This window comes from Malus domestica, chromosome 05 (genome assembly GCF_042453785.1).
Source record: "Malus domestica chromosome 05, GDT2T_hap1".
NCBI lineage: Eukaryota > Viridiplantae > Streptophyta > Magnoliopsida > Rosales > Rosaceae > Malus > Malus domestica.
Window position 1 is genome coordinate 46,263,514 of NC_091665.1, and position 138,307 is coordinate 46,401,820.

General features: G+C 36.8%; 20 protein-coding genes, 4 long non-coding RNA genes, 1 other non-coding gene and 1 pseudogene across 34 annotated transcripts; 9 read left to right on the forward strand and 17 right to left on the reverse strand.

The window, feature by feature from the left end:
• The first annotated feature begins 13,291 nt into the window (after nt 1-13,291).
• LOC103437928 (U-box domain-containing protein 4) lies at nt 13,292-15,733 on the forward strand. Its single transcript, XM_008376456.4, has 2 exons — nt 13,292-14,885; nt 15,217-15,733. The coding sequence occupies exons 1-2, from the start codon at nt 13,578-13,580 to the stop codon at nt 15,277-15,279; spliced, it is 1,371 nt and encodes a 456-aa protein (XP_008374678.1). The 5' UTR covers nt 13,292-13,577; the 3' UTR covers nt 15,280-15,733.
• A 1,434-nt stretch (nt 15,734-17,167) lies between these two features.
• On the reverse strand, nt 17,168-19,983 carry LOC103419589 (inositol transporter 4-like). Its single transcript, XM_008357689.3, has 4 exons — nt 19,312-19,983; nt 18,647-19,161; nt 17,843-18,448; nt 17,168-17,747 (listed from the first exon to the last, which is right to left on the reverse strand). The coding sequence occupies exons 1-4, from the start codon at nt 19,445-19,447 to the stop codon at nt 17,268-17,270; spliced, it is 1,737 nt and encodes a 578-aa protein (XP_008355911.2). The 5' UTR covers nt 19,448-19,983; the 3' UTR covers nt 17,168-17,267.
• A 551-nt stretch (nt 19,984-20,534) lies between these two features.
• Nucleotides 20,535-20,615, reverse strand: TRNAL-CAG (transfer RNA leucine (anticodon CAG)). Its single transcript has one exon. It is a non-coding gene; the product is annotated as a tRNA-Leu (tRNA).
• A 346-nt stretch (nt 20,616-20,961) lies between these two features.
• On the reverse strand, nt 20,962-24,085 carry LOC103408752 (inositol transporter 4-like). Its single transcript, XM_008347577.4, has 7 exons — nt 23,832-24,085; nt 23,443-23,608; nt 23,251-23,321; nt 22,797-23,132; nt 22,581-22,688; nt 21,818-22,420; nt 20,962-21,612 (listed from the first exon to the last, which is right to left on the reverse strand). Exons 2-7 carry the CDS (start codon nt 23,573-23,575, stop codon nt 21,130-21,132), a joined length of 1,734 nt encoding a protein of 577 aa, XP_008345799.2. The 5' UTR covers nt 23,576-23,608; nt 23,832-24,085; the 3' UTR covers nt 20,962-21,129.
• Nucleotides 24,086-25,705: 1,620 nt separating this feature from the next.
• Nucleotides 25,706-28,823, forward strand: LOC103408750 (ras-related protein RABA5a). 4 transcript variants are annotated; one of them, XM_029103367.2, is made up of 6 exons: nt 25,706-25,868; nt 26,089-26,135; nt 26,869-26,918; nt 27,186-27,335; nt 27,421-27,879; nt 28,206-28,823. In XM_029103367.2, the coding sequence occupies exons 5-6, from the start codon at nt 27,540-27,542 to the stop codon at nt 28,541-28,543; spliced, it is 678 nt and encodes a 225-aa protein (XP_028959200.1). In that variant the 5' UTR covers nt 25,706-25,868; nt 26,089-26,135; nt 26,869-26,918; nt 27,186-27,335; nt 27,421-27,539; the 3' UTR covers nt 28,544-28,823. The 4 variants fall into 4 exon arrangements, with proteins under 4 accessions (XP_028959200.1, XP_008345797.1, XP_008345798.1 ...); XM_008347575.4 differs by having other exon boundaries at nt 25,708-25,868; nt 27,186-27,315; XM_008347576.4 differs by having other exon boundaries at nt 25,712-25,868; nt 27,186-27,315; nt 28,227-28,823.
• Nucleotides 28,824-29,586: 763 nt separating this feature from the next.
• On the forward strand, nt 29,587-32,160 carry LOC103408797 (putative F-box/LRR-repeat protein At5g02700). Of its 2 annotated transcripts, none has more exons than XM_070821601.1 (3): nt 29,587-29,863; nt 30,260-31,464; nt 31,657-32,160. In XM_070821601.1, the coding sequence occupies exon 2, from the start codon at nt 30,358-30,360 to the stop codon at nt 31,390-31,392; it is 1,035 nt and encodes a 344-aa protein (XP_070677702.1). In that variant the 5' UTR covers nt 29,587-29,863; nt 30,260-30,357; the 3' UTR covers nt 31,393-31,464; nt 31,657-32,160. The 2 variants fall into 2 exon arrangements, with proteins under 2 accessions (XP_070677702.1, XP_070677703.1); XM_070821602.1 differs by having other exon boundaries at nt 29,620-29,863; nt 30,260-31,457.
• A 1,094-nt stretch (nt 32,161-33,254) lies between these two features.
• On the reverse strand, nt 33,255-35,986 carry LOC103434564 (pumilio homolog 18-like). The gene is made up of 5 exons (XM_008372923.4): nt 35,563-35,986; nt 34,582-35,098; nt 34,303-34,465; nt 34,051-34,214; nt 33,255-33,952 (listed from the first exon to the last, which is right to left on the reverse strand). Exons 1-5 carry the CDS (start codon nt 35,867-35,869, stop codon nt 33,580-33,582), a joined length of 1,524 nt encoding a protein of 507 aa, XP_008371145.2. The 5' UTR covers nt 35,870-35,986; the 3' UTR covers nt 33,255-33,579.
• Nucleotides 35,987-37,040: 1,054 nt separating this feature from the next.
• On the reverse strand, nt 37,041-38,148 carry LOC139195998 (uncharacterized). Its single transcript, XR_011581090.1, has 2 exons — nt 38,044-38,148; nt 37,041-37,319 (listed from the first exon to the last, which is right to left on the reverse strand). It is a non-coding gene; the product is annotated as an uncharacterized lncRNA (long non-coding RNA).
• Nucleotides 38,149-41,152: 3,004 nt separating this feature from the next.
• On the reverse strand, nt 41,153-41,704 carry LOC108174177 (uncharacterized). The gene is made up of 3 exons (XR_003773838.2): nt 41,560-41,704; nt 41,303-41,467; nt 41,153-41,215 (listed from the first exon to the last, which is right to left on the reverse strand). It is a non-coding gene; the product is annotated as an uncharacterized lncRNA (long non-coding RNA).
• A 681-nt stretch (nt 41,705-42,385) lies between these two features.
• On the reverse strand, nt 42,386-45,750 carry LOC103434425 (scarecrow-like protein 13). The gene is made up of 2 exons (XM_008372770.4): nt 45,308-45,750; nt 42,386-44,353 (listed from the first exon to the last, which is right to left on the reverse strand). The coding sequence occupies exon 2, from the start codon at nt 44,188-44,190 to the stop codon at nt 42,580-42,582; it is 1,611 nt and encodes a 536-aa protein (XP_008370992.1). The 5' UTR covers nt 44,191-44,353; nt 45,308-45,750; the 3' UTR covers nt 42,386-42,579.
• A 16,320-nt stretch (nt 45,751-62,070) lies between these two features.
• Nucleotides 62,071-62,814, reverse strand: LOC103434424 (NADH-ubiquinone oxidoreductase 20.9 kDa subunit). The gene is made up of 2 exons (XM_008372768.4): nt 62,496-62,814; nt 62,071-62,408 (listed from the first exon to the last, which is right to left on the reverse strand). Exons 1-2 carry the CDS (start codon nt 62,647-62,649, stop codon nt 62,260-62,262), a joined length of 303 nt encoding a protein of 100 aa, XP_008370990.1. The 5' UTR covers nt 62,650-62,814; the 3' UTR covers nt 62,071-62,259.
• Nucleotides 62,815-63,546: 732 nt separating this feature from the next.
• On the forward strand, nt 63,547-67,553 carry LOC103434423 (protein NAR1). Its single transcript, XM_008372767.4, has 11 exons — nt 63,547-63,878; nt 64,016-64,086; nt 64,474-64,627; nt 64,802-64,988; nt 65,200-65,326; nt 65,903-66,077; nt 66,189-66,238; nt 66,311-66,479; nt 66,676-66,802; nt 66,929-67,020; nt 67,116-67,553. The coding sequence occupies exons 1-11, from the start codon at nt 63,756-63,758 to the stop codon at nt 67,266-67,268; spliced, it is 1,428 nt and encodes a 475-aa protein (XP_008370989.1). The 5' UTR covers nt 63,547-63,755; the 3' UTR covers nt 67,269-67,553.
• Nucleotides 67,554-67,906: 353 nt separating this feature from the next.
• Nucleotides 67,907-68,359, reverse strand: LOC103434562 (uncharacterized). The gene has a single exon (XM_008372922.1). It carries the CDS (start codon nt 68,357-68,359, stop codon nt 67,907-67,909), a length of 453 nt encoding a protein of 150 aa, XP_008371144.1.
• Nucleotides 68,360-71,773: 3,414 nt separating this feature from the next.
• LOC139195999 (uncharacterized) lies at nt 71,774-74,576 on the reverse strand. Its single transcript, XR_011581092.1, has 2 exons — nt 73,937-74,576; nt 71,774-72,229 (listed from the first exon to the last, which is right to left on the reverse strand). It is a non-coding gene; the product is annotated as an uncharacterized lncRNA (long non-coding RNA).
• Nucleotides 74,577-76,392: 1,816 nt separating this feature from the next.
• LOC103434422 (CASP-like protein 2B1) lies at nt 76,393-78,930 on the reverse strand. Its single transcript, XM_008372766.4, has 3 exons — nt 78,380-78,930; nt 78,006-78,138; nt 76,393-76,918 (listed from the first exon to the last, which is right to left on the reverse strand). The coding sequence occupies exons 1-3, from the start codon at nt 78,601-78,603 to the stop codon at nt 76,667-76,669; spliced, it is 609 nt and encodes a 202-aa protein (XP_008370988.1). The 5' UTR covers nt 78,604-78,930; the 3' UTR covers nt 76,393-76,666.
• Nucleotides 78,931-81,466: 2,536 nt separating this feature from the next.
• On the reverse strand, nt 81,467-82,842 carry LOC103434420 (PLASMODESMATA CALLOSE-BINDING PROTEIN 5-like). Its single transcript, XM_008372765.4, has 3 exons — nt 82,625-82,842; nt 82,020-82,274; nt 81,467-81,767 (listed from the first exon to the last, which is right to left on the reverse strand). Exons 1-3 carry the CDS (start codon nt 82,689-82,691, stop codon nt 81,733-81,735), a joined length of 357 nt encoding a protein of 118 aa, XP_008370987.1. The 5' UTR covers nt 82,692-82,842; the 3' UTR covers nt 81,467-81,732.
• Nucleotides 82,843-83,157: 315 nt separating this feature from the next.
• Nucleotides 83,158-86,819, reverse strand: LOC103434419 (uncharacterized). 2 transcript variants are annotated; one of them, XM_008372764.4, is made up of 6 exons: nt 86,072-86,685; nt 85,472-85,690; nt 85,088-85,186; nt 84,778-84,879; nt 84,417-84,642; nt 83,158-83,811 (listed from the first exon to the last, which is right to left on the reverse strand). In XM_008372764.4, the coding sequence occupies exons 1-5, from the start codon at nt 86,564-86,566 to the stop codon at nt 84,424-84,426; spliced, it is 1,134 nt and encodes a 377-aa protein (XP_008370986.2). In that variant the 5' UTR covers nt 86,567-86,685; the 3' UTR covers nt 83,158-83,811; nt 84,417-84,423. The 2 variants fall into 2 exon arrangements, with proteins under 2 accessions (XP_008370986.2, XP_008370985.2); XM_008372763.4 differs by lacking the exon at nt 83,158-83,811 and having other exon boundaries at nt 84,171-84,642; nt 86,072-86,819.
• On the forward strand, nt 83,475-83,978 carry LOC103434418 (FAS1 domain-containing protein SELMODRAFT_448915-like). The gene has a single exon (XM_029098930.2). The coding sequence runs from the start codon at nt 83,475-83,477 to the stop codon at nt 83,976-83,978; it is 504 nt and encodes a 167-aa protein (XP_028954763.1).
• A 146-nt stretch (nt 86,820-86,965) lies between the features above and the next one.
• LOC103434417 (transcriptional adapter ADA2b) lies at nt 86,966-92,349 on the forward strand. Its single transcript, XM_029098923.2, has 13 exons — nt 86,966-87,550; nt 88,034-88,089; nt 88,345-88,520; nt 88,997-89,062; nt 89,168-89,293; nt 89,381-89,456; nt 89,732-89,795; nt 89,885-89,943; nt 90,043-90,162; nt 90,496-90,712; nt 91,049-91,259; nt 91,569-91,841; nt 91,996-92,349. Exons 1-13 carry the CDS (start codon nt 87,501-87,503, stop codon nt 92,185-92,187), a joined length of 1,686 nt encoding a protein of 561 aa, XP_028954756.1. The 5' UTR covers nt 86,966-87,500; the 3' UTR covers nt 92,188-92,349.
• Nucleotides 92,350-92,692: 343 nt separating this feature from the next.
• Nucleotides 92,693-100,168, reverse strand: LOC103427780 (uncharacterized). The gene is made up of 7 exons (XM_008365850.4): nt 99,656-100,168; nt 99,126-99,473; nt 95,301-95,380; nt 95,104-95,220; nt 94,155-94,961; nt 93,583-93,799; nt 92,693-93,414 (listed from the first exon to the last, which is right to left on the reverse strand). Exons 2-7 carry the CDS (start codon nt 99,415-99,417, stop codon nt 93,014-93,016), a joined length of 1,914 nt encoding a protein of 637 aa, XP_008364072.2. The 5' UTR covers nt 99,418-99,473; nt 99,656-100,168; the 3' UTR covers nt 92,693-93,013.
• Nucleotides 100,169-104,378: 4,210 nt separating this feature from the next.
• Nucleotides 104,379-104,946, reverse strand: LOC103434408 (TPD1 protein homolog 1-like). Its single transcript, XM_017332557.3, has one exon. The coding sequence runs from the start codon at nt 104,944-104,946 to the stop codon at nt 104,554-104,556; it is 393 nt and encodes a 130-aa protein (XP_017188046.2). The 3' UTR covers nt 104,379-104,553.
• Nucleotides 104,947-108,951: 4,005 nt separating this feature from the next.
• On the forward strand, nt 108,952-111,933 carry LOC103434409 (F-box protein At2g26160-like). 4 transcript variants are annotated; one of them, XM_070821603.1, is made up of 3 exons: nt 108,952-109,204; nt 109,616-110,528; nt 111,574-111,933. In XM_070821603.1, the coding sequence occupies exons 2-3, from the start codon at nt 109,677-109,679 to the stop codon at nt 111,634-111,636; spliced, it is 915 nt and encodes a 304-aa protein (XP_070677704.1). In that variant the 5' UTR covers nt 108,952-109,204; nt 109,616-109,676; the 3' UTR covers nt 111,637-111,933. The 4 variants fall into 4 exon arrangements, with proteins under 4 accessions (XP_070677704.1, XP_028954758.1, XP_028954759.1 ...); XM_029098926.2 differs by having other exon boundaries at nt 109,000-109,204; nt 109,664-110,528; XM_029098925.2 differs by lacking the exon at nt 111,574-111,933 and having other exon boundaries at nt 108,999-109,204; nt 109,616-110,996.
• A 1,429-nt stretch (nt 111,934-113,362) lies between these two features.
• LOC103434410 (uncharacterized) lies at nt 113,363-116,485 on the reverse strand. Its single transcript, XR_529257.4, has 3 exons — nt 116,202-116,485; nt 114,686-115,031; nt 113,363-113,731 (listed from the first exon to the last, which is right to left on the reverse strand). It is a non-coding gene; the product is annotated as an uncharacterized lncRNA (long non-coding RNA).
• Nucleotides 116,486-123,710: 7,225 nt separating this feature from the next.
• On the forward strand, nt 123,711-124,442 carry LOC103434411 (uncharacterized). The gene has a single exon (XM_008372754.4). The coding sequence runs from the start codon at nt 123,851-123,853 to the stop codon at nt 124,178-124,180; it is 330 nt and encodes a 109-aa protein (XP_008370976.1). The 5' UTR covers nt 123,711-123,850; the 3' UTR covers nt 124,181-124,442.
• A 3,172-nt stretch (nt 124,443-127,614) lies between these two features.
• On the reverse strand, nt 127,615-131,169 carry LOC103434414 (putative protein FAR1-RELATED SEQUENCE 10; annotated as a pseudogene).
• Nucleotides 131,170-131,891: 722 nt separating this feature from the next.
• On the forward strand, nt 131,892-134,797 carry LOC114819111 (two-pore potassium channel 1-like). 2 transcript variants are annotated; one of them, XM_029098933.2, is made up of 4 exons: nt 131,892-132,063; nt 132,256-133,226; nt 133,334-133,497; nt 134,606-134,797. In XM_029098933.2, exons 2-3 carry the CDS (start codon nt 132,301-132,303, stop codon nt 133,491-133,493), a joined length of 1,086 nt encoding a protein of 361 aa, XP_028954766.1. In that variant the 5' UTR covers nt 131,892-132,063; nt 132,256-132,300; the 3' UTR covers nt 133,494-133,497; nt 134,606-134,797. The 2 variants fall into 2 exon arrangements, with proteins under 2 accessions (XP_028954766.1, XP_070679006.1); XM_070822905.1 differs by lacking the exon at nt 131,892-132,063 and having other exon boundaries at nt 132,158-133,226.
• The last annotated feature ends 3,510 nt before the right edge of the window (nt 134,798-138,307 follow it).

Below are 138,307 nucleotides of genomic sequence, written 5' to 3' on the forward strand. Positions count from 1 at the left end.
ATGACTTTTCCCCTCCAGCCAGCCGATTCCAGATTGTACGCCGTAAAATCCACCTGCGTATGGGCAAAAATAAATATTAATTTTAGCTGCCATTCATGCAGTAGAGAATTTCACAAAGTACAAACCCTAAATATTAATAACTTGCGTCTTAAGCAGATGGCAAAGAAAAATAGAAGAGATTTTTCGTCGAAGATGGAAGTGATTTTCACAATCCTTAATCAAAGTATAGCAAGTTATACACTCTTACAATATTCAAAATGAGATTAGCACTAGGCTCAAACGAATCATAAAGATTAGCTCAAATATTGTGTTTAATTAAGATTTTAATTTGAGCTCCAGAAGAGATAGAGGAATCAAAAACAAAATAGAAGGAAGAAATAGTTGTTTCTATAAAGGGGAGATCGACATGACCTGAGCTATCTGGGAGTGGAGTCGGCTAGGAAACAAAACTAAAACTCACCTATAGTATTTACTTTCCTGAACTAATTATAGGGATGAAGACCAAAAAACAAATGGGGAAAGTATGTTCCTTTTTATTGTAAAATAAAATAACAATAATTACAAGATCCTTCAAAGACAATGACTTGCTTCATCGATCAATAAATTCAATAAACACTACCGTGGATAATCTTGGCACCTATGTTCAGTATTTTCTATGTTTTATATGAAGATCCGTATCAAGCTGGACAAATTCAAAAGTAGTTATGTACCCTGGTCTAGTCTGGTGTGTGTTCTAATTTCCAATTACCAAATAAAGAGCATGGAATCGAATTACAAGAACGACACAATTTCATACTATACAAAATGCATGCCCAAACAAAAATGAATGTTTTTCCGTTGGGATCCATTCCTTGGCAGCGTCAGCTGTCATTTTTTATTGGCTATTAATTAAATAGGAATGTGGTTTTCAAAGCTTTGTTTAACTTGAACCCGAGTTGAACGAGCAACATGTACCAAGTTCTTTATCAGCGGCGCCGTCCCTCCTCTCTAATTTATAACTTTAGTCGTATACCGTACTCAGTATTTGATGTTGCTTTTGTATCAATATTTATATGCAACAAGTCTTTATTAACGTTCTATTCACTTTTGCCTCTTGATTCTTTTTTTATATATTCAATGTAACGGTTAGATGTAAAATAAAAGTATGTGGGTAGAAAAAAATGATGGGTGAATTATATACATATAAAATGAGAATATTAAATGTTGAATGTGCCACAAGATCGAGGGGTTTTCACAATATTAATTTTTAGTTTCGTTTTAGATTGTGAACTCGCTGGGGGACCACTCAACTAATCTCTCTCTGGTTGGTCAGATTATTGAGGACATCAAAGCGCTGCTTCCTACAATCATTGAGGCTTCTTTTACTCATTTTCCGTTGCCAAGCTAACGAAATTGCCTACAAACTTGCTGGATACAGTCTTACAGTTAATCATGATTGTATTTGGATTGAATCCCCTCCGGACTTAACTCTAGATGTTCTCATTGAGGATGCTCCTCTGCCATAATTGGCCTTTGTAATGATCTTTTGCTCATGAAGATGAATCAACTATCGTTTCATTAAGTCATTCAGTACTATGATTTAATGTTATTTCTCTTTAATTGAAAGTGAGAGATATTGGATTCGAATATCGTGGATGACGAATTCGATACCAAATTAGGCTGCCCATTGTGTAGCTTAGCCGAACTCTCTCTTATCTTAGTATAAAAATATCGATGTACTAAAAAAACTATCATTTCATTAAAAAAAGAGAAAATATAAGTGGAAACTTTCCCATTTTACTAAATTATATTTTATAGAAGAATTATGAAAATAAACAATGACGATATTAGTGATGCATGCATAATCCTAGGCTCCTACCTATCAATCTTTTTTCCTTGGTGGAGTAGGTGAGATTAAAGACTAGTTAATAGACGATATTATCTTAGCTAAGCTGACATTAACAGCTTTATTGTATAATAGAGCTATGACACATTCAATGAGGAGGATGACTTGAGCGTATAGGTAAGCAGTCTAAATTTCAACCATATACTAAAGAGCTTTGTGAGTTTTCTTACGAAGATTACTCTTTCCATATATAATAATTAAGTACTCAGCAACCTATTAGTAATGTCCATATATACTTGGAAATCCCTCGAACCATAGTAGTTTAACACTTTGGCTTAGGATGTTAATGTTTTTATTCGAATTTAATAATATTTGCATTTCGACAAAATAAAATAATATTAAAATAAAATAATCCATCCAACTAAAAGCTGATTCTCCTCACTTATCGTTTCTAGAGTTCAAATCTTCTACACTTAGTTTGTATGTAGTCTTCCTAGGCCTCTATAATGACATGATCATAAACTTAATCGATATTAATTATGTTGTCATAAACTTAATATGTGTCAATTAATAATAGAGACTAATGTAACATACAAAATGATGCAGAATGTTTCAGCTTCTGTTTCTATTCTTTCTCAATTATTTAGTTGAAGCCATCAACGCCTCGGTAAGAATGGCATTCCCATTGGTCTGACTTTTATTTGGATCACGTCAGAATATGAAATTAGGGTTTTTTTTTTTTTTTTTTTTTTTTTACAATTAAAAGCTTTTTTAGCTATATTTGACGTAGAAGCGCTTCTAGGTTATAAGGCTTTTTTTTGGAGAAGAACCATACATGTTTTTCTTCACAAAGCACTTACAAGTGTTTAAAAAAGAAAAAAAATCACTTGGATTTTTAATAAAAATATTTTTAGGAAAAATATAGAAGATTGTTTTGAAATAGTTGAAAGCGATTTTTGACAACGTAAAACGCTTTTGACATAAAAATAAGAAATTGCTACTAGTTCATAAAAACGATTTTGATTGAATTTGGCATTAAAATATGAAAGTGCTACAAGTTCATAAATTGCTTCTTCACGAAGCTTCAACGTGTTTGTACTAACAACCCTTGAAGCAAAAATGCTTGAACACAAATATTTCCTACAAAACAATACGCAAAATCACTTCGAATCGTTTCAGCTCAAAAAAACAAAAAAACAAAAAGACGCGAGACCCACTATGTGCTGCCCTAGGGTTATGCGATGCAATGCATTGTCTTCAGCTTAGGCTTGATCGAGAATCGAGAATCGAGATAGAGTATGCCATGATGGACCAAATTGCAGGCCTCACGAAATTATAACCCAGTTCATAGATAGGCCCCAGCTCGACCTCTCCCGAGTGCACCCAGTTGGGTCAGTCCAGGCCCATATGAACTCAGAATTCAAAGTTAGCAAGGAACTGTCCAGATCAATTCTGCAAAACCCAAAAGGTCATTGATTAGACAAGGTGGACCTTTTGCCAGCAGTGAGAATCATTATGGCTTCTGTAATTTTCAAAAGTGATTCCTATACATCCACTGTCCAAGAAACCTAATAACCACGATTTCAATTTGCAACATCCCACGCAAACAAATTATCAAATAAAAAAAGAAGTAATTTTCACGCACAATTTCTTTCTTAATTTACATACTGATGTATTTTTGCCGATTTAATTAAATAAATCAAATAAAATCAATAAACGAAAAGAAATAAAAGTGTGTATAAGTAGGAAATGACATTAAAAATTACCTAGAAGAAACAAAATAAAAAAAGGATGTGCATTTTCGTGTTTCAAGTTTAGGACTGTTTGTTTTTGGTGAATAAAGAAGCAATGTGTTCTTTGGGATTTGCGCATGCGAGGCCAAAATATTAGGTGCCAAGTGCGAACCAGGAGGGGGGAGAGAGGAGAGGGGTCGTAGATTCCAAGAACCATGCGTTGTTCACCACCCAGGCATAATGCATTTCAAATTTGAAGGCTTGAACCTCCTATTAATCTATGAAGTTGTAGCTTTCAGATGGGTCAGCCATCCCCATCTGCATGCCCATGGGCCATATCTGTGCCCCAGCGGTTCCGAGCGGCTTTTCTTGTATAGAGAAAATCTTTCATGCATCCGAGATCCAACGAAGAAATTTTATGTTAATCACAAATTAACACGTGAAAAAAATTATAACATATAACATTGACAGTGTAAGTAAGTTTCTCTTATGACCTAAAGCCAGACATCGCTGTCTCCTATCGCATCCCATACAGCCCTAAAATGCACATCTTTGAAAGCAAGAAAAGGGCTTTGGTCACGGTCGTAGTCACTGTACCCTCTAACTTTAATCAATTAGCTATATGCATGGCAGCATGGCATATTATGAATTTATGATGAAAGACAAACGTACGTGATTACTTATCTTTCAGTTTCCTTCAAGTTTCAGCTTTTGCCATTCTCAGGAAATGACCAAAACCTATTTACCACGATGATTCGCTTCGCAAGTTATGTCAAGAATTGGCATGCAGTATGCACTACTACTAAACGGTTCCATTTCCAAAAGCACTTTTAATTTCAAACGTATAAAAAACAGGTTGGTGGATTCGTTGTACGTTCAATTAACGCCAGCGGTAAGCTTATCAAATACTACTATTGTGTTAAAAAGGAGGAAAACTTCTGACTACTTTATTCATGACACCTCTTATAAAAATACGAAATTGTTTGTATTTTAATTTTACTTGACGATTCTAATTAATGCGAGAGTTGCCCGGTATGACATTGTTACTAAAAATTTAAAGAAAAATTAATGAAAATAGTTTGAAAACTTTGAGTTTTAACGATAAAGACAAAATAAAGGGTAAATGAGTATCATCCCCGGCAGCCATTGGGCTTCTAAATAGATATCATCTTATTCTAAACTTTTCTATCTTCATTTTGATATATTATGTGTCAAATTAGGTTAAGAAACGATTGAGTTACGAAGTTTTGAAAATTGCCCAAACTTCTGATCAAAAGCTCCAGACACTTAACAGAATGACCAAAATGATGGATGGTGGACAATCTCAGGGACCACTTTTATCAATTTGAAATGTTAGGGACCAAAGTGATGAGTTATGCAAATCTCAGAGACCGTTTTGGCTATTTAGCCAACATTTTATAATTCTTTTCTCACTAACTTGGTCTCAATTCTGTACAACTTAGAAAGACCATCACACAAGTGTGTGTGTATCAGGTCCTTTAAACAGAGAGATTCCTATATTTAAAAAAAAAAAAAAAAGAGGACATCATCTTGACCGTTAGATTGACTTTAATGAAATTATGTGGTTGAGATTAAATCACATGTCACACAATCTTAACCATACAATTTCATTAAAGTCAAATCTAAGTCAAGAGGGTGAATGATGATCCCTCTTGTTAAAGGATATATATATTACAGTTCATCACAGAAATACAGCTATACAGTTTTACGGATTCAGGTAATCTTCAAAGGACACGAAAAAAAGATTTGAAGTGGGGAGTGAGAAGACTCATGGGCCATGCATGTCATTAAAGATAAACAATAATTACAACTTCATCGATTAGTTTGGCAAGGGAAAGCAATATTACGGATTCCAGGTGCTTGCTGTGAAAAGTGAATATACACGTAGAGTAATGCTAGAAATATTAATATTTAGATAAAATTTGTAAATTAAATGATGCGTCGCTAATAAGAATGAGTGCGTTTATTAATGCTTAAGTAATATTCAATCATCAATTTAAATATTATCTAATTTATAAAATTTTATTTACAATATATAGAGTAAATTGTAGCAATGGTCCCTGAACTTTACTCAAATTGGAGCAATAGTCCCTCAACTAAAAATCCATTACCATTGGTCCCTCAACTTATCAAAATATGTAGCTATAGTCATTTTCATTAATTTCTTCAAATTTTTGTCAAAATATGTTATGTTGGAATAACCATTTATTTAATTAGGATCCCTCAACTCATCAAAGTGTGTAATTATGGTCATTTTTGTCAACTACTTAAAAAAATTTGTCAAAACGAGTTATATTTGAAGGACCATAGCTACAATTGGGATAAAGTTAAGGGACCATTTCTCCAGTTGAATTAAAATTAAGGGACCAAAGGTAATGAGTTTTTAGTTGAGGGACCATAGCTGCACGTTTTAATGAGTTGAAGGACCAATAGTAATGGATTTTTAGTTGAATGACCATTGCTCCAATTTAAGTAAAGTTCAGGGACCATAGCTACAATTTACTCCAATATATATCATCACATGCCGCTAAAAACTGAAATATCACCGACTTCGAGTAATGTTTTCATTCGATAACATCAGTCAAACACGTGTATATATAGTAGTTAAGCTTTCAATCCTTTAAATGTTCAAAAGTTTACATTTTACATCAAACACAGTTGGTTGATATACATGCATTATTAGTATCGCTAAAGATCGATCGTATTCGAAAAGTCTTCGTCTACACGTACACACACTGCATACATAATCTAGCCTCTTAATCGATTTGCATTTATGTTGAAAGGGAAATTAAGTATACATACATACATACATACATACATACAAAATATATATATATATATATATATGAGGAAAGTTAATATATTTTTTTGCCTTTCAAATCTGTTGTGCTGTTTTGAGATAATATAGATACAAAACAGCTCGAAAACTCACCGACTCGACATGCATACTTTTTATGAAAAATATTTTTCTTTTGGTCAAACCTTTTATGCAAAATATAAACCTCCTAATGACATGCATGTAAACCGATTTACATATGTGTGTATATACATGATATGGTGTTAAATAGTACGCAAATGCCTTGTTTGGTAGAGAGTATTAGCTTGGCTATGACTATTATATATTGAAAGCAATTTGAAGGAATAAATCGATGACAATTTTTATATGTTGTCTAAGTTGAAGGCCATTTATGAAGAAACAATATTCGTACTAATCTTCACAAAAAGGTATTGCACTAAAACATTCAACTCTTATTCATAAACCTTTAATTTGGACAAAATAAGAAAAGTTGTCATTGATTTCTTTCTTCAACATGCCTTTAATATAGTAAATAATTCTACCAAACCGGCCAATTCTATCTAACAAACCAGGCCAAACAGTACAGACAAACACAAATTCATACATAGTTTGGCATGCAAGTAAACAAACTTGTCAGTTTCTAATGGATGAGGATGAAGTCTAGTTAACAACCACACACAGTTTATTCATCAGGGTTGACAATTTTTCATTTTAATTAAATTATAATTTTTTTTATAAGATGAATACAGCAAATGTTAGGGCACACACCAATGCACATTGCTTTTGAAATAAGACACCAAACCTATCAGCCATACACATGTCGCAACCAGCTAGCTAGAGTTTTCAGTTCTATATATACCATCAAAATCTATAAAAACCCGAGAGTTATCTTCGAAGTCCAAATTTGTACATATACAACCTAACTCCACAAATTAAGGGCATCTTTAATGAAAAAAAAATGCAAATTTGAGATACAAAAATTATTACTACACCTCATCTTACATTTTCGACATATATAAATGAAAATTCTACTATAATGTGAGGGATTTAAATTTGAGGTTGCATTTAAGTTTAAGTCTTTTATATATCAATTAATTTTGCGTTGGCGAATTAAAAAACTTTAAAGTTACACAAAGTTATCTTTTGCTAATTAAATTAATTTCAAGCTGAAATCTCATCAAATTCCTTCGTCGATTATTCACGTGTTAGAGTTAAACAATATCTTACATGTGGGGTTTAGGGGACTCTAAACATTAAGAATTAAGGAACCTCATGATAGTTTATAAGAAAGTGATCCTCTTATGTAACGAAATAATTTTAGAATGAAACCTCAACTACTTATGAACATCCTCATTCATTTTTTACTCCACGTGCTTCTGGCTAGCTCTTTTGAGAAGTTTTCCGAATGCACCATGATATCGTGATTGCATCTTCATGTTCTATACTATATAGAGTTGTGGTAAAATCTTGTAAGTCTTTAACACATGTTTGGGACACTAAAAGTGTTTCCATAATCATGACAAGCATATGGGCACACACAAAGTGTGTGAGAAATTTTTTTATTTTTGTTTTTGAAATAGAAGGAGAGAGGAAGAGATATATAGCGAATGTGGGAGTAGGAAGTTTTTTTTTTTTTTTAATTAGAGATATGTTAGGATTACATATGGGTGATGTTTTGAAAAAAAAAAAACAGCAAAATTTGGTTGTGTGAAATTACATTTTGCCTCATATTTCTTATTCATGTTATGTTTTAATTAGAATGTTAAACTGGTAATTTCATAGGATTTTGGTTGACAATTATTGTTTTATTAATCAGTAGATATTAGAGTTATTATGTCAATCGGCCTGGCTTGCAACTCATGGTGAACCACAAACATCAAAACTCATTCGCGAAAAAGCGCACAAATTTGTTGCAAGTCCACGCAGCCATCATGATAACCTCTCGTCTTAAAAACCTAATAAGTAATTTCATTTAACTTAATTATAGTTTTGTACAAGGGTAATATTAGATAAACCATCTATTTAAACTATGTTAATAATTAAATTATGATCACTTAAGTGTTGATTAACGTAATTATGTTTTAGTGACACTCACATAAATTGCAAGTTTGATTTAAAAAATTGATCTAACTAGCATTGCCCATCTCTATAATTGTGTGTTCTAAGTAATGTAAATTATTAAATAAATGATCATATAATTTCAGTTTAATTAATATCCAAGTTCCAACATTTACGTATTATAGAAAATTACTAGAAGTTCGCCATCATTCTAAAAGATTTAGTCAAATACACGTTATCATAAAAGATGCTGTATGTAGTGAAGTGAGTTCATCAACTAACTGAAAATCATGAATTAATACTTTTTACTTGATAAACCTAGGACGGATAGTCATCAAAATATTATTTTTGTCACTGTGTCATATTACATGGTCCTAAACAAGAACAATTAAGGGGTGGTTTGGGAGTGAGGTGCTTAAAAAAAAAGCACCCATGAAAAAAAACTGTGAGGGTTTTAGGTGTTTGGTAAACTGAAAAAAAAGGGCTTATTTTGGAAGCTGCTGTGAGAATAAGCTGAAATCAAAGGAAAAAGTTGAAGCTGCTATTTGCAGCTTTGGAAAACTAGCTTTTTTTCAAAGCACACAGAGCTACAGTGCTTCTTTAATGAAAAGACCCACTATCAGACTGCTTTTTTTTTCAAAAGCACTTTTACAAAAAAGTTTACCAAACACTCTGCTGATTTATTTCACATCCGCTTATTTTCACAGCAGTTTTTTTTCAAAGCACAACAATACCAAACCAGCCCTAAATATAGCAGGCAGACTATTAGAACCTACTTAATTAACATTTTTGTAACGTGGCATGATCTGATTAATCTACGTCAATAAGTTTTGTACAAATAATCTCTGAAAATTGTGTCGTACAAGGACAAACACCATCTTTTGCAAATTTCAAAACTGCAGTTAGGGTGCTAAACAACTCAGCATGTTGGATTAACAATGAGCTTATGGAAAAGCATCATCTTTTTTCTGGGGATCCTAGGGATCCTGCAATTATGATTGTTTATTGTACATCATGCGGTAAAAAATAATTTCAAATTTTAAAATTTAAAATTAAATATAAATAGTACCTAACGATTTTTGATTACACGATGTACGATAAACGATCACGATCATGAAATTCCTATAATCTCTAAGAAAAGGATCCTTGAATACTGAGGAAACAAACAATATCTATTATATGAGTTCCACTTCAATGCTTGTAGTATTAAATGTTACGAGCAATGAATGATTTGAATTTACGAAACTATACTATACAGAGTTTAAATAGAAGCATTACACGCATCGTCTTGTTGTATACTACTATACTCAGTTGTGGTAAAACCTTGTAAGTCTTTAACACATGTTTGGGACATAATCATGATTAGAGTTATTATGTGAATCGGCCTGGCTTGCAATTCACGGTGAACCACAAACATCAAAACTCATTCGCGAAAAAGCGCACAAATTTGTTGCAAGTCCACGCAGCCATCATGATAACCTCTCTTGTCTTAAAACCCTAATAAGTAATTCCATTTAACTTAATTATAGTTTTGTATAAGAGTAATATTAGATAAATCATCTATTTAAACTATGTTAATGATTGGATTATGATCACTTAAGTATTGATTAAGGTAATATTTTCTATTAGTGACATTCGCATAAGTTGCAAATTTAGTCTAAACAATTGATCTAACTAGCATTACTCTTTTGAATAATCATGTATTTTAAGTAATGTAAAATATTAAATAAACGATGGATGCATTCATGTCATATAATTTCAGTTTAATTAATCTCCAAGTTCCAACATTTACGATATTATATACTAGAAGTTCGTCATCATTCTAAAAGATTTAGTCAAATACGCTATTGCACGTAGTGAAGTGAGTTGATCAACTAATTGAAAATCATGAATTAATACTTTTTACTTAATAAACCTAGGACGGATAGTCATCAAAATATTATTTTTGTAACTTGCGTCATATTACAAAGTCCTAAACCAGTAGGCAGAATATTAGAACCTACTTAATTAACATTTTTTGTAACGTGGCATGATCTGATTGATTCACGTCAATAAGTTTCGTACAAATAATCTCTTAAAATTGTGTCGTACAAGGACAAACACTATCTTTTGCAAATTTCAAAACTGCAGTTAGGGTGCTAAACAACTCAGCATGTTGGATTAACAATGAGCTTATAATGAATACTGAGGAAACAAACAATATCTATTACATGAGTTCCACTTCAATGCTTGTGGTATTAAATGTTACGAGCATTGAATGATTTGAATTTACGAAACTACAAATCAATAATCCAAATTAATTTAGATCATCTAACGATGCTTGTAACATGAAAGAATTTTCTCTATTATATATATATGCTGTTCATAAAACATCTGTATAATTGCATAACATGCATGCGTGCGTACGTTGAGTAAATATTATAATATATTATAATATATACAGAATACCCTTTGTCGAAGGGTGTGGCGCTACCGAATTATCAACGAAAAATTTAAAAATAAATTGATTGGAGATATATATAGGAAATGGACAGTAGATCAGATCAGACACAAAGAAAAGTTTATTAGGTGCTGAAAAATACAAGACAAACTATATTATATTATTTAGTTTGATAATTAGGTGAGCCAATTCTTTGTATCTATGCATGGAAGATCATAATCGATAATAAGTTTTTATTGCTGAGCAATGTTTTCAATTTGGAATAAATTTTTTTTCCTACTGTTAGTTAGTTTTTTTTGGTCAAACTAATGCAGTTCGTTACTGTTGTGCATATGAGAGCATGTTTAGCAGGTGAGAGGAAGGAGATAATTTTAGCGTGGCTGGAAAGCACCTTTTGATACAACAAATATTTTAATACAAAGTTGTTGGATATGTTCACCAAAAAAAAAAAACGTTGTTGGATATTTGAAGAAAAAAATTTAACCACTTAAAACATGAATCGGTATAAATAAGTGGGCACTTTTTTACTTTTTCTCTTTTTTCTTGGATAAAATCCAAAACCTAAAGAGTGAGTCATGATTAAAGTAAGAGGTCTTTCATCTCTGGCTCTTTGTTGGTCAGGCACGTGTGGCTGACCTGGTTACTTTTAGACTCACCAGTCACTTAAGCTGCAGGCTAAAGTAAACAGATTGTGGTTGACTTTGGCCCACTTCTCAAGACCCTCCCATCTCCAACACCAGTACCACCGTCCTCTCACCCACACCACTGATCGTCAGGAGTATTGGACGGCTAGATCAGAAGCATTACAGGCTGATGCAGCTGGCAACACGTATCTTTCCCTATCTATTTGAATCTTGTCGTAAACTCCGACTGAATAGTCGAGCTATATATGCTTATTTACATTACACGATATCACATGATAGAGCGGAATATGATCATTTTATATGTTCGTTTCATGTAACTTGTTCTTATGGTTTGTTTTTGGTTGAATCTAATAATTCAAAGATGTACAAGGAGATACGAAATGTTGAAAAATGACTTCTTTCACCTGTTCTGTTGTTTTCACCCCCAACTCACATGTCTACGTGCCAAGCCTTCCAGTTTTGACCAAAGCTAGGAAAGTTCACAAAACGACGGGGTCGTACCTTTCAGGTTATCGCCGACGGATAGGTCCAACGGAACCCATCCCATCAAAAAGAGCCAATTGGATTTGTGCCCACTGCCCACAGTCAAATCAGCTCCCCACGCTAATTCCAATTTCTCAGTTTCTACCATGAGTTTCTATCGCCAAACGGTGTCCTTATCCTCAACCCTAAATGTGTGGTCCATGACCATTTCGCACAGGATGCTTTGCTTGTGACTCCACCTTCCTTCAAACGCAAAACACCATCCATACACACAAAGAAAAGTTTTGAGTTATTGTCACAAACTTAATGTTGTTCCTTATTCACGCGTTATATCAACCACTTAAAAATGCTTACCATTTACAACAGCAATTGAAAGTGCTTTATTCAATGATTTCTTTCTTAAGGAAACACTTAGAGTCTGTTTGATACTCTACTTGAATCTAATTTTTTAAACTCAAAAATAATTTTCAAGTTTTAGGCCTTCAAAACTTGTTTGGTAGGACTATTTTCAAAAACTGAACTTAAGACTAATTAAAAAATATAGTCTATTATCTAAAAACATAAAAAGTGAGTTTTTAGAGTTTTTAAACTTAAACTCACTCATTTCTTTTTTTTCTATTCTCTACTCTCACTCCAAATCTATCTCTTTTCTTCTTTCGCTCCTATCTTTTTTTTTACCTTTTTCGTCTCTCCTCCAATCTGCTCTCTTCATTCTCTCGGTTATTTCTTTCACTCATCTTCCTCTCAATCTCGTCCGATCCTCTCTCTTATTTATCTTTCCTTCAATCATTTCTTACTTTCTTTCCTCCTCTCTCTTTTTTCTCTCTCTCATGTGACCCCATCTTTTTAGATTTTTTTGTCTAATTTAAATTGCAAACCAATCAAGTTTTTGAATCTTAAAGAAAATTGTTTAAGGAAATCTTCTTAAGAAATGTTTTGAAAAATGATAAAAAATTTTAAATAGAATACCAAACAAACATGTTTAGTTTTCATCAAATTTTTACGTGCTTATAACAAACAGGCTAATAATAAAATTCTTAAAAGCATGAAAAGTCATGGCCGACTTATAGAGTGTGGGAGATGTGGGACCGCATATGGCTCAATGAACCTAAGGGCCCCTGATTACAGAAAATTACAGGGGGAGTGGGAGGCTATGCTGGTGCGAGGAAGAAGAAAATGCGTACCTTTGGCCACTTTGTGTTTATTTTTATGCAATTATTTATTTTTTTACAGAAAATTATATGAAGTAAAAATAATAATATGAGGTAAAAAAAATTATATGAAAAAAAAAAAAAGGTTCCCTGCACACACTACAGACGGTCATATGCAGATGACATATGACAGAGACCCTTGAAAATAAATAAATCCCACCGCCCCTCTTCCATCTTCATCTTCCATCTTCTCTCTCCTCCAGTCTCTCCCAGACTCCCTCCCTCCCAATTCCACTCTCCCACACCATGAATTCATTTACCACTCCACACTTGTCCTAATTCAAAACCCCAAATTAAAAATCCCAACAAAGTTCAAATCACTCTGAAAATTTCTGAAATTTGCTATAAAGCTCCGAGCTTTGAGAATGGTTTCTCTACAAGATTCCCATTCCGGCTCCAGCCACCACTTCCCGCCTCACACCCGCAACTTCTACTCTCCCTCCTCCACCAAAATCCACCGTCAAACCGGCCGCTCCATGCGCACCATCCGCTCCAACATCTACCAAGACGATCACTCCCGCACCTCCTTCGCCGCCGAAAGATCGACTTTTGTCTCCGAGAACCTGACCGATTCGGTCGTCGACATGCGCCTCGGCGAGCTCGCCCTCCGCACCCACAGCTCCGCCAGCAAGTCCGCGTCTTCCGACGAGGAGTACCTCCAGCTCTCCCAAGCCTTCAGTGATTTCTCCGCCTGCAGCAGCGACATATCGGGAGAATTGCAACGCCTCGCAAGCTTGCCGTCGCCGGAAAACGCGCCGACCTCCGAATTATCCGAGGCTGCGCCGGAACCGGAGCCATGCCAGGGGTTTTTGCAGAGGGAGAAATTCTCGACCGAGATCATCGAGAGCATTTCGCCGGAGGATCTTCAGCCGACGGTCAAGATCTGTGTCGACGGCCTCCAATCGACGTCGCTTGCCGTGAAGCAATCTGCAGCGGCCAAGCTCAGGCTTTTAGCGAAGAATCGGGCTGATAATCGCGCCTTGATCGGGGAGTCCGGCGCCGTTCCCGCTCTAATTCCTCTACTGCGGTGCAGCGATCCATGGACGCAAGAGCACGCCGTCACGGCGCTGTTAAACCTCTCGCTGCACGAATCAAACAAGGCCATAATCACCAATGCCGGAGCTATAAAGTCGTTAGTGTACGTCCTCAAGTCGGGGACGGAAACCTCGAAGCAAAACGCAGCCTGTGCGCTGCTGAGCTTGGCGCTAATAGAAGAGAACAAGAGCTCAATCGGAGCCTGCGGTGCAATTCCCCCGCTGGTTTCGCTGCTAATAAGTGGATCCACGAGGGGCAAAAAGGACGCTTTGACGACTCTGTACAAGCTCTGCTCGATAAAGCCCAACAAAGAGAGGGCGGTGAGCGCGGGAGCTGTGAAGCCGCTGGTGGCACTGGTGGCGGAGCAGGGGACGGGCTTGGCGGAGAAGGCGATGGTGGTGCTGAGTAGCTTGGCGGGAGTCGAGGAAGGGAAGGAGGCTATTGTGGAGGAAGGCGGGCTGGCGGCGCTTGTGGAGGCGATTGAAGATGGGTCGGGGAAAGGAAAGGAGTTTGCGGTGTTGACACTGTTGCAGCTGTGCAGTGAGACTCTGAGGAACAGAGGATTGCTTGTGAGGGAAGGAGGGATTCCGCCATTGGTTGCGCTTTCGCAGACTGGGACTGTTAAAGCTAAGCACAAGGTATCTTGATCATTTCATTAGTTGGGTATTTGGTACTACAATCTTTCTAAGTGTTAAATTGTGTAGACGAAATGGTGCTAATATTGTTTAAATTGTAGACCGAAAACCCATCCCGCAGTTTAGATTAGATTAGAATATCGCACGGATAAAAAAAAAGATTGTTCATTTTAAATTGGTAGCTAAAGCTGTTAGTTGAAGGAAGTAAACAATGAAATGCGAATTGTCATGCATTTTGTAATTCCAAGTCTGCATGTGGATGTTGTATTTATGATCATGGTCTTAATGGAGCTCGCTTGGTTGGTTTATAATGGGGGTTTGGTTGTTTTTGCAGGCTGAAACGCTTCTTGGGTACTTGAGAGAACCGAGACAAGAAGCGTCCTCTTCGGCTCTTTAGAGAAGCGAAGGGAGGTACTTTCACAACTTAGAGAGGGAACTATACTATGTGTCTGTGTATGTAGTTTGAGTAGTGTTTGATTGCACTTGTATATAGGAAGTGTTGGAGTTTCATGGTTTGTAACTTTGTACAGTTTGGTTGAGAAGCTAGGAAGAAGAATATGATATGATTGTAAGAAGGGAGAGAGATTATAGGAAGCTAGTGAGCAAGAGACCACTGGCTTCTTAGCAGTTTAGATGTATGAATTCAACTAGGTTTTTTGGTTGGGTATTTTCTTTCTTTCTTGCCCTCTTTTTCTATCATTGACTTGGTTTTTTGTAGGGGTGGAAAACTATTACTTGTTTGCCTTGTGGTTGTTTTGGGTCAATTGGATCCTTGTGTTTTGTATGCGTAAACCCGAATTTTGCTGTAAGGGTTTTACCGATTATCTGGTTTTAGTTATCTGCTTGCAAAAGTATCGTCTCTGTTCCTTCGTTATTGATTGTGTTCTAATTTCGTGTCTGATGGAAAATTGGAAATTCATATGTTGTTGGAGATACTGTGGGAGGGAGGCTGAACAAAATGTTCTCTCCTCCTTCAAAGCTCTGTGTTTAGTTTCTGTTGGTTGTACCCAAATTGGGATCTTGAACTCCGACGCCAAGGTGGTGACAGTTTTTCAAACCAATCATGAGGTGCCATATGGGCTTAAAGAACGTAGTGACTTGAGATAGGTTAGGCGTTTCTATTTCATACAACTCTCCCTCCAACTTGTGGTGTGTTCGTTGTCCGGTTATTCCTTGCTTAGTAGAGAATGCAAACTTTAAAGCTTTATTCTCCACATCTTTTGTCAATTTTCTCGGCTACCAAACAGCAAGTGATACTACACCGTTTGGGAGCATTATAAAGTAGAGCAGGTGAGCTGCCGTGGGCTACCCCATCACCTCTCTCTCCCTCCCACCCCCGCACCACCTGTCCAACTACACGCAATTCATCCAAGGCAAAGCCAGAGGCCACCGGACATGGATCCTCTCCGGATCCAATTGTCCTAATTTTAGGATCAATGAATATGGATCATTAAAATTTAATTAAACAGTTATAAACAGTAACTCACTATAAAAATTATAATAATTTTAATTGATGAATCAAATTTCAATGGTCCGGATTCATTGATCTCTAGGATTAAGATAATAGGATCCGAAGAGGATCCATGTCCTAGGCCACCAACCAAAAAGATTTTTCAAAAAATTGTCCCGCTGCTGCTGGTGCAGTGCACTGCACAGTGTGTACATATATTATCTTTAATTCTTTATTCAAATTGATGATATTATGTGGTTTGTCGGTACGTAGTAAAAGAAATGATGCATTAGCTGGCGGAGGAGGAGGAGCAGGTATTGTTTTGTCCCCCTGTTCGTTTGGATTGGATGGTTGCAATTTGCATTTCTTACTCAATTTCTTACTCAATTTCTTACTCAATTTCTTACTCAATTGCAATGTCTGTCGGTGCGCCCTTTTCTGACAACTTTTTTTTGAGCCTCACAAGTGCACACGCGTCCAAAATGTGTATGTTATTATTTTGCATGGCTCACCAATTGCAATATCGAATCGTACATTGTTATGTATTCTAATTTTCTCGTACAACTATGCTTGATTTGTCTGGAATATTGCCGCCTTATGGGGTAAGATGAAAGGAGGGGGTGGGAATGCTTCTATAGAAAGCCCTTTGTGCTCATAACATTACTCGTTTTAAAAAGCAGTTTCAAATGCTTGGTTAATTCAGAAATACGCAACTTTTTAAGTCAAAACATTGTTAAAACTTTAAGTTATTCTTGAAACACTTTAAACATGCTCAATAAATAGAACCTAATAGAAAACTGATATATAATAGACCATATTATGATGACATGACATATACATATTAATTGTTTCATGATATTAAAGCACGAGCTGTGATAGTATGGTCATCAAAATATGGTAATTCCTCACAAAACATTGGTCCCTATTCGACTGTACTATTCCTCAACTTTGGCCTTACCTTTGGTGTCCTTGGGAGCAAATAGCTTAGGTCTGAAGCCTTTCTGCAGCAACTTCTCAACCTCTTCAAATTGCATTCCTTTGGTTTCAGGAACTAGCAAGTAAATGAATATGAGTCCAATAAGAGAAAACCCAGCAAAGAGGAGAAACGTTCCCGCCGAACCCAGCGCTTTCGTCAGAGTCAAGTATGTCTCGCTCACTATGAGATTGGCCGTCCAGTTTGAAACTGCAGCGATTCCTCCACCCGTCCCTCTGTATCTCAGCGGGTATATTTCCGAGTTCACGATCCATGGCACTGTTCCCATTCCGGGTGCATACATTATAATGTACAATCCCAATAGTATCACTGCAAATATTCCGATTTTACTAGGGCAGCCTTTACTGTACCATGTCCTGTGTTCTCCACGACATAAGTCCCTGATATTATCACTGGCGGCCAAGCAAGCTCCCGGAGCGAGCTGACAACAATCAAGGGGAAAAACAGATTACTTAAGGTTACATGTTTAATTTCTAATGATTAAAGACTCATTAGTGAGTTATTTTGTACACTTACATCCTTGATTTCACTAGCACAGAAGCCACATTCTTGTTTCAAACACGTCATGCAGTTCCATGCTGTAGGATTGACAGCCGATACATAAGTCGGACATGTTGAAGAGTTGCCGAATTTAGCAGATTCCAAATTACTAATCTTCGGAGAATGTTCCGCGGCATAGAAAAAAACCCCGGCTAACACCACAAGGCAAGCGATAATACCAAACATAGAAATGATCATCAGCCTTCTCCTTCCGTATCTATCTACAAAGCACATGCTGATTAGGGTTCCAACAACGTTGAGACCGGATGTGATGAGTGAGAGTGCCATAGCGGTCTGGTTGGATGCAAAACCAGCGAATTGAACAATGGTCGGGCTGTAATACATCACGGTATTAATACCGACAAATTGCTGAGCTACTTGGACAGTGATGCCTGCGTAGAGTCCTCTTCGAACCACGGTGTTGCTCAAGGCACCCTTTAGTTTTTGGATCATGCCATTCCCAGCTGCTGAGTCCTCGGCCTTTTCAAATTCGACAGATTCATGCAAGGCCTTCAATTCATCTTCCACCTCTTCTTCAGGATAGATTTTCTGCAAAATTGCCCTAGCTTCATCCACCTTGTTCTGTTTAATATAAACAACATCAATACCAAGTTATATGTGACATGTTCCCTCATAAAATCTTATGTTAGACTGTGAATTTGAATGGTTGATTGGTCGTGTCTATGACATGCGCCCTCAAATACACAGTCTGACAACATAAGCATTTACGTCACGTATAGAAATTACGTGACAGATATCTAGCTACTATGATAATCTCACCGCTCTGTAGAGCCATCTTGGAGACTCTGGAAGCGACAACATCAATATGAACTGAACAAGGGCTGGAAGTCCCGCGACTCCAAGCATCCAACGCCAGGTTCCCGGAGCTTTGGTGAAGGCGAGATTGATGAGGTATGACAAGAATTGTCCTCCTGTAATTAACATACCGTTGCAGCTAACCAGAGCTCCTCTGATTCTATGAGGAGAAGCTTCTGAGATGTAGAGGGGTGCGGTCATAGAAGCCATTCCAACTCCCAAACCAACTACAATTCTCCCAATTATGATCACCCATGGAGCTGGAGCCGCGCCCATAACTATTGCACCAACGAAGAACACCACGTCCGCGATTAGAATTGATTTTTTCCGGCCAAGTGCGTCATTCATCCATCCACCAACAGCAGCCCCAATGATGGCGCCAGCAACTGCCATGCTCACTATGGTCTCCTGCAGCCATGTTTTTTTGTCAACTTCACGAAAGTCCTCCCGAATGTATAGCAATGCCCCGGAGATCACACCTGCAGCACCACACCACCAACAACAACACATACAACTAATTAGCACAAAGAAAAATTGTCATATGAAGTAATTAATTGTTCGTGTTAAGATATTGTTTGGAACTCAATTTGCAGATGTTTTTTTTAGAACAATGTGCAGCTATTAGTTACCTGTATCATATCCAAAAAGGAGGCCTCCGATGCCAGCTGAGAGCGCAAGGCGCATAATGTACGGTGTCCTCCATGTTGTCCTCCAACACTCCGTGAACTCAGTTTTGCTAGAAGGTGGGGCTCCCCCCTCCACCATTTTTTTCTTCTTCGTCTTCGTTCAAGCAGCTCTACTTTCGCTGAGAACGAAATCAATGTATGAATGCACTCATTTACTTGCCAACGCACTCTTAGTTACATAACGGTTCTAAATGAATGCCCTCAGACATGCATGTTCTTATTTGTCTTCAGTTTTTTACCTCACAAAAATAACTATTCAATCTCCGCAACCCTAATTTCTATTTGCTTCGAAAATGAAAGTAATACATAACATTAGCTTTCGAATGTTCCACCATATAACAAAGTATATATATGCATGAATATATAAACCAGAAATTTTCTATGCAATACGTTCATTAAGAACACGCGTAAATCCATATTGTAACAACAAAACGTGCCTTCCTAGCTAAGTGGCTAAGTTTTTGGTGTCATTATGCGCTATCCTACGGTCTCCAACAGCTTTGTGTAGAAGTAACACATAGTAAGTTGTTTCTTCGACAATTACTGAAGTTCAATTTTGCCAACGATATTGCTGATGTTGAAAGGTTTATAACAACGTCAGTAACGGTTGGACACGGAAGAAAAGGGGTTTGAAGGATGTTGCTAATCTTTATATACTCTTGACCTAGTTTTCTAAAAATGTGGAATTCTCTAGGCTCTACACTTTTGTCTCCATCGCCTCGCTCTTTGTTTTCTTACACGTCCTAAAACGTAGCTGATTTCTGACCACTGACCACTATATATAATGCTTTGACCGGTTTATACGTTTTTTATTCTCTATATGCATGCCAGATGTTATATAAGATAGCCATGTAGTTTTGATAAATATACAGACGCATGCATGCGCAGCAAACCCTAAATCATACAGACAGATATAAATTAGTTCTTTATAAACTCACCACTCCCTATCGTCAAATTTTAAGGATGAATTGCATTCCACCAGACTATAACATGTACTTTTGTTTATGCAGTAAGCATGCTCGTTTTGTAAATGTTTAAGCTCATCACAATTAGAAATACCGATTTCTCATTCTGGTTAAATAGGTAGACGCTAAAGAACGAAACTTCGGAATTTGCAAAAATAAGCCCAAAGAATAGCAGGCTAAAATTAAAAAACAGAAAACAAATGTCAAGAATGGGATTCGAACCCATGCCCTTTCGGACCAGTACCTGAAACTGGCGCCTTAGACCAACTCGGCCATCTTGACTTTATGTGATTCCTAAACCAATGCAATTTTCAAGGCTTAAATCTCAAATCAATACGTTATAGTATACTTTCTGGCAAGTAAATTTTTTCCTTTTCATTTTCATGAGAAAATAGATGTGCGCGGAAGTTAGTTTCCGATTGTTTCATGTTTTAGTAAAAATTATAGACATATGACATACATTATTCAATTTAACGGATAGAAAAATTGGTTAGAATTAAGCTTAAATAAAAAGATTGATTAAAAACATAACTTTGCGTTTTATTGGTAAAAAAAAAAACAGGAAATATAAATAAGCTCCCCTTTAACATGGTGGGATAATTATAAAAAAAAAAAAAAAGAGCAACAATTGTGCAATCATGAATTATATGGATTACTTGGAGCTGATCAGTTAAAAAATAAATAAATAAAATAACAATTATTTACCAAAGACTTTGTATAGACTGACTTTATTAAGAAAGAGAACTAAAAATGTCTCTTCAGAACACCCACGAGTTTCAAAATTTATACAAGGAACTCAGGAAAGTTCAACATTTTTGCCGACTTGCTTGCTCTTTGAAGCAAATGGCTTGGGCCTAAACCCTTTCTGAAGCAACTTCTCAACCTCCTCAAACTGCATTCCTTTCGTTTCAGGAACTAGCATGTATATCGCTATGAGTCCAATGACAGAAAACCCGGCAAAGAGGAGGAACGTGCCGGCGGAACCTAGAGCATTTGTCAAGGTCAAAAATGTCTCACTCACAATGAGATTGGCACTCCAATTTGCAACTGCAGCCATTCCTCCACATGTTCCTCTATACCTGAGAGGGTATATCTCCGAGTTCACGATCCACGGCACAGTTCCCATTCCAGGTGCATAGATAATGATGTACAATCCCAACAGGATCACTGCGAAGAATCCGACTTTGCTTGGACAACCTTTGGTGTACCACACACGATGTTCTCCCCGACATGAGCTCCTGATATTGTCATTGTAAGCCAAACAAGCGCCCGGGGCAAACTGGCAGTTGCAACAATAGAAAAACAAGTAAATTTATAACGTCACTCTTACAATTATATGTCAAGCAAATCGGGAAGAGACGGGGAAGTGATTTCTGCACATCTCTTGTCTTCCCCTGCAATTCTGACATACATAAATAAACATGTGTGAAACGGAAAAGGTGTGTGTGGATATCATTTCCCCAAAGTAAATGAGGTGAGCTTACATTGACTTTATTAGCACAGAATCCACACTCTGCTTTCAAACACGTCATGCAGTTCCACGATCCTGGATTAGGAGCAGAAACATAAGCAGAACATGTAGAATTGGCACCGAAATGTGTGGATTCCAAGTTACTGATGCGTGGAGCATGAGATGCTGCCTGGAAAAACACCCCAGATAACACCACCAAGCAAGTGATGATTCCAATCATGGAGATAAGCATCAGCCTTCTCCTTCCGTATCTATCTATGAAGCACATGCTGATGACAGTGCCAACCACGTTGAGTCCAGAAGTGACCAGAGAGAGTGCCAACGCCGTCTGGTTGGATGCAAACCCGGCAAACTGAACAATAGTTGGGCTGTAGTACATGACAGTGTTGATACCGACAAATTGCTGAGCCACTTGGACAGTAATGCCTGCATAGAGTCCTCTTCGGACAACGGGGTTGCTGAAGGCACCCTTTAATCTTGCTAGCACACCTTCTCCAGCAGCTCCTCCCTCGGCCTTTTCAGCTTGGACGGATTCATGCAAGGCTTGCATTTCACGCTCAACTTCTTCGGCAGGATAAATTTTCTCTAAGATGGCTCTAGCCTCATCTGCCTTATTCTGTTTAGCAGCAAATTATATGCTAAAGTGTGGTATTATATATGTCATGGAAATTGAATGATCATACAAAAATCTAATGGATGTAAAATTTCAACATGTTGGAATAACTACGACCATGATCATACAAAAAACAGGACACAAGACTTCGATTATAGAACACCTCTCTGTAGAGCCATCTGGGAGACTCTGGGAGCGACAACATCAATACAAATTGTACCAAAGCCGGAACTCCTGCTACGCCAAGCATCCAACGCCATGTTCCTGGAGCCTGAAGCAAAGTAATTTACAACAACTAATTACGTCGAAATTTGGAGATAAGGAAATTGAAACCATGAAAATGCTATTGGACTAAAGCCTCAAATCTATTAGTTGGTACCTTGGTGAAAGCAAGATTTATAAGGTATGACAAGAACTGTCCTCCAGTGATTAGAAAACCATTTGTACTGACCAGGGCACCTCGGATTCTAGCGGGAGAGGCTTCTGAGATGTAGAGCGGCGAGGTCATGGAAGCCATTCCAACTCCAAAACCGACCAGAATTCTCCCAATTATGATCACCCACGGAGCTGGTGCAACAGCCATTACTATTGCTCCAATGAAGAACACAAAGTCTGCTGCTAGGATTGATTTTTTCCGGCCTAGGGCATCGTTCATCCATCCGCCAATTGCAGCACCAATGATTGCTCCTGCAACTGCCATACTCACTATGGTTTCCTGCACATCAATGTCAATGAAAAATACCACAAATTTAGCTGACATAAACATAAATATGAGCTTAATTATCCAGACTAATTAGTAATTAACATGAGGAGAGCAATGTAGATTAACTCACTTGCAACCATGTTTTCTTGTCAACATCGCGAAAGTCCTCGCGAATGTAGAGTAATGCACCAGAAATCACACCTAAAGTACTCCAACAACAGACAGAAGAAAATTAACAAAATTAATCATGCATGGGAATTGTCCTTTGAATTAATCAAACTAACTTCTGGGTTTTAACCGTGATATGTATGATTTTATGTACCTGTATCGTATCCGAAAAGGAGGCCTCCAATGCCAGCAGAGAGAGCAAGGCGCATAATGTAAGGCGTCTTCCATGTTGTCCTCCAACACTCTGTGAACTCTGTCTTGCTAGCAGGCGGGTGTCCTCCCTCCATATCATTCACTATTTCTTCCTACTAACTCTAACCCTGAAACGCTCAGGTCCGAAACCATATATCACTTAATTACAATTTCAATCACTAGCCAATTCTCTATCTCTAAAATCCTCCAAATTTTCTTGCAACGAGTTAATACCGTAAAACAAATAAAACATGTTTAATCCTTTCAAATTCTTTGGTAGTTCTTCTTCTTCAACACACAAGCAAAACAACCACAGATTAAGAAGAATAGCAGTGTTGAAAAAGCCATTACCTTGTTAGTATGCCTAATGGTGGAGCTCTTCCTGCTGTTCTTCAGCCGCCTACTTTTGGATTTTGGATGCTGCTTTTCTTATCTGTATTTTGAATTTTGGTGATGGAAATTAAATAAATTTGATTTTGTATTGAAATAAAACAATTTTGTAACAGATTCCTTTATTGTTTCAATTTTTGAGAGTTTCAATGCAAATAGAACACGGACATTTAAGGAAGACTGAGAGAAATCCAAATAAAAGAAGAAAAAAAAGCATTGACAAATCAGATTTTTCTGCAATTAATATATTTCCTGCACAAAGTCAGCAGAAAAAGGCTGACTCAAAATTTAGAATAATATTTGACTACTCAAAATGAGTAGTAATTCCTACTCAAAATTTCTTAAAATTATTTGTTGTCAATGTATAGAACTTCGTTTGTATGATCAAAACCGTTTATATTATAAATCATCCTATAAATATCACCTCTGCAAAAAATCAATTAAAATTAAAGTCGTTTAGTCATCAAACTGTTTAAAAACAATTGAACGGTATTGATAAAAGCATTACGAACCGGCTATGTATTTGTTACAATACATTGACTAAACGACCTTAGTTTTAATTTATTTTTTGCATAAATGATCTTTACAGTGTGATTCATAGTACGAACGATTATAATTATAAGTACAAAGCTCTGCGATTAAAATACTATGAATTTTGAGTAAGAATTCCTATTCATCTTTAAGTAGCCAAGTATTGTTCCAAAATTTAAAGCCATTTTCTCGCTAGTTTTTTTGGTTTTCTCGTTTCTTTTTTCAGTACAATCAATGACTCAGTACGACCTCAAAATTTCAAAGCTGCAATCTTTGGTACCCCATTGAGAATGCGACATAGGTATATGATATTTGATTCGATTTGGAAGATGATCTGACTTTTTTCAGTTTGTTTCCTTGTGTCACTATTTCCACAAGTAGTAAAGACGCTTCAAAGTTGTGACGAGTCTTTAGTTTTCGCACAACTATGTATTTTTATGTTTAATGTTTTTTGGACGGTTCCCAACTATTTTGTTCCAGGTGACAAGGCACAAGGATAAGGATGCTTGTACATGGAATGATGGAAATAAGATTAACATGGCAAGAAAAGAAAAAACCGAATGAAATTATTTCATCATATATGGTAGCGAGCGCTAATATCATAGGAATTCGATGTGAAGAATAAAGTGTCGGTTGTCGAGTACCTTACCTATTCTCCCTTCATCTTTATTCGGACTTGAAACCGATAGCCTAAGATAAACATACACATGCGGAATTATTATAAATATTGTTATTATTTGTGAAAAAGGTACATAATAGTATGAACATAAAATAATGTCTATCTTACCATGCATCTAGTACGCACAAGAAATGAAAATAGGGCATGAGTAGACTACCGAGTTGATAGTCTGGTTTGGTTGACATTCCATAAATTTGTAAAAACATCTGTAAATTTGATTGCTACATACGTTGAAATCATATCCGTAAATTTAACAATCCGTAAATATAACAAATAAGTTTTCTTTCCTAGAGGTGACGAGCTAGCTAGCCTAAATTCAGCATGAATCCGTCCCGTTTAAAAAATTAAAAACTAAAAATAATTAAGTCAAAATAACACGTGTCACTCATATAAATAGGGCGTAGAAAGGCTGCATAGAGTTTTTGAGTTAGAAGATTTGAACTCCTCTAATTCAGTCTGCGGATTGGGCCTCTCTCAAAATTTAACTTTATGCGCAATGCCTTTTTTATCTTGGCCCAGCATTGAACCTTATAACTGTTTTACCGTTACTGTTTTCACGTTGAACTCAAACGCTTAGACGAAAAAGCCCTCATGTGTTTTATCATATTCCGAAATTACCTTAGATGTCGTCCTCCTCATCCCCCTCTCATTTGTCCGATGTGTGCTTCTGACGCTCTCTCTGTGCCCTTTCATCCTCTCACCTCTCTCTCTGCTGGCCCTCCCCCCTCCTATCACCGCCCTTCACCGCCGGTATCCACGGCTGATTGCCATCCGTCTCATCATCCACGGTCACTCCCTCTCTCTCTCTCTCTCTCTCTCTCTCTCTCTCTCTCTCTCTCTCAACCTTGTACATTTTAGAATTGTATTCCTTACGAGTTACGGCTCGTTTGGATCTCCAAATTCCGATTTCGTGTATTTGTGAAACTTTCGATTGATTGTATATCATTTGGTTTGTTTTGCGTATTGGGTTGATATTGAAAAGTGTTTTTATGGATCGGATTGTTGCAGGTTTGGACACGTCCAAGCTATTGATCCGTTGTTGACCCCGCAATCTGGTAATTTCTGGATTTTAATTTCATTATTTCTTTGTGTCGTACATATTATTGCCAATAAATGTACTAATTTACTGTACAAGTTATTATCTTTCAATAGGATTTCGGGCCTGGTGGATATGACCAGTGATTGTTACTGGGTTATGTTTTTAGGCGTCCACAGTATGATATTCAATTGGGTATATTTTTAATAGAGATTCAATCAGTCAAAGCTATGAAATTTTTTTTTTCCCTCCTTTGACTTTTCAGCTATATTCGAGAATTGGGTCTGAGTTATACAGTGATCATGCTGTTTTCTTGAATAGTGCGAATTTATTTTTACTCCCAAAAGGAAAAACTTAAGTAAATTGCCCCTCTGATTTTAGGATTGTTTTGGAGCGAATGGGGATCATTCGGTTTAGCTCTTGCTCGGGAAGTAGTTGATCAATGTGGTTTGTGATTGGAGTCCCCCTTTTTTTTAATTGACTTTGAAGATTAGCATAATGGTACTAAGTGGTTTACTTCGTGAGTTTGGTCTTTCAGTGTTTAATGGCAATTATTACAGTATAAAGTTGATATTCTGAATAGTGCAGCTATGTGGACCTTTATGTTATATCATGCGATAATGTTTCGCATTGGGAACTTTCTTGAAATCTCAAATTTCATGTTGTTTCATCATCATTTCTTTGCCTCTGCCTCATAGTGCATTCTATTACAAGAATAACTGAATGAGGTAAATCGTTGTCATTATTTCTAGGTTTCAGAGGGAAAGATGGAGTGAGAGGAGGCCAAAAAGAAGGCATTGAGGTATTTCTTATAGCCTGTGTGACGGTAAACTTTTTGAGTGACGGTAAACTTTTTGAAGAATACGTACTTATGTAGATTGCAATCACAAAGACATTTGCTTGCTGATTGGTTAAATTGTTTTTCTTTTACATCTTATGCTCTAGTTCCAGTCCCTTTATTAAAATAATAGTTGTAAAAATCTCTACGGTGGAATAACTTGCCTTTAACATTTCAAATCCAGTTAATTGTTAGAAGTCTGTAATTCCTGATGCTTTCTTGATGCTGCAGGATTTGGCACTTTTTCTGTACGGCTAGATTGTAATTTGAAAAGGAGAAAGCTTCCCAGATAGATTTACATATGTAGAAAGCATCTAAGAGAAGGCATAGGGGCCACAATCTGTAATCCTACCTTAGCTTTGTAAGGAAGTCTCGGATTCTGTAATTGCTGAAAAGCCTTTTTCCCATTATATACCTTTCCTGCCTTACACGGTTCATCTGACAACTGTTTTTTCTTTTTGTCCAGAGAATCATTTGAAGGGGGAAAAGTAGATATTTTGTAGGTTATTAGTTTCTTAAAGATCCACCCTGGCTACTCATTATTAATATGGTTCATTAGCTTAAAAAATCTGTGGAGTTTGGGCAATGGCTTTTTATTCCGAAGAGGAAAAGACCGAGGATTATCTGTTCAAGATTGTTTTAATTGGTGATTCAGCCGTTGGAAAATCCAATTTGCTTGCAAGATTTGCTAGAGATGAGTTCTACCCTAATTCGAAGTCAACTATAGGAGTAGAGTTCCAAACCCAAAAGGTGGATATCAATGGTAAAGAAGTCAAAGCACAGATCTGGGACACAGCTGGTCAAGAGCGGTTCAGGGCTGTCACATCTGCATATTACAGAGGTGCCGTTGGTGCTCTTTTGGTATATGATATCAGTAGACACCAGACGTTTGATAGCATTGGCAGATGGCTTAACGAACTCCACAGTAAGTTCTTAGACAGTATTCCTAGAGTTTTTACTTATAATTTTCTTTTCAAGTACGTTTTTCTTCTGGGGCTGTTTGTTTGGTCAAGTGGAGACTTTTGTCAACATTATACATTATTTGGCTTACTTTCTAAGTAATCTCAATGAAGAATTCTCAATATTTGGCTTGTTTAGTGGACTATCTTAAATGAAGTAATGGCTTTTAAATATTGATTCAATAGTCAATCTGTTCTTCCTATACCCCTGTGGATTCAAAAGATTTCTTGCATTTGTCCTTAATTAATGTGATGAACTGAGGATTGATCAGGTGGATATACTGTTTAACAGCTCATTCTGACATGAACGTAGTTACGATACTTGTTGGCAACAAGTCCGATCTCAAGGATGCCAGGGAGGTACCCACTTCTGAGGGCAAAGCCTTGGCAGAAGCACAGGGTTTGTTTTTTATGGAAACGTCTGCTCTTGATTCGTCCAATGTCTCTGCCGCTTTTCAGATGGTTGTGAAAGAGATCTATAACATACTAAGCCGCAAAGTTATGATATCTCAGGAGCTCAAGAAACAGGACCCCAGTTGGGTAGGGAGTGGAAAGACGGTGGTTTTGCAAGACGGGAGCCAAGAAGCAGCAGTTGCAGAGCCTAAAAAAGGTGGGTGCTGTTCATCTTAGGGATACACAACACAAGAGGTGTGGACGGATCATTTTGGCGGGTCCCAACAACCCTCTTCTTCTTTTTTTGTTTTGTTCCCACTAATGTTCCTTGCATTCCTTTTCCATGTGATCTAATTTCTTGAATTTGTTTAAATGTTCATTCAAGAAACATGTTTTCACTCAGTCGGTTGAAGATAAGAAATTGAGGTAGAAGATGTAAATGACCTGAAAGGTGGATTAGAAAAGCTTATACAATGTTCAAAATCCAGTTATCAAAATGCACTGTACTTCTTAGCCAGTTTGTGTTTTTTCATTTATTGGTTCCTTATTCTTAATGCAAGATAAGATGGTGTTTCCCTCCATTTTGCTTTTGTTTCCTTGACCTTAATGGCTCATTTGGTGCCTAGAATTGGATCAGGTTGGATAATTCACTATATTCAAGGTACGTTGTTGCCCTTAAAATGCAAAATCATTCGCTACCTTAACATTCCTTTACTGTAATGATGACTAACGAGTTAATCAATCCAATCCTAGTCACCAATTGACCCCTAAACCTAAATGTTTGCTTTTTGTTGTGACTTAATGTTGATATAAGATCAACAATTGATCAAGGGGTTTATTGCTTTTTCATCTTTTGGTCTAAACAAGTACATATTGCAGTCAAATAAGGTCGTTGACGTTAATATGTTTGAGTGTATTTTATACATGAAAATTTTAGCCGTCATATCTTGTCATTAAATTATCTTAACCAAGAATCTAAAGGCCGAAAACCCTGCATACTAGCAAATCCGGTGGTGGTACTTCAAATCGATGACATAATTGGTAAGGAATACTAGCACCATGGTCCGTCCGAATTGCAGGCAAAAATGTTACCAGTCGATGATATCAGTTGAAATGATGTTTTGGTGGACTAAAAATAATTTGGACTGGAGGAAACCATCCCATCCCGTGATCCCAGGCCCCACAGCCGCTACTCTTTACTCATCGCTCACTTTTTGAAAACTAATAATTAAAAAATAATTTATGAGAAAAAAAGGTTCGATGACAGAAATGCCCCTATAGTACGACGTGGTGATATTTTATTGCCTCAGATCATACGTACCCTGTAGATCCAGTTTCCACTTCCGACCCCCACAAACACCATTTTACTCATTTTCTCAGACAGAAGCGGATCAAATATAATCCCTGTGGGTTTTGTTTGTTCAAATTTCTCGCCTCTCCTCTCTTGATAAAATATATAAAAAAAAGTTATAAAAAAAAAAAAAAATGAATCTCCGGAATTGTTATTCTACGAAGAAAACGGCAACTCCATCCTCTCAACTCATGCGATGCAACAAGGTAAATACAGTCTCTTATTCTTCTTAATTTGCTAAATGTTTATGTTGACCTGAGGCTGACTGTGACTGACTGGTATGGTGGTCTGATTTGTATGAAGATGCCGTCTTTCTTTTTTCCCAGATATCAAATTAGCATCAAAATTGCACCTTTTTCTCGTTTCCTTCATAAAAATCGCGGCTTTATGTTTTTCCCCGGATCTTTCTTTCTTGTACAAATTACAGTTGCCCCGTTTTCTATCCATGATGTAAAACTGCTTTGTTTTGGTTGATTTCCTTACTGTTAGCAGCCATTGTTCATATTTGTTGATAGTGCTTTTTGTAAACCAAGTGATTTTTTTTTTCTTTTGGATCAACTTAAATGACGCTAATTGTATAATCGTATCATGAAATTGAACAGAGATGAAGTTCGATTCTCACTTTTTGTGCTAAAGGGAGCAGCAGCCCTTACTAGGAGCCCTTATAGTTTATAGGCAAAGGAGACGCTTGCCAAAAAGAATGATGAATAGTAAGGGCGGCGAGTGCAACTTGGTGGACAGAATTAGCAAGTTGCCAGAAGAAATTCTCGTTACTATTGTGTCTCTCTTGCCACTAAAAGAAGCAGGAGCTACCAGTATTCTTTCCAAGCGATGGCAATATGTGTGGGCGTCTACCGTGACTCTCGATTTTGATCCTAAACATGAGCTGGGTGAACATTATTGCCGCCTGCTGCGTGTAGAACCAGAACAAAAAGACCTGCTAAGACAGAGATATGTCGATTGGGTAAACACTGTGGTGGAACAACATAGAGGCCCTGTTATCGAACAATTCCGGGCTTACTTTGATATAGATGGTCATTTTACAAGTTCCATTGATAAGTGGATTCAGTTTGCAATGAATAAGAGAGTTCAAATACTTGAGCTGGTGTTTTGCAATGAATTGAGATCTAACTATAAAGATGTCTATCCCTTTCCCGTCCAACTTTTAGGTCTCCAAAATGATTCTACCTTGAAGCTCAATCCCACCCATTCTGACATTTCAAGTCTACATTCCTCTAGATACAATGTTGGATTTAAGTTCCTCAGAGTTCTTTATTTCAATTATGTTGACGTGTCTGGAAAAGTTCTTGAATACTTACTGTCAAATTGTCCAGTTCTTGAAAGATTAAAAGTGGACAGTGCTAACAATAAGTTGGTTAATTTAAGAGTAGTTGGTTCGTCGATGGCATTGAAATATTTAGATATTCAATTTTGTTTTGCCCTCAGAAGCATTGAGATTCGTGATGCAAACCTTGTTTCATTCATGTATGTGGGAGGACGTCATATAAACTTGCTTCTCAGTAACGTACCTTTACTTGTAGAGGTATGCGTTAATGAGCGTATTAAACCTTTCTTGTTTGAGGGTCGTATCTACTATCGATCCATACAGCTTCCCTTCACCCAACTGTCATGCTGTCTTTCTCAGCTAGAGGTCCTCATGCTACCCATCGATGGAGCGGTTAGTATATGCAATTATAATTTGCTGGTTTTCTTTTCTTCTGTTTTCGTTATGTAGTTTACTTAATTTTTTTCCATTCTATGTTTCTGATAAATAGAGTCAAAAGTCGCTCTGAATAAGCAGTAGCTTGTGTTATACCATAGATTGAGCCTCAATATTTGAGCCTCATTACTTAGCCCATAAATTACGTAAGAGGGGAGAAAAACCCCATAGATTGAGCCTCAATATTTGAGGCTCATTACTTAGCCCATAAAGTACGTAAGAGGGGAGAAAAACCCAACCCTTAGCAACAAGTAATATGGCAAACCCTAACCTCTCTAGCAACAAGTCTCTGTGTACAAATGCTCCCCCCATCCTAACCTCAAGGTGGTGGAAGTACTAGGGTATCGTGCTCATCCACGTGTTGGTGAACATGTCATGCACCTTATAAAGAACGTTGCTGCACTGGAGAAAATAATTATCGATCCTGTCCGGCGTTGGGTGTATCCTATTGGATCACATTCTAACGAAAGGGTTAGGGGAGTTCAAGAGGTCAAAGAGGAAGTGCAAGGAAGAGCTCATGCTATGCAGCACCTAAAAGAAATTGTGCCTTCAACTATTGAATTCGTATGCCTCTAGTATCAGCAAGTGCAGTGCTGAAATTATACAGACATTGTATTCGGTTGGAATTCTCAAAGACTAGCTAGGCTCAGATTAATGGTGGTTAAGTGTGGTGTGAGCAAACAAACTTGAACCAAGACTTGGTTTGCCATTCTTTGCTTATATTTATTAATCTTTTTCCATTCTATGTTTCTGATAAATAAAGTCAAAAGTCGCTCTGAATAAGCAGTAGCTTGTGTTATACCATAGATTGAGCCTCAATATTTGAGCCTCATTACTTAGCCCATAAAGTACGTAAGAGGGGAGAAAAACCCTTAGCAACAAGTAATATGGCAAACCCTAACCTCTCTAGCAACAAGTCTCTGTGTATAAATGTAACTCTCATATATTGTTGTATTCTTGTGTATGTGTGATTTACGATTAGATTTAAGTTTATATTCCAAAAACTAAAATTAATTGTAAACATTCAGAATAAAAACAAATGTTGGTCTCATGGCCCGCCAAAACGGTGGAGGCAGTGATACCGCATCACCACAAGGCAACAGGATATGACACCACCGTCGACGGAGGAGCTCCCAAGCCGAAGCCGGAAGGACCATCAACGTCGACGATAATCTTTATGCGACGTTAACTTTTGGAATGTACAGGCACCGATTTTGCCTGCTCCTTTCAGTTGGAGACGGATCAATGTCCCCCGTCACAACACAACAAACAAAAAAGCATCAAAATTTTGAACAGAAAAGGGAAAATCTAAGTGGAAGATCGAAAAGCACTAAATAAATTGAAAGAAAGTCGACCCAGACTTCGCAGATAAACCCTAAAAACCCAGAACAGGGCCGCAGACTAGAACCCTAGCACTAGCATATGAAAATAAGAGAGTGATTAATTAAGCACATGGACAGGAGGCTTTATAATGTCAGCACATTACGTCAATACCGTCCGATGTGCATCGCGTGGCTAGGAATGAGTGATAGTTAATACGGCCGCCCCCAAACAAAATTAGGGTTTGACTCTATTCTGTTTTGGGCCCAAGGGTCTTTGGTACGTAGGCCCCGCAATTGAGCATATGTAAAACTTTGCACAAACAAGTGCAATAGCAATATGAATCAACAAAGACGAGTAATTTTTTTCTTCTTAAACAAACGATATTATATACACTCAAGTGCTAAGTAAAACAACATTAAACCTCATCCCACACATGCAGGAGACATCAAACAGACTACCATTCTGCCTGCAGTTTATAGTGGAGTCGATGATCGAGTCCTTGTAATTCAACAACTTCTTGTCATAATTTGTATATAAAACTGGAAAACTATCAATCAAGAGAAACATTAACAAATCTTATTAATATTTTGAGGTACATCCATTACACGCACAGTTCGGAAACCTACCAGACTCAAACGACATACATTGCTGCAGATGCAGTAGTATCAGAAGAACACCAACTTAGTAGACACAATACATGAGCAGCCAGCCCTCCTATATTTTCCACTCTGATTCAGTGTACAAATTATATTATACTGGATCCACTCACCCCCTCTTTGAGTTCAATTCGCGGCTTTTCAACAGAATAACAAACAAAATATATGCCAATGTTCAACAACATCATCGTCAACCGGCTGTTAGATCAACCATTCACAATTACTATTCTAGGGGGATCCCTTTGTCAATGACGCTCAGCACTTTCCTTCCAAACCCAACCATGAGTTCACTTCGATCTTTGTTGAGCTTTTCTAGAAGCATTTGATGAAGGGGGCTATTTTCGCGCTTTGTGGCCTTCAATGCTGTTTGGATCACGTAGTTTCCATACTGATCTCGCGCAACTTGCCAGAGTTTGTCATACTTTAGAAAAACATTCACTACAACTTCCATTCCCAAAGAGTTTAAGCACATCTCTACAACGTGACTCCCGCCTTTTTGCAATGAGAGTTGTATGTAAAGATTTCGAAGCTCAAAGCATATCTTTGCAGAGAAGACTGGGTTATATAGCGTGAAGATGTGCTGGACAACAAAGTTCCTGAAAGATAACAAAGTTGCTGAACAGTTAACCCGAGAAAAGAAATGATGACATTATACAAAATGTAAACAATAAGATGAAAGAGGGATTTTCTGTACCCCGAAGGATCCTGAGAAAGGAATTTTGAGTTGCTCGAGACTTTGTCCATGAGTTTCTCTCTGTATGGAGTTTTACTGTTGGTGATGAACTCATTCAAGTGTATGCATCCCCTTTCGTGCTGAGCCAATCGGACGCAAAGCCTCACAACAGCTTCATATATTTTCTGCAATCAAATCAACCAAATGTTGAAGTTTTCAGAAAAGCGCTTAAAATATGTGTCCAAAACAGAAACATAAAGTAACCCTAGCTACCTTATTTTTCTCAATGTCAAGTTGGTTTAAGCACTTCAAGATGACATAGGATCCTGTACGATTGGTCATCAGTTCTTCGACAACATCAGATAGAGCTGATGTCAAAGTGTAAATCAGGGGCGATTTCTCGAGCACCTTGATCAGCATTTGAATTGATTTTGAGCTGCAGAAACAAGTTAAGCAACCAGTCCATCACAACTATGAAGCATAAAACGCAGATATATTTCTCCAAAGCAAACTGTTTTCTTGAGGGTTAAGGAATAAGGATTAGATGGATACCCATAATTGCAGACTGATATGTTGATGAGTGGTTTAGAATTCAAAGTTATCTTAGCCACAATGAGTCTCAACTGACTGTGATTGCATGATTCAACAAGCTTCCGAAAAACATAGTGTCCATGAAAGTCACACATCACCTCGAATAAGGAACCAAAAACCCCTTCGAGTACCATACTCTTTGCTAATGGGTCGCTGGGAGTTATCATTCTCTGTACCAAGGCCTGCGATCCGAGTTGAGTCATAGCGAGTCGAGCTATCTCACTATGTATTCCTGAACTTTGGGCCCAATTATTACCTTTGAAATAATATAATCCAGTGCTTTCAACATTGCCTCTGTAATTTTGTCCTCCATAATTTTGGTTCCAATCGCTATTACCAAAAGGGCTAAGCTGGTGTGCCCAATTGCCCAAAGATGTAGATGTTGCTCCAACACTCCAATTTGCTCTTGTCCTTTCTTCTGTAGCCGGATTGCCAATAAGTTGATGGACATTCAGATTGTTTGAACCCATAAAGTTTCCTAGAAAATCAAGAACATAAATTACATAGGCTCATAACGTATACACACATAAAATTAAGGTAACATTTATATACAGGACGAGAGATTCTCTGTATTTTTACTCGGCCTTCAACACTTTTGATATCAGTATTATTTAGGGTATAAAATAATCTGTCTTCGACTTTATGGTTTAAGCGTAGAAAGGACCATAAAGTCGAAGACTAAAAAGATGTACTGTAAACAAGTATCAAATTTTGAAACCAATCGAGACTAAAACCCTAAAGTTTAATCCCTACGCAAGGTTCTACCCTTGGAAGATCAAGGTCGAAAAAATAGAACAGTCAATAAATCCTATCATGTTAAAGAAAATTCTGCAGTTAAAAGTTTTCCAAACGCATCATGTCTTTAAGAAAGACGGTTAAAGTCTTGCATACGAAACTATATATACATTACACATGAATTGGGAGAGTGGATACGAAGATTACCTCTAGCGTTCACACTATTGCCTCCCCATATACTCTCTGAATACAATGCCATTGGAGCTCTCGGACAATTTCTTAACCCGCTTTCGTATCTCGGATAAAAATCATATTGTGCTTGTTCGATTTTGGTGGGAGTAGCATATGAAGACGAACCCGGAGAACTAGTGCTGCTTTTGTCCACTGTTACCCGAACGTTGCCGAAATAATGGCAGAGGTCGGCTTCTTGTTGTCGTCGAAGAGAGTAAGAAGGAGGCACGCAAGGAGTCTCTGGATTGGGAGGGTCGGAAGCAGAGTAACATGAAGTCGCCATTGTTACAGAGAGAGCAAGAACTTCAAGAACCTCAAGAACCAGAAGACGAGAAAGAAATCAGAATTAAAAAATAAATAAAAAGAAGCAGAAGGCTATTTTGCATAAAAAGATGTTTGGGTCTTGGTTAAATATAGAGTGCGGTGATCCCAGTTTATGTAGGATTCTAGTCCCTGGTTGATTAGGGTTTTTATTACACTTATGATTAGTTTTTTTTTTAAGATAATATGATTAGGAATTACCGTTAATATTAATTAGAAAAGTGTTGGAGGTAAAATAACAAGAGGAATTATTGTTAATTCAAGTAGGATTTGTGTAAAGGATGGACGAAACCTGGGAGGTTTATAGGGAAGCTTGCAGATAAAGTTTTGCGAAAACAAATCGGTGACTTGAAAAACAAGTTCTAAAAGTACACATTATTTCTCATCCTTCCGGTTTGGTCTAGTCCGGTTCAATACGGTATGGCCGATTGACATTTTTAGAAAATTATTGTAGTCAATGCGGTTTGAACTAATAACTCAAACAAAATAAAGGCCATGCAATTTTCATACATAGATATCTCACACATTGCAAAGTGTGTTTTCAAGACCACACCCCACAGGAGAAGTTCTTGGGTATAAAAAATGGGTGTGAGAGGCAAGGTGGGGCAAAGTGGGGTAAAGTTAACATGACAAATCAAGGGGTGCCATATGTGGTTTTTATGTGTTGGGGCCCGTATTGACACGTGGTCTGAGTGTTGGGTCTCACAATTTATTTATCATATAAAGTTAAGTACTATTAACCAAATGAAAATGATAAACACACTATTTTTCTCCTCCTGTACATCGTGTTAATCTTGTCCAGTTTAATATGATGGCCAAAAATCTTGAGGGATGTGTGAGGGTCTAAAAAAATGGGGTGTAAAACCTGCTCCGTTAACAGAATTGAGCACCAATTTTGAAGAAAAACTTCTAGTGCCTAGGAGGATATTGTGCAGTATACAAAGTCAATCATGCAGTGGAATATGGGCAACATTAAGCCGGTTGCAGTATATGATTGACTTCAGATACCACCAAGAATGAAATATGCAGTGCAATATGAGAAATCCTTGTTTCATACTTGACCCAACGAGAAAATGTGACAAGTTGGCAATATACATGATGCAGAGAAAACAAATTGTGGAGTGTAACCTGATACAGAAAAAACACAATGAACAGTAAAACATGACCAAAATTTCAACAAGAAGCTAGAATTCATTGAAAATGGTCTACAAGTTTAGTCCTAATTCAAAGCCTTCATGCATATTTTCTCTTCCCCTAATCAAAATCTGCCAGCAGCAGCGCAGCAAAACGTAACTCCAGCTCGTGGATTTTCCGACTACGAGTAATTGTTTGAAGACATAGGCGAGTCTTGCCAACAAGTTTTCTGAATCCAACAAGCTTTCCTCATCTGTTAGCTTCCTCTGTCATACAATCTTGAAATATAAACGAGAAGTTAAAACAAACGATCAGCACTACATAAAGATTTCCTAACACTAATTTTTCTTGTTTTGATTCCAAAGCATGTTAGATGAAACAAGAGACAAAACTATAAGCTAGGAAGCCTAAAAATAATGTAGCTTCGAAACTCTCATAAGTTCGTTGCAGTGGACATGGTGCTTCCTAAAGAACTCTAAATAGCTATACCGTGGGTGGCGAAGGCGTTACAATGGGATGATAAGGGTGAAAACTCGAATTAAGTTGCTTGGAAACGACAATCAGCCATTACTATAAACCATCAATCAACTACAATAAAGGCTCAATTTCTATCGACTTCATTATTTAATGTGTTGATCATCAATGGCTCGCTCCCGGCAAGTCCACTGCCTAGTTATCTCATGTTGACTGAGACAAATGTGTGTGTGGTCTATATGCCTTAAATTTTACATCTTCGACTAAAAAAGTGGTAATCAATCTTAATGCCACACTTCAACTGACCCTTTGTTTTTAAGTAACAAGAGGAGATAATAACAACTTGACGATGAAGTAACATATCCTGCAGATGTGCACCAATAATAACAGACACAGAATACATACACCCGTGTTCTTGTTGTGTGATAATTAATGTCAATTTCATCTTCTAAAGTTAAAAGTTAATCTTTTATCAATGACAAATAGACGTGAATCCAAGAAAAAACAGATGAACAGTTCCCAACTTACTGGTCTTCAGTGAAGAACCTGTAGAGAAGAGCTGCATAAAGTCCATTTCTTGTGCATGATTAAAGTTCACGTCCTGACATTAGTACACGAGGGAGTGTTTATCCTGAAACGGGACACCAACATCTCATGGGGCACATCAATGAGGAATTCTCTGGTACACAATAAATAATAATAAAAAAAAAAAGCATACGAAAACACCAACCATTGCTTTACGCACATGGAAAATGCAGCTGAGAATTACCATCGACGTCAGCTCCTTCTACTTCTCCTCTAACATCAATAGTTTGTCCAAATTTAGGCTTATCATCACTGATCACTCGAATCTCTTCCACAGACAGATTCTGCTCGACTGGACCAGAGGTGCAATCCTCAGTAACAAGTACATGGACAAAGCAAACGTTGCGTGTTCCTAACATGCATTAGGCTACTAAAAATGAATGACTAATAGACTTTCATCTACTTGTTCTTTAGTACCTTTCGGGCCATTAACAGAAGCCTCATTTGTAGAAGTATTTATTGTTGGAAGTTTGAGTAGAAATTTCTTTGTCCCACATTGGCCATTCCCAAAAGAGTTTATCACTTTATAAGGCTTTGTCCTTTAAAGAAAGTAATTGGAGTAATAGGCCTGGAGACTAAAATTGGGCTCATCCATGGGGTTGGGTTTTGGGGTGTATTAATTATTTGGTAATTAATATATAATTAATATATAATTAATTATAATTAATATATATTTAAGGATATGTCCTTACACAATCCCATTATGCAGAAAAAAATATTACGAAAAAAATATTACGAAGGTTTGGTCAATTTGACTGCAAACCTGCTGCGACTCCTTTTGATGCTGGATGCAAGTTGGAGAAAAATAAAGGCGATGCCAAATCTCAACTTGAATATTCTCAAGTAATTGGAAGTCTAATGTACTTGATGAATTCAACTAGGCCCGACTTAGCTTATGCAGTAAGTAGGCTTAGTAGATATACAAGTAATCCGAATAAAGGCGATGCCAAATCTCAACTTGAATATTCTCAAGTAATTGGAAGTCTAATGTACTTGATGAATTCAACTAGGCCCGACTTAGCTTATGCAGTAAGTAGGCTTAGTAGATATACAAGTAATCCGGCACAAGAGCATTGGGATGCTTTAGTAAGAGTGTTAAGGTATTTGAAAAATACACTTGACTACGGATTACACTACACAAAATATCCACCTGTTGTAGAAGGCTTCAGTGATGCCAATTGGATTTCTGACACTACAGAATCCAAGTCGACAAGTGGATATGTTTTTACCTTGGGAGGTGCAGCAATATCTTGGAAATCCTCTAAACAGAAATGTATAGCTCGGTCCACCATGGAGTCCGAGTTTATAGCTTTAGACTTGGCTGGCGAAGAAGCCGAGTGGCTCAAACATTTTCTGGAGGATATTCCAATGTGGCCAAAGCCGGTAACGGCTATATGTATACATTGTGATAGTATGGCCGCCCAATCAAGGGCCAAAAGTCATGTATACAATGGGAAGTCACGTCACATCAGACGTCGACACAATACTCTTAAGAAGATGCTCTCCAATGGAATAATATCCATTGATTATGTGAAGTCAAAGGAAAATATAGCTGATCCTTTGACAAAAGGCCTACCAAGAGAGCAAATATTATTTACATCGAGGGGAATGGGTCTTAAGCCAATTCAATGAATCGAACTGGGCGGAAACCTAACCTAGCTGATTGAAGATCCCATGGTCTAGGTTCAATAGGCAAACTGGTTGAGTTTGATTCAAAAGTTGAACACACAACTTACCCATTCTTATGATAAAATGTGTGTTGTCTGTTGACGTTTCAGGGGTTATGTTTTATACATTTAATGACATTAATATCTTGTTATCAAGAGGAATATGGTAGATTATTCTTAATTAATGTCACCTATATAGGAGTAAATGGGGCCACATTTATGAGAATTGACATGGCTAAATTCTCTAAAGCTCCTACGAAATCCGGGATCTGTTCAGGGCCAAAATGAACACAACCGTATGAATTGACGTGTGGCAGCCATGATATGTGTGTAGCATATTGTCTTGGTTTACTACTGCGGTGAACAGTTCAAGATCTTCCACATCCATTGCGTCACCAAGTAAACCCGATATGTTTTCACTAGGGTAAGTTCAAGTCCAAAAGACACTTCACCCGATGCATATTATGACTATTCTCTCTCAGTTTTAGGCAGCCTAGTCACACATTTGCATTCAAATGTGGGGTTATTATTGGAGTTTTGAATGAAATTTCAACTCAAATGTGGGGTATTGTTGGAAGTTTGAGTAGAAATTTCCTTGTCCCACATTGGCCATTCCCAAAAAAGTTTATCACTTTATAAGGCTTTGTCCTTTAAAGAAAGTAATTTGAGTAATAGGCCTGGAGACTAAAATTGGGCTCACCCTTGGGGTTGGGTTTTGGGGTGTATTAATTATTTGGTAATTAATATATAATTAATTATAATTAATTGTCAAAAGATGGGCCTTGGGCCTTGAGGCTCTAATAATTAAATTAATTAATTATTTTCGGAATTAATTAATTATTTTTAATTTCGAATTTAAATTAGTTAATTATTTATTTTTTCCAACAGACTCATCTTTTCAGATGAAGTCTGAAGTGTGAAAACGCAGAAACAAAAACACCCATTTCAGCAGATGTCTCCCAACAGTTGCATCCCTTCCTTATACCTGTTGCGAACAGGTACAATCACATTATATATACATCCATCTGCATGGCATTTACAATATAGAAAAATCATAAATCTCCTCCTGCAATCTTAAACATCCTTACTGAGAGAACCACATTAATATTCGCCAGAAGTCTATTTTCCGGTGTTGGAATTTCTGACTTAGATCGTTGAATCCTGGTGGAACAGACGTCCGTAGAACTACAAGCACAGAGTAGGGACGAAATTTCTGTTGCAAGGACATTGCGGTACGCAAGCCTCGATCTTCAAGTTGTCTGTTTTATAATTCATATTCTAGTTTATATTCTGTTAGTTTCTATTGCATTTATTATTTATTAGCATATATAAATTATCACAGATTGTTGACTTAAATCCAACATTTATTGACCGCGCAAGACGTTTAACACAACTGAAACGCAGTCCATTTGGAAGTCTCCCAGATTTAAAATCTCCAATTCGGAAACCTATTTGATATAAAAATTAAAGATCATAAACAATTAAGTTCCTGCTTAACTAGATTCATAGATTATATTTAACACCATCAAACTTACAAGAAGCATTACTAGCACCACCCTTTGGAGCCACCTGTGCTACGATTTGGTGATTACCAATAACCTCGCCACCTAAATTATTCAACGAACGCGCAAGCCGCCTTATATGACTCAAACGCAACCACTTTGGGAAATTAGCCGATTTAGAAGCTACAGCCTCCAAACCTGTAACACATTTCACACAGCGTGACAAACTTTTCAGTCTCCAACAACTTTGGACATGCGAAATGACAATGCAGTTATACAAACACGCTTACATTCGGAGTGCTGCAGAGCAGACGTTCCGCGGTTGTTTTTTCGAGCTGAGTAACTTCCCAAACGTCACTGTTCCCTCCTGATGCTCCCGCTTCATGTTCATTGCTAATTTGCTGTGATTGGAAATCCCCTGCTTTAGCATTTTCAACTCTCAGTCGTCCCTTACGCGACGTCGTTGCCGCTCTTGTTCTGAAATCCACAAGAAAACCAAATCTTCACGATTCATTTTTACCCCTCAATTATTTTCCATAATTTTTCTCCGTTTAATATGAATGACAATTAAACTATAAACCTAAAGTTCTACCTTGAGTGAAACTGATATGTGTGCGAGAAAAGCGTTGTGAGGGAGTACCCGGAGTTTCATCGTGATCAGAATTCAGAAAGCAGCAATTCATGCATTTGATTTTATCAGGCATGGAGTTCGAATCACAGTGCGGGTGATTTTATCATATAGCTTTTGTGGTTACGGAATGGTTACTCATTTTCGGGAATTCAGTGTTCAAAATCCCTCTAGCCTAAAACAATTGACAATGCATGGAGTAGCTTAACTACATCACATAATCTCGATTCTCAGGTGTGACGACGAGACTCAAGTCAAACACATTGAGTGACGTCCAGCTCCTAATAAGCACGTGGATCAACTTTTCGATGTGCTATACAGACAAGCAGCTTCGTCCTTTCCAAGTTTTAAAAGCCTTGTAGGGAATTACCTAACATCTCACTTGAGGTCAGCACTGCTCCTGAGTTTAACTACTGAGATATTGAACTACAAGTCAAGATAAAGGTAGTTTTTGTTTGGTGAAAAGCCGAAGACAAAAAGGGTAAAACTGCAGTAAAAGTGAGAGCTATTCTCTTTCTTTGCAAGGCCGACATTTTTACATCACCGAATTTCGAGATTCAGGTTTGGGACTACAACTAGGAACTCTTCCTACCAAAATTTACACAATCAGTCTTTCATGCTCTAAGCGTCATAAAACAACACGAAATTAGAAATTTAACAGGTTTTGCAGTCACCCTCTGGTTCACCTCCATGCAGAAGACGTTGCCATAGCTCTTTGCATCCAACTAAGGTAGAGAGCCCCATTTGCCTCTTGAACTCTAAAATTCCCGTGATATTCCTTCAACAGAACCCTGATAGCCTCCGTCACTTTAGGACTCAGCGGGTATGGAGTAAATCCATCCATCGTTAGCCTTGACCTCCACTTCCCGAAAGGTTCATGGCGTTCCACCCTCTCGGCTCCTTCACAAGCAACCATGTTCACGATGTCTCTAGCCACACAGTGCATCTCTGCGCTGATCCGCTGTTTGTCATCTCTTGGGCAAGCTACGTCAATTGATTCAAACATTGCTGTATAATAATCTACCATTTCAACAAACCTTGAGAAGAATGGGGAAGTGTTGGTGTTGGATTCTTGTTCCACAAGTGTCATAACTTTGGGCGATAAACTCTTAACCAGCCTTAACAAACGATCTCTGTGATTTTCAGTGCTCACACTCTCATCTGGCATGTGGTGCAACACGTATGGAAAATTAACGGCTATGGCTTCACCAGGTAGAATCCTGAGATTATGAAGTTCAACCTCAGAACCACACATGGCGGCAGCATTAAACTCAAATGGCACGTTGCATGATGCAGCAAGCTCTGAAAGCCTATTACCCACGATATGAAGTCCCCCACCACGAGCATGCTCTGATTGGGTATCATCAACGCCTGTGATTCGGATACGTGGTGGGCCACCAGGCTGACGAGCTAGATCTTGGATGAGGGGAATCCACTGGCTGCCCTGTGCAATCTGAAAATCAATTATGTGGATTCTTGGCTCATTCTCCAACGCTTCCCGAATGACAACGTTTGCAGACATGTAAGCAAACCTCCAATATGGGCAGATCTTATAGAGGACAGACATGTATGACATAAGTTGCGAGCTCGTTGGAACTTCACATTTTAGGGTTTTGTAGATCGAACTCCCTGATCTTTCCAACCTTGCTCTGAGACCTTCCAACATGTAAGCCCCCAGTCTTTGCATTGGCTCCCCAGAGACTGACACCATTTGCCCCAAAACTTCCATCAAGCATATTGCATTGTCTAATTCGTTTTCGGATATCGCACGTGCACAGTCAATGAGAACATCTTTTAGGTTTAACTTAGGTATCGTTTCGGCTATTTGACTCTGGCTCCACCTTGCCATACCACTCCTGTGAGAACAAAAGTGGCTGTCAACAATATCCGAATCAGGTCCTAGCAATGAAACTTCCATTTCCCTGAGCTTGTACTTGAAGTCATCATCCACAATTATGGAGCACCCACTTATTGGTGATCCATAATTGTTGCCAGAGGAATGGTGCTGATCAGAAAAGCACGAGTGAGAACCTTGCGGTGAAAATGGACTCCTGTTAGACAAGCCACTAATAGCAGATGGGGAATCGCAGGGTAGAAAGTCAGTGGATGGAGATGATTCCAGGGTAAAGAACTGCTCCTTGTCATCCTTGTCGGTTTGAAAGGAAAGATTGTTTCCTTGGCTACCAGTATCCGGATACATGCTGTTTTCCAAAATTTGGAAACCACAGCGATCAATCTGCTGCACAGGCTGGTGATACAACGCTATACCTCGGTGTTGCTGAGATGTTTTCATATAAAGAAATGAAATGTTGGACCAATCCAGAGAAGGATTCTCACCTAATATATGTTCCTAAAACTTTACTCGATCGCCCGTCTAATAGATCTTAAACTGAATCTCAATAAAAGTGACAAACTGCTTCAACTGTGGAAGAAAAATCACAAGAGAACCACCAAATCTGCACATAGGAAACAAGTTTATGTTAACCAAACAACCAATAAAAGCGACCTTTACATCAGAAGCTTGATCACAATAAATTTTTATTCTTAGATGAAAGATTAACGTCACGAGAAGCGAGAATGATCACCAATCAGAACCTCACAACAACATAATTGAGTACGCTACAAGCAAAATATGATCCCTTCAAACCACTAAAACAATAAAATTCGCCCCTCTATTTAGAAACTCGGAAAGTCAGAACCTGAAAAGTGAAAACTCACCTACCAAACACGTAACTCCGCCATAGGTAACTTGGGATTCTATATCTTTTATCTACCCAAAGAAGAAAAAGCACTCAGCAGGTGAAACCTAACCAGCACAGCCCCCACTACTCTAATTACCTACTAATTTCTCCTCCAACATCCCCAGACAATAACAGCAAAACGTGTACTTTTTTTAGGAACACGATTGTTGAAACGCGTTTTTCTGTCTAATTATTATTTAATTCCACCTCTCCATCTTTTCTTATGAATTGTAATAAAAGTAACTAATTAATTACCCTAAAAAAAAGGTACTTTAACATAAAAAAAAAGTGGCTAAATTCCGGAATTGTTTGATTTCTTCAAATAAGTTGGTCTCAGATCAACAAAAAAATGGCATTAAAACAACATAATTTCACAAATTATTGAACATAAAACAATTCAGACAGACAATAGCGATAAAAACATGGCAAAAAAATATTAATTCCCATATGCAGACGCCAAATTAGAATTCAAATCAGCGAAAACAATCAACCTTTAAAAAAATCCTACAGAAACTCATGTTCCCAGTTCACGAAATCATCCAAAAAAAACAAGGTTAAATATTTACCTTAAAATTCTCAAAACAACAAGCACCCCAAGTCATAACAAACCTTCTTAATCCGAACCCAGGATTAAAAACAAGATATTAATCGAAATTAACGAAAGCTTACCTTAATCGCAGAGAAGGCAAGTCAGCTGAATTAGTGAGCTCAGGTCAGCTGGGAATGGTGGGTCGGCAAAACCTTAACTTTCAGATTCCTCTTCTTCAGGAGTCAGGAGTCAGGAGCCAGAGAGCAATCCTTCTGTCATGTCTAGAACTAGAACTATGTGTTGCGACGTAGTAGGTTTTTATAGTTGCACCTGATAAAATGCCACCGCTGTTTGGAGAGAATTACAATGTCGCCCCCTTTGTATTCCACTTTTGGAAGACAGTAGACACGCATAGGGTTGTGGTCCGAAATGACGAAATTAACCTTATTCCAATGAACGACGTCACGACGTGTGATCAGCAGTCATGACTACTGTCCTTTGTAGACTTTTAGTTAAGTCAAAGCGTATTTTAGAGAGGATTTGGGAGAACAACTCCGCGCTTCATTTATTCAATGTGTTCTTCTTCTTCTTCTTCTTTGGTTGGTCTCCATTTATAATCCTTGTATACGCGCTTCACCAATTTCATATCGTCATGGGTCAATTATTATGAATGGATTACTCTAATCCCATCTTATTCTTTCTTTATTTGATAAACTTAAATCATTGATCGAACAAGCGATTGAATCATCTTAAAAATGAGCTTAAGGAAATGATTGTATATAATTTGGTCTCCTTCGTTTGGTCTTGTTGTTAATTATGAATCAACTATATCAACAATTGGAAATTAAACATCTCAAAGACTTAACTTGATTTCAACTATATATGTCAAAAATATAAATGTAAATTAATATGAAGCAAGAAAAATAATTAAGCAAGGGTTCTAGTCCGTCATGCAAGTTGAAGGAAGACGAGAGGGAGAGTATTTTGGATTTTTCTGCTATTTACCAAAGCATAATATGCATTAAAATTTTAAACAGTTAAATTCTTCGTAGCATGGAATGAATAAATTTAGTTATTGCCTTTTTGGCAAACTAAAAACATACATATAACCAAAGGTTAATTAAGAAATAGTTTGTTGTAGTCAAGCTTCGGTTAAATCAAAATTCAACCAGCTTAAGGGTTTGACCCTCTCATATAAGGAGGTAGATTGTCTGCCTTCCTATTTGGGTGTCCTTCCCATCCCTTTCTATTTGTGCGGTCACAGTTAAGCCACGTCAACATTTTATATTCTTATTACTTTTTGTCTTATTATCTCTAAAAAAAATATATAAAATATTGACGTGACTTGACCGTGACCGCACAAAATATGAAGGGATAGGAAGGGCACCCAAACAGGCGGGTAGAAAATCTGCTTCCCTCATATAAAGGGTCACTACTCGGTTCTTTTGTCTATATTAATTGAGACAAGTGGGCTTTATTATTCAAAGAAATAACATATAGGCTGTTTGAGTCCGATATTTGTCTAATATTTGTTTATGTGTGTAAGACGTTTGTGCAAGCTAAGCTTAATTAAAATAACATATATATATATATATATATATATATATAGTTGGAAAATAAATTCACTGTTGGCACAGTTTAGTAAAGATAGATTAACAATGACCACATTAGTAGCTAAATCTAACAAAATTCATTATTTGATAAAAAAAAAATAAATAAATAAACAATTAACACTTAAATAAATCAGATTGAGCAACAAATATACTCATCATTTAAATGTTTGATAATAACATGCACACAGCTCATTTTCATGCTACATAAAATATCAAAATAAATTATTGTGCGGTACTCAAAAAGTATTAGTGTGATATTTTATAGAAGCTTATGCGAGTAATGAAGCAAAAACAATGTGTATTTAGTTGCGAGTAATGTTAAGAAGACTAAAATTTTAAATTAAATTTTGTAAATCAAATGGTTTGATAGTTGATGATTAAATTATTACTCGGTATCTATTAACATACTTATTTTATATTGATGATACATTATTTAATTTACAAATTTAATTTACTTAGTATTACTCTTCGATCACCGAGCTACTTATCACTCGCTCTCAAACTACAAACGGTCAGTCTTTTTGCCGTTGAGTGATACAAAAACCATGTGCGTTTCCAGTTGATTCGCTTAAACTTGCATGGTACGGATTGGAAAAATTTTGGACTCGAGAACCTCGGGACAGAAGTGGAAAATGGTATTCTCGTAATATAGTGGGCGGAGAAGGGTCTTCTTGTAAGCACGGTTTTGCCTGGAGGCTGCCACGCGGCCACGCCTCACGTTCGTGGACCTTCCCCCATACGGTACCTTCACTCATTATTATATTTTTGTTTAAAGCCTTCAACCAACGTTTTTCAAACTCCAAAATTTGAAATTATAAAAATGCGATGACATGGAAATCAGCGTCTTCTTCGTTCCAACGAACGAAAGATGTGGTTCTAAATGTGGGAAAAGATGCTCGCCGGATCATATTTCTAGAGATTCTAAAGATTTTGTGATCCTGATTGTTCATCATACATTTTACGACCAGCTTTCTTTAAATACTATTTATATTTAATTTTTAATTTTTAATTTTAAAATAATTTTTGATATCACGATGTACGATAAACGGTTCAGATCACGGAATCTCTAAGATCTTCAGGTAAAAGATTCGGTGGGAATCCTTTTCCCTAAATGTGAAGCCTCCAAAACCCTAATTATAATTTTTCAAGAAAAACAAATTAAATACACAATTAGGCTTGGATTTTCTTAATGCTTGCAAGTCTTGACTCTTGTATATATAAATAATTCAAATTTAATTAATTTGGAACACAAAAATAACCCTAGACAGGGCTGAAACTAGCCAATTAAACATATGCAGCAGCAAAAAAAAAAAGTGATTAAATCAAACTAATTAAGAAAAAACAAAAGCAAGTATACTCGTCAAGATAATGCTTTAATTTTTATCGAACCCAGTTGATGAACCTATATGATTAGGAATATTTATATAAGAATACCTAATTATGGGAGTTGCATAAAATATTCACAACTTGCATTCTTCATGAAATAATATGAGAATATATATAGGTACATGGTATTGGTAGTTTAAAAAATCCATTATGCATGGCTTTTAAGCGCATTTTTATTTTTAATTATTTAAAGTTTGGAATGCACACTAATTTTTTTTTAAATTCTCAATAACATATATATCCCTATGTAAATGTCGTCTATACATAACTTTTCAAACTTCTCAATGAATAATCATTTCAAGCTTAATCAACTACCTTTATGTGAGAATATGTGAATGCTAAAAATACGTCATGTTACAAATCTACTTATGTTATCACACTTAATATTTTTGTAGAATATAATTCTATTATATCCTCATATATACTAGGATAATACGTAGATCCTGAACGTTCAAAGTTCAGTATATTGATTGTTCTATGTGGCCCAACTAGATAATTAATTAACGACACTTATTCATCATTTAACTCTCTAACCAAATGTCTTATTCTCTCCCCCATCAACCACTTGCACCACCGTCCACTCCCACCAGCCAAACGTCCTTCATTGGAGTTCTTCTCAAACCTTGAATCGGAACATTCATACCTAATTAATTACAAATTATCCGTTGACAACATCCACGTCTCTTCCTCTTGTCTCTCTCTTCCGTCGACCCCGTCCTCAATCTACCCTCTTTTTGGTGACGCAACCATGGCAACAAGGAGAGGAAGGTGGCGCGAGTTGTGGCCAGTGACAGTGAGTGGGTAGGTGCAAAGGTCCTTCCATGGCGGAGGAATTTTGTTCTACATAAATAATAACATGTGCTTCGATAACTTTTCCAAACTAGTACATAATTCGAATGGTAATGAACATCATATACTCCAATGAAATCTTAGACAAAATTTTTGTGGCGCTCCAAATAGGGTAATGCTAGGCAGACCAAAAGTTTAAACTAAATTTATAAAATAAATGATGTGTCCACAATATAAAATAAATACGTGAATCAACATTTAAGTAATGATTCAATTATTTAGTGTCCACAATATAAAATAAATACGTGAATTAACACTTAAGTAATGATTCAATTATCAACAATCACATTATTTAATTTACAAATTTAATTTAAATTTTTTGATCTCCTTAACGTTATCCCTCCAAATATCATATAGCAGAGTTGACAGTTTTACTCCATTTGTGTAAATGATTATAATCAGGGGGGACCAATCATTACATCACGTCAAGATTCAAAATTTGGATTTTGAGTCGTAAGATTAGGATGTGCCAATGACTATGGCCTTCTTTACCCTACCATGTGAATGTGATGATATGCATGCGTACGTACCTACGTGTAACGCGTTTTAAGACAATTGCCATAACTGTTTTTTTTTTTTAATTTTTTTTTTAAAACTATTCTGTTTGTCTAAAAATGTTCATGGTCATTGACAGTACTAGTAGTAGCCAATGCCATATAGAAAAATATCGGCAAATATTCTTTCCTCCTTTTGCAAGCTGCTGTTTATATCTGTTCATTATTATTATTTTTTGGTTTATTTAAATTTAATTTAAGATTAAAAAATAAACAACGTTGTGTAAGTTACATACGGAGATAACATAATTGACGAGATTCATTTTAGCTGATAGAAATCATATGCAAGGATTAACATACTAGAATTAATGTGCCATTTAAGATAATCCCACTCAGCTAGCTAACTCTTGCCTTCACTAATAATATAAGAATTGTGTTACCATTCGTCGCATAACTCTCCAGGAGAAATTCTTAAATACAACACATAATTATTCAATCCACAAAAAAAGCACCCAAACTCTAACTTGTTTTGGTCACTCAACGCTCATACAGTCCCGCCCCTAATATTAGTGCTTTATGGGTGCGTTTGGTACGTGGGACGGGACGGGACGGAACGGGACGAGGCGTTCCGTCCCGCGTTTGGTGCGCCAAAAATGGGTGGAACGGGCTGTTCCACGGAACAGATTTTGGGTGTTTTTGCGTTCCACCTCCTCCCCTGGAACGGGTTTGTTCCACATCTGTGGAACACAATGTTTTACCATTTTAAGACAAATATACCCCATGTCTTTTTCAAAAATTACACCTTCGTTCCGTCCCGTCCCGTCCCGTCCCGTCTGCGTACCAAACGCACCCTATATGAACGTCGGAAGTCGGAACACACAAGACTTCCTCCCTCGCCCCTTATATCTAGTGCTTTATATGAACGTCGGAATACACACAAGACTTTCTCCTTATATAATAATTAAGACCCACACAATTGATAATATTAATATGATAAATGATAAGAATATTCTCTCAAAAAAAAAAACTCTTCGTGAACTTTTTATCATCTCAAAATTTAGCATCTATTTCCGTGCCAAAATTATGAGACGTTTATAGAGAGTCTTGCTTTTAAAAGAATTCTCCTTAGCACTTTGATATTCTAATAGTAGAGCTGATGTTGCAAATAAGATGACATAAAGGGCATCAAGGATCTAATTAGCGCTTTAGTTTTGTTCACACGAGGTGGTACATCTAGGAGTGGTTCGGTATGGGATACCGAACCAAAACCTTAGTTCCGATTCCCAAACCGAAATTTTCGGTATTCCTAATTTCAATACCGATCCCAAACCAAAATTTCGGGAATCCCAAAATAGTTTTGGTATTTTGGGACAATCGAGAATCCCGAAATATTTATGGGCTTTTGGTGATTCTGTATTCCCAATTCTCATAGCTGTTATATTTTCACTGAAATAATCAGGTACATACTTCAAACATAATTGTGCTTCTTGTTTTCCTTCGTTTCGTGATTGTTCTTCCATTACTAGTTTCAACTTCATACTCCCGATGAGTTACCTAGCATGAAGTTGATCAAACGATATCAGTAGGCAACATTAAACTCTTAAACAACCACCAGTGCAACCGCGGATAAGTTTTATATGATATTTGTTGATGCACAAAATCGGTGAGGACTTTGGTACAACAGAAAGTGTTAAGTTTGTGACCTTCGCTAGATTGCTCCGGTCACTAGTGTGGATAAGTATGTAAATGGATAATAGGGAAGCAAACACAAGATGTACGTGGTTCACCCAGATTGGCTACGTCCACGGAGTAAAGGAGTTCTCATTAATTGTGAAGGGTTTACATAAGTACATAGGTTTAAGCTCTCGTTAGTGAGTACAAGTGAATGATTTAGTACAAATGACATTAGGAAATATTGTGGGAGAATGATCTCCTTTTATAGAAGAGTTTCTAGCTTTGTTATGACATTGACACGTGTCATGTTGTGATTGACTTCTGCTGTTGACACGTGTCGCGCTGTGATTGGTTTCTGATGTTGACACGTGTCGCATTGTGATTGGCATCCTGGTTGAAGGGAAACTCTTATGGGTCATTGACGGTATAACGTTGACCGGTGCTTAGTAGTTTCGGGATTGGTCAAGTATGGTACAAACAGTGCTCCCCTAAGTTCCCGAGTGAGGGAAGCTCCTCGGTTGGGGACTTGTAAGATCCAAGCGGCTGAGTAATAACGAAACTTCTAAGTACTGAAGTGTGGTATCGTCTTCACTTGCCTTATCTGTCTCATAGGTAGATGTGGCATCTTCTCTGAAAGTACTATTCCTCCATCCAGGGGTGGTATCTTTAACCAGTGTAGATGCACAAGGTAATGTATCAATTTCACTTGTAGCTTACTTGTAGTTTCAAGCTTGGTCAAGCATGATACAAACCATATAGTAGGAGTTCCCCAAGTCGCCGAGCTAGGAGATATGCCAAAAAAGGTGACAGACAAGGTAAGCAATCAGAGCTCCAAGCAATTAGTCCCGGATCAGAAGTTTGATTTTGAGTTCCGGCTGATTGTTCTCATTCTCCCTATCTTGAAGGCAGCATGAAGGATAAAGAGAAGAAAAATGAGAAGATATGATATGAGATACTTTTGCTTTTGAATAAGTAACTTTCCACAGGCTTATTCTTGAACTGGGCTGGAGGGTTTTATGGTTTCCTCCAGAGTATAAGGCCGACTCAAGAATTTGATGGTCAAAACAAGTCCATCAAATCTAGAGTACGTTCGACCCTGATGATATGAGATACTTTTGATGTTGACAAAGTAGTGGATGTATTGACACGTGTTCTGTTACGATTGTCTCCACATGCTTCCTTGTATCCTTCTCACTTGCCCTATCTGTTCCTCAAGCAGATGTGGTATCTTCTCTGGAAGAATAAGATGTTGAAGATGAGTACTCGAGAGCAATGTCAGGTAAATGATCAGGGAAGAGGTTCCAGGCAGTCAGTTCCTGACTGGAAGCTTGATTCCAAGTGCTGACTGATTGCTATCTTTCTCCTTATCTTGTAGGTAAGAACAAGGCCAAAGGAAAAGACATGGAAAAAGCATGATATGGGATACTCTTGCTTTTAACCCTGATGATATGAGATACTCTTGCTCTAGTGTGGCTGGTTTGCATATGTATTATTGGGGAAAAAGAAAGCTGAGTATTTCGAGAGGCCTCGTTGGGAGTGCCCTCTCATATATGAGGAAGGGTTGAACATTTTTACAAGTCTACATGTCCGTGGAGGATGGAGGTCGACATATATAGGAGTCTCCCTAACAACAAGTAGTAATGATATTCTTTTACCCTTCTTGGTCATAGCAATGTAGTGGGAGCTGCAAGCTTCATGTGTTTTAACTTTGTCAGAACACTTTGAAAAAATGGTATGTGGTATCTGAAAAGCCGATGTTGCGTGTGAAGATTGCAGACAAGCTTTATCCAAAGAAATCTGGCTCTTGAAGTTCGGAGAGCGATGTTTCTTTGATTTTCGAACAAGCAATCCTGTCAGGGATATGGCTCTCGAGATTCGGAGAACGGTGCCTCTTCGATTTTTGAGAAAGTAATCCTGTTGGGAGTCTGGCTCTTGAGATTCGGAGAGCAGCTTCTCTTCAAGTTTTGAGAAAGTAATCATGGTGGGAGTCTGGCTCTCGAGATTCGGAGGGCGATGCCTCTTCAATTTTTGAACACGTAATCCTATTAAGAGTCCGGCTCTCGAGATTCGGAGAGCGGTGCCTCTTTGATTTTTGAGCAAGTAATCTTGTTGGGAGTGTTTTCTCGAATGTGAGTAAAGGTTGGGCATTTTTGCCAGTCTGCCTTGCCACGGAGCACAGAGGTTGACACACATTAGGACTTTCTAGTTGTCAAGCGGTGGTGCTGATCCTTTACCTTTGTGGGTAATAGTAGGGTAGCTGGACCTTCAAAATTTATGTGTCTAAACTTGTCAGAGATCTTTGACAAAATTATATGTGGTACTCGATAAGCTGATGTTGCATGTGTAAAATGGTACCTTTTCAGAATTCGGAGAGTGGTGCCTCTTCGATTTTTGAACCAACGACCCTGTTGCCTTTTATTTTATAAGGGCACCAATCGTGTGCAAGAAGTACATTCAGAGAATTATTGCTTGTAGGAATTTTCCCCTTACTTCAGAGATTTATTGCACTTCATTTCTCCTTCATTATTTCTGAGAATGTCTGGCCCATCTGACCGTCGTTTTGACTTGAACTTTGGTGAAGAGGTAGCCATACATTCTCAAGATAATATATGGCGCTCATCCTTCTTATCTCCTACTGGTCCTCTTACTGTTGGGAACTCTGTGATGAAGAATGATATGACCGCTACGGTGGTGGCCATGAACCTTCTCACTCCCAAAGATAACAGATTACTTTCTAAACGGTCTGATGAGTTGGCTGTTAAGGATTCTCTGGCTCTCAGTGTTCAGTATGCAAGTTCTGTATCTAATATGGCTCAACGCCTATTTGCTCGAACCCGCCAAGTTGAATCATTGGCAGCTGAAGTGATAAGTCTCAAACAAGATATCAGAGGGCTTAAGCATGAGAATAAACAGTTGCACAGACTCGCATATGACTATGCTACAAACATGAAGAGGAAGCTCGACCAGCTGCAGGAATCTGATGGTCAGATTTTACTTAATCATCATAGGTTTGTGGGTTTGTTCCAAAGGCATTTATTGCCTTCGTCTTCTGGGGCTGTACTCCGTAATGAAGCTCCAAATGATCAACCTTCGGTGCCTCCTCCTTCTGGGGTTCTGCCTAGTTCTGAGGCTCCGAATAATCACCCTCTGGTGCCTCATCTTTCTGGGGCTCTGCCAACTGCTGAGACTTCTCCTGAGCAACCTTTGTGAATGCTCCCTCTTGTTTGTTTATTTTGATTCATGTATATGTACATATTTGTAACTTATCAGAGATATCAATAAATAAGCTTTACTTCATTTCAACGTATTGTGTTAAATACACTAAGGTTTTCTTCACTAAGTTCTTTGAATTTTTTCTTTTGTTGAAACTTGTATGTTGAAGCTTTGTGAGTTAAGCATGTAGGTTGAGGTATTGCTCCCTTAATTTCCCGAGTGAGGAAAACTTCTCGTTTGGAGACTTGAAAAATCCAAGTCACTGAGTGGTCGTGAGACTTCCGAGTATCAAGGCGCAGTAGCATATGGTAAGAGTCCCCCAAGTCTCCGGTCGAGGGAGTTGACGAATGAAGCATTTTCTTTCTAAGTGGTAGCCCAAAACTCCTTCTTCATATATATTTGTTATGAAAGTTGTTAAGCCCAAAGAAGATGAGGCCTAGGATTTTTATTTATTTTTTTCGAATTTTTGAATTTTCAAATTTCCGAATTTTTGAATTTTCGAATTTCTGAAAAAAAAAATTTATATTTATATTTTAAAGCTTTGTAGGTGAAGCTTTGGTGTTGAAACTTTGTAGGTGAAGCTTTGAGGTTGAAGCTTTGTTGGGCACCATGAATTGATTTTGCTTCACACTATCTTGATCAAGATAGTGTGAAACTTTTGTAGGTGAAGCTTTTGTGTTGAACCTTTGTGGGTGAAACTTTTGTGGGTGAAGCCTTTGTGGGTCAAGCTTTTGTGTGTGAAGCTTTTGTAGGTCAAACTTTTGTGGGTGAAGCTTTTGTAGGTCAAGCTTTTGTGGGTGAAGTTTTTGTGGGTGAAGCTTTTGTGTTGAAGCTTTTGTGGGTGAAGCTTTGTAGGTGAAGCTTTGGAGTTGAAGCTTTTGTTGGGTACCATGAATTGATTTTGCTTCACACTATCTTGATTTTGTAGTTGTCCTCCATTGATGAAGTTTTTGTTAGTGAAGCTTTTGTGTTGAAGCTTTTATGGGTGAAGCTTTTGTGTTGAAGCTTTTGTGTTGAACCTTTTGTAGGTGAAGCTTTGGAGTTGAGGCTTTGTAGGTGAAGCTTTGGAGTTGAAGCTTTTGTTGGGTACCATGAATTGATTTTGCTTCACACTATCTTGATCAAGATAGTGTGAAGCTTTTGAGAATTTGTAGTTGTCCTCCATTGATGAAGCTTTGTTGGTGAAGCTTTTGTGTTGAAGCTTTTATGGGTGAAGCTTTTGTGTTGAAGCTTTGGAGTTGAGGTTTTGTAGGTGAAGTTTTGAAGTTGAAGCTTTTGTTGGGTACCATGAATTGATTTTGCTTCACACTATCTTGATCAAGATAGTGTGAAGCTTTTGAGAATTTGTAGTTGTCCTCCATTGATTAAGCTTTTGTTGGGTACTATGAATTTATTTTGCTTCACACTATCTTAATCAAGATAGTGTGAAACTTTTGAGAATTTGTAGTTGTCCTCCATTGATGAAGCTTTGTTGGTGAAGCTTTTGTGTTGAAGTTTTTGTTAGGTACCATGAATTGATTTTGCTTCACACTATCTTGATCAAGATAGTGTGAAGCTTTTGAGAATTTGTAGTTGTCCTCCATTGATGAAGCTTTGTTGGTGAAGCTTTTGTGTTGAAGTTTTTGTTAGGTACCATGAATTGATTTTGCTTCACACTATCTTAATCAAGATAGTGTGAAGTTTTTGAGATTTTGTAGTTGTCCTCCATTGATGAAGCTTTGTTGGTGAAGCTTTGGAGTTGAAGCTTTTGTTGGGTACCATGAATTGATTTTGCTTCACACTATCTTGATCAAGATAGTGTGAAGCTTTTGAGAATTTGTTGTTGTCCTCCATTGATGAAGCTTTGGTTTTGAAGCTTTGTAGGTGTTGTGGGAGAATGATCTCCTTTAATAGAAGAGTTTCTAGCTTTGTTCTGACATTGACACGTGTCATGTTGCGATTGGCTTCTGATGTTGACACATGTCGTGCTCTGATTGGCTTCTGATGTTAACACGTGTCGCATTGTGATTGGCATCTTGGTTGAAGGAAAACTCTTATGGGTCCTTGACGGTATAACGTTGACCAGTGTTCAGTAGTTTCAGGATTGGTTAAGTATGGTACAAACAATATTTTCTTTATAACACATATCATAATCCTTCATATCTTTATGTTGCAGGGATGAAAAATAAAGTAACATGATTTTTTCATTATTGTGCCAACATGATATATATATATATATATATATATATATATATTATATGTGTGTGTATATATATATAAAATAATTAAAAATATATATTTCGGTTCGGTATGGGAATACCAAAATATTGGAAAGACAATCCCGATTTCCATACCGAAATTTCGGTATTTTTTCGGGATAGCATACCCAAAATTTTGGGAAAGTCGGTTTGGGACATTTTTTGTTTGGGATCGGTATTTTTTCGGTTTGGTTTGGGATTTTTGGGAAATATTTCCACCCTAGGTACATCATATGTCCCTATATAAATTATGAGTTATGTGTGTTAAAAGCTTAATAACTTAAAAATTAAAATTTTCCATCACTTACATAAAAACACGTGATGTACCATTTGTATTCATGTCACAATTAAAAATTTATTGTTTTAAAATGGAATTTTACCCCATCCCACCCCATCCCACGTAATTGATCTCATAGCTAGGTCATATCATAGGTGGTGTTAATTTGTGGGGAAGTGAGATGTGCTAAATGATGATGATAAGGATCGATCGATGTTGATTATAAAGCTTAAAGGAGAATCTTGAAGTTTGGTTTGCTTTCCTTTCCTTCCAAAGAAAAAGCTGGATCTGTTTTATAATTATTATGTGACATATATGGCTTACATTGCACCCACTTTCTTATCTTATTACATCACCATTTCATTACATTACATGAAAGTAAGTGCCGGTCAAAGTTGATTTTCGATCAATGATATGATGATATCATCCCACGTGATTATCTCCACCGCTTCACCAAGAAAATAACTTGGAGAATCAGACGGACATGAACAACTTTAATAGCTTATACCCGATACAGTCGGTAATATATATATATATATATCTCATTCTAATCTTTATATACATAAATGCTAAGGAAATTCTAATGATTTTTTTTTATAGAATCTTACCCTTTATAGTTTAACGTTTATTTTTATATTAATATTATTAAATATTGAACCAAAAATATTGAGTTCTAATTTGGAAAGGGTCTCTTAAAATTTCTATCCTTTATATATATATATATATATATATTGTTGCTGATACATTTCAGTCATTAATAGCTCTTATAGTGACATAAATTCTATAACTCGCTTTCCCATATCACAATCACTAAAACTAGACTTACAATAAAAAATTAATTATAATTTTTCTTGTTACGACATATTAACTTACAACAAGAAATATGAATTGAAATCATTTTAATTCTTGAGTTTCTTACATTGTTAAAATATGTGTACACAAATAATTTCACTTCTTACCTTTTTGATGTGTTTACAAACACACATGAAATTAGAAAAGTACAAATTTCTCCTTAAAATTCATAATCAAATACTTAAAGATCAACCAGGAGCTAATTGATCCTAGTTGATTCGCTAAACTTGTTTATATTACTTGTCATATTTCTAAGTTCTCCGAATCATTTCTTCTCCAATTTGTGTTGAATACAAATATTCTTAGAGTATACAAAAAAGAGACATATATTATGGTGCACAATGTTTATCTTCTCCGGTGTTGGATGGTTGGACGAACCTTCCATGTGTTCAAAGAACAGTTGCACCTAAAATTGAGAATCCTACCATTGATACCGGTGACCGTACAATACAACTCAGAGACGACCAAGAACAAAATCGAAAGTAAACGCACGAGACGACGAGATGAAATTAATGAGGTTGATGTCTTCTCTATTCTATTTCAGTATTTCTCTATCCTGTATAATATATGCGAATTAAATTTCCGATATTGCTGTTGTGTGTCATTGTTACATATATAATGCCAAATACTTATCACGTTTACGACTTTACACCCACCACCAACAATAATATAATATACATATTAAATTTCAAATCAACAACGTCACATGAATGGGGCCACACATGTCATCATCGACGTCAGGTAATTGCCCTAGGGACGACCAGTTGGGGAAGAGATCCCTTCGGATCACTCTCACCAAGTTTTAGGGATCTGAAGATGTGGACCTTTAAAATTTGATTAAACGACTACAATTATTATAATTTTTAGATAGACCTTCTGTTTGTAGCCATTGGATCAAATTTTAATGGCCCGGATCTCCGAATCCCTAAAATTTGGTGGAAGAGATCCCCGAAGATCTCTTCCCGACCAGTTCAACTTAACTATATGCATGTTTGAGAGATTAATTATTTGATTGATTAATATTTATTATGATTAAGAAAGAAAATGAAAAGAAAAAAAAAACTCGTTGGCATTGGCTTATTGGGAAGAAAAAACAAGGTATGTCAAAGTCATAGATTGAGATCCTTCCGAATTTTTGCGTTAACAATGCGCCTAGAGATTAATTATGTATTATGATTAAGAAAGAAAATGAAAAGAAACTCTTTGGTATTGGCTTATTGGGAAGAAAAAAAAAGGTATGTCTAAGTTATGGATTGAGATATTTCCGAATTTTTGTGTTAATAGTGCGCCTTATACAAATTCAAAAATTTGAAAAGCCCGTACTCTCTCTCTTGAACTGTTCGAATCTCTTGGTCTACGAATTTCAGACACAGAGATTAAGAGTCAATCAAAATCCCAAAATTATAGTGAACATGAGAATCAAAGTACAAACATAAAAAATAAAAATAAAATAAAAAAAAGTCGAGAAGAATAAAAAAGTGTGCGCATCACGATCAACATTCAACAAGGAGTGATTATGTCTAGTAGATTAAGAATTTGTCCAATCTCAAAGTGGTCGTGACTCGTGAGGCACTCAAGTAACCTTCGGAAAAGGGAATTGGGTCCTCGTCTGAAGCAACATGCAAATATGTCATCTAATTTAAAGGCAGGAGATTACCCTTTTGTAATTTGCAATCTTGTAGGTTAGTCGGTGGAGCATATATTTACTTTGCGCAAAAGGACGATACAGGAATTAAGCAAAGCAAGGCCGAAAGCCTTTTAAAAGGACCAACCCCGCCCTGCCTTGCCTGGTGCGGGGTACTGCTGGGAGGTGGGATGAGATCAGCATTATCTTAAATCACAATTTATAATAATAATTAAGAAAATAAGACAGTGACATATCAAATAAAATAATGATTAATCAAATTAACTAAGTGGCAATTATAAACTCTTAATTTACATGATTATTCAATTCAACATGCAGCCATATGCTTTGAATTTGATGCCTTGAACGTGAAGGTTGAATCCTTCAAGGTTGGATTGGATGGATGGATGGATAAGTGCCGCCCACCGGATCCGAGGTGGGTCCAGACTCCCGCAGCGTTTCAAAACACAATTGAATTGAGATTTGAAATATCAAATTTTCTTGGGGAAGTCTCAAAACATCACAATTCCGTAATTTAATTTAAGATCGAGTCAAGGGAGAATAGCGCGAAAATAAATCAAATTGCTAATTTTTCATTTGGCGGATTGCGTAAGGAGTTTGAACAATGATTCATCTCTAATTCTTAATTCGAATCATCAGCGGAGAAGACTGTCGACTTGACTCCTCCCGCTGGTGGTGAGAGTGGCGGAAAAAGGAAAATAAAAACTGGATATGGAGGCGGAGGAGCCATCGAGTGACTGACCTTACGTTGCAGGTGATGATAATGATTTGTTAAATGATGATGGAGGAGGAGGAGGAGGAGGAGGAGGAGGAGGAGGCGGAGCCCTAGGGTTACCATTGGTGGTGGGACGGCGGGTGAGAGCTCTGTTCACCACACTGCCACTCGTGTCCCTACTGAAAACTTCGGCTGTTACACTCAAAAACGTTAATTCTTTGAGGTTTGAACTCAAGGTTGCCAGAAAACCCAAAATCACTGCTTCTTCAGGTGACCAACTTGATGAATCTGAACCCCAAGGAGCTGCTACATACCCAACTGAATGCAACAAAGGTGCCTTAAAAACCTACCTATAATTGTGAGTGAGGTGCTTAAAAAAAAAGAACCCATGAAAAAAAGCTGTGAGGGTTTTAGGTGTTTGGTAAACTGAAAAAAAAAAGCTTATTTTGGAAGCTGCTGTGAGAATAAGCTAAAATCAAAGGAAAAAGCTGAAGCTGCTATTTGTAGCTTTGGATAACTGGTTTTTTTTCAAAGCACACAGAGCTATAGTGCTCCTTTAATGAAAAAACCCACTATCAGATTGCTTTTTTTTCCAAAAGCACTTTTACAAAAAAGTTTACCAAACACTCTGCTGATTTATTTCACAGCCGCTTATTCTCCCAGCACAACCACTTATTCTCACAGCAGCTTTTTTTCAAAGCACAGCAATACCAAACCAGCCCTAACTTGCAAGCCTTCTCTCTATTTTTCTTTCGTTTTGCATAAATTCGATGGTGTGTAAAAGTGTTTGTATTTTTGACTTTACAAAAAGCATAATCTCCACCATTGATATTAACTTCGTACAAAGTCAGCTAAACACACTTATTTTGTACACATTTTATCAACACAAATAATTACAGGTGACAAATCAAAGAAAAAAGACATATTGTGTGCTACAAGTTAACAATCGAATAGCAATATCTGCATTACAAACGACGGCCTAACTTGTTATCATTAATCTTCAACACTTCACATGACAGTGTGTTAACCAAACATCAGCCTCTCAAACTAAAAGATATCCCGAAACAAACTTTACATGAATATATAGAATAATCCACAAGCTCCAAAGAGTAGATTTTTCAAGAAAGGGTAAACTAGCGAATGTTATTGCATAAAACAACCCCAAATGAGCTGGTCATTTCCCCCTCCCCCTCTTCCCCCATAAAAGCTCACTGCATATGTTATGACACAGCTCATTATCTATCCAAATCAGAAAATCAGGCAGCAATCTTGTGGAGTCCTAACTTTACTCTATAACCCTTAGCAGTTTTGCAAAACCATCCTCACCCTGTTTTCTGCCTCCTCTCGAAGACTAGACATAGGCTCACAAGTTTCATAAACTAAAATCTATATCCATAAGTAAAATCACATAACTAGCACTGTCAGAGTTTGAATGATCTCCACTGAATATGATGTTTTCATTATTGGAAGTTATATCCTTCTGATATGCCAATCACAAAAGCATATCAAGAGACATACTTTCTTACTATACGACCGCTAATATATAAATGTTCAATTCTAGTTTGACAACCATCACCAATTCAAGGCTATCATGAACGAGCAAAAGACATAAATGATCATGCTCCCGAACTTGTATACTACATTGCTGACTAAATGCGAAGTAAAGGGAAGGGAAAGGGATGGGGGGGTTTAGAGTTCCAACCCCTAAAAGATCACCAGTGCATACAATGGTTCACAAGAAGTGCAAACCGGAGTATTTCTAATCAACAATCAAATAAAAGTAAGACAGTTCTGGAAACAACATGCTAAGCTTCACCCAATACAGTATAAGTTCCCATGCTTCTAAATCATAGAGCTAACATCTTGTTAATTGGAACGAATCACAAAGAAAATCAACTTGTTCAGAGCTAAAACTGCATCATAATCAACTACTTTGTATAGCATCAGATCAGCAAAAGCAGCATTTTATTCAGTTGTATGACATTTCAACACACACTTAAACGACAGCATTGACATCGAATCCAAAAACCGCAACTTTAGATTTCAGATCAAGTATCACATGAATGAATTCAGCACAAAAAGGACAATCTGATTATTAGAGAGAGACCCTAGAAATGTGGACACTGAATTTGCATTTTCATTTCTTGTAACGAGCTACCTCATCGTCGTTGGGGAAAAAGCCCATGAGGCGTCCCGCCGAGTTCTGATAAGCGTACATGAATCCGCCCATTACCCCAATCAGACCTCCGGTCACCATTGACGGCCCTCTAATCCCCGGCTTAATCCCTGTCAAATTCACATAAATTAGAATTCATCAATCAAGATTACTGCTTTAACTGAAGACAACGTGAAAATCGGAGGGGATGCGGATACCGGAGAGGTAGCCGACGGTGACGGATACGCCGGTGATGGTGGCGAAGCGGAAGTAGTCGAGGATGCTGAAGTTGCCGACGACGGTGGTGAATGGAGGGTTCCGATCTATGACCGGGTACTCGGGCTTCGTCGACGCTGTGATGTCTGTGTTCATCTTTGTTCTCTCCTTCCACTTCTACTTCGAAAACGACGCCGTGACACCTTTCAGGCTCTGGTTTTGTTGAGCTCAGCAGTTAAGCCTTCTCGTCTCGCCCACTGGACGCGGTCACGCAGACGACGACTCCATTTGGTATTGTGTGGGCGTGGGTCTGTCTTCTTCATTGCCTTTTGGGCCATCAAAAGTACTTTTATTCAAAATGGGCTTTTTTGAAAGCCCAAATTTAAATTGTGTAACATTTTGCGACACTTTCACGAAAAGAAAATGATGATAGTCAATATTTTACCCTTGATGAGTTGTCAATAACAAAAGTGATTTTACATTATAAGTTAGGCATAATTGTAAGACTTGTTTTTTAAAACTTGTGAATGTTTGAAATATAAATCTGTGTGTATGAATAAGCGGAAAAAAATTTGAGATTATTAAAATCTTTTAAAAAATTTAACGATGAAAATCCGAGTTCAGTTTGTGAAAATAATAGCGTTGTGGAGCGTCTCGTTCTGTTTGGCGAAGAACTTGTCGGGGGTAATCGAAAAGGTGTGTGGATGCTGGAGAAGAAAGGGTTGGCACATTTTTTGATAAATATTTTTTTTTTATTTAATATTTGTTATGTCACCATTTAACGATTAATTTAACAAATTATATAACTAACGTATGACATTAAAATAAAAAATAAATGTATGAGCTTAAAACGTTTTAAAGAAGTTGTATGAGTTTGCAATTGCATCCAGATTTAAGCGTTTAAACTGTAATTATGGTTTTAAAAAATAAGAGACATTTGATATTCTTTAGTTAGGTCAAATAAAATATAATATATAAAGTATTCTCTAATGAGCAGCCGTGGATTATCCTTCGATCACTGAGTTTTATTTATTTATTTATATATAAATAAAAAAATACATTTACGTTTTTAACATCAATTTTACAAGTTTCCCAGCTCATGACCGACCAAGCAAATCACCGCCTGTGAGCCTTCGACCCACACTTCTTCTTCCTGTTCTCTGCCATTTCCAAACCTCCGAAAAAACCCCAACTTTCAGAAACCTGATTAAATTCTTGGCTCATCGAATAAAGCCGCGGTCTCAATTTTCGGCTTCGGAGCGATGTCAGAGAAGTTCTCGGCGACGCTTCGAATCGGAGATCTCAACGATTTCATTGCACCGTCCCAGGGATGCATAGTCTCAGGCCTCAAAGCCTCCTCAACCAAGCCCTCTGCCAAGCCTGAGGTAAATTTCTCTTCTTTTTTACTTTTCCGGTAAATAAAGAAGTAAAAATTGCTCCTTTACTGATTGTTTTATCTGATTGCCTAATTGGAGCTGAATTAGTAATGTTTAAGCTTGTTGGTAAATTTCTCTTGGCAAAGGTTTCAACTTCTGGCAAGCAAGTGAAAACAGAACCGGTTAAAATTTCACTCAAAGATTGCTTAGCATGCAGGTAATTCATATTTCTTACTTCATACATATGCTTATTGGGTTTATTTATTGGTGATGCTATCAAGTTTAAGTTTTAATCTTTTATTTAAACTTCACTTATTGATTTGCATAGCTTAATTGCCATGTTACTTATTGTTGCTATTTCAAATTGGTGTGTCGACTTTTTACTATCATTATATTTGTGTAATGATATTTACCATTTCAAAATTTCCAGTCGAAAATTGTCAGGGTGCGTAGAATCTATATATTGCTATATTGTGCAAGGCTAGGTACTGTGAAGATAGAATAGCCGGCTTAAACTTTCCAAACTACCAGCTAGATCAACCGACTTAGAATTCCTTTTGCCGTGCAAAAAGGTATCATAACTATGGTTTTATGGACGTTGCAGTGGTTGCGTAACTTCAGCGGAGACAGTTATGTTGGAGAAGCAAAGTTTGGATGAGTTTCTTCTCAATATTGACAAAGGAAAAGCTGTCATTGTCTCCCTATCTCCCCAATCAAGAGCTTCACTTGCCGTTTATTTTGAAATTTCTCCGCTTCAGGTTAGCTATAGCATTTGAACTCGTTTCGTTTCACCCTACTTTTAATTGTTTGACTTCAGTTCAACTTTCTGTACAATCTCAATAACTGTTCACTATTACTATACGCAATAAGTTAGTCGAGCACACTTGTTGGCATTGGATTTTAACATCTGGAGTTTATTTCAAATTTGGCAGGTTTTTAGGAAACTCACAACATTTTTTAAGTCCTTGGGTGTAAAGGCTATATTTGACACAAGTACCAGTAGGGATTTAACTCTTGTTGAATCTTGTAACGAGTTCATCTCAAGGTACAAACAAAGCCAGTTATCTGATGATGAAGGGCATCAATCTTCCTTGCCTATGATTTCATCAGCATGCCCAGGTATATATATATCTTAGCCTATAATATTTCGGTATTAGCATCATTCTCTTTTCTGCTAACGCTCCCTCAATAAATTTAACTAATTTGCAGCAGGCTTTTTAATTGGTTAAAGATAATAGTTGAATAGCGCATTGACATTTTGGCCTTAAGTGTTAATGAAATTTGGCAAATTGTTTCTATGATGCACTATAAAATAGCTCTGTTATTGCAGGTTGGATATGCTATGCCGAAAAACAACTTGGATCCTATGTTCTGCCTTATATTTCATCAGTGAAGAGTCCCCAGCAAACAATTGGAGTTATTGTTAAAAATCATGTATGCCAAAAAATGGGTCTTAGGTATGTTTTCTGTCCTTTGTTTCCTTTTTTGGTCGATAAGTGTGATGTGAATCATTACTTCTGTACACTTGTGGCGATTAACTATTCATAACATTTTTAATAATTGATGCTCGATAATATGTATGTATAATTTGAGAAGTTTTGGCTTTGACATAGCTTGCTTTGTTGGACCATTCTATATCAGTGATGAAATTCTTTTGTGTAATTTGTTGTTATTCATGTCAAAATATTTTTGTTCCTCCCTCTTTCTTCTTTCTAAGTTTATTCTGTATCATTTGATAGCCTATCAGTCGGGAAGATGTAAATCCTCTTTTACTTGGAAGCTTATTTAGTACAGCTGAAATTGAGAAATTTCTACAAGATCCGAGCATATATTATCACCATTAAATGTTTATGACAACTAGATGTTCTTGGATCATAGGCAGACTTGTTAACAGGTTCAGTCCACCTCGTCTGATTTTTGTGCTGCCTTTGGCTTATTCAGTGTTGAAAATTTGAAGTAGATAATTTTCTATGGGTGAAATTGAATGATTATACTGAAGTATTTACATATCCCTGAATGATTTTATTCGACAGGCCAGCTGATGTTTACCATGTAACTGTGATGCCTTGTTATGATAAAAAGCTTGAGGCTTCACGTGATGACTTCGTTTTTGAAGTCGATCAATCCGAAAATAATGAGAATGAAGGTCTTAGGGTTCCAGAGGTAGATTCGGTGTTGACATCCGGGGAAGTTTTAGACCTGATACAGGTGAGAAATACTTATTACCATCTCCACTTTAGTGGTTACCACTCTGAGCTTTCCAAATAGTGCTGACTTATATTCACTATTTGTTTTCTTTCTTCCTTTTGGTGGTTGCAGTTGAAGGGAGTAGATTTCAAGGGCTTAGAAGAGTCTCCACTAGATAACATGTAAGAGCTGTAAAAGTTTCAATAAGGCTCCTTCCATCTGCTTTGATTATTCTAACAAACATGTTCTGCTAGGTTGACAAATTTTAATGAAGGGCATCTTTTTGGGGTCCATGGAAGCTCAGGGGGTTATGCGGAGACAATTTTCATTTATGCTGCTAAAGTGCTCTTTGGAAGAGAAATCAAGGGCCCTATTGATTTCAAAACAGTTAAAAATTCAGACTTCCAAGAAGTGACTTTGGAAGTGAGTCAAGTTCTTCTTATAGTTTTGAAGGATTGTAATGTAGCTTTTTTGTAATTGTAACTCAAGCTTTGTCACTTTGCATCCCTATAGGCTGTAGTACTTGTAGAGCATATAGTTGGAAAAATCTAGGGGCTAATTCCTTGTTTTAGCATTTTCTGTTCATTTTTATGTAGAGTATTGATGCCCTCTCATTTAGGTGGACGGGAAGACTCTGTTGAAATTTGCACTCTGTTATGGCTTCCGTAACCTGCAAAATGTTGTCAGGAAAATCAAAATTGGAAAATGCGATTATCATTTTCTAGAGATCATGGCATGCCCTTCAGGTATTTATTGGTGGTTGTAAATTTTTCTACTCATTAATTCTTCAAATAAATATGTGGTTTAACATGTTGAATTATCCATTATGGGGATTCGGGATTTTGGAAGTAATACTAACCTGAATTAAACAGGTTGCTTGAATGGTGGAGGACAGATTAAGCCACAGCCCGGACAATCCCCAAAGGAGTTGATTCAGTTATTACAAGCAGCTTATATGGAAAATGTAAGTGCTGAACTTATCGTTAGTTATATTTATCGTTGGCCTGGGAATAGTGATGTTGTTTTGGCTTTGAATGGTAATCCTTTAATTTTGTACAGGTCTTGGTTGCTGATCCTTTTGGAAATCCTTTGGTGCAAAACTTGTACGATGAGTGGCTTGAGCATCCTGGCTCAGAGAAAGCTAAGCGACTCTTTCACACAGAGTACCACCCTATCGTGAAAAGTCTAACTTCTCAGTTGCACAATTGGTAAATGCCACCTTCCAAACTCCAGTTTTCTCAACAACATGCGGACATCCCGTGACGGTCCATCTGAGTACCGAGGCTTGTCATCTTCTGGGAGTCGTCAAATTTTTGATATAGAGAACTAATATTTTGTTCAGAGTTTTTTCCAAACTGATTTGTATAGTAAAATGACCTTAATAGAAAAAGAATCAATTACACGCGGTTGTAAAAACCATATAGATCTTGCTTTCTATTGTATATTGTTTTTGGTACACAAATCTTGCATTCTATTGTGTATCCATTTTTGTTTCAATCGTGCTCGATTGGGAGAGTTTCTGCATAATTTTTTTCTTTTTGCACACACACCTCTCTTTTTGTACGCCCTGTTTATTTTCGTAGTTGTTTTGTTCAAAAGAGAAAATGGATGTACGGAAAGCACTTTCGTGAGTTTCTTCTGCCATTTTGAGATCATGTAATCAATTGTATGTACGAGCGTGTGATATACGTCAAACTCGAAGCTCAGAAAATATAATGTGATATACGACGCATGAATAAGAATACGCACTACGCATCGCAGAAGCGTAGTTAGTAGTATTCATAATATAGCAAGCTATCTAATAGTAATACTACATTGATACTGGAATACTGGAAGAAGTATAAGTTGGTTTACAGATGAAGAGAAGTATCTACATCAGAGTCAGAATTAGGATCCGAGTCTTCAAATGTGTTTGGACAAGTTTTTAACGAGGTGGTGTCTCTGAAAGTTGGCCATAAGTTGATCAAAAGCGGTGTCTCAGTCTTCCCATGAGGACAGTCCTCATGCTTGCTCTGCAACGTTGGCCACAGGGAAAGGGAAGCTCCGGATGCCGACGTTCCACAACCGTGGACAAGATGATCAAGGTGGAAAAACAACCTTGCCCTTGTCGGCTCGTTATGCATGGAGGGATTTCTATTCATCACCGTGAACTGCTTTGGTTCGGAGTCGGAGGATAGAGCTAGCATTCTCGAAATCTCTCTCTCCTCTCTCATTGCCTTCACTCTCTGCAGCTCTCTAAACCTTTCCTGCAGTAGAGCTATGGAGGAATGAACGACAGTCGTTTCGGGGTTTTCTCTATCCATTTTATCAGAAAAGAGATGCACTTAGCCTCAAAATTAGGGTTGTGGGAAGTTGCCTCTAAGCTTGCATGTGTGTGTATATATAGGATTTTGGGGATAGTGACATGCATGATGCATGCATGTTTTATAAGATTGTGTGCTCCAGTTAATTAATCTAGTAAGTGGATTTAGTTGCTGTATTTTTAAAGTAATTTCAGTAGGGAATGAGAATCGGCAGCCAAGCAGCAAAGTCCAAAAAGAAAAGGGTTGTGTGGCCAAATCTAAGGGAGTTTGTTTGTTTACTTTATCTAGTGTATGTGGGGGAAGAGGCAAAGGCATTGCTAAAGGAGAAAAGGGTTCGGAGAAAATTCCAAAGAGAATGTAACTTTAGAAACAAGCACATGGAAGGGAGTGTTTGGAGGAATAATAGGTTGGATGATACTCTGTCAACTAAAAGTCCTTTCGAGCTTTGAAGACGATGGAGCTTTTTATTAATGTTTTGGTGGCTCTTTGTTCTTTCTTTACATTATCAGTTCATTTTCATATATATTATTCCGTAATTAAAGATCATTTTTTCTTGTACATAAATCACAGTGTGTACATAAATTTTTATTTTGTTGGTTTTAATTGATTATGTCATATTATGTTAAACTGTAATTTGCAAGTACAGATGAATTATCACATTCATGTAAAGAGTCACATATTTTTTATGTATATTTTTCACGTATAATTTGTGTGTAGAGAAGAAAGAAAAAGAATGTGGGGGCGGTGTGGACAATAATATATGACAAAGACAAACAGACCAACATTCTTCTCTCGATGTATGTTTTGTCTTGGAGTATTTGGAATGGAATGGCATGCAGAAACGAAAGCTGCGGCTGCTCAAGGAGGTGGACTGGATATGGATTGGATGCTTCTTTTATGCAGCACAAAAGGTCCCCTAGCTATAGCACCCTCTATTATTTATTTTCAAATTTCGAAGCTCCAAACTCCAAGTCTCCAAAAGATTCCTAAGATGATGAAAAATAAACAATTATCTAGACAACGCGTGCAACTAAGTTTCTATACTCTATACTTATCCATTGCATTGTGTTTGGGTAAATGCGCATACAAATAAGGTGTTGCAAGCAAAATATGTGACTCGGATTAAACTATAGGTAAGCACCAATCCGAGGGAGGTTGTGCAACATTTGTAATGTTGACAATATAAGGAGCAAAACACTTTTTTTTGTGGGGGGGGGGGGGGGGGTAAAAAACAATATAAGGATCATAACTAAAAATGTAGATTTGAATCTGGTTTTGAGGGCCAAGTAAATTGCTGGTGTAAAAGTTAACTCGATACAAATTCCAGATAAAATAAGTATCATAATCGAAGATATGAATATATGTGGTTCACTCCTAATTATACCGCCCAAGGTATTGGGTCTTCGGCATTTTAGTTATCTCACAATGACAATTGCAAATTAATGAAACAAAAAGTTGAAATTTTTTTAAAGGGCATATTTCTTCCTGATGATAGGCTTTGATAGCTGGATGGAATGAGTTCACATACGCCGTCCATTGCCAAGTGCTGTATATATGATATTTATATGCATGCCAAGTTCACATATGTAGTCACGATGCTCCTGCTCATAAGGGATGGACACACTTCACTTCCATGAGTGATGTTTAATTGTGGATTATATTTCACCGAAATTGAACAAAATTTATGGTGCATGCATGCATGCATTGCTAACACACTTGGCATCAAGATAATCGATGAGTCGATATTATACTATATATTTTACTCAAATCTTAGTTATAGTTTATTAGTTATTTTGGTAGAATTTTGATACTTTGTTATATATTTTCAATGTAGGACATTCGACTTTCTCTAGAGAAAAAAGTAACCAAACGGATGAATTTTAGAGTCATTACAATTGGAGGATATTCGTAAGTCTTTCAAGATGATTGTATCAAAATTCCAGATTTTTCTACCAAGTCATTTGACCGTGCCAATGAAATAAAGGACGAGCGCGCAGCTTTTCCAGATTGACATTTTTGGACGTTTTGGGTATTTTGAAGGTTAAGATGACATATTTTGAGGAATATTCCTTCTGAGGATTTGTAAGGGACGTCTTCAGCTTTAAAAATAACATTTTGGGACCAAATTGGAGTTGATTTGTTTGGTCAAAAGACTAATTTTCTAAGAACTCCGAATTTTAGTTCAAATAAGAAACCTTTTATTTTATGTTTTATTATTTTATTATGTTTCCTAGTATTATTCTAAGACCTTTTCTATGAGGATTTTATTTTGTAGTAGTATAAATAAGGCTTTTTAGCCATTAGGGATAAGGGAGGAGAAGAACACATAATATTTTGGAGAACTTTGCTAGGCTTTGACGATTCAAGTTTATTTTCAAGGTGTTTTCTATCCATATTCTTAATAATATTTTGTTTATGATTGTTAGTAACTAGTTTCGTTTGCTAGGGCGAGGCCACGAGCCTTAGCAAGAATATGTAGCTTCTTTTCAATTTGCTTATGATATTATGCATGCAAGTTTTGAATTATTAATCATAGTGTTAAAACTATCTAATTATCTTGATGATTGGCCATTATTAGGATATTTAGAAAAGTAATTTAATGCAATTTTGGCGGAGGACCGTCCCTGGAATTGGCGTTGGCTTCTTGTGGTTAATTAATATGTGTAACTTCTTAGGATGACGACACGTCTTAAGGGTTATATGGTTTTTCAAAAAAATTTCACAAAACTTAATGAGTCTTACATGTTCATATTTGATCTGGACGCCACGAACGGGTTGCATGTTAGATATAGGAACCCTAGTGCTCAAATTTATTTGCAAAACTATTTTCTTTTGGTTTTCTTTACTCTCTCAATTTATTTAATTATTTTTGATTAAATTCGTTTTTAATATTCTAGGTCGTTAAATCACCTTTTTCTAAATTTTGTTTTCAAATAATGAATTAAGATTTGGTTTTAACATAAATTATTCATTTAATCACTGCGAAAAACGACATTGCTTGAGCTGTTATACTTGTACTCTTGCAAGTATTTTTAAGTGTTTTTATTTCTACTTTTACAAGTGGTAAAAATCCCTATAAATAAATAAATATTTCTGTTTATCCCAAATCGTCTACATGCATGATTACATCAGAACAAGTACGAGTTCGTTTACTACAGATGAAGGGAAGTATCCAAATCACTGACAGCAGAGTCACAATTGGAATCTTCGAATTGATTCGAACTACTAGTAAGTAGTACTGTCTAACGAATTAGGATTTTCTGCTGTGACCGAGGGCCATAAGTTGATCAACAGCGGAGTCTCATTAATTAATGCTCCTAGATATATGTAGTAGTCCTAACTCCTCAGGCTTGCTCTTCAGTGATGGCCACAAGATTGCTACTAGTTGAATATCAGAGTACGCAACGAATAAGATTAACAAAATAATAAGAATATTATTAAACAAACTAGAATACCGGAACGGCTACAAAACCTTAAAGGCTACATTGTGAATGACTTGATTCTCAAACTAAATTACAAGTTTTATTTATAGAGCAATAAACCTAATAAACCCTAATGCGTAAATGGCAAAAATACCCTACTACAAAATCAAATCAAATCAAATCTCTAATTAATTTCCTAAATAAACCTAATAAATTCCAACACTAATGATGACCGATGATCATCATGAGGAAGGGCAAGATGATGATGATCAGGGTGGTGGTGGTGGAAGAACAACCTTGCCCTTGCCGGCTCGTAATGCCTGGTGGCAGGATTGCTAGCGCCATCGATCATCATCAACTGCTTATTATGCTTTGGTTCAGCTAGCATTCTCAATCTCTCTCGCTCCTCCCTCATTGTCTTCACTCTCTGAAGCTCTCTAAACCTTTCCTGCAATACAGCAATGGGGGAGGAATGAATGGCGGCTTTGGCACATGGCTTTCCCTCTCCATTATTTTCACAGTCAAGAGGCTTCGTGTTCGTGTATGTATAGGACAGTGACAATATATATGTATGTATCAGATGTCTGCTTCATCAGTTATAAGTAGTTTTTATTAAGGATAATACTTGCAAGTATATATCCTTTAATTAATAAGTGAAGTTATGAGCGGGCTCGAGTCGTTCGATGAAATTGCAAGTGATTTGAAAAGAAATGAGAATCGGCAGAGGGTTGTGTGACCAAATCTAAGGGAGTTGGTTTGTTTGTGGCGGGTTTAGTTTAATTAGTGTATGTGGAGGGAGAGACAGAGAGGCATCTGCATTGCTAAAGAAGAAAAGTCCAAGTGAGGATGTTCAAACTAGCAAATGGAAGGGTGTGTTTGGACTTTGGATGAATAATTTGCTTTTCTTTTGTTCTTTTGTTCAACCTCCCCTCTGGTGAGCATGGCATAGAATCATGGATAGCCATTGGACCATTTTCTATGTCTCCACTCACTAAATTTTTGGGAAGAATGTGGGCGGTGTGAACAATAATGTATGACAAAGACAAATACACCAAGATATTTAACATCTCTCTCTCTCTCTCTCTCTCTCTCTCTCTCTCTCTCTCTTATATATATATCTCTGTGTGTGTGTGTGTCAAAATATATATGTTGTTTTATGTCAATGTCAAAATATATATGAGGATGTAATCAGTGGCAGCTCCTGGATTCTAATCTCGGGTGGTCCTAGTCAAGGGATGTTGGGCTCTAATTCGGAGGCAGGTTGGGGCACCTATGTGCCTAGACAGGGTCTAGGCAAAGACTTAGGTGGACTAGGTAGATTTAAGTAAACTTACTATATATCATATGAATAAGTACCTATTTACACTTACACAAAAATATACTTGTATTGAGAATTTGTGGTTTATTATTTTAATTAGGTTTATTGTTAAACATATAACATACAACAATATCAAAAAATTTGCTTTAGTATTTTAGTGAATTTGATGGTATGAGATGAAAGTACAAGCAACTACGAGTTTGTAGTACTTTACGAAAACTTTTCAGAGGTCGTATGAATTTATAGGTAATTCTTTAAAAGTAACGGTGTCATCTAAAAATAGGCAAAAGACTGTTTACTACCCTCAAGTTTCATGGTTTTCAACATTTAGTACATCAATTTTTTTTCATCCCAGAGTCATACCTAAAGTGTTAATTTTGGGACAGTCTCATACATCCGTTAGTCAAACTGTTAAGTCTTCTGTTAACTGATGATATGGCGCCCACGTGGACAATGACTAGACGCCACATGTCATTAAAAATATTAAAATATTAAAAAAAAAAAAAAAAACTAGAATCCCCTTCCTTCTTCCCTGCAACCCGCACCATCCCCCAGGTTTTTTTTTTTCCTCTCTCTGTTCTTCTTCTTCTTCTTCTTCCTTTCTTCCTCCCCCAACCCTCCCTTCCTTCTTCCCTGCAACCCGCACCCTCCCCCAGCCTTCCTTCACCACCAGTCTCCCCTAACCTTCCCCCACCTTCCTTCTTCCCTCTGTAATTTCTTCCCCATCCCTTTCTCTCTTTGAAAAAATAAAAATTGAAAAGCAAAAACACAAACCCTACTGACTCAAATTGGAAATGAATACACAATTGGGGGGAAGTGAAGGGAGGGGGAGCATACCTCGGCACGTGTGAGAATGAAAGCAAGGTAGTTATTGAGAGTTCAGGGCTTCCTCCGAATGCGAAATCTGCTGCTCCAGCAGCCCTGAGCTCTCATCTCCTCCCAAATATGCACAGCCCCATCAACATCTCCGGCATTCGAAAGCCAATGCATCAGAGAAGTGTAAGTAATGTCATCAATCTTGATCCCCTTTTCCTGCATTTGCTTGAAAACATGGGTCATTGACGAAACCCTCCCGGCTTCTCCGAAAATGTCCAACATTGTCGTGTAGGTGAACTGGTCGTGTTTAAACCCTTTAAACCCAGCAACCCAGTTGAAAAAAAAGCCACGATTTTTCCATCGGAGGGTGGGTTTTGAGCACCTGGCTCACAGTGTAAGAGTCCCATCTTATTGGAAGGTTCTACAATTGTTCTTTGGCGGAATCCCATGTCGAATATTTGAGGATTTTGTATATGTTTGTGATTGTTTCTCGCATGGAAGTCTTCGGGTCTAAAGGTTGTTGCTTTGAAGTGGATTTGGGATGGTTTTTTGTGTTCTTTCTGGGAATTCGATTGTTGGGTTTGTGGGGTTTGAGGAAATGGATGGATTTAGGGAGGGTGCAGGTTGCAGGAAAGAATGAAGGGAGGGTTGGGGGAGGATGAAAGGAAGAAGAAGAAGAGAGAGAGAGAGGAAGAAAAAAAAAGCTGGGGAAGGGTGCGGGTTGTAGGGAAGAAGAAGGGGATTCAGGGTTTTTTTTTTTTTTTTTTAATATTTTTTAATATTTTTAATGACACGTGACGCCCAGTCATTGTCCATGTGGGCGCCATGTCATCAGTTAACAGAAGACTTAACAGTTTGACTAACGGATGTATGAGATTGTCCCAAAATTTACACTTTAGGTATGACTCTGGGATGAAAAAAACTTGATATACCAAATGTTGAAAACCACGAAACATGAGAGTAGTAAACAGTCTTTTGCCCTATAAAAATATTGGTTGAGTAATATATCATCCGTTTGCTAATTAAATGCTAGGGTTTCACAACCTGATTGGACAACAATTAAAAAACAAAATGAGAGTTGGTCAAGTGGGAAATGGAGAGAAAAAGTCTTTCTTCTTTGTTGTAACTAAGGTCCAAGAACAACAAAGTTGCGGTGCTCTTTTCTCTTCCATCACATGCCCGCACCATTGGGTGGTCCTCAGAAGTTCTCATAGGCGCTTCTTTGGACGTCGGGATGGTACCGGAACCCCCCGGATTCAAGAGTGAATCCGCCCTTGGATGTATATATGTTTTGTTTTGGAGTCATTGGAATGGAATGGCATGCAGAAAAGAGAAAGCTGCGGACACGAGGAAGTAGTGGATTATTGGATGCTTCTTTATATTATGCAGCAGCACACAAGGAGAAAGTGATCATTAATTTTCATATTTCCTACTAGCATGAATGAGTGGCGAGATATTTAGTGATTATTCGGATTCTTGACTTACTATTTATGAATTTTAGAATTACTTTGATTAGAATTTGATTGAACGAAGAAAAATCATGAATCGTAATAGTCTTCAAGGGCCAAGTGTGTCTCTCAAATGAGCCCAAGAGTTTTTTTTGTCTAATAACCCAAGGGTATTGGACTAACATATACTTTCAATAATTTATAAATTCTAAATTAATAAGTTAGTTGCATGAAGTTAGGAATAATATCAATGATGTTGATGGTGATTGGTGAGTCATGATGTGCCAAAAAAGTTCATCATCCATTCCCATTGCTTCTTTTTCCTTTCTTTGTCTCTATACTTTCCTCAAATCTCAAACACAAAAAATTAAAGCTAAAATAAAAAACGAAATGATTATCAATAAGTCACTAGGTTTGGGGTTTTGTGATGAGGAGGAGAGCAAATGTTAGCAGCCCCATATCACAAAAACCCATTTTGAACAAAAGAATTCATTTTCAAATAAAGTCGTAATTTTGATTAAGATTGTTATTGACACTCTAAAAGTCTAATTGTCTGCTTCAAAATTTCTATATCTAAAAAGAAAAAATCTCTATTGAAGTTTTTTGAAATGCAAATAAAAGTAGTTCCCTTTTAGTATTTTTTTTTTAAAATTTCATAGGGATTAAGCTATAAATTAGAAACACTATTGTGATCGTCATTTGTCAATATCTATTCCATGAACAGTTGAGAAAATGTTCTGCAGATGTTCATTGCAGACACAGAGGCCAAGACTTAGGCCTTACTATTTTCAGTAGAACCGACCTGACCCGGATCGTTTAACCTTGGGCAAAATTTTTGGGGCCAGATAGGGCCTTAGCAGCCACTCTTCCGCTCCGATCCGGCCCAACTTACAGGCCTACTTAAGGGATAAAAGGGTGTTTCAATTTTTTTTTTCAACGATAGAAATTTTATTAAATACGAACGAAAACGTTTACATCAGCTGTTAGCAGATACCAAGCAATCTCTCCCCCAAAAACTCACCTTCATAATAACCGAAACTCCAAAGTATATATAATTCATCAGGAGAACAACTGCATAAAATATATACTCTACAAGAACCTATCGAGCTCTCAATTTTATTTTAACATTCAAAGGCAGTAAAGAGCCTACAGTCACTCAATCGTATATATATCGATCACATCATGACATCACACACAAGAACAAGGCCACCAATTTCCCAAGTAAAAGGAGACTAGTCTTTTAGTTACATGCAACTGGTTGGTGTTGGACTCTTGGTGGGTCCTACTCGTAGAGCCGGCCGGCCTACCACCTGGCGGCGGTCTTGTTCGTGTTGCCACCGTACAAGCGGAAGAGATTGAAAGCAGAAACACACGAGAGCAGCACTGCGCTTAGACTGACTAATAAAGCGCTGGCAATTCCCTCCCCAACTCGGTTGCAAAACTTGTCATACATATTGCATATCTTCATCCATTGCAGCTCTGGCTGCCCCAACTTCGCAAACACCGCCGACTGTGCCGCAGCTCCTACTGCTGCCACACTCACATATGCCATCACCTAAATTACACACACAAATTCTTTACACCTCTTTAACACATCAATTAAGTATTAAATTCCGATTAATTAAGAGTAGGCAAGGATTTTCTGCTGACTCTGACTATCTATTATTATTGCAAGGTTAATGCACAATCACAAGCTAGATACAGTATAACCTGTATATCTATGTAGAAAATATCAGTATAAAGGTATCCCAAATCAATTACAAGAGATTGTCATGAAATATCGTCATAAAGACATCCGTTCGTTGAGGGAATTTCTTCTCCTTCCACAGGAGTAGGTATAAACTACTTCCTCAAGTCAATGAGTACACTGAATGAACTTAAAAGATGCCAAAAACTAACGACAAATAATAGTTCTAATTTGTAGCACGAATAAAAGGAGCTACTTATTTGTATATAAAAAAAAAGGATAACGCATAACTAATTAAAAGGGGGTTGATTCTAATTTAACCTCAACCTTTTAAAACATTTTAAATAGGGCAATGCTAGGAAAATTAAATTTAGAGAATAAATTTGTAAACTAAATGATGTCACCAATAGGAATAAGCACGTTGATAAACGTTTAAGTAATAAACCAATCATCAACTTTCATGCCTCTTAGTTTCTAAAACTTTCTATACAAATTTAGTCTCTCTAACATTACCCTTCTAAATAACTACCTAAAATATTGAAAATTAAACATCCGTTAACCCATCTGCGTTGAGTGACAATGTTATGAGATTAAACATCCTTTAACCCATCTGCGTTGAGTGACAATGTTATGAGCATTAAGTGATGACGTCATTAATGTTAAGTGATAAAGTGGATAAAACTTGATGCTGATTTATACTAATCGTCATCTTTGAAGCTCTAAATCCTTGTCGGCCCCTTTAGTCAAGTTAAACACTAAATTTGCTTGGCTAATCTCTTAATGATAGTGACTTAATAAATGTTAAATTTTTTTTTTATCGTTGGATGGTTATTTGGTGTTGAAAGATTATGAACAATTTAAAATCACCCTTCAAAGTTGAGTAGTTATTCGTCCTTTTCAACTCTAAAAAAAAGCTACTTAGTAATTTAAGATGTAAATAATCGATTAAGTTTACCTGATCGCCCGAGAAAATGATCCAAGCTATGGGCTTGCTGAAGAGCACATTGCCTCTAACCATGCTCACAACACAACGCATCACTTGCACCAAAGAGTAGGCAGCAACTATCCCATTAGCCACCACCAAAAACCTATATTATAAAAATAAAATTAGGTAAATTAAAATAACTCAAATAGCTAAGAAAGGGAACAAAATTCTCAATACAGAAGTGATTTTCGCAAGTTATTGCTTATTTCTAGTGATCAGGTTGAATAAATCAAAGAAAATTAAAGAACAAATAAAAATTATTTCCCTATCATACATAATACGACCATCCAGAGAAAGAGAGAGAGAGAAAGTGAGATGAGGAGGAGGATTCGGGATGTACGTACACAAGAGCTTTCATGTCCGTAAATTTAGCTTTCTTCTGGACAGTGAAGATCTCTTTGATCTGAGTATCAGTCCCTACAAGAGCAGCAGCAACAACTCCTAGACCGCAGATTACACACCTCAAAACCAACTCGGCCACCCTCACCCTCCGATCAATTACTTTTAAGTTGGTGCCGTGATACACCGGAACATTCCCAGGACTCACACCAACACCCAAGTAGCTCATTCTTCTTCCCCAAAAATTTACACTGCCAAAAGCCTAAAACTGTAAGTGCTTTGAGAAGTAGCACTTGAAAAAAGAGCACGAAGAAGAAAGTCTAAAACCCACACAACACCCCACTCAGACCCAGCAATTATACACTATCATCACTCACCCACCTAACATCTACTTCCCACTGCACTGCTTATATGAGTAATAATGTTATTTATATCATATTTTTATACCTTCTTAGATGATATTTAATATGGATATTCAAATATTTGGTGAATGGGGTCTTTGCTGCCAGCATGCAAAGGCCTGCCAAGTGGTGAAAGACAAAAGACTAGTAGACCTAGGAGTAAAGGGTACCTCATCATCCACTTAATTACGGGCATTAAACGATTTAATGCTTTTTTTTTTTTTACCCAATTTACGTAAAACGTATATACGAATATTTTGTGTTTTGTATAAATAAAATAAGAATATATGTGGAAAAAATATATTTTTATTTTATTAATATGTAATGTCATTGCAACGAGGTATTTGTCATATATAAATCTTTCTCCTTACTTTTAAAATTTATATTTAGAATATTTGTTATTTGTACTATGTAATCGGTTGTATATATATTTTTCAACTTGATTAGACTCAAAACCTTACTGCAATTAAGGCCACTTCGATCTTTCTTTCTTGAAAAATGTAAAATGCAGAAACATAGTGCCTAGGTAGGAGACTTTCCATAATTATTTTAAAAACCAAGAGGCAATAGTTTATTTATTTTTCCTCTAATTTAAACTGTTTCTAGAATAAATTTTTAATTGTGATGGAAATATAGATAGTACATCATATGTTTTTATGTAAGTAGTAAAAAATTTTAATTTTTAAGTTATTAATCTTTTAACACATATATCATATCATTTATATAAGAATACGTGATATACTGTCTCGTGTGATGATCACACTGAAAAATCTCTTTGTTTCTAGGTAGAGGTCGCAATAGTTGTTGTCCCGAGAAAGGGGGTGAGATCAGGTGAGGGACTTAAATTCTACCATTAAATGATGTCCGTTCTCTTCCTAGTGGAATTCATGATGACCGTTTTCTTCTTTTCTTCTGGGTGCACAATCATGGAGAGCTAGAAAGAAAATAAGAAAAAAATTAAAGAAAAATTAAGAACAAAAGAAGCAGATGAATGTAAATGATTATGCATGGTGATGGTGGGTCATTTTATTTGAATTATTTGTTTTGGATTTGGTTAGTGGTTTAGTGTTACTGGTTGTCCCTCTCGAATTATCGATGGTAGGTAAGGTGGTTTACTTGTTTTTGTGTTTCATTCACATATTACTATCTATGAGTTTTGGAGGAGATAAATTTATGCATCGTCATGGTCATCGATTATCATGCTTCTAATTTTAACAATACATGACCAATTTACGATATATTTATATCATTACCGTGCATGGCATTTTAATTTAAAAAAAGTTGTTCTCGTAGTTTTTAGAATGGACCTGGATTGTCTACCCTACATCATCCCATACTTTTCTCATCCCCTCCTATTTCTGTAGTCATGGTTAAGGTACGTCAATATTTTATATTCCTATTATTTTTTGTCTTATTATTTCTATAAAAAAATCAATATAAAATATTGACGTGGCTTAACCGTGACTACAAAAATAAGAGAGGATGAGAATGATATGGGATAAGAAGGGCAGACAATCCAGGTCCTTTTAGGGTATGCGACTAGATTGACTCGTAAGCAAGTTTCTTGGAGAAGCAAACGAGAATGAGCATGCCCTAGCTAGTAGCTAGTTATGCACCAGCCATACTTACGGGACCAGCTTCTAATATCCGTAAGATTACACAAAGACCTTTGTATTGTATTAATTCCTAATTGTTGGTGAACAAGTTCTTATATAAGCAAAAAACGTGCATGGTGTGGGATAATGGATTAATCTATATTTTCTTCTCCTAATGTGGGCGATGATATGAATTTTAATGATGATATTGAAACATGCTTGAAATCTAAAAGGAAGGTTGGGATCCGTGCTGTGCAATAAGAGAGAGAGAGAGAGAGAGAGAGAGAGAGAGAGAGAGAGGGAGAGAGAGAGAGCACGCAACGATGCAATCTGATCAGATGATGAAAATATGATAAGCCACACCAGAAAATGGATAATGGAGACTTGAGACTTCGAGAGAGAGGGATGGAGTGGAGAGGAGGTATGTATGACTTGACCCTGTAGTGCTCTGGCAAAGGCCATGCATACATACATATCTGAAAGTGACGATGCATGCATCCACCCATCTTCTTTTACTGCCTCGACTAAAACAAGACGACGCTAAGACGATCACGTTGTTTCATTTTTCAACGCGTACAGTCGGCTCGCCTAGCTAGCTTAATTGCAGCCTTTCACTCCTAACAAAAGATAAAGTCTTTATGGTTCTATGAACACTACACATTTTATATGACATTGTATTATTTATTATTAGCACCATACATCACGGTAACGGTATAATTGTATGGTTTTAAAGGAAGTTTCTCTCCCTATGAGCATGACAAACAACTCAACCTGATAACGATGTAGCACAGAGAGGGAGGAGAAAATTTATGTCCGACCAACCATATCCGACCTTAAAGAAAAATTGGTGATTGGTGGGATCACGGGTAAAAACACAATTTTGAGGGGGGGGGGGAGGCTCCAAATAAGTACACCTTCTTTTTTATGTAAGTGATATTCAAATTTAATTGAACTAAAATATATTTAAAATTATGTGACACACCATCTTAGCCAGCTTGAATGCGCACATTCAATTTCTTGGAGGAAAGTTTTTGCGAAAACAAGGCTATGGGCCACTTTTTTTTTACCGGCCCAAATATTTCTTGTGATTCGGAAAGCAGAAAACGTGGCCTTTATATTATAAGAAAAATTACTTGGGCCTAGTGTCTGAATCCAAAGGCCACTATCTAGTTTAATGTACAGCCCACCCAAAATTTGCGAGGAGTCAATGCATCGATCAGATCACAACATTTTTGGGAAAATAAATTTAAGGCAACGCTCTTTGAATAGAAATTATAAAAAAAAAAAATTCATTGGATCTGTATGTGATCCCACAAATGCAAATCTTAAAAACTTTGACTGCGAATCTTCCCAAACTTTTCCTCAAGGAAGATACTCAAACTTGCACGAATTATCACCTGCAATCAAAAGAGATAAAAGTATGGTATTTGTTAATTATCAAACAAACTAATGAATACTAACTCATTGAAGGCTCGATCTGAGCATAGAGTTAGGTCAATTGCCCAGAACAATGTACATGTTTCATTGCAACTTAGTTCAAATTTTCCTCTCTGTAAATTAAAGTAACTTGAAATAAAATATCGTCAATCTAAGCAAGTGGAAGCAACTGCATGCCTAATTAAGAGAGTTTAAATCTCAAGAATTATTACTTGGATCAAGGGCAGTGACCAATGCGGCAGAATTGAAGTAGCAAGTTGCTCCTTGCTGCTTGAATCTTTGATAGTAATTGTTGAAGGCATAAGAGGCATGGTGCTGCGTAGTATTAGGCCAGAAGCATTCTTGGTTTTCTTGTATCTTGCTGCAGTCTGCACCTCCCGCTTCACACGCCCACTTCATTGCCATTTGCAGCTCCTCATCCGGGGTCTGCTCATCTGCTATGCACCATTCCTGATCTAGCTGCCCACCTAGTTTCATTTCACAATAAATCAAATTTGAGGAAATTATTACTAATAAATAACTTTCAGTGAGGAATATATATATATATATATATATAATGGAGCTACTTCTTAAGTGAATCTCTTTTCACTTCAATGTTCATGGTAACATTACTGAACTAAATCTACAAGATGTCGCTAGAACATGTCAACATAATAACGATATAAAGTTTATGGTATGGATGGCATATGGAGTATTCCGCTACATGACCAGTCAAGCGGGATCTACCTTATAAAATTTATCATATACACACACACATTCATGCAATGCCGATATAACGAAAACTTAACAGATAATGACGAGTTAAACTGAGTAATACCAGATCTTTGTGGAGTTAGAGCCAAAAATAGGAAAGGTAGCAGAACCCAAAGGAAAGTAGAAGACATGATTGTTCAACGGAAGCTGTCCAGTTCCAAGAGCTTTAACTCCACATTTGTAAGTGGGATTTCAAAGATCTCCACCGACAGCCAGACAGCCCAGCACCACTCTCATCTTTTTAAAAAGTTGAAGTAACATGCTAATACTATATACGTTCCTTCTCTTCCACGAAATTACGGATCAATATAAGCTAAGCTTTACTTTCTCCACAGTGCCTAAAATGCCCTCATCTTTAGATCAGAACAAGTTTCGATTCGAGCCACATTCTAATCTTATCTAAACCATGGCGTGAAAGATTTTGAACATATTAGTGCCAATAAAGAGATATACATTGCTCTAACTAACTTGGCTACGCTAAATTTGTAGTTTTGAGAAAGTTGAGTAACATGTAAATCATTGCACGGTTTTTTCTAAGAACTTCGACGGTATGCGGGAGCTTTTGCAACTGCACTGTTAATCAAGAAAAATCAGACATACGGGTGAAAGTGGATAGAATATGTGCTACAATTGACAAATAATTAGTAGGTCATCAAGCCAGCCAACTGATCCCATCTGTGCCAAAAAATAATTCAAATTTACAAGAGAGTTGCTTCCTCATGCATTACCTACCTTCAAACTGTCTCTAAATTCTAATAAAATAGAATCTCATGAAGCACTCGTGCCTATATTTTTCGATTCGTTCCTATTTGTTCCTCTCTGGGTTTAACATATATAACTTGAGGATTCAGTCCTATCCTTACCCTCCAATCTCCATCTTCTAAAACGTTTTCTCTGTCTCTAGGTACTCTATAATGGATCGAAGGTCTTTGTTCATCCTCGTCGTTCTCTTCCTGCTTTGGGAATCAGCACCCCCCCTGCAGGTCCACGCTCTCAACTCCACTGATGTGCAGGCAGCAGTGACGGATATGCGATCAAAGTCCTACTACGGATTTGCCATTCTTCTGCAGATGCTAAATGCCACATCACAGCCATACCGAACGTTAACTTTCTTGATGCCTAGTGACTCAGAGTTATCAGCATCCCCAATATCAATAGACCATCTTGAAGATTTCTTGATCAGCCATGCTGTCCCAATGCCGCTCCTATTGAATGACTTTCTACATTTTCCGACAGGGAGTCTCATTCCATCTGGCGTTGAGAACAAGATGATCAGAATCAACAATCGTGGGAGAGCCAATTTCGTTGTCAACAATGCACATATTGTCACACCAAATATTTGCCAGAACTCGTACATTAAGTGCCATGGAATTGATGCAGTAATTAAGTATGACAATGGGTCTTCTATAAGTAGCTAAGTGAATCAAACATCAATCTGGTGGATTCAAATAAATTTCTCCGTCTTGTGAACGAATGTATAGCCGACCCCACTTAGTGGGAAAAGGCTTTGTTGTTGTTGTTGTTGTTGTTGTGAACGAATGTATTCCTATTGTTGTTTATTGTCCGTTCAGTAAAGAATGCTAAAGAAATTGTAATTGGATCGATTGAACTCAAGGAAACTCGTTACTGACATAGAATAGATAGCTTAGTATATAGCAGATAAAGGAATCCGCAAAGCTTCAGTTCTTCATTATTCATGCTCTTCAAGTGCATGTACAAACTTTTCTACTGTGAAAGGACTTCCACCTTTCAGACAGTAACCTTGTGTATAAGCTGACAGAGTTAATACTTCCAAGATGAACCAAAAGATGGAAAAATAACAGAAGGAAACAGACGACTAGTAGAAACAATATGACCTTTGATCTAGATAAATCTACGGTGAATTTGTTTTCCATGAGTTTGTTTGGCATCACCCGATCTCCTATTTCCTTGTGCTATTCTGCTTTCTGTTGCTGTCTTCTGGCAACAATCAGAACTTCTGGACAACTTCCTGGAACAAGAGTTAAATCCAAACTCCATATTGTTTTCAGATAAGCTTTCATCATGTCGATATGGGGAGTTGTAGCCCATCTCATCAAATTCCTGCAAACGATCAACCATAATTTTAACATTTATGATTTGCAATCAACCTCGAAAAGCATGTAGGGTTTATGAGTCATTTAAGACACGAGTAGAACCAGAGGAACACATCATATGTAAAACAAAATATTGTGTCACCTTGGATTTTGTTTTTGGAAATGGGGTCAAGCAAGGATTCAAATCCTTCAGGAACATGTCATCTGGACTACCAGGGCTGGCTGGTTCACCAGAGCTGAACTCCTGGTTGAATGAACAGATTATTATTGGAAAGGAAATAGGAAATGAAATCTAAGATCATTTAAGTCCTGTGGACAATCGCCATTAGTAAAATGACTTAAAACCATCACAAATTTGCTACCGATTTCTGTTACTTAAAAACTCATTGAAAACAAAATTATTACTCTATTGACTGATATAAAGAACGATTGCTAGCATAAGGTGTACTTACAAGAGAATTAGAGTATTCTTTGTCATCATAAGTTGGAGTTCTTGGAGAAGTGTCATCACGTCGAAGACATGCCCCAACTGAACCTTTATCTGCCTTCACCTGCTCAATCAAATTAATCAATATATAACATTTGTCAGACACCAGCATTTGGTTTCTTGAATTCAATATGCATAATATTCCACATATAACAAAACATGATGTTCCATCTAGCAGATGAACATGATACCTCTTACAATACGATTATCAAACCAACTACCTATGAACTAAACAACAACCGAACGAGACTGAATTCAATGCACTTTCATCCTAAAGAATCCTCTAACAGTAAATTGCAATATGACATAGAAGGTTTAATTAAAGACTGGAAAAGGTTGATGGTAATACCTCTGCAAGATCCTCTGCAAGGCACTGAAGCTGACCGGTAAGAGAACAAACCTGCCTTTGAAGATTTGGGATTACTTGTTTTGCTTGCTTCAGTTCTGACCCCTGCTTCTCCAACAGCTCTTGAAGCTGAGAATTCATAACATCCGGGAACAAAATTGCGCTCTTCAACGATTTGATTTCTTCCCTTTGCTTCAAACACAAATCCTTCAGTTTATCCACCTGCACTTTCCAAACAACCCCACCGCCTCATTATCTAAAAGTGGCACCAAAATCCGCCAATTTATCACAAAAAATCAGAACTGTACTGCCTCATTGTTCAAAAAGTCTTGAAATTTGCTCCTAATTTCTTAATTCCTAAATTTTCAAATATCGCACTCTATTAATTGTCCAATCTTATAGCCGTAAACCTGTCGAATTTTCAGAAAGATCTTTAATTTACTGACAAAAAATTTCAAAAAATTAAGCTTTAAAGATATAATTACAGAAACATTTGAAATTTGCGACAGTAATTTCTACTTCATAGATGCAAACATAGATTGAACAAAGAAATAATGCAAAACCATCAATATTTTGAACATAATTAGTAGGGGGAAAACTCACTTCTCTGTTCTTTTCTTGAATCATCAATTTAAGCTCGACAATTTCAACTTCTTGCTCCTTATTCAAATTCAAGAGCTCTCTCTCACTCCTCAACACCATGGCCAGCGTCCTGGTGTTCCCTTTTACCTCAGTCAACGCTTTCACCTCCTTTTTCTTATCCGACGAGGTCGTTCCCGCTCCTTTCCCAAACAGCTTCCTCCCCAGCGCCGCAAAATTCGATCCCGACCCGTTTTTAGCCGGCTTTTTCAATCCGCCCGCGATCAGATCCGACGGAATCACCAGCCCCGTCGGGTTAATCGGCTTGGCCTTGGAAGTCGACCGCTTTTCCATGAACTTTTTCACCATCGTGGAGATATTGGGATCCGAGGGCTTGGATTTGACGACGGCGCGTGAGGAAACTGGGAGCTTGAGCTCTGTGGAAGACGAGGGGTCGGAGAAGTGCGAGGAGGTCGAGGAACGCGCATCGTACGAGCTGTACCGCGACGAGGGCTTCATTGTAAAGCTAAAAACTTGCTCAACTCTTCTGCTCTGCGAGGTCTCTGAGGAAGGAGGGACTGAGTAACTACTACTGCTGTGCCGTTTGGATGAGTTTTTGAAAAGAAGAGGAATGGAGCAGAGTGACACGTGGCTCTGTCAGCACCGGGTGTTTTGCCGCTGTCTGAATTCAAATTTTTTTGCGCCACCCGCTCCGTCCGCCTTGGTTTTGTTTGATTGTGTTAGTTGCAAAGCCCCCTCGTTCCGTTTCTGTATTACGGAAATACCATTAGATGCCCTACTAAACGGTGTCGTTGCATTTCAAAAAGGGGAAAGTTGCAAACCAAGGTCCCCACAAACCCAATTTCAGATTATAGCAGTTTCAGATTATAGCTGTAAAACTGAATTCGGATTCTCTTTATGACAATTTTAGAGATCCGTCAATCTTGTTTGCTTCTTATATATCGTGCGGTCAGAAATCATTTTAAATATTTTTATTTAAAATTAAACACAAATAGTACTTGATAAAAACTGACCATATAATATAAATTATAGAGACAAAATTTACGAATTCTCATCATCCTCGCTAAAGATCCGCAAAGGATGCTGTTGTCTGCACTAGTGCGCTACACTGAATAGTCAAATTTACACAAAAATTCAAAACCGGGCATTATTTGCAGCCCCTAAAACCTTTGAGCTTTTATGCCACAAAAAAACCCGAATACCAAGTCTTCAGAGAGGAGGGAAAATCTCACGAATGTCTGAATTTCTCAACTGACCCCTTGATCCCAATTCGGAAACTATCAAACCCAATTTACAGTTTTCGAATTGTTGGGGGGTTGAAGAAGGCTTCTTGGATATATACGTGCGTTTGAAGTTTGAACAGGCACAGTTAAAGCAGCCAAGCTGGTGGTGGTGCTGCTCGCGAGCTCTCGCAGCTTCAGGAAACAACGATATGGGTCGTTCTCGTGGAAACTTTCACTCTGATGAGGACCCCACTCAAAGGTTGTAGTTGGTTTTCAATTAAAGTTCTGTTATTTTTTGTGTAAATTATTACTTGAAGTTGCATTTGACCTTTGCGTGGTTAGGGATTTTGATTGGTATTTGGGGAAATTTTGGCATTTCAGGGTACATTTTGGAGCTTTAGTTGTGTTGAAATCATCGATAATTTGTTAATTTGTTATACAAGAGAACAACTGACTGTTTGGTCAACAGGAAAATGTGTACTTGCCTGAATTTTTAATCAATCACACGACTTGTAAGATTTGTATTTTCCCGGAAATGTAGGGAAGCCCACGTAGCGAGTTATAATTTTGCAAATGTTTTGATTTTAGTTTTCGCTTTTTTTCTGCCCATCAGGCTGCCTGTGTCCTATGACAGAATTCTTTACTCAATATCCGTTTTTGCTACTTGGATTCTACTGGTGTTTCATTATCTTTTCGAGACGTCTATTAACTTTCATCTGAATACCAACTTTTGATAAAGCAGATCAAGGAGAAAAAAGAATGCATCCATTGGAGAAAATTTAGAGTCTTCAGCCGCAGGTACTTTCCCCACTATCATGTAGTAATCAATTGAATCCGTTAAAAAGAAAGATATTGCAAATGGTTTGTATAACTTTGCTGTTTCAACTTCTTGTTATAGTGGTAGTACAAGGTTATAATCATGCCAACAGAGAATTACTGTCTCGTCTTTGTTAAATGACATTCTTTATTTCGTTTGTTATAATTATCCAAAAAAGTTGTGTTTTCTTTGTTCATTCTTTATTTCATTTCCAATTTTCGAAATTTTGGGTGCAGGTCAGGGAACAAGTGAAGGAAAAAGGGATTACCACTGCAATTATTGCAATAAAGACATCACAGGGAAGGTCCGAATCAAGTGTTGTATGTGCCCTGATTTTGACCTGTGTATAGAGTGTTTTTCTGTTGGAGCTGAGGTGACATCCCACAAAAGCAACCACTCTTACAGGGTTATGGTTAGTATTAAGATCTGAGTCTCTTTTTTCTTATATCTTGTTAAGTAGAGTTCTCCGTGGTTTGTAATTATTTGACAAGTGATGTGAATGGAGTGTCTTGTAAGATAGAAATGAGTGTATCCCTGTTTAAGCAACTATCTAACAACTAAAGAGTTAGACTTCCTTTTTCTATGAAGTTGAGAACTTGAGAGGAATATTGTCATCTAATACTTTATCTTTTGACTTACCCCTTCAACTAATAGTATAACGTTTATTATATGTAACTGAAACTCTGTTTGTAAATGCTTTTCTAATGGTAAAAAATGTCCCGTCAGGTGTTTATTTTTTAGCGTATTTCCTTATAATATTTGATTTTTCTCACGACAGAGTTGTTAGTCTAGTTTTTATCCAGTTATGATGCAAATAATAGTGAATTTGGACAATGAATTGCATCCCTCCCTGGACCTACGCTTACTTTTGCATTTCCCTTTCAACAGGACAATTTATCTTTCCCACTTATTTGCCCAGACTGGAATGCAGATGATGAAATACTACTCCTGGAGGTATTTTAATTTGCTTTTTAATCCTTCAAATGAAGTTGCTAGCGATCCTTTTCTATTTGACTTGTATCCGGTTTCAGTCTTTTTTCTATACATTCCTTATTGTAGGCATCTGAAATGTATGGATTGGGGAACTGGGCTGAAGTTGCTGAGCATGTTGGGACGAAGAGCAAAGAGCAATGTATAGAACACTACACAAATGTTTATTTGAACTCACAGTACTTTCCTCTTCCGGTATGATGCAATTTTGAACAAGTCAGTTCTCATTCAAGTTTTAACTTTTCACAAAAGTAATCAAGTTGTGGAATATATCTGTTCAAGGACATGTCACATGTTGTTGGAAAAAATAGAAAGGAGCTTCTTGCTATGGCTAAAGGGCATGGTGAGGACAAGAAAGGTTAGTGATAGTTACTTCTTCTCCGTGTTTAGGTATTTTTGTTTCCTTCCATTCTGAATGATAAATCTCATGGAAGACACATATTAGATGAATTTCCACATTCAGCTTTTATATATTTCTCTTCTACTAAAATAAGAAAAGCCATTAATTCTGGTGAATTTGGAGGTACATACTTTGTAGTTTATGTATTCCTTCTGGTTGTTTTGATTATTTTCTTTTTCATTTTATACTTGGTGTTAGTTTTTCTTATTATCAAATACTTGTGACTGTTATAGGATTTCCTACGCTGGGGGATCATAATTTGAAGGAGGAATCTCCATTTTCTCCTTCAAGAACCAAGTATGGTCACCATCCCAATAGATTCATGAGTTAGACTATTAGTACACATATGATACGTTTTAATTTTGAAATTTTCTTAATTTACTCAGAGTGGAAGATACGCACAAAGGTGGCCCTTCTGGCCGTTTAATGTCTAGCATGAACTCTGGTCAGATAAGATCTATCCTTGACTCCCTGTTTATGACTATCAAATAAAGATGATCTTGGACGATTCTCAGGTTTATTCTTTTGCTTTCCTGTAATTCAGATGTAGAATCTGGACTTCGCTCTAGTGGTGCAAACGTGGCAGCAGCAGCAGCAGCTGGTAACAAGAAACCATCCAACATGGCCCAGGTTAATGATGCTCCTGGTGTCATTAAACTGGAAGGTAATGCAAAGTTTCCACCCATAAATTGGTTATATGTCCTAACATAATTCGAAACAAGTTTAAACACTAAGGCTAATAAATGATGCTTGTACTCCGTCTGATTGGATTTGTGAGCGTTTGTTTTCAGGTAAATCACATGACTGATGTTCTCTAAGATGGAATCATGTGACTGAAGAATAATATTTCTTGTTTATCGCTAACGTCTACAAATCTACACATCTACACATCTACTATCTATATGATTATTAAGTTTAAAGAATTGGTGTGGGATCCATAATTTTATACGGTAGTGATGAACTCCCGAATCTTACTTGTTACTATTATTTCTGGCAGATCCTCATGCAGAAAGGAAAGGGAAGAAACCAAGTTCTTTGGGGAGTAAGGGTCCTTCTTTAGTGGAGATGAGTGGCTATAATGCCAAAAGGCAGGAGTTCGATCCTGAATACGATAACGATTCTGAGCAGCTATTGGCTGACATGGAGTTTAAGGATACTGACACTGATGAGGAGCGTGAGCTGAAGTTAAAAGTGTTGCGAATCTATGCAAAGAGGTAGTCGCTCACTAAGTTGCTTTTGGTGCATATTTATACTCAGATTAGTATATCATATCCATTCATTTCATGGAACTTGATGTAGCATAACGCAGGACAAGTTAACAATGAAGTGAAAAAAAAAAAAAAGAATATGAACTTCAGTCATTAATGCAACCGATGAGGATTTCTGTTTTGTGTGTTATTTTTTGGCTGAACTTCTTTTTTGTATTTTCGATGTACGTTGAGTTATGTACTACGTAGCAATATAACATGACTAGAAGTTGAGATTTGACGCAGCAATTATTGTGTAAAGTTATTGATGTTTTAACCTTCATGGGGATAATTTGTTTGCAGACTTGATGAGAGGAAGCGTAGAAAGGATTTCATACTAGAAAGAAATTTATTATATCCTAATCCTTTTGAGAAGGACCTATCACCTGAAGAAAGGGCTATATGTCGACGATATGATGTCTTCATGTGTTTCCATTCCAAGGAAGAGCATGACGAATTACTTCACACAGTTATTTCAGAGCATCGCACTTTGAAAAGAATTCAAGAACTTAAGGTATGGTACTTGGCTGAGAACAAACTGCTCTTGGATATTAATCCATTTTCATTTACCAATTGGAATGAGTTGTCCATTTTTCATGTAGAAGAGTCGATCTTTCCTTTCACATTATAGACATGCAACTCTGATCGTAAAAGTTTTAGTGCATAGTATCTAAATCATGTCCAATTATTGGTTTCTTTTTCCACTTAGCTCATCACACTCTTAATCTATAAACAGTTGTCTTATAGCAGACACGCACAAATACACGTGGATACGGATGGCTTTATTAAGTCCTTTCACGAATCTTGTAATATAATCTTACAGGAAGCCAGAGCTGCTGGTTGCCGTACATCGGTGGAGGCAGATAGATATCTTTTACAGAAACGAAGAAGGGAAGCTGAAGAAAATGCTCGCAGAGCAAAGGAAAGTGGGCAAGTTGGTCCAAGCAGTCAGGGAGGTCCAAATTTGTTCATCTCCTCGGAGTCTGTTGGCATTGGCAAGGACTCAAATATAAGGCCAGCTGGACAAGCCACTTCAGGCTCTGCCAGCGAAATGGATATAATGGGATTTTATGGATCAGATTTACTGTCCGAAGCTGTAAGTATTCATTTACCAACTTATTAGTTTATCAATAAGCAAGCACAATTGCTGCTTGCTCCTAATTTCGATACAGCGTGTTCTTTTATACTCGTTATATTTGTTAAAAGCCTTTTTTTTCTGAAACAATCATCTGTGTTTTGTGCCATGGCAGGAGAAACGCCTCTGCAGAGAGATTAGATTGGCACCACCCGTTTTCCTTAAGATACAAGAAGTTATATCAATTGAAATCTTCAGTGGCAGAGTCAGTAAACGATCAGATGTCCATCACCTATTCAAGATTGAACCTAATAAGATCGACAGGGTTTATGACATGCTCGTGAAAAAGGGTGTCGCTCAGCCTTGATCGTTGACGCTGTTGCAGGCTTCTTCTTGTTTTTGTTGTAAATTATGTTCATGTGTATCAGTTTGGTTCGAGAGAAATAACAAATTAGCAAATGCTACTGCTGCTGTATCCTCCTCTCTCAATTTCACAAAAATTTCGTAGTGATATGAAAGATTGGTAGTCTCTACTTTCCTTATATTTACTGGTCATGTGATATTTCACTCAGAGTGCTACGTTCGTAATGAGGTTACGGACATAGCACTTGTGTGAAAGCTCGAAAGGTTAACATCTTAATGCGTCAATTCTTAGCTAAAGAGGTCTTAAACTTTATAAGCTTTACAAGGAGGGAACTTTAACGAAAAGCACTTGGTACTGTTCACTTTAACGAAAAACCGTATTTTTACACTAAAAAGTCAATCCTGGTACTATTCACTTTACCCTTTATTTTGTCCTTATCATTAAAACTCAAAGTTTTCAAGCCCTTTTCATTAGTTTTCCTTTACAATTACTTCTGAAGACTGAAAAATATGACTCAAAAGATACTATTAAGATACATATATAGGGCAGTTTTCAGAAGTTGCTATACAAGGCATGGGTGCAAAACCACACACCAATTACTCCTGCGAGTAAATTGAGCAACTGCCTAACATCTGATCACCACTGGATGACAATTACTTGGAGCACTTGGAGTTAATTAATCTATCAGATATAAAGCTGTACACCTTCCAATTCCATGATGTTAGAAACTTGATAGTTCTTTTCCTCTATGCCTACAGTTCGTCTTATCTACAAGAACCAGGCCCCTAAACCTTCCACAATCTTATCAGCAAGGTCAAAATTCTCGACCTCAGCCACGAGCAGCCACTTCTGTAGCTTCTGGTGCTTCACATTTCTCCGTTTTGTTACAGGCACAATCATCACTGCCATTGCCATCACTTGAATTATTAATTTCGTCTTCATTACTGGTACAAGGCTGCTTCCGCAAATTCACCCTCGTTACCTTTCCCGAGTCCTCATCCGGTGGGGCTAAATCCGGTGACTCCTGTTTCTCTTCAACAGCTTCATGTTTAGAACAAGTTTTTGCCACAGAACTAGCAGAGATTGATAAGAGCTTCATGCTAGAACTGATATTTTCAGATACGTAAGAGAGTATATCAGGCTTTGCCTTCACATCAACCCATCTGTTCTCAATCCAGTCTTTGGAAGCCCTAACATCCTTTCTCTGGAAACTCATCAGCTTCTCCTCACCTAGGATACATTGAAAGAAACATCACTCATCCCGATAACCGATCGGAAACCCAGATAAAACATTTTACCAGTTTCGATAGGTTTAAGTCTACTAAACAAAGTACTATCTGAAAGGTAAGAAACATAATTTAAATCAAATACAAAACAGCTTTCCATCTGAGAGGATACCGGGGAAGTAGACTTGTATAGTATCAGCCCCAGAAATGCTAACTCCAGTAACAACTCCTTCCCACCAGCCATCACACCACCACGCATCAACTGCTACTCCAACCTCAATACAACACTCTGTAGAATCATTGAGACGACAGGGTCGGATTGTCAGGCGACCTGAGCATCTCATGCCTAGTTTATCTGGAGCAGCAACTTTAAAGGCAGGGACCCACTCCTACACATTAAAAAAAAATGAAGGTCTAAATTCATTCAGCGATTAGTTTACACAAACAAGCCAATTACCAAAAAGGTAACATAACATTTCTTGCAAATGCACATACTAGAACACAATGTTAACTTACAGGCAATTTGTTAATTCAACTCATACTCATGCATTCAAATCACTTCGAATAGGCGAACAGCAACCAAGCTACATGGTAATATTTACTTGAAGAAAAAAAGTGACTACAGATTTATTTCTGAGGCAATGTCAACAAAATATATACCAAAAAAATGCTTTCCCATGCTCCCTATGTTCTAATATGAGCCAGAAAAGAATTCAAAATAAAGATCTCTAGAAGACCACATACCTCGAGATTGCCAGATCCATCTACATCTTGCAAATCATCATATTGAACTTTGAGAAGCTTCTGAGATGTCTGCAAGACCTGACAACTGAACCAACATCCTCGTATGCCACTATCTTGACAGAGCAACTCTATCTTTTCATCAACCTTAAAAGACACTGGACATAGGGGCTCTGAACCAGCAATCTTAACTCCCATGGTTTTCCTTGATAATTTTAATTTCAACTTTGGGTATGTTGGAACGCAATTTGGTAAATGATTCCCAGTGACCAAATTTTTAACACCAGAATGTCCCTGATTCACCTCGCTGCTTCTGTTTCTCTTAAGGCTCACCCTCATAGGATCATCAGGTGCTAACTCTTCCTCATCTTCATAACCAAATTTATGGTACTTGGCTTTCTGCTTGGAGATGTGGACATCTAAAGAAGACAGAATTGCTTGATTAGAATACCCCCGCAATTTAGCAAGACTGAAGGGCTTAACCTTGCAGTCCTCAAATTGCCGAAAGCACATAAATATTCCAGAGGAAGATTTTTGAGCTACAACAGCCAAGCATTTTTCATAGTGCTTAGGAGTCAGAACTGTTGCAGGACCATCAACACACTCAGCACTGATCACCTGAACATGAGGTGTGATAAAAACTTCTCTGGGGTGTGGATTCAGAGTAATCACATCCATGACTTCCCGAGTGTGGTGAAACCAACGCACTTTAACCTTTTTCTGCCCTTTCTTGTCTTCATACATGTCTTCCACGTAACCTAGGTAATGATGTTCTTCTTCCAAAGCCATTACAAATACAAAGGAATGGACCTGAAAATCAGGGTCACAATAATAAACATTACACCACGTATCAATGAAAATTAAAAAGACGCTACTTAAGGGAATAAAGAGCACCACTAAATGTAGAAATAATAATTTATACAACAAAAGAGGTAGATCATCTGATGCTTACAGAAATGGTAGTTTCATTCTTGTAAAATGCTGGATAATGCTTCAGCTGTTTGGCACAAATCCAGGCAACACCAGACCATTCAATGTCTAAATTGTGAACTTTCACTTTCCTCGGAACCTTGATGGGAAAGGGAGAACTTAGTAAAATGTATGTATGAACCCAAAATCCAGACTTAGCAAATAACAGCATGTGAATACCGTGTGATCAGGCAGAGAAGTTTGATGAGCGCCGAGTCCAGTAATTGGCAATGGTTGTGTTGCTTCATCTGTTGGAGAATCTGTTATAGAAGAGTAGGTTTGCTTTAAATTTATACTTCAAACTCAAATGAGCATTAGAGGAGTGAAAAGTGACAAAAGACCATACATGAATATAGAAGCATAATGCAATAACTGATCTTGGGAATTCAAAAACTCAACAGTTAAAAAAAGCTTATCAACAAGTGACAAAGAGGCAAACCATGGTATGCATTCCAATCCTTGCTAGTCAGCACAGAATTTTCAACCCATAAGAAGAATTTTACCCATAGCAGGCTGCCCAACTTTCATGTATTTTCTAATTGAGAATGGACTAAATACAGGAACATAATCACCTCACCAATTGGCCCAAAGAAGGTATTCATGATGCCTTATGGTAACATTTGGCTCATGTTACGATTGGAAAACACTAAATTAAAGCTAACAAAGATTAAAGATTGAAAAAGATAGATGACAAAGAAAGCTACTCAAGCAGCCAGCTTACTGAACTTCGTTTAATGATCAATGACCAAGGTGAACAAAATGTTAATTTCACAATATTAATAGATTAACCCTTAGAAACCCCTGTAACAAGAAACAAGCCTTAGAAAACCCAAAATATGAGAAATCATTATTCAAACATATTAATGTCCAAAATAACTTAATGCTTCCAATTAAACTTATCGCTTTAAATTTTCATTTTGTACAATACCAGAGGTTGACAAATTACTTTCCTAAGCCAAAAATGAAAGCAACGAAACTATGGAAAGAAAAAGTTTATGCAATTTCTCCAAATCAACAGTTTCACATGTTACTCAAAACAGGAATTTCAACTTAAATATGCCTGTTTGGCTACAATTTCACATATTGTGTTGTATGATACATTACACTCGCTACATAGTCTCCGTTGAACAGAAGCAAGGACTCCATAGCCAGATTCTCAATTCCTAGGGGTGTAAACAAATAACTACTTACAGGAACTAAAATCTTCCAAAATTTCACACGTGAGAAACAAAGGCCACAAAATTAGGGTTTTAAAATTCACCACCCGCACCTCTTCCAATCACCCCCAACCCATAAAACAAAACAAAAATGAAAGAGAGAATAAATAATTCACATCCAGCTAAAATTTCAAAATGTTCGGTGAGCAATCAAATCGTGGTTCTAAAAGGTAAACATGTAATAAACACGAAAGAGAGTGCAAGACATGAAGAAAAAGAAATTAGTAGGCATAAAATTTAAGGTCTGATATGGGTACCCATTCTATCATTAGAGGTTGAAAATCCCATTGACGAACTCATACTAGCTCTCCCTCTCTCTCTTTCTCCTCCCTTCCTTAAGTGGGTGCAGTGGATTTGTGAAGATTGAAGAAGTAGAAGGCAAGGATGTTTAATGTGACATGAGAACAGGCCGGCAGAAAGAGCTTATAAAGAATGATGATATAGAGACACGTAACAGCCAGCCTCTCCTTTCTGGAAAGATGCTGAAATATAATTGGCTTTACATATTTCTTTTCAAAAAGTTGGATTTCAGTTTATCAAAGGAAACCAAATTAATACAGGCAATCTCCTCTAACCATAAATCACTAACGTATAGTATTAACGATTAAGTTATCGACTTTTTTTTTGGATTACAAATCCAAAATAATTTTCATTTCTAAGAGAAAAGGTGGCCAGAATACTCCCTCCATTCTCATAACAGAAAATATTTGAAAGGTAAAATTTATCTAATGCAATTATTGTGGATTAATAGGAAAGGAATTATGTATCCGCCCAGATGTCTTCTGATTACGTTACATTCCTAATGAAAAACTTACTTGATTTGATTAAGAATGGTTTACTTGGTTTTAGAACTATCGACTACACCATGTGCAGAAGCAGACGCTTAGAGCTACATGTAAGATTCCTAAAGAAAAACTTAACAGTGGCAAAACCCAATACTGTGGTATGCTATAATAGGTTATTGTAAGAAATTCAAAGGCATTTAGCATGCCTCCCAACTCCCAATTAGATAAATAATGTAAAAGAAATTGCCTCACCAAAGCAAAGGCAAACTGTATGCTATGTATAAAACTGGAAATGTCTTTTGCCATATATAAGTGGGACTGTTGTCAAAACATGTTGGATAGAAATACCTTAACATATTAAAACTAAGTTGTTTCAAAGAAAGTTTCTTTCCCATTTTTTTTTTCCTTCTTTCAATACTCTGGCCATCTGCTAATGGAAAGCACATGAGCTTAGAATTACATCCTAATGAAAATATAGCACCGGCAAAACACAATGCTTTGATATGCTAAAATAAGTTCTACCAAAGTTCAAAGGCAGGTTCAAGTATGCCCCTTATACGGCCACACCCAATTACTAAAAAAATGCCCCCTAAGGCAAAGGCAATATAACTCTTTATCATACATAAAAGTAGGAATGCCGTACAACGGTAGTTGGACAAACATCCTCATTAAGACTGTTGTTTGGGGAAAAAAAATTATTTCTTTGTCCTTTTTTGCCTCCTTTCCGTATTCTTGCCTTCCCTTTGATACGTATATTTTATTTCTCGGGAATATAAATTATCACCATGCCATCTCTCTTAAGTTATTAGTTCTCAGTATTATACTCACATAATTAAAGCTGACTATCAGAGCAATTTACTTAAGAACATATATCCAATATATCTCAACCTTGAGCATCCAATAAATTATTTATTCATTAAATCAACTCCATACATTTTAAAAGTTTGAAAACCTCGCATACCATTAACATAAGAATACACCACCAACATGTTTCAATGTTCAGAAATAAAATCATTCTAGTCTATATTTCACGTACAAAGCACACATACGGATGCAAGCACATGCACATGCATGCTCACTCACACTACAGAACCTAACGTATAAATTAGAGAACATACTTCCATTACTTTCAAAACTTCCTATGCTAGTATAGATGAAACCATGTACTCTTTCAAAAGTGCAATTCTAGGGGAGGATCTTAGGCAAATATCATCTCAATTTACGGTTCCAAATATGTTCAGAGCTAGAACATTTAGTGGGGAGACAGACATGAATTAAATAAACAAATTTTTCATGTTGCTGTGGATAGCTCAACTGGCATAAGTTGTTCACAAACTAGTATAAATTTCAACAGCTTCTGAGGCAACAACAGACTTAACTAAAGAAATTCTGGATAAGAACTTCCTTTTTTTTTTCCAGTTATTCACCTCTGACTCTAAACAAAATGAAACAAACGCACAACATTGAATGTAATTTTTCTTAAAGTCACCTACTTGTGTGAGACTTGTTAGGGTAGCGTTAATATCAAACTTATACAAAATGTTCCAATTCATTTTAAACTAAAGCATTATGATAATCAGTCTGCAAAATTTAAAATCCAAGATTCTAATTATAAAGATAAAAGATGCAATGTTGGAGGGACCTACTACTGCTTGCCCTACACTGAGAAATTTACATCAATGCAACACAAAGATGACTTAAGTCAATCTCACAAGTATCTCCAATTCAACCTTTACATAACATATCACTACCCCTTAGTAAAGTATAAGTATAACCATACTCATGAAATTTGTTATTCTAAACATGGTATGTCAAGGTCTTCTTCCGTATTGACATTCTATTCAAAAAAGTATATTGAGGCAATGCTTATCATAACTTGTATTCATAAGCTTAAATCCACTCACAAATCACAACAAATGACAATATTATTCATCATACTCAGCCAATGCCATCAAAAATTCCATAAAGGGAACCTGAAAAGTGCGATATATAACTTAACATACCAGGAAACTCTGACCAGCAACGCCTCGAGACCAAGGAAGTAAGCCATTCTACAACTTCTCTTCTTGCTCTCCATTTGGTACACACATTAATGAATCCCTTGGACTCGTAAGTCTCCACGAACTCATCCGAAAGAACATACACCATGTGCCTTATACTCCTCTCAGTCCCTACAACAGCAAGGACTAATTCCCCTGATGCCTCCTTCAAGTAGTAATGGACCACACGGCTACCGCGCTCTTGACACAGAGTGTGCTCCTCCCACGACACAAAACTATGAGTATTCGTCATCATCTCTATATTAAGACACCCAAAATCACAGAACAAGAAGCCCCCTTTTATCACATTACCTGAAACATCACAACTTCACAAGAAATAAGCTTTTTGGTACTCAAATAATAACCCAATGACCATAAAACCCTAACTTAGAACTTGGGTTCTCATAAAAACTCAATCCCATTGAAGAAAAAGCACAGTAAAGTTCAGATAAATAATAAACAAACAAATAAGAATGATAGGAAAGAAAACCTACCATTGCAGGTATACTCAGGGAGCGGAAATTGCTGTAGCCAAATAGCCTCCAAAAGAAAATAAAAACTGCCCAATAGTAAAAACAAAGAGAGAGAGCTAGGGTTGCTGTAAAACCTAGACCCAATTCAAAAAAGACGAATTGGGTATATCTCACTCTCAGCTGGTTTCAGCGAAAACAAACAGAAGATTGAAATGCCATTGACGGCGAGGACGACGAAGAAACCCAAAGAGCGGAAAAGTGAGAAACAAACAAAAGGTGGGGGTTTTCAGCGGGTTGAAAGGTGAAAGCAGAGCAGAAAAGGAGTGAGCTTTTTCGTGAAAAGGGGAAGGAGGAGAGAGAGGGAAGGAGGAGAAGGCTATGGAAGACGAGGGGAGGGGCGGAATAACCTAATGTTTAGAGAGGGAGGGAGAGAGAGGGGCGGCAGCGGCAGGGCATGAGTCGGGTTTTGCAGAGCTTGGACACCAAGGCAGCCCATGACATCTGGTGACTGGTGAGGGAGAAGTGGTAAAAGCCAGAACAGGGAGACTACCATTGACTTAGGTAAGTGATTTAAGCTGACCAATAAAGAAAATACCAAGTAATATAAGGTAAATGATACCTTTAATTTTCATAAAAAAATTTAGGATTCATCGATGAAAATGCAACTAGGTTATTGATGAGTAGATTTTATATTATATATTTTACCCTAATCTTAGTATATTTTGGTTAATATATTGGAAGAATTTTGATACTTTGAATTGTATTTTCAATATAGGACTTTCGACTTCCTCTGGAGCAAAACAGGACCAAATGGACGAATTTTGGAGTAATTCCAATTGGAGGACGTTCGTGAGTCAATTAGCTTGATCGTATCAAAATTTGGGATTTTTCCACCAAGCAGTTATTTTCTGGCGATGAAATAAAGAAGCCGTGCGCAGTGCTGGAAAGTGACGTTTTTGGGCTTAAATGACGTTTTTGGAGCCCAAGATGACCTCGGATGGGTTCGTGGCCTTCTGGAAAAGTGTTCAGAATATTCCAAACATCAAATCCAGCTATATTGGGCCAGTTTTGGAGCAGCTTTTGGGCCAAAACGTGGCTGTTCAGATTTTAGACGAATTTTACTATTTTTATTTAGGGTTTTTATTAATTTTAGTTGGCTAGGGTTTTTGTGGTGGCTTAGCAAATATATTGCTTAGCCGTCTACAGTTTTAGGGAACGCTTTATTTTATGCAATACTGGAGACAAAGAGAAGTTCTAGGGTTTTGAAGATTTTCTACTTGAAGGTGTTTTCAATCATTTTCTTAATAGATATTTCTATGATTTCAATTATGAATATGCGGAACTAATTTCCTTTGCTAGGGCGAAGCCTTGAGCCTTAGCATGAATATGTGATTTTTATTTAATTGCTTATGATCGATTGCATGCGTACTTTGAATTGTTAATCACCGGGATAAAAACTGTCTAATTGTCGTAATGCCTGATCACCATTAGGATCTTTAGAAAAGTAATTTGATGCAATTTTGGTCGGAAGGTTCCCTGAAATTGACGCTGGCTTCTTGTGATTAATAATTGTAATTTCTCTTAGGATGAATATCACGTCTTAAGGATTGCATGGTTTTTCAAAGGATTTTCATAAAGCATAATGAGTCTTTCATGTTCATATTTGATCCGAACGTCCGGACGGGTTGCATGTTAGATATACGTTCTACGTTGGAGGTTCCAAGTAGAATATGAATTAGGAAAATCTAACCTTCAAAGTGGTATGTGTAGATCATAAGTAATGGGTAAAAATTCATAGGATTACTAGGTGATGGTGGAACCCTAGTGCCTTCTCAATTTGATTTTCTCAAAACTGTTTTCTTCTCTAGTCCTAATATTGCAGATTGTCTTATCATTAATAGTTAAATTCGTTTTTAATTTAAGTAGGTTATAAAATCAATCATCTAAATTTCTACTTTACAATCATTAATTGAAATCTGATTTGTTTCGAATTATTTAATAATCCCTGTGGAGAATGACCTTGCGAGATCCGTTTATACTACAATAACCTTGTGATTCTTGCAAGTAAAATAAGAGGTTTTTATCGCATTCACATAAGCAGTAAAAATCCTATCAGTTATAATTCAGTTACCGCTGTTGTAATATAGCCAAAGAATTGTTTTAATTGAAATGCACGTACAAATTATAGGTGACGAGAATTTACATACAAATCAAAAGGTAACGAATATTATAATTTAGATATGATTGAAATCAGTTAAATCTAAATCAATAACTATTAGAAGTAAGAAATAATGATAAGTGAAGTAACTTTAATTAGAACAACGACACATGGACATGGTGGTGGCTATTGCATAGCAACCCAAGAAGGAGAGGTAGCCGAATTGGGAGGATATTTTTTTGGGAACTTTAACAAAAAAATTTATGTACTGTTTATTTTTACACTAAAAAGTCAATCCTGGTATTATTCATTTTACACTTTATTTTGTCATTTTCGTTAAAACTCAAAGTTTTTAAGTCATTTTTATTAATTTCCCCTATTTTTTTAGGTTTATTCTCTAGAAGAGAATCATTTCCAGATTTACTTTGTGGGGATTCTAGGGATCTCCACATTGTAGTCGTTCATCGTACATCATACGATCAATTTTCGTCATGCATTATTTATGTTTAATTTTAAATAAAAAAATCAAATGATTTCTGATTGCAGGATGTATGATAAATGACTAAAATGTAAAGATCTCTATGATCCCCACAAAGTGGATCTAAATGGGATCCAAATCCTTATTCTCTCATCTTTATTGTGGAGGTTGATGCTGCTTTGGTGGTGTCTCTAATTCATGATTTTTTTTAGCCTTAATCACTCTCTATGATCTTGTCTCAGAGTGCAAAAGGTTAATCAAAGAGAATTGAAGTTGCAATTTGCATCATAATCATAGAGAGCATAATTTTGCAACCGACGGGTTAGCCAAGTTTAAATAATATAGCGAGATGAATTTTCAAGAGCTTGCAGAGACTCCTCATTGTTTAGTTTAAACTCTTTGTTATGGCTGCTCTTGAACCGCTAGAGTTAGACTAGTTGTTCATGTGTTTATTTTCTCTTTTTCTTCCACATTACCATAAAAATAAAAATAAATTAAAAAAAAACTACAATGAAGAAATCATACTCTTGTATTTTAAAATTGATATATTCAATCAAGATTTAGTTTAATTTAAAAAGTGAACGATTCATAGTGTATATTAAGTTTTAACAAATTATGTTTTTTCCCTTGAGATTTTGGAGAAATTTACTTGAAAACTCATACGAAAATTAAGAAAATCCATTAAAACTCCATCAAACTTTATAAATTTGTAACTCTTAAAAAATTACAGAGGTTAAAAGAAAGTTTGATAGAATAGAGAGAGATCACAAGATTTTCGTGCACATCCCACTCCATTCCCATTTGTTTTGGTGAGGCCTTGAGGGACCCAATAGGCCAGTAGGTCCATCTACATTGAATATTCAACCTCCTCTTATCAAAGTTATCTTGTTTTAAAGAGATAAAAGGCCATGCAACCATGTCCACAAACTTGGAATATCAGAAGGATAATAGAGAACGAGATATCTTGCATAGCTTTGAGACTTTGGAGTGAGAGAGCAGAAGGTGCTCTGCTTGAGAGCTCCCAGAAATGAAAATGTCTACACTGAGCTCCCAATTCCACCTCCTAAAATACCCCGTCAAATATCCTTCATATCCATCCTCAAACCCTAACTCATTTCTCATCCCCGTCTCCCTACCAAAACACCCTCAACATCCAACCATATTATCATCTCTCCCTTCCGAAGCCACAAGCAATAGTCCTCCACCAACAAGAGCATCTGCTACAAAATCCAAGTTATATAGTGTAACGCTCGTCCGGAAAGAGTCTGTCAACGATACTTCCACCCCAATAAACTCTAGTGGAAACAACGCGTCAAGGTTTTGGATAATGGGAGCTGTTTCCGTAGGAGTTATGGCGGCGCTGATGGCGATGGATGAGCAGAAGGCAATGGCATTGGGCCCCGAAGGGCCGCTGATGGAAGAGTTTTGGGACAATGTACGGAGATATGGACTGTATGCTCTCACGGTGAGTACAGGTGCTCTGTACGCGACCTTCGCGCCTCTATACGAGTTGTTGAAGAACCCTATCTCTGCAGTTCTCGTTTTGGTAATATTAGGGGGAGGTATTTTCATCTTCTCCCAAGTGCTTTATGCCATGGTTGGTGTCTCAGATTTTAGTTATGATTATGGATATATCAATCCATGGATTCCTTCCATGTAAGTAAAGACTAATTAAGTAAAGAGATTACTACTTTTTGATCATGCCATCCTAGAGCAAGGAACTTTACTTCTATATATTACACTTGTGTATAGAAGCAAATGGGGAGCAATTTAAAGTTAAATTCTTCCTTGTACTTTTAAATATTATCCAAGTTTGGCAACTAGTAATTGTTGGCATTTTGCTATCTTTTTTTATTCAATTCCACAAGAATTCTCCATGCAAGATGTATGTTCTATATTAAGAAATGTTAGCGGTCATTGATAATGCATTGATATTGTCAAAAATGCATCAATAACATGTTGGTATACATTTTGTTAGGGACAACAAAATCAACACAATGTATTATTGTCCATGACATTGTTCAAGATGCATCAATAATATGTCGATGTACGTTTTTGTTGGTCATATAGTATCAACATATCGTCGATAACATCGACACCATGTACCGAAAAAACATTCATTTAATAGCCCGACTACAACTTCCACTTTCCAAACTTCAAACAATAGTTCATCCTTGCACACATATAGGCCAGAAAGCGAGTCTATACTTAAGAACCGAGTCATATGTTTTGATTGAGTTTGAACAAAAGATTTTATGTAGCTAGGCTAGCTTTGTGAGTTGATCAGCAGCAAACTACAGATGAAACGGATAAAGGGTAACGGAAACTGTTGGCATACTGGAAAGATAGGGTTTCTCCGGGGCCAAGAGCCTCACCATCATTGACCAGGCAGTCATCGTAGTCATTGCGCCTGAACACTCTGGGATTCACCAGGCGGGCGGAGCTAAACCATCCACATCTGACGTGAATGTCGGATATGCTGCAACCTGAAACGCAGGCGTTGAGAATCTGAACCGTGTAGGTTGGAATTCCATTGGGAAGTGGGGCTGTTTGGCCTTGGAATATTACTATGTCGTCCTTTGAGCATGACGTGCCGATACGATTCACGTCTCCTCCTGGTCCTCCATCACCACCCTCGTCTGCATCAAGTAATTTTATGCAAATTTTATCTGTCATTTCCTCTCCAATGTGATGATTGTACAAAGAGTTCTTATAAAGCCGAAATTCCCACCTTAACCTAATTTAGAATAAGCCATGAATGATTATTTTGTGTGAACTATATGTAGTTGTTGGGTATGACTTAAACAGCCTCTCTTAGTGATCTCATACTTAGTTGTTCAGGTGCTAAAAATCTAGGTTTTCAACTTGAGATTCACTTACTTTTTCATTTATTGTGTATTAGTTAATGATAATTGTTTCTTACACATATCATTCCATTTCTTTTCTTTTTAAAGAAGAAGAAACGATAAACACAGGTCCATTTTTGTTAAGTAAACATGCAAGTGATATTGCACACAAGGGTACAAATACAAACTTTTGGATCCATGAGTAAATGCTCAATTATGTTAAAAAAATAGTTTAATATGAATAAACTAGCTTTAGTCTAAGTCTAACATTACTTCTCTGCTTAGTAATTAAAAATATATCATTTATTCAAAATAAAATAAAAAATAAAAAAAATCTCATAGTTTGGTATGAATTGTGAAGTAGTATTATAAAATTATTATAATGGGCCAATGACTGAGCATTGTATGGGCCTCCTTTGCCCAAAAATCAATGAAGGGTCTCGACCCATGGTAATTTTGGACACGTCCATCACATTCTAAGACTGCATAAATTATGCCGGGTCAGAAATGAATCTGAAGGTCCACAGAACCACAGCCCATATGACCTATATTTGATAAGGCCCAATCATGTCGAACCAAATTGATGTCAAGCTTTCTGATTTACTGATTTTACTGCATTGACATCGAGAAAGTTTCCGCTTCCAATGTATTATGACAGGCATATTAATGACCATGCAAAACTCGATGAGTAACGTGGAGTAAAATACACACACACACACACACACACACAAAATAAACAGTATTTAGCAAAGTTCCCTTTTAACTGATGTGGATGTTGAAAATTGAATTATGATTGAAGTGTTTATTAACATGCTTATTTCTTATTGGTGAAACATCATTTGGTTTGTCAATTTAATTTAAAATTTTTGATCTCTCTAATATTATCTATTATCTATTATAACATGAGTGGTGTACCGTCTTGTATTATCAGTACAAGCGTGGAGAAAGGGGTTTATAATTACCACCTGACTGCTGCAGCTTCCGGCCCAGGCCTGTAGTGTGGTTTTCATTGGAAAAGACCTGCCTATTAATGCCAGCTGCTGCTTCCCCAACACTTCCCAAATGAATTAACTCCACAGCTGCAATTCAATAAATACGTACATGTTAATCAAAACCTCTAATTAGTAATTAATATTTCAAAAAATATTAGAAAACACTTGCTTTAGAAAGCCAATTAAGGTAATGCTAGAGAAATCAAAATTTTAAAGTATTTTTTGTAGATCACATGATGTGGTCTATAAAAGATGCGTAAAAATTTGATCTCCTAAACAATTTCCAGTGAACTAAGGCTGGTACGCACGCAGTATTTAATTAACTATTTGGTTGATATTTTTATGAATATGTAAAATTAAGACATGCAAGTAAATAACTAGCTAGATTAATGGAATGGATCATGAAGAAAGTGATGGAGTAGAAATAAAGTATCTATGAATGAGCTTAAACAATTATATCCCTTAAACAAATGAACAGTACAAATAGATCCATCGTTATTACTATATCAAGGCAGGCAGGCAGGCAGGTATGCATGGTCAAATTAATATATATTATCGATCTGGAAACTAATGTAATTAGTTTTCATAACAGAATCAGGATATTAAGGGTAAAGGGTTAGATCGATCCATGCATGATGCATGTGGGGAAGGACGAACTTAAGTTGTAGTACGTAGTAGGTATACCGAAGAACAAAGCAACCACAGAATTAGATATGCAAAGTTTCCTGCAGCCATTGTCGACGGTTCTCAGTAGTACGCCTCCTCTCATCACGGTTGATCAGTTGCTTCGAAATATTGTGCCTCAAAATAATATATATATAACTGCACTTCACTAACTACCAATTTATCAGCTGTATGCACTGTAATTATATGTATATATACATATATATCATCAGAAAGAATCAAAACAGTCTCAGAAAATTATTTCATAGAAAAATAGTGAAGCGAAAAGGACTAACCAGGTATTTGAACCTTGCTCTTCTGAGAGACGGTCACTGTGCTTTTCAGCGGGATTACTTCAAGACTCAAGAGGTAGATATATTTAAGATGATATATATATATATACATGAAAAGATGGTGGGAGAGGGAGAGAGAGAGGGCGCTTGAACTGTTGAACACATGAACTTATAATTACCTCGTTCAAAAAAAAAAATTACGGATAATACTTAATTGGACTTCAATATACAATTTAATACACAACTAACATTGCTTTTGGGGTTTTGCATGGGAAATGTTGACTGGTTGACTGCAGCGCCTACCTATGCCCCAATCAATTTCTTTTCTCCAGATTCCAGCAGCACTAGCAGGGATGGAAAGACTTTCCGGATCCTTTCTACCTAATCTATCAAATCAGGAGGATCTGCGCGTTGAAATTTGATCCAATAACTAAAGTTATTATAACTTTGAAAGTAGCTCGTGTTTGTAGCTATTTGATTAAATTTCAACGGCATGAATTTCATGATACAGTGAACTAGGAAAAAGAGATTTGGAGAGTATGCCTTTCCAGAAGGGACTGCACACGGCCGGGTTTGAAAAGTTGGAAATTAAGAAAAGAAAGATTAAATAAACAATAGAAAGAAAACTGGGTACTTGATCCGGAAACACACACATATATATATATATATATATATAAAGATAATGTAAGTGAGAATAAATTTTTAAATCAAATGATGTGTTATCAACAAAAAATAAGTATGTTAGTTAACACTTATCATAAACAATTATATCATTTGGTTTACAAAACTGATTTAAAATTTTTGATCTTACTAGCATTACCCAGTAATTAAGAGACATATATGGCGTACATATGGTTACATGTGCATGAATTATGTACACACAAATGTTCTTTAGTTTACATTACTTTCGAATTTGGACCATAAGATTTGTTACCTAAAGCTAACTAACTAGGTGACCATATTCTCATCTAAAGTTAAGTCCAACAAACCTTTAGGAAACCGGCAGCAAAATCAGGAATTAAGTTCACATCAAAATGATTAACCCACTGAGCTATAGTTTTAAGTCCTTCTTACTCTTCTTATTAGCTTTAGAGTAATAATATATTGTTTGTACTAAAAAATTAATAGATTGTGTGGTTATTTCTTTTTCGATCTCTTTCTTTTTCTCTTAATTAACCCAGGTATATATATCATGATCCAGCTTATTATTTTCGATCCATCTTCTTTCTTGACCAACCAGTTAGGGTTTAGTACTTTACGTACCAAATGATCAAATACTGGGTTATGGTTATGCAGTAAAAACATTCCTGATGACCCAGCTAGCTCCTCGATCGTTAAATGTTTTTACTGGTTCTAAAGTAGTTGTGCACGTACACGAATTTGTAAATGTACAATAATGATGGACATCAGCCTTTATATTTCCCAAGGAATTGAACCCGATGCAACTTCATTAAGGCAAATTGATAGATTAAGAGGGTGTATTCAATTGAGAATGTGAGAGATTTTAATGGATTTATAAATCCGTGAATTTTTATGGAGTTTAATTGATTTGTAGAGATTCCATATAAAATTTTGATTCAATTCCCTCGAAATCTCATGGGAAGAGGTGAGATTTGTGGATACTTAAAATACATTGCGAAATCTCTTAAATTCCCTCTAATTCTTCAACTTTCTCAAATTCTTTAAAATCAATTTCTAATTGAATACACATGAAATGTTATAAACTTCTTTAAAATCCTAATTGAATACATCTGGATTTCTAAGGATTTTAATAAACTATTTTAAAATTCTAATTGAATACAGCTAGAATTTCAGAGAATCACTTAAAATCTTAATTGAATACCCTAGAATTATTAATTTCCTGAAACTCTCTCTCTCTCTCTCTCTCTCTTTCAGAATTCTAATTGAATACTCTGTCTTGAGTTGCGTTGAGTTGGCAACTGTTGTCCTCCTTCCCCCGATTTGCAAATCTTAAAGAATTTGGTTTTAGGTGGGTAAGACGATTTCGTCCTCCCCAGTCCCTCCCCAGTCGAAGCCGTTCCTTCCCCTCTCTCGCCGATCTGCTTTTCTCCTTGATTTATTTGGTGTTGTCAACAATTTGGCAATCAGAATATCAACTTTTGTCAGCTAAGTGATCCAGGTACAGAATTTTTTTTATTTTTCCTCTCTTGTGGCTGTTCATATTTGATAATTAATTCTTGTTTATGTTATATTGTATCATAATTAATCATCATGCTATTGCTATTGTTAAAAACCAATCAAACCCATCAATTCAAATCTCAATGTTGGGAGGGAGGGAATTAGGAAACAATCAAGCTTGTCCATACCCTACTGGTACAGGGAACCCAAAAAAAAAAAAAAAAAAAAAAAAAGGAATCCAAGCCCTGCTCGGAGGGAATTAGGAAAACAAAGAATACACACAGACAGATAGCATAGCACATACCTAGGAGTCTGGGACTGGGAGGGAACTAGTTCAAGTTCTAGCCCTTATTTTAAGTTTATTTTTTGCTCCATTTTTAATTTTAATTTTACGTTTTTTCAACAACGGCAGGCGATAAAGTGGTGGTGGGGTGTCAACTGATTGGTATATATTTCTCAGGTCTTGACTCTTGATGGCTGACTGGGCGGGTCTTCCTCGAGAGCTTATCTTGTCTTTAGCTGAACGTATGGGTTCCTTGGAGGAGTTCATTGTTTTTGGTGCAGTTTGTAAATCGTGGAGATCAGTTGCGACCAAAGAAAACTACTTCACTTGTGAATTAGGACCGAAACATCAAGTCCCACTCCTTATTCTTCCACAGGAGAAGGGTGCTGCCACCCGCAAGTGTTACAACCTGAAGAAACGTAAGATTTGCCAACTAAATCTGTCCGAACTTGAGGACAAGCTTTTCCTCTCTTCTTTGGGATGGCTGCTGACCGTATCTAAAAAAGATTTGAAATTTTGTTTGATACATCCTCTAAATCATGCCCGGATTGAGCTGCCATGTCCGGTGCCTAATATGGCACCCAGCTTGTTGTCCAATTTTTCCATAAGGAAGTTTGTCTTATCAACCAGCCCGTCTTGGACCTCAAATTTCATCGTCATGGTTTATCAGTCTCAAACTGTGTCATTTTGCAGACCAGGACACAGTGAACATTGGATAAGTGTATGTCTGCACACACCAGGAATATTAAATGATCTAACTTATTATGAGGGACAACTTTATGCCGTGAACTATTATGGTCATGTTTTTATTTGTGATATTGAAGATCCTAAGCAAGCAGAAGTAAGGATTGTTGCTCCACAATTTCCAAAGGAATATTTGGGTCCTATGATGCAAATTAAAGTAGCTTATCTGGTGGAATCAGCCAGGGACCTGTTGGTGGTTTTGTGCTTTTTCAACCCGAAGACAAAGTTCCATGCAACTACCGGCTGCAGAGTTTTCAAGGTCCCATTTAGTGACGGCAGTTCATGGTTGGACTCGGAGGTAAAGAATCTGGGTAATAGATCCCTGTTCTTGTGCAGAAATGCTTCTTCTTTCTCTGTTGAGGCCTCCGACTGTTCTGGATGGAAGCCGAATTGCATTTACTTCATGAATAACAAGCGTGCTTCTCTAAGAGTAGATATGGACATGGGTATCTTTAATATGGATGATGGACAAATCGAGCGGCCCTTTGATAATTCCTTTAATATCTGTTATAAAGGAAGGAATTATGAAACATCACATTTGTGGATTGAACCAAGTTTCTAAATAGGATGTGCTAGCTCGCTTCTTGTCCATCATCTTTTATTTATACTCAGGGCGCATATGGATTGCACCAAAGCGTATTCTGTTTTTCCATTTGTTTTATTTATACTCAGGGCACATATGAATTGAATGATTTACCAGATTTCATTCAGATAATCAGATTCTTTTATGGAAGCTCAGAGTTGTCTAATGAAACTTATTTTTCAAGTCTTTTGTTGAAAGTATATGCTGACTTATGCCTTATAACCGATAATCTTGAATGGCATTCAATTAGTAGTACTTTGTGGAGTGGTGACTTTTCAAGTCATAGTTTTACTTTGATCTTATTGTATGTTTTTGGTGATCTAAGTGGTTTGTGATTTTTTGGAATTTATGTCCCTTGTTATTTGGCTTCCCTAAACATATCCATGGTGCTTCTTATTGCATGGGTTGATCGCCTCATTGGCAAAGACCATCTTTTCAAACGTAATAGCATACTAATTAAGGCAAAGTGCTATTATGGGAGCCGAATTCTTGGTGCCATCATGTTTTGATTTCAACATATGCTTTGGAGACTTTGGTTCTGTATATTTTCCATCTCATCCATTCATCTTTGAATGGTCCTCTAGCGGTTAGTGCTTTAACGATTTAGCACTAGTAAACTAAACCGAATCAAATTTGTTTGTTTTTTATTTTTCTGCTTGGTTGATGAGAAATGATGAAAAAGTTGGTACTGAAATCTGTGTGAATTAGTGTATCTTGATTGGCACTTTGATGAAATTTGATCTGACAATACATGTTGCAGTGGAGTAGAACCACATGCTTGAAGAGGAAGGGGAATGACCATAATGGATATAGCAATCAATAGGCTTATAAGATGTTGAGGGTATCCGCCAACAGGAAAAGCAAATCTAATGCATCCCATGCCGATCGACGAACAGTTCTTGTGGGTTACATTGGACCTCCATGAGAAGTGAAGCTATACAGGCAGCAGGCAAGCCTTTAATCTTGTGCTTGTGGCCGTTCTCAGCTCCTTGGGGTTCTTAGGTTTTGTCTTATATACAACATTCGATTATGTAACAAGTAGAAATGTCTTCTACAAACTGGTTTCTTCTTTCCACAGGTATTGAATTATGTGTACAAATTAGAGCTTGAGCATCTAAAATTGATATTGCTTTCCGGACAAAATAACACACTATTTCTGGAACTATTGTAAAATAACCCACACTATTTCTGTAACTATAGCAAAATAATACACACTATTTCTGAAACTGAACCAAAATAATTGAAATGTCATTCTCCACTCACTATTTTTTTTTAAATGGTTATGTCTGAAACTGGACATGGGTACTATTTCTGAAACTAAACATAGATACTACACTATTTCTTAAATAGACTATTTCTGAAATTAAACACGGATAGTACACTATTTCTTAAATTGAATACCACTATTTTTGAAAACTAAACACGAGTACTATCACTATTTGTTAAATTGAACATTGACTATTTATGAAACTAACACGGGTACTACACTATTTAAAAAACTGACACGGATACTACACTATTTATTAAACTGACTGACTATTTATGAAACTAACACGGGGTACTACACTATTTATTAAATTGACTGACTATTTATGAAACTGACACATGTACTACACTATTTATTAAACTGACATAGTCAGTATTCAGTTTAAGAAATAGTGATAGTATCAGCGTTTAGATTAAGAAATAGTTAGTGTTCAGTTTAAGAAATAATCATCATTCAATTTAAGAAATAGTCAATGTTCAGTTTAAGAAATAGTGATAGCATCGGTGTTCAGTTTAAGAAATAGTGGTGGTATTCGTATTCAATTTAATAAATAGTCAGTGTTCAATTTAAGAAATAGTAATAGTATCAGTATTCAATTTAAGAAATAGTGATAGTATCAGTGTTCAGTTTAAGAAATAGTGATAGTATTAGCGTTCAGATTAAGAAATAGTCAGCATTCAGTTTAAGAAATAGTCAATATTCAGTTTAAGAAATAGTGGTAGTATCGGTGTTCAGTTTAAACAATAGGGATAGTATTCGTGTTCAGTTTAATAAATAGTCAGTGTCAAATTTAAGAAATAGTGATAGTATCAATATTCAGTTTAAGAAATAGTGATAATATCAGCGTTTAGTTTAAGAAATTTGTAGTGTTCAATTTAAGAAATTGATAGTGTTCAGTTTAAGAAATAGTGATAGTATTCATGTTCAGTTTAATAAATAGTCAATATCCAATTTAAGAAATTGGTAGTGTTCAGTTGAAGAAATTGTCAGTGTTCAGTTTAAGAAATAGTCAGTGTTCAATTTGATAAATAATAATAGTATTAGTGTTCTGTTTAAGAAATAGTGATAATATCAGTGTTCAATTTAAAAAATAATGATAGTATCTGTGTTCAATTTGAGAAATAGTGATAGTATCAATGTTTAGTTTAAAAAATAGTAATACTACTATTTGTGTTCAATTTGTGTTCAGTTTGTCATGCTACTTTGAACTTTAGATTGAAACATGACTTTTCAAAGATGTCATGTTTGTCCTGAATCCAACAGAGGAAGGGAAAAATGAGAGTACATAAATCATTTCTATATTTATAATCATTTGTAACGGCTCGTTTGTACAAATAATAAATAAATAAAAAAGATGGTTTGGATGTCTCTGATCAATTAAACACGGTACATTAGTCGAAAAAATGGATATAGGTACATGTAAGCAAGCAGCAGGCGCACTGAAAGTAGCAAAACCAGAGGGAGAGAGAAACAAATTCAAAGCCGTCACCAAATCATTACGATGTTCAACCTAGCTGCTGCCAAATGTTGGCATAGCCGATGATGCTCCTTCTCCGGATGCACTCCCCGGACATTCCATATGCTTTTGCGAATGGTCATTGAGGATGCAAACCGCAGGCCTCATCAAAAGTACCCTCAGATGAGGTTCTTTCTGCATTGGACACCAAATTCTTAACCATGTACATAATCATATTTGAAAAGGATCTTGTTGAATTAAAAATATTCAAAAATAGCATAACCTCCATAATTTACTCTTACGGGTAATTCAACAAATTGGGTTTCGCATTGATCATAAATACACTAAATTTCATACCAATTTGAAATCTACACAACAAACAATACAGATTATAGTTTCCTATGACACAATAAGCATCTTACATCACTACAACAACTAAAACGCATTAAATTGATAATATCATGAATTCGAACAACGAAAAAGGAAATCGAATTCGGTTACTTGCCAACCTCTTCGCTAACTTCCTTCAAATCACCCTTTCTGAAAATCAGACCGACGTTGCTCTAAATCCCAAAAACAACAACAAATCATGGAGGTTTCGATTTTTTGGTACGGTGTGAAGAGGTTGGTGAACATTAATGGCATTGAAGGGATGATGAATTTTAGTAACTGCAACTTGGCTAACGGGCCTGGTTTAGGCTCTGTTAGGGGCAATTTTGGAATATTAATTGTTATGTGGTTTGGGCTTTTTGTTGAGCCCGTGTGTTTTAGTTTTTGTAGGGCCTGAGATAAAAGTTTTGTGTTCTTATGATTAAAATTTAAACCTTTTTTATTAAATAATAGTTTAGGGTAGTTTTTCATTAAATAAAACTTTACCCAAGCTCTTTTCGTTAAAACTCCCTTAAAAATTTGGTCTCTTATGACTAAAGCTAGGTGATACTTACATATATATATATATATATATATATATATATATATATATATATATATATATATATATATATATGAATCATGTCTCTTGAGTTTGATTTCGATAACACTACTACAACTACACTAGTATGAGTTCAAATATTTGATCAATCAAATATACACATAAAACAACAAGAAATAGATTAACGAAACTTTGAACGTAAAAGTGAGGTGGTTCACCGATTCCGGAGGCTCGCCGGTGACTAGAGCTGAGAGGCCTGCCTTTAGCTCCATTTCTCTGTTCGGGTTGACTTCTGAATTTGACCCAGAGAAAGCAGAGAGAGCGTATGGAGAAATGAGCAAAATAATTCGACTTCGGTGCTTCTTTTACTGCCGTTTCATTGCTTTTCTCATCATTTCCTAGTGGCGCGATTTGTTCGGTAACGCACAAAAGGACAAAAGGGAAGGAAGGGAAGGCCGGCCTCGGGAGGAGGGAATTATATTCAATATTTTCTTTTTTTTTTATTTGAGAAGAGGAATTATATTCAATATCAACTATCAAAACCAACCAGAATACTCGTCCGTCCTGGAAAAATGAAATGGAAGCAACAATTAACAAGGAAACCAGACAGAAACATAAGCGAGTCATGAAAGAAGAAATGAAAAACAAATTCAGAGCAGAGCACAAAAAGAGAATATCTGTTAGTTGTTAGCGACAGTACAAGGACTCCAATGTGACTATCCCACCTCATTTGTTTTTTCAACGTTTTTCACAAACAAAAAATTCCTTACGACCAATTAGTAAGTATTATAATGTTTGTACGACACTAGCTTCTCTTATTCACTCAAAATTATTGAATGTTGTCATGTGCATTATACTGATGTTATGGGAACATGATTGCAGAGAGTCCAACTCCAACTCCAACTCCACTTGTTCGTATATGCCATGACCTCATGCATTCTTCGAACCACCCTATAAATGACATGACAACTTTTCTACGAAACATCAGGACAATCGGTAAGGTCCGTAGGTTCACCACAGAACATGGTTCTCAACAATGTCTCCACCTGGTGGATTGTTCGTAGCTTCATATACTCTAATAAACCAAAGAAAATGTGTTCTCAAACTCAAATTACCTAATTCCATCTACAACTGCAAGAGACCGAAAGTGGGGTAAAGAACCCTGATACAGTGACAGGACCTGATGTTCATATCCCCAACTAACATATGAAACAGAGAAGTTGGGCTCTACAAACCATTTCATCTCAGAAGCAAGAGATGATACATAAACAGGTCATTGCTACATGCATAACCATTATACATATGCTCCATTTGGATGGTGTCAAATTGCAATACAACAAAAACTAGAAAGTATCTTGGGTTGCAATACCGAAACGAAAAAGAAAATCAGTCTTACACAGTAATCTCTACTTGTCGAGTCCTTCAGTTGTCAATAAATACACAAACAACATAGAAGATGCTTACCCAAAAGCAACAAAAATTTCAACTTTGTTAACCTTAGCATGCTAATCAACCAAATTTCAAATACCCAATAATAAAATGCTGAAATTATTGACAACCCCATCAGAGATTTCACAATTCTAATTTAGGGTCCGTTTAATTTCCAAGGATTTGGCATTGCAGTGGAACCTGATTCCTTGCAACGCCGAATCCAAATGCGCCCCAATATATTGGGGCAGAGCTCAAAATTTTCAAATTTCATATAGCAGATGGTTTTGAAGGAAGTCTACTCACCCAAGATACCTCCTTTCAATCTCAGCGGCGGCGATGGGAAGCCTGAAGCTGCTCAAAAGGGATAGTTCTCGCGGAAAAGCCCTAACCCAATAAATTGCGATTCCGCTCTGGCTCTCTCTCCCTTTGTGCTCATACAACTAAGGAGGACCACCGCTCATGACTGTCATATGATACGGAGATGGTCGGCAGAGGACGACGCTCTGCAACCGCAGCCTCAGTTGTAGATTTCGGGTTCCTCCACTGCTTTAGCATCTTATGGATGGTGTAAAACTGAGTGTCGCTTAGCGCCCAAAAATAGAAAAAAGAAAATGTTCCAAAAAAAAAAAAAAAAAGAATAAATGCACTGCACATGTTTTTTTTTTTTTTTTTAAGTTTTTTTTCCTTTTTGCCTTTTCAAATTATGAAAGGAAATAATCAAATTAAATGCAATTTGATCCTTTGCATTTTTAAAAGGGTAAATGAATAATTTAAACTATATATTAATAAAACATGTTTGTCAATCATGTCACTCTATCAATACCTAAACTCACTCTCTCTCTCTCTCTCATTTGCACTCACGTCTATTTTTTTCCCACTTTTTCAAACTTCTCCAATCCACTAATTTTTTTACAGATTAAATTTAGGCCTTTTTAAAATTTTGAATCAAACACATAGTGTGTGTACTGTATCAAGTGATTAAAAGAAATAACAATCATAGTTAAGTGTAAATAATATCATTTTGTTAAAAAAAAAATCATAGTTTAGCGTTATAAAATAAGTGAGATAGAATTTTCTTAGTTCAAATGCTCATAGGCGCATAAAATAATTTGAATACATTCTTAATTTAGTTTATACACATATACAAGTAAAATCCATTTCTTTTTTTATATGTTCAACCATGACAATATTTCAAATCCTTCTCTATACTCACAGCCGTTACATACACTCCAGTCCATCCCTTAAAAGGTTTTCTAAACTCTTCCCAAGCCATCAAGTTAGATTACATAGTTTCTTTGTTGAATTACGAATCTATCTTTTTCTCAATTAAATCAATAATGTAGGTATCAACGGTGTTGAATTATGAATCAAAAGTTTTAAAATCCTTATCTTGATATTTCATTATTTCTCAAATCCTTCTCCATATACACAACTATATATCCAACTCCATCCCCAAAAGGTTTACCTCTTCCCAAGTTATCAAGTAAGGTTTCTTTTATTATTTTTTTATTTTTTATTATGAATGTGTTAGCCTTAAAAATTACAAAGCCTACATGGCGTACAGGGCAAGTAATTAAGTTAAATAAGTCCTTCTTGTGAATGCGGGTTTGCCAACTCGCAATAGAGCTCGGTCAGGAGAGTAGAATTGAGGTGGTAGTGGTGTCGAATACGCTCAAAGGAAGGAACACATCTCGTCCCTTGGTTCTAGAACTTGAAGATGAGGTTACTTGATCACTACGAAATTCAATAATTGGTTCGGTTTTCATTGTGCCGAACAATGAGTAACTGGGTATTGCCTTACTTCCCATAAGCTGATGAGATTACCTCTTGAGACTAAAGAATAGAGAATTCTTCGTCCATCAATACTAGATAACCAACCAACTAGTTGCAATGATGTTCACTAATCTGAATTGATGTTATCAGATCTTGCGGAATACAAGCTCTGTGGCGATCCACCAAAAAAATTTATGAGTCTTATCATTTTTGTCTTTAGGTTTATGCTTCTTATTGTCCTATCTGTTAACTTGAGTTCAAGAAGTTGGAGTTTTAGTTTTCGTTTATAAAAAAGCTTGGTAAATTTAAGTATACCATATACTAGAGGTCTGAAATTCGGGAGTGAATAGAGTAAACAGAAAGGTTTCAATTAAGCCCACTCGATATAAATGTATATACCCCATGCCCACACAGAGGCAGATACATGTTTTAATAACTTTAAAAACTTCAACGAAGTGGGACATAACTTTAAAAAAACTTCAAAGAAGTGCGATGTTTATTTAATGTGTAAGCCATCGATATTTTTCTTTTGTTACTCGGTGGTATTGTTCATCCTTGTTATGCTTCTCTTTCAAAATCTTGTTGTAATAGAAACTAAATGCTACTTGTGCTAGCGAGTTTAGTAGGCTTTGATATCTAATTATCTGATCTGGGTGTTCCATTGCATGCGTTTAAATTTTCTCTCATTGAAATTTACTGAGGAACTTGGCCATACTTTTCACAAATAAATTCAGGGCGTTGAGCTACAGCTTAAGCATGTTCATGCTGTTGGTATCTATGGATGGGGCAGTGTATGTGAGACAATTATTGGAGAGTGGCTAGAAGAGATTTCTCAAAATCAGGTTTTAGTGGCTTTATCCTTATGGAGTTACTAGTATACGCGTGATTTGCAATATATTTCTCATCCCCCTCTCGCACCTTTCTTTTTCCTTCCTTTCAGTATTCACGAATTGGGCGAGAGGAACTTTGTTGAGTTGGAACTGTCTTACAGACCCTTCAGAACCTGGAAAGGTCTTAAAGGCCAACGTCAAAGAAACTTAAGAGGCATACGGATCCAAAGATGTTAGCTTTCGAGAACTATTTCTTAGATGGTTTTCTGCTGCAATTGAATTTGATTGACACTTGTATCACTAGTTGAGAACACGAAGAATACGAAGAAATTTGGCTTGTTATAGGTTCCGTACCAGATTGATCTCTTGTATGGTTATAAATCAGTTTTAAATTTTGTAAAGATTGTAAATGCTCTAACCAGTTTGGACCTTGTTTCCCATACATATTTGTAACACCTCTAGTCCACCGTTATGGGAAGTTGCGTTATCTTCTCTTTTGGTTCTTTGCATTACAAAGACGTTTTTAGTGGTGTTCAATAGAAACAAGGAAAGGGCTTCTCAATTATGTGTACCATTTCGTAGGCTCTTATCTAGAAAGCACTTAAATTGGATGTGCGTTTTTTAGAATCACTCAGGATTTGAATATATATTAGTTGTTCTTTTAGTAAAAGCGCTTATAACTGCTTAACTATATAAATAGGAAAAGTGCTTCTGAATTCTATGAACATAGTAGGCTCTTCTCTAGAAAGCACTTAGAAGTGTACAATTTCAGAATCACTTGGATTTGAATAAAAATTGGTTGTTCTTTTAGTAAAGGGCTTCTAGCAAAACTGCTTAATTATAGAAGCAATTTCTACATAAACACTCCTAAATGATAATGTTGTTGTGACCTAAGTCTAGAAACGGAAAGCGAGATGGTGTGGCATAGAGAGGAGAAAGGCTTGAGGAATGTTGTGATAATATTTCTCATGCCTAGTGCCTTTGCTTATAGTAATGAGGAGAGAATAACTTGCTCTTCATGTAATACAAAGTCTAATAGGAAATATCTTTTAATTCCCGAATGATTCCTAACTTATCTCTAATTAGGATTTACACAATCACATTATATGAAATATTAGTTACAACACTCCCCCTTGAGTGTGTAAATAATCAAGCAGTAGACGCATCAAATCTTCAGGCAAATATTGAAGTAGTTGATGAAGTCGTTTTGTAGGCATAATGAGCGAATGCAAGTCTAAAAAACAAATGGAAGAATGCATAAGGAGAAACTCGTAAAACCTCGCCATCGTAAATGGCCGCCACTTGGCCCTTGTGGTAGACAAAGATCCACCGTTGGATCGTCATATGAAATTATAATATTTTGTAGTGGAATTATTACGAGATATTAGGAATTTACGGTTAAAAATCCGATGTGTGGATCTTTCGAATTGGATTACATAGGATGGTTGACCCTACTGTCACCCATGTCGACCGATGGTTGACTTTTGGTCAACATGTCCTGAATCGTTCTTAAATACTGAAATTAGCATTATTAGAGACTCGATAAAGCCTACTGAGCGTACTTTATTTGGCGTGCCATCCTATGGAAAGCACACCTCCGTTTGCGTGTAAGTGATGCCTTATCGAAGATTCACGTGGTTATGGGGCTTCTATATGTGAGTGATCTTAATACATGTGGTATGGTTATTGGGCTTCTACATGTGAGTGATCCAAATGTTTCTCACATTTGATAATAAATTCTTGGGGTCTTACAGTTATTCCGGACATTTCTTGTTTGCAGATGACTTGTTTTTAAAGTTATTCCACACATTTCAACTCCCCAATACGCTTAAAAGATTTTTTTTTGGACATTTTAACTGTTTTATCGACATGATTGACTACGTTGAATTCTAAAAAAATTGCAACTAACTAAACTTCACGTCACTGAGCCTAATATACTTTTTTTCATTATCTTACTTAAAACTTTTGAAACGAACGCAATATGGTTTTTTTTATTAGCCAAAGTTCTTAACTTCGTACCATAGAGAACTTGTGAAACATAGGTAAGAAAACTAAAATCAAAATTTATTTCCTCACCCCTTAAGAAAAATATATCTTTGTATTAAAAAATTTAAAATAGAAATAAACTGGTGAAAAAGAATAATTTGGAAATTGATATAACAAATCATTTAAAATTTTAATTTATAAGGTAAATTGAAAAAGACTATAAGTTTGTATCACATTTAAAGAAGGGATATTAAAAAAGTTAAAATAATAAAATAATTTTCCAACAAAAACTCTTTGTGCCTTTATATCTCAACAGCTTTTCTCCGAACCGATTTTCAACTTGGTAGTTTGAACAAGGGAAGACAAACTCTTTATCTTTATCCTAAATTATAATATAAATACTACCATTTCATGCTATTTTCATCTAATATTTTTTCACAATATTTTGCATTGCGACCCTCAGAGTTAAATCCCGAATCCGTCACTGTTTCCTTAAAGAGCATGTGTGTGTGTATATTTACGTACATATGCATGCAGCTGTGAGCTGTGATGGATTTCTTTTCAACTGAAATACGAGCAAGCATCAAGCATGCATTGTATAATTTATGCGTGAGAGAGGAATTGAAAAGGTAAGTTAAAAGAGGGGGTCGCCCGTCAGAGAGTGAGCCGCCAAAAAGCAGAGAGCAGGCGAAAGCTGCTGCTGCGTGGGCTGGCTTTTCAAAAGCGCCGTAAATTGCTCGGATGTCTCCCCGACCGTACCCTCTTCATAAGTTCATATATAATAAGTTAATATATTGTGCACTGCCAGATAAACTAGAAAAAGTAAAGATCATGCGTGCATTTTGATTACATGGGGACTTGCTTCCTATGCGACTGCTGCCCATTTTGGCTCTTCTCTTTTGGCTCAGTTGTTTGGAGTTGGTTTATTTCTCTTCCTTGCATTGGGGTTGAGTTTGTTGGTTAGACCCTTGTTTCATCTGCCTTATATATATATATTTTCTTTTGTAGTTAGAATTTTATATATTCATTCATTTACCACAAAAGGATCATACATTTTAATTATAAAAAAAAAAAGTAAATTAAAAATCATGTGCACTCACCTGGGGTGGGTTCGGTAATTTTTTTTTTTAAGCAACGGCAGCAGTTTTTCATTGATAATAAGTAACCAGTTAGGCCGGCAGGGTAAAGCTGCCAGTCATCACATTCAGACGAGATTAAAAAAAATGCATGCATGATCTTTACTTTTTCTAGGCTAGCTATAAAACTTAACTTGAACCATCAAAGACAAAAACTCAACCGGCAGTCACCGATATATTATATATACATGACTGCATTCGCATTTATGCAGCAAAAGCATTCAAATGTAAAGTAAGTACCTGTAGAAATTTCCACAAGTATCGATCACGAGGTTGGGAATCTCACCTGCCGTGCTATTTTGATAAGTATTGCCAAAATCTCATCTTCCTTTTTTTCCATTTTGATAGAAATGGAATGTTGGCTTGCTGCAGCAAAATGGACACATAAAATCAGGTTTTGACATTTTTTGTATACAGTAAATTTCCGAGGTCAATCAATATTGTTCTACAACTTGTAAATGTGAATAAAAAGTAGAAACATTTTTGTGATCAGATTATGAATATTTGTGTTTAACTTCCTTTGCATTCTTCTTGAGCTATAAGCTCTGTTGCTGTAGGATTGCAAGATTGAATCTTGGAAGAAATTGGTTTAATTCCAGTTTTTTTTTAATTATTGGTTAATTAAATGGGTTTTAATTTAAATTAAATTCTGATTAATTAAAATGATGTGGTTGTCCACATCAGACGCTACATAAGGTGGTATATAAATGTGATATAAAAACATGGTAAGAATAGCATTATTGTTACCATTATATGTTGGGAATGTCGAATTATGTATTTTTCTAGCTAGTTTCGTGGAAAATTTGAATTTGCATCAAATTTGTTAAATTACCCTAATTTACGAAAAAAAAAAATTCAACTTTGGTGTAAGGAAGAGGGCATGCTATCCAAGCCAACTCATCTAGTTCACATATGCCTCGTCAAGCTACCTTTTTGAATGACTAATAGCTAACAATATAAGTTATGCACTAATAAAAGAAAAAAAAGGAGACATTTATTTTCTTCTAATAATTATATATGTGATTATAGGACACCATGGAATCGCCTCCATCTCAAATTAGAGTGGTGTGTCAAGCAATGCGGATCTTAGGGAAATAAATTTGGCATATACTGATTAATATCATTTATACATATGCATAAAATAAACTTTGATTCGGAAACAAGCAATCTGAAGTTCTGGCACAAACCAAACTTATCATCGACGTCACGTGTCAAATGTTTTGTGTGTTTGGAAGTTTTTTTTTTTAAATGATTGAAAATGCTGGAATCAATCTTATTAAAATGTAAGTAAATTATGGAAAAACAATTGGAGTACTTCATGCAAGAAACACTAGTTATATTATGTTTGAATGAGAGAAATAAACTTGGAATTTGGATTAAACTAGGAATTTATAATTAACATGCACATGTGCCAATTCCTTTGTTTGGATTCATAAACATAGAAATTTAAAACTTTCGCGTGAAAATTTTTTTAGAAATTGGGACCTCTAATTCTCAAGTTTAATTTTCATGTAAATATGTGTCATTTCCCAATTTATATGATTGAGAGTTTAAAAATAACATATTCTCTATTCAATTCCATTGTTTTTTTAGGTTAACCAAACAAGAAAATTTACAAATTCTAGGAAATAAAATTCACTGTAATAAGCCCATTAATTATGATAAATTCACCGTAAATAATTAACTCAATAAGAGAACCTAATTAGCGAAATTAAGGTAATGGAATCTTAGGTAGAAAGCCACTGAATATTATTGAGAAGATGATAATGTCACGCTAGGGTTGGTGCCTTAATACGCAACTCAATCATTCTTTGCTATATACTCATTTTAAGAAATAACAACTCAAGATAGGTTGTGTGGCATCCCAAATAGCCATCCATATGTACATAGATGTGTGTGTGTGTGTGTATATGTGTGTGTGTGTGTGTGTATATATATATGTATGATTGATGACTACATCTATATATCTCTTTATCTATTTACAATAAGAAATAAAATTCAAATTTTTGTACAAAGAAAATCTTATAAAAAATGGAAACTAAATTACTCACGCCAACGCGCCTAGCATATATATATGGAGGATAGGCGTACATAAACTTAATTTGCTGAAATTCAAGCACATAAACTTAAATCCTTGAATACTTGTCTCTCTCTCTCCTTTGGTTTGCGAGATCATCAGGAAAGAGAGTGAGAGAGAGAAAGAGAGAGAGAGAGAGAGAGAGAGAACATGGCTGCCTTGAATTGGCTTCTTAATTCAGCATGCCACGTTCTATTACACCCAATCAAGGACTCTAATATGGCGGGAAATCCAGGTAATCTTGATGGAGGTGATCACGGTGCGACTGCGATGGGGATGAGGAAGAAGGTGGTTTCTAATTGTTCATCAGGGTTTCAGATGCCTCTTCATTACCCTCGCTACACAAAGGTGGACTACGGGAAGATGGAGGAGTGGAAGATTGACCTGCTTCTCCGTCAATACGGGCTTGGTTTTGAGGGCAACCTTTATCAGAAGAGGGATTATGCAATGGGAGCTTTCTTGTGGCCTGATCAATGTTGATGACCTCAATAATCATCTCTCTAGCTAGCTAGATAGCTTGCTAGTTGGACACGTCACACATCGTAAGGGATCATAATTGGTTTATTTAACTATATGTGATGTGATGTGAGACGTGAGCGCATGCATGGCGTTTTATTATAGGGTTCCATTCTCTGTATAAAATAAGCATAAAGAGCCTAGTCATCATGTGAGAGTCTATCTATATGTAATGTTGATGCATTATTTTATGCGCTTCGGTGTGTGTATATGCAATTTGGTGGTATCTTGCACGTAGTTAATTACATTATGTATGGATGCAATCTAGTGATATACTAATTTATGTATGTAATATGGTAATTCCCCTACTAATTGAAACATTTAAGGTGGCTTTAGCTTATATGGTAATCAATTTCATGATTAATTTAGCTTACATGATAATTAGCATTATGCATATCCAAACCACAGCATCCCAGATCTTTCTTCCTTTCAAATTTTCAATTTTTTATTCTATCCTTGAACTTCAGTGTAGACTATAATCATGGCTAACTACTGGTAATACCATCACAAGGAAAAATAGATAAATAATATTTTGACTTTCCTTTGTTGTCAATACTAAACTTAAAATTTGAAACCGACCTCACAAAGAAATTTGAAAGAAGTAATCACGTTACAAATTCAAACTATGTGGTTGTGCGACTACACACACATAAAAAAAAAATCCCTCAAATCCCTTTTATCCCATTGATACACGTGAGAGTGACACCACATATACAACCGTTGTACACAAAATTTTCCTTGTGCAACTGGAGGTGTATTCAAATAATACATATACAATGAATTAAGGGTGCAACGACTGTATGGGGTGTCTAAAAATTCCTGGTCAAGCTTCTCATCTAGCTATAGCTTGCTTTTGTTAATCAACTTATGCCACAGAATCAGTGATGATCCCTCAAATTAGCTTGTATTTTGTTTTCCTTGATTTTCTTTTGAGAGCAAATATTAGTGGTTGACTAGAAATTTTTTAGCTTTTATTTGGGGTTCTATAACTTCTATTCCCATGTAGTGGTACTGGTGGCAGCTAGAAACTTCAGAGCAATAATTATTTAATTAACGCGGGATATCTTCCTTCTTTTATGTTTGATGCTTTCAGAAGGGTCTCGTGCAGGGCAAAGGGAATTTGATTTCAACTGATTTGGGTTTCCCCTAGCGCCCATGCATATATACATTAACCAAGGCCATTTTTGTAAATTAACTCAGAGCCGATGAAACTGTACCAAGTTTTAGGACTACCATAAATAGCAACCACAGTTCAAATCTGTAAGCAATCACACACACACACACACATATATATATGGATCATCAAAGTAGTGAGGATCAGAAGCTCCAAGCTATTGACAAATTCATCAACAATAAGTACCATGCCAAGCTGTTTATGATAAGGACATTGAAGTTTGTAGTCTCAGTGTCTTTGCTGTGCTTGTTTCTTTTTGTAACATCATCAGGTTTTTGTTTACTTCCCGATTCTTCCAATCAGGTCAATGCCTATTTCTCCACATTGCTTTTGTCAATCTTTACCCACACCCTTGACAGGAAGTACATGTTTCTTATTTGTAATGGAATCCTTGCTTTTCTTGCAAAAACTTCGATTAATTCTTGCGGTTGCAGTTATAATGATGAATCCGATGAGCTTATGTCCGACCTCGGTGGAAAGTCTTCAACATCATCATCAGTTAATTCTAACTTATCTGAGATTGGGTCGTCTCTCGGCCAGGATGACATCGCTTATGTGGCTGACGAAGGAGAAGAAGAACCAACGTCGACTTCAGAAGAAGAAGAAGTTGGACAACTACAAGATCTAGAAAAACAACAAAATGGTTCGTTATATACAGAGAACCATGAAGAAATGCAGCCTGAAGCTTTCATTGCAGCAGCAGAAGAAGTCGGTCTGTCTTTGATGGAGCAAGGAGGAGAAGAAATGGAAACACAAGAGCTAGCAACAAATGTTGACGTTGGAGATGATCAGTACGGCTCGAAGATGAGCAGTACAGATGAATTGAACAAGAAATTCGAAGAGTTTATAAGAAAAATGAAGGAGGAAATCAGGATTGAAGCCCAACGCCAGCCCATTATTGCCGCTTAATTAAGGGGATCTTAGTTTTTGTCCAAAAGCTGAAGCTGCATCTGTGCTGTAAGGCATGTTTTGTCTAGTTTGTAAACTGATTGCATCATCATCATCATCATCATCATCATCATCATGTTTAATAGTTTCCTTAATTATTGTATCTAGACTTGATAGTACTAGAACGTCCCTTTTATGTTCTTGTTTCCATCGTCTATTATATTATTTTCATGTTAATTAAATATGAGTCATATACCCTGGACTAAGTCTATCACCTCATATTGAACTATTTGAGTATATCTCTCGAATAAATAAATAAATTGTCTTTAATGTGTTTTTAGCCATTTACACAGATACAAATCCACTAATGAACTAATTAATTAATGTTACGAATTCCAAGTCTTTACATTTATCATTGGTGCATTTACACGCATTTAGACTAATTTTGGTCATTGAAATATTGCACGTTTGCACCTTATCATGCTGAATAAGAGAGAATAATATGAAGTGGGCTCATTCAGTTCTTTTGATGAATTGAATGGCCAAAATTAGTCTAAATGCGTGTAAATACACGGATGGTGAATGTAAAGACTTGAGATCCATTTATCATTAAATTTGACAAACTGGCAAATTATTAGGATATTAAATTATTAATGGATTGGATGTTAGGATATTAAATTAACGGATTGGATGGCCATGTTTTCATTCCATGGCAAATTGGTTTTTGCCTTTTTGTCATCTACAAGTTTTCGGAGTGTGAAAACCGACCATTCGATGCGCTTCAACTTTTGTGACTACAAATAATCAAATATACTTTCACTTTCGTTGTTGCTTTCTATATACACTGTTAAGATGACTAATATCACCGACACTTCGGACTCTCTCGATCTCTTCTCTTTCCCTGTAGGGTAGTGTACTGTACGTAGGGGCCCCTATCCAATGTTGATCGATGAAATTGGTTGGCGTCACCATGCCAATTCAATCAATTATGAAGGGAAAAACCTAGAACTAGATGGGGCAAATCATGAGTAGGAATGTCCGACCACAACAATCTCTCACAAGAAAAAGACTCCCTGCATTGGAGGTGGAATCAGCGTGGAGCTGGGCGGTAACCCGGTACAAGGGATCTCCGTTATTGTGAGACGATGACAAGATGCGAGCGGCAATTGCCCAAAAAAATGTGTCATGCCAGCAGTTCCAGTACTGTTTGCCGCAATCTATTAGTACAAGCAATTAGCTTGGTTGCACACTTGAGGCACCCACCATAATCAAATGTGCATTATAAACCTAAAGGCTTCGTAAGCTATCCAGAAAGAATGGGCAAGAGCACAAAAACTAGAAGAAACTCTGCTTTACTAACTAAATTTTACCAATGTATATACAGAGTACATCACCTTAGGTAAGTACCTCTCTCCACATCCTCTGTGTGTTGTGAATCTTATCATATCATACATCAGCAAGTTACAAAGTCTATTTTCAAGGTGCTTCTGAATTCTGATTATCCCTTCTCAACATGTTAACACTTTTCCGCTTGAAACAAGAGAAATCGGATGCAAAGTCATATTGTCCCATCGCCTTTCCTCGGGATCATAACTTCCTTACATCTGACTGTACTCTCAATTCCACAAAGCATGTTGCAGTTGCATTTGCTACCAATACAGTACACATGACCTACTGCAGCTTCAAATTAGGGGAAAATGTCAGATCCATAGCTACTCCTTCACATTCTGGCATATTTCTAACCTCATTAAGAATCCTTGTGAGCTGTGTTGTCAATTCCCTGCGAACATAATCAGAACGCTCCTTTGTAATTGATGATTCTGTTAACAGGGTATCAGTAAGGCATTGATAATCTTGAAACCATTCCTCATCACTAGTCCGAGCAATGTGGTCATCGTAATAATCAAGCGAGCCTTCTTTCCGCCATCTATTTAAACAGTATTTGTCAGGAAGCTGAAAGTAGTTCTTGACTACATACACACGTAGAGAATGTCTGCATAACAATCCTGAAGATTCAAACTCTTTAAAGGAACACTGGACCTGTTCCTCTTCTGGTATCCATATCACAAGACGCTCTCCCTCAATCTTCTTAAAATGCTGCACAAGATATGACCCATTGGCCATTTCAGATACAGCATATTGCATGGCGAGCACAAGTTCATGCTGGAAAGCATTGAAGGCAAAAGGCGTCAAAATACTCCTCGCGTGCTCTTCAATAGGAATGCTTGTTTTAATATGCATATACTGCATCTCTCGATGTGACTGATTTTGAAAATTGGCAGAAATACCAACCTACAAGGTGTTCAAGCATAAGAAACCATACCAATTAAAGAATTGCAGGCATAAATCAAGAATAAAAGTTATTAACCAATATACCTGCTCGAAAAAGCTACGCAAATATGTATGTGCACTGAAAATTCCTTTGAAAAATGCATCTACAAACTTTGAATATGTTGTCGTTGCCATACAAGCAACAAGTAACCCTTAATATGGGATTGAGCCCAGGATTCCCGGAATGAATAAAGTAAAGCAATATGTTTATCACTAGTAAGCCCAAACATTGAAATCGTTTGATTCCACTGAAGCTCAAAATCCTCTGTACTCTCCAGCCGATATAACTCATCAAACTCAGATTTAAATTCCATACAGCGTGGTCCAAGTGAAACAGAGAACCAGCTAGATATCTTGGGAAGAATATCCCAAATGGAAATGACATGCTTAGTGCCTGGTAATTCACTTCTTGTTGCATCTCTAAGCTCAGGATCGAGATCAGTTAGAACTGTTTGTGGGAATCTCCCTCTCATGAAATGAACAAAAGTCTGTATGAAAGAAGTAAAAAACATTGTAAGTGGACAGATACAAAGACACAACAATAATAACAACAACAAAGCCTTTTCCCACTAAGTGGGGTCGGCTATGTGAATCCTAGAACACCATTGCGCTCGGTTTTGTGTTATGTCCTCCGTTAGATCCAAGTACTTTAAGTCTTTTCTTAGGATCTCTTCCAAAGTTTTCCTAGGTCTTCCTCTACCCCTTTGGCCCTGAACCTCTGTCCCGTAGTCACACCTTCGAACTGGAGCGTCAGTAGGCCTTCTTTGCACATGTCCAACCCACTCATTCCTAATCTTATCCTTTCTCGTGAGCCCACACCCCCAACAAAGCATCATCATCTCCGCTACACCCATTTTTGTGTACGTGTTGATGCTTCACCGCCCAACATTCTGTGCCATACAGCATCGCCGACCTTATTGCCGTCCTATAAAATTTTCCCTTGAGCTTCAGTGGCATACGACGGTCACACAACACGCCGGATGTACTTTTCCACACAAATACAAAGACACAGCTAATCTAAAATCAGTAAAGTGGGTGTATTGGAAGCAAACCTGAAAAGCCCACGAGAAGGAATGCGGTGTTTCATCTTGCAAAAGAACACAACCAAAGAAAATGGTCCTTCCATGGTTGTCAATGCCAAGCCATGCTCCAAAAAGCACGCCATATGTGATTGACTGATATGAAGTGTCAAAATAAACTGCATCACCAAACATAGTGTATGCATGGACTGAATCACCATACGACCATGCAATGTGTTCAACCTTATCATTCTCGTCAACTGTAAAATCATAAACAAAATCTTCATCCGCTTCTTTTGTCCCTTTGCATGCCTCAAGAAGTTCCAATGTATCATTCTCCCGTTTTTCAGTGAGCAAAGCATCATTTTCTTGGACAACTTTCTTACGGTTTTGAACAAAATTTCTAACGAGTCCCTCTCTAAAAAGGGTAACTGTCCACCTTGAATCCCCTTTTCCAACTCCAACGCCTTCACTACGTGGTGTATGGGGAACCCAGCTTTAGAAAGTAATAGTATCCGCTCTTGATCAGCCTCATGAATTTTACAATAAGCAGGAAGCAGTCGCACTTGGTCATCTTAAAAAAATTCATGGTTATGGACATTACTGAATTGCACAACAAACCATTCAGAAACTCCATCAACGACCTCCTTGGACAAATACATTTTTACATCGCATCCACAGCGGACTGACTTCCTATCCCTGTGGTGCTACCCTGTAGGCTTCTTCTTCATGGGTGCAAACCCCGAACGATAACAAACAAAGTCACGCATATAAATATCCAATTGTGGGCTAAGTCAAGAGCGCTCTTTCCTAATTGAGAAACCGTTTTCCCTAGCGAAACTGCCATAATACTCAAACGCGTCATCGTCGCTCTTAAACACCATTCCAACATAGGGGGAAACCATAGCTTCCGATGCCATACTATCATTCTTAACCAATTGGGATGCTATGGATGATGCCTCTTCAGAGTCTCCCTCATATGTCACATAGCATTTCCAATCCCCACAGGGGCATTGCTGCCGCCTAATCCATATGTTTCTCGATGGGATAGAAGTCATTAATTAAACTTCAAAATCAACTCCCAGTTTCCCACTCCAAGACCCAACCTTCAGCTACTCTAAAAATCTTTTGAGTGACCCAGAAAGCTAGCTCGCAGTATAACCACAAACCCTTTAACAAAATAAAAAATTGAAAGCAATCAGAAATGGCCTCTTCTAATTGTTAGGATATACACTATAACAACATATGCAACCAAATGGCACAGAGACGGAAAAGGGGTTTAACATGACAGATTGGAGAAAGAAAATCAGACCCAGAAAACTAAAAAGATAACAATTTTGAGAAATATATCAAATGGAATAAAAGAGCAAGGACGGAAGGGGATGATGATGAATCACGTACCCAGTGAAAGAATGACTACGAGAGAGGGAATCTGTGCTAAAACCCTTGTTCCGTCTTCAGCTTCCTCCGCACAGCTGAGTGTCCCTGTTCCGTTCTCCTTTTTTTTCCAGTTGCGATGACACAGAATTTCACAAGTAATGAGAGCAAATTAAATGGGTCGGGCCTGTTTTCCAGTCTGAATTGGATCCGATGTCTTACCCAGCCCTTCTATTGTCTAATGACTGTTTCCGTAAGAGCAAACCAGCGTTTTCGGCTTAGTTTTTTTTTATATATTTTTAACAAATGATATTTTTTATAATTTATAGTAAGAGAGAGAGGATAGGATGACGAGAATCAAACTTAAGACTTCTAACTCTACTAGACCGTGCTACTAAGTGGTTCGGCCTCATTTGTTTGTGAAAAGGGGATTGGCTTGAATAAAATTATTAACTCTATTAAAAGATATTTTGAACAAATAAATGAGTAATAATTCATATTTTGTCTAAATCGAAGGTTATTTTTATTGAAAAAATGAATATTATTCGGTAATTACTTTCATTGAAGAACAAAAAAGAGTAAGTGAAGATAAAAACTAAAAAAGACAAAGGTATCAAACAATACCTTTGTACCTTTGTAAGACGAAATAAAGCGCTTGAAATAGAATAGTTGGAACAAACTTCAGACGTATACTTTTGGCGTGATGAGAAGTGGACAAGTAAGAGTCAATCATGCGACGCGTCCAAGTGGATTTGAAATGCCACTAAGTCGCTTAGCGGTCTAAATCCACCCAGGTGGAAGCACCAGAGTGATTCTTGGTTGCTTCTTTGCCACTGTGTAACTACGAAACAGAAAATATTAGTAAAGTTTCTTGCATTTTTTCTTTGCTTGGTGATTGGTAATGATATGTTCAGCATGCATTTATTTTCTCAGTTTCTTCTTTCTGACGGGTATCCAATCATTCCGCGTTTCTTTGATTGAGGCAAATATTGGATTAAGATCTTGAGGCTTCTGAGATACTTTTAATCGTCTTTTTCTTTCTGCTCAGTGTCATTTAGGTAAGGTAGCAAGAAATTGAATTTTATTTTTATGTCTTTAGAAACAGAATGTCATTCGATTTTTACAACCAGGAGAGTTTAATTGAATTTTGAAATGGACATTTTGTTTGATCATTTTCCTTATGTGTTTCAATTCATATTAAAGAATTTGGTTTGGGAAATATTATGTCGTTTTGATTCTGTATACTGCAGGTCGTTGCTAAACCAGATGAACTTTTATGTAATGCTTTAAATCTGATGGCTAGTGATTTTAGCGATGATGTTAAACAAACCTTACTTTCTGAAAAGAAAGATAATTCTCAACACAATAATGAAACGAATGCCGTCCAGAGAAGAAGAAATCGCCCATACAGCATTAGCACTAGTCCATGTCCATCATTCAAGAACCGCCTACAACAAAACGAAGTGGTATCTCAATATCCTGCAGATTGTGATCCAGTCTATGTAAAACCACAATTCAGTCTAAGGCAAGTAGTCTTGTTGTTGATTGCATACATTGGTGGAGGCACATTTTGCTTTTTCCTGATGAGGCATCAGATAAAGGGTAAGAAAACGAATGCAATTCTGGACTCCATGTACTTGTGTGTAGTCACAATGAGCACTGTGGGCTACGGGGACCTTGTGCCAAATAGCATGTTGGCAAAGCTAGTTGCTTGCGTTTATGTGTTCACCGGCATGGCCCTTGTTGGCATAATTCTTGGCAAGGCAGCAGATTACCTTGTAGAGAAACAGGAAATCCTTTTGGTTAGAGCCATACATTTTCGAGAAAAAGTTGGGCCACCGGAGCTTCTTAAGGAGGTTGAGACCGAAAAGGTTAAATTCAAATGTATTTCTGTCGGAATCCTTCTTTTGATTCTTATTATAGTAGGAACTGTCTTCTTATGTCTAGTTGAGAATCTGGAAGTTATGGATGCTTTCTATTGCGTTTGTTCCACTATTACTACACTAGGCTATGGGGACGAGAGCTTCTCAACGGGAGCTGGTCGTATTTTCGCTGTTTTTTGGATACTGAGCAGCACCATTTGTTTAGCACAGTTCTTTCTCTACCTTGCTGAACTATGCACTGAAAGAAGGCAAAGATCACTTGTGAAGTGGGCTCTTACGCGGAGATTAACACCCTCGGATCTTGAGGAAGCAGATCTTGATCATGATAAAGTCGTTAGGTATGAAATAATTTACAATCCTCATGCATGTTTTATCTTATTATTTGTAAACAATTAAGATATATCAATTCTCATGTGGCTAGCTTGTTGGATTCATCTATGACCAGTGCGGCAGAGTTTATCGTATATAAGCTAAAGGAGATGGGGAAGATCAGCCAGGAAGATATTGAACTGCTGATGGAAACGTTCAAGAAACTTGACATTGATCATTCAGGAACTTTGACGACATCTGATTTAATATCAATGTCATCTCAACCAACAACTTAAAAGTGTAAGTTGATATGCCTAGCACTGACATGAACTATGACAACTCTAAAATTCACATGGCGTATAGAGCCTTACTTTCTTTCTTTAATTATTTCTTTAATTCACATGAACTATGACAACTCTAAAAAGCTAGGGTTTCATAATAACGCATCCGAGCTACGTACAACATTAAACATTATGAGGGAAAAGTAAATATCAACGGAAAATAGAAGCTTTTCTCATACTACGTACTAAAATCAAAGTCAAGGGAAGAGTTGAACACACATCCTCCTTCCTACCCCTCCACCCTATCCTCTGAATCAATAAATAAAGATTGTGTAACTTAACTTCGTAGGACCGGAAACTTTGACTCGGTTTAACAGAAAAATCTAATGAAATAAGAAGATATACAAACAAACAAAGTCCTCTCCATTCAAGTTTGTTTGCTCACACAACTAACCATAAGTTGAAGCCTAGTATTAGATAAATTCCGCAACATGCACGTTACCATGTCTATATAATTTAAGCATTGAATTCACTAGTACATGCATACAAATTCAATAGTTGAAGGCACTTTCTTCTTCAGATGTTGCATCACATGATTTCTTGCTATTACTTCCTCTTTGACGTCTATCACTCCCCTATCCCTTTTACTAGGATGTGTTCGACTCGCATATAAAGCTTTTTCCTCTCCTTGCTGCTTTGCCTCTCGTTCCATTTTGGAGACCTAATAGATCAATAGGCCACCCCAAAAGAAAATCAATTACAGGGTAATAGTGTTCTCTCCATAATTTCATGATTCCATTAAGTAATTAAATTTACTTTATAGAAAGCACTATCAACAAATATAATAATGACAACATAATCAAGTTTACTCTTACATAGCTGTGAATATTTTCCCTTCTGTGTAATGATGCATTGATGGGGCATTTTAATTGAATAAGCTGTTCTTAATTTGACTATATTGATAAGTTTCTTAATTTTTCTTTTTCCATCTTTTGGCTGCTCAACTCATACAATTTGTCCAGTTCGCCCCTTTCGATTTAGCTAGGATTTTTGTAACTTGACAACGCTGTGGTTTTGGAGGAGATAGTTGCCTTTATTGATATTCTTCATTTCTTTGTTATCTCTAGAATTCCAGGAGGGAGCTCGTAAAATGAGGAAGCCCATTGCCACGCAAATTTATTTAGAAACTTGAACTACTATTGAACACAATTGCACGTACTGTAATCTGTAGACTTGAATTTTTCGCTTGGATTGTAAATTTCTTTTGGATGACTTGATTTGATTACGAGAAAAGAGCAGGAGGAGAAGATTTAGAAGAATTTTAGAATTGTTTATTCTTGAGATTGGTTGATTGTTTAATTAGCTTTATTGATCTTTCGAACTTAAAAGGAAACACGAATAAAAAATGATCTCTCGACTTCTTCTTAAACCATTTGTCTCGATTTTTTTTGTTAAAGTTTTAGAGAGACTAGCTGCGGTTCACTATTAATAACTTGATACTGTCTCTATTTAATCACCCGTGTAATCAATAGATGTGGGGTTTTCATGCAAGGCGGAGTGAGAATACCAGAATAATGAGTAAGTCACAAGTTTCATGCATTCACTAGTTATGTTGCTGCATGCTACATATGATGAATATAAATAATGAGTAGGTCACAAATTTCAGCAGCCTCATTTTTCAATCGCGTATGCAACAAATAAGTATTAAGTTATTAACCCAACTGCCTTGGACTATTACTCCTGAATATACATTTTAATTGCATTGAAATTAGATTAATTATCAGAAATATAAATATTATAAACAGCTTGAAACTAATTTGTGTAGTCTGGCTGCCCAGCAACATAATCTATGATTCCTTGACCTTGTGCTTCACCGTGTGATTCTGTCGACAGCTGTGAAACACCACCAAAGGCGATTACTGCCACCAAAAATATTGTTGTGGAGGCAAAGAGAGGCCAAAAGTAACCCAAAATGGTTAGAATCCTAGGGGCTGCATACAACATTAAAGAAAATATTAGCGAAACAAAGATTGCTATGACAAAATGATATCGGTATTGCAGAAGTTGTGGCGAGATATCCATTGCGGCCGGCCTTGGCTTGCTTTCTCAATAACAATCACAACTTTCAACTCTAGAGAGAGAGAGAGAGAGAGAGAGAGAGAGAGAGAGAGAGAGAGAGATTAGGGTTATAACTCAGGTTCTTGTCGAAGAATAAGAAGCATGTGGTTATATCTCTCAAACTTTGCTTCGTCCTTGAGTCTTTCCCAGAATATTATCCTCAACTGAGTTCATAATTCTCATTGTTTCTTTTATTCCAGGATTTGCCCCCCTCCACTCGATTAATCGACATCATCTACCTATATGAAAATGGGATGTGAAAATCTGGTGGAAGGGCACATTAGTCATTAGGCACAACAATTATTTTGACATGGATGCTTTGTCCATTTATTTGATTTGTAGGTTACTTTTCGCATGGAATGATGATTAGTAACAAGGAAAGGAATGGCATCTTTGTTTTTCTCCTTTGTGGTTATGCCTTTCATGAAAGATTATTGTTATATATGGGCTGGCTAAGTTGATTCTCTTTTTATTATAAGAAAAAAATTAATGAAACATATATTATAACTTGAAGGCCTAAGGGGTTTCTGCAATTATACGTCATACGATTAATTAGTATTTCAAAATTTATGTTAGATGATTAAACATAACACAACCTTAATTTGTAATCACAAGCTATTCTCGAGTGAACTGGCGATAAACTAAATATTTACAAACTCAACCTTTGCAAAAGGTTGTACAGTTTTTTAATTGTTATATTTGCTGCCTGTGCCTGATTCATTTCTAAGTATTTGCTGACTGGTTGGAAATGGCCATACGTGACTCACATGTAGTCGTATATGTTTGTTTCATCGCCACATTTGAATTTGAACCTCCTAAACCTAAATCCTTCTTCAAGTTTCCATTTCCTGTTTAATCACTTTCACTTCCTCACCGACAGCGACAAACTCATTCCCTATCCCTCTATGGAGGAAGACTCTCCTCCCACCCTTTCCGCTCAACTCCTTGATGCCTCTGCTCAGGAATATTTGCTCAGGAAACTTCAAGTAATTTGACAAATGATGAAGCATGCCCGAAAGAGTGCGGGGAGAACATTAAGTGGAATCTGGTGGACTGGTGGTGGACTGGTGCCTTATGATCGAGATGTAACGATGGACATGATATGGTACTAATATTTCACTCGGATGTTACTTTATACTATAATTATGTTATTAAGCTGCCTGTCCAAAAACTTCATATCTCATGCATCAATCACAAAGTTTTAGCAGAGAGGCAACATGAGGCCTCTAGTCTAGTATTGGTCCTACACTATAACTTAAGTTCTTAACTTGTATTGCACGTGCACACACACTAATTATGTAATATGCGTTGTCCTAAGTTTTTGTTTTTGAAAAATTATTACCAGAGCAATTCGCTATTTGAAAGTTTCAAAACGTTCACAATATAAGTCATTTTCGCCAATGTCTTGTTTTTAAACATCCATTTTCATCAATTAAAAAGTTAATAAAAAATAGTGGGAGCCCGACACCCGCACACGACTTGTTCATACTTTCGGCCTTTGTTTGTTTATGACTTATGATCTCACCCAAAATTTGGATCTGTAATAGCACTTTAGCCTGACCCAAATCCATTTTATGCTAATGCATAAACCCACGCAAGTTGAAACCACAATGACCTACAAACACGTATTTGAAGTAAGACATTAGCCGAGGTAATCCATATTTTATTTTACAAAGTGATATTTTGATTTACGAAAATTGAGACTCAAACTTAATTGTAAAATATAAGACACATTACTTTAATCAACTGACTTAACTCACAGCAATAAGGCTAATCAACCTTTAGACTCTCTACATATACCATGACAAATTGTATAAAATTGATTAATTTCAATCCTCTAGTATATTGTGAACCTATCTACCTACTCCAAGTCTGCAAACCAATAAAGGAAAGGAACACACAACAACATAGTGAGTTAGAATTCAATTGAAAAATGATTCGCATAAAACAAAACTCCACACAAAATCATATGCTAATCAACAACCCTTTTGACTGTTTTGGTTGTATTAAGGATTTACTCATTTTGCATTGGTGCTTCTCCATTTTTTAAAAGGGTATTTTTAGGTGAAGTCTTCCCTTTGTTGCCTGATCAAAAAAATTATGGAAATGTCCAAGGTTGCCACATGGGCAGACGAGCCTAATTTATTTAAGTAAGCGATTCGAATACGAACTTAAGAGCAGAGGCATTGTCCTAACTAACTAATATAATCCACTTTTACCAACTTAATCATAATTTTTTAAGCAAAGATGCGAGGGAGACTTTCTGTAGGAAAAGGAATTTGTTTGTTCTTTCAAGCCACTTTAGTTGGTCCCTTTCAGCTCATGCTATCATCATGGTCATCACAACTACCTCATTTTCTTGGCCTATATTCAAGGCGTTTATCATTTATTTGCAAGGAAGGATTATATGTGTAAAATTGTTGGCAAGGTTTAAGCAAGTTTTAGCGCTTAATCAATTAAATTAGGCCAAAACAAGAGCTTTCCATCTTGTAGCTAGACCATGACAATCCCTAATTATTTTCCTTACTTGTTATCATTTGCAAACGACTTCAGAGGACCTTTGTAAAATGAGGTTTTAACATGTTTTCTTTTCGTTGCATAGTTTAGGGTACCTATTTTCTATCACCGCTTAATCTAATTAATCTAATGGATGGGTCATACACTTTAATCGATTTATTGATCAATCGGTCAATGTCTTGTTATTGGCTGTT

Coding starts and splice junctions, on each gene's coding strand:
- LOC103437928 (XM_008376456.4), top strand. CDS start 13,578: ATGGTTTCTCTACAAGATTCCCATTCCGGCTCCAGCCACCACTTCCCG. Junction 14,886..15,216: donor CTGTTAAAGCTAAGCACAAG/GTATCTTGATCA, acceptor TTGTTTTTGCAG/GCTGAAACGCTTCTTGGGTA.
- LOC103419589 (XM_008357689.3), bottom strand. CDS start 19,447: ATGGTGGAGGGGGGAGCCCCACCTTCTAGCAAAACTGAGTTCACGGAG. Junction 19,162..19,311: donor CCTTTTTGGATATGATACAG/GTAACTAATAGC, acceptor GTGGTGCTGCAG/GTGTGATCTCCGGGGCATTG. Junction 17,748..17,842: donor GTGCTAGTGAAATCAAGGAT/GTAAGTGTACAA, acceptor GATTGTTGTCAG/CTCGCTCCGGGAGCTTGCTT.
- LOC103408752 (XM_008347577.4), bottom strand. CDS start 23,575: ATGGAGGGAGGACACCCGCCTGCTAGCAAGACAGAGTTCACAGAGTGT. Junction 23,322..23,442: donor CCTTTTCGGATACGATACAG/GTACATAAAATC, acceptor GGAGTACTTTAG/GTGTGATTTCTGGTGCATTA. Junction 22,689..22,796: donor TAAATCTTGCTTTCACCAAG/GTACCAACTAAT, acceptor ACTTTGCTTCAG/GCTCCAGGAACATGGCGTTG.
- LOC103408750 (XM_029103367.2), top strand. CDS start 27,540: ATGGCTTTTTATTCCGAAGAGGAAAAGACCGAGGATTATCTGTTCAAG. Junction 27,880..28,205: donor ATGGCTTAACGAACTCCACA/GTAAGTTCTTAG, acceptor ACTGTTTAACAG/CTCATTCTGACATGAACGTA.
- LOC103408797 (XM_070821601.1), top strand. CDS start 30,358: ATGATGAATAGTAAGGGCGGCGAGTGCAACTTGGTGGACAGAATTAGC.
- LOC103434564 (XM_008372923.4), bottom strand. CDS start 35,869: ATGGCGACTTCATGTTACTCTGCTTCCGACCCTCCCAATCCAGAGACT. Junction 34,466..34,581: donor ATATCAGTCTGCAATTATGG/GTATCCATCTAA, acceptor TTGTTTCTGCAG/CTCAAAATCAATTCAAATGC. Junction 33,953..34,050: donor CTTTCTCAGGATCCTTCGGG/GTACAGAAAATC, acceptor GTTATCTTTCAG/GAACTTTGTTGTCCAGCACA.
- LOC103434425 (XM_008372770.4), bottom strand. CDS start 44,190: ATGAAAACATCTCAGCAACACCGAGGTATAGCGTTGTATCACCAGCCT.
- LOC103434424 (XM_008372768.4), bottom strand. CDS start 62,649: ATGAACACAGACATCACAGCGTCGACGAAGCCCGAGTACCCGGTCATA. Junction 62,409..62,495: donor CACCGTCGGCTACCTCTCCG/GTATCCGCATCC, acceptor TGAATTTGACAG/GGATTAAGCCGGGGATTAGA.
- LOC103434423 (XM_008372767.4), top strand. CDS start 63,756: ATGTCAGAGAAGTTCTCGGCGACGCTTCGAATCGGAGATCTCAACGAT. Junction 63,879..64,015: donor AGCCCTCTGCCAAGCCTGAG/GTAAATTTCTCT, acceptor CTCTTGGCAAAG/GTTTCAACTTCTGGCAAGCA. Junction 64,628..64,801: donor TTGAAATTTCTCCGCTTCAG/GTTAGCTATAGC, acceptor CAAATTTGGCAG/GTTTTTAGGAAACTCACAAC.
- LOC103434562 (XM_008372922.1), bottom strand. CDS start 68,359: ATGGATAGAGAAAACCCCGAAACGACTGTCGTTCATTCCTCCATAGCT.
- LOC103434422 (XM_008372766.4), bottom strand. CDS start 78,603: ATGAGCTACTTGGGTGTTGGTGTGAGTCCTGGGAATGTTCCGGTGTAT. Junction 78,139..78,379: donor ACGGACATGAAAGCTCTTGT/GTACGTACATCC, acceptor TTTATAATATAG/GTTTTTGGTGGTGGCTAATG. Junction 76,919..78,005: donor TCATTTTCTCGGGCGATCAG/GTAAACTTAATC, acceptor TGTGTAATTTAG/GTGATGGCATATGTGAGTGT.
- LOC103434420 (XM_008372765.4), bottom strand. CDS start 82,691: ATGTCTTCTACTTTCCTTTGGGTTCTGCTACCTTTCCTATTTTTGGCT. Junction 82,275..82,624: donor TCTAACTCCACAAAGATCTG/GTATTACTCAGT, acceptor AAATGAAACTAG/GTGGGCAGCTAGATCAGGAA. Junction 81,768..82,019: donor GGTCACTGCCCTTGATCCAA/GTAATAATTCTT, acceptor TTTTGATTGCAG/GTGATAATTCGTGCAAGTTT.
- LOC103434418 (XM_029098930.2), top strand. CDS start 83,475: ATGGATCGAAGGTCTTTGTTCATCCTCGTCGTTCTCTTCCTGCTTTGG.
- LOC103434419 (XM_008372764.4), bottom strand. CDS start 86,566: ATGAAGCCCTCGTCGCGGTACAGCTCGTACGATGCGCGTTCCTCGACC. Junction 85,187..85,471: donor TTGCAGAGGATCTTGCAGAG/GTATTACCATCA, acceptor TTGATTGAGCAG/GTGAAGGCAGATAAAGGTTC. Junction 84,643..84,777: donor TTCCAAAAACAAAATCCAAG/GTGACACAATAT, acceptor GATCGTTTGCAG/GAATTTGATGAGATGGGCTA.
- LOC103434417 (XM_029098923.2), top strand. CDS start 87,501: ATGGGTCGTTCTCGTGGAAACTTTCACTCTGATGAGGACCCCACTCAA. Junction 89,063..89,167: donor ATGAAATACTACTCCTGGAG/GTATTTTAATTT, acceptor TCCTTATTGTAG/GCATCTGAAATGTATGGATT. Junction 90,163..90,495: donor TGGTGTCATTAAACTGGAAG/GTAATGCAAAGT, acceptor TATTTCTGGCAG/ATCCTCATGCAGAAAGGAAA.
- LOC103427780 (XM_008365850.4), bottom strand. CDS start 99,417: ATGATGACGAATACTCATAGTTTTGTGTCGTGGGAGGAGCACACTCTG. Junction 95,221..95,300: donor CTTCTCTGCCTGATCACACG/GTATTCACATGC, acceptor TTTCCCATCAAG/GTTCCGAGGAAAGTGAAAGT. Junction 94,962..95,103: donor AGAATGAAACTACCATTTCT/GTAAGCATCAGA, acceptor CCTGATTTTCAG/GTCCATTCCTTTGTATTTGT.
- LOC103434408 (XM_017332557.3), bottom strand. CDS start 104,946: ATGACAGATAAAATTTGCATAAAATTACTTGATGCAGACGAGGGTGGT.
- LOC103434409 (XM_029098925.2), top strand. CDS start 109,677: ATGGCTGACTGGGCGGGTCTTCCTCGAGAGCTTATCTTGTCTTTAGCT.
- LOC103434411 (XM_008372754.4), top strand. CDS start 123,851: ATGGCTGCCTTGAATTGGCTTCTTAATTCAGCATGCCACGTTCTATTA.
- LOC114819111 (XM_029098933.2), top strand. CDS start 132,301: ATGGCTAGTGATTTTAGCGATGATGTTAAACAAACCTTACTTTCTGAA. Junction 133,227..133,333: donor GATCATGATAAAGTCGTTAG/GTATGAAATAAT, acceptor ATCTATGACCAG/TGCGGCAGAGTTTATCGTAT.